This window comes from Miniopterus schreibersii (assembly GCF_964146895.1).
Source record: "Miniopterus schreibersii genome assembly, chromosome: 5".
In the NCBI taxonomy this organism is placed as follows: domain Eukaryota; kingdom Metazoa; phylum Chordata; class Mammalia; order Chiroptera; family Miniopteridae; genus Miniopterus; species Miniopterus schreibersii.
In genome coordinates this window covers 57,420,153-57,564,331 of record NC_138106.1, presented here as the reverse complement: position 1 = coordinate 57,564,331, position 144,179 = coordinate 57,420,153, and positions in this window count along the sequence as shown.

The window sequence follows — 144,179 nt, the reverse complement described above, 5'->3', positions numbered from 1 at the left end:
GTCTTCTCTAATGATAGTTAATCACTGTTAATGCTTAAGTCTCTCCGTGGGGAACTGGATTATGAGATTTCACTCTGCAGCTTTTAGAGCACAGCTTACTCTTCCGTCGGGGACTTCCTGTGCTTCTCTCCAGCAGACCAGCTGCCACGTTAGGAGAGAATGTGGTAGTTGCCTGAAAATTTTCAGTTCAGCCTTCTCTCCAAGGATATTTGATCCCTCCACAGGGAAATCATTAGTTATCCATTTGTAACCAGAGCTGCCAAGAGCACTAATAAAGTCTCTGGAAAGTTGTGGTATAGACACAGAAGGAGATAAATAAGAAATGGAAAAAAATCCAATAAGTTGATTCCCCTACGGGATGGTACAAAATTGTTTGTTTACTGTGACCTGGGTTTCTTTCTAGTCTACTTTTATATATAATTTCATAAGCCTCTTCTAGGTCAGAAAGTTTTTTTCTTGCCATTCAGCAAAATAATTATTTATTTTTAAAATTTCATTTCACTTCATGGACAAGCAATTCTACTAATTGTGTTTTCTAATTAGTGTTTTACATCCCAAGTATTTACCGACTTTTTTGGTTCTTCTCAGTAACTGTGAAGACCAGCTGTGCAAATTGGATGTTTTTTCCCTTCTTTGTCAATTAATCCTGCCATAATTATAGCCATTGCTCATCTTGGAACACTTTCCTATCTGTCACCTGCTCTATGTTGCTGAACTGGTCCTAAGAGAAGGAAAACTTTTGGTTTTTCAGTTACAGAGATCTATGCAGATCTCTAGATGGAAACTGCCCCTAAATAATTTTTGCCATTTTTTTTTTCTGCCAAGTTTACTGCTATGAAGAAGTATACTTACTGGGTATACTTACCAGGCAGATTAGCTAGAAAAAATTGGTCAACAGTTCCCAAATCAGAAAGTTCAAACAAGAAAAACATGTATTGAATTTTACAATTAGGGGATCAATCTCATCAAACTCTCGATTCGATTAGCTAGCTGCTCTGAGGCAAGCAAGGTCTCTGTGGGTGTGGGAGCTGTGGAGTTGTTCTGCTTGTATACCACTTCAAGAAGAAGTTATTTTAAAGTTGGGAGACATGCAGTTACAAAACAGCATCCTACTATAGCACCTTTGGGACCTGCCATGGCATTGGGATCAAGGTTACTATTTCCCAGGTGACTGTCAGCACATCACTGAGCATGGTAGGGTACCAGGGTCTGGCCATTTCTGTTTAACGTGGGTCTCCTCTGCTGGGCGCTCTTTGCTCCAGAGCACCCTTTAGAGTTGGCTTAGGCTTTGTCAGACCTGCATCACAGCCTGCGACTCACCTAGCCCAATCTTGCTTCCTTCCCTCTTTCCTCTCACAGGTGTCAGATCTGTTGAGTGGTCTGAAGATGTTCCCTATTCAACCTGCGTTCCCACTTTAGCTTTCATGAGCACTATCCACTTAATTCTGGGGAAAAAAAAAAAAAAAGACACAGAAGGGATCCTATGGCTGACTCAGCTTAGACTTCACTTAGCTACCTGCTGTGGTAAAACTCAATGAATGTGTCAGTAACCACCTCCATGAAGTCTGTGAGATCCATTACCTCAACCTGGCTTCTCTCACCACCTCCTCAAAGCACCATGGTGAAGGGCATAAAATCTGGCTTCCTCAGCATTTGCTGAAAGGGCGGGTGAATGTAGGGAATTCATTCTCATGGTGTGAACATTGACTATTCAGGGGGCAGCAACCAGGAGGGAACAAGCAAAGAAACTATTTCTTCATTCATTTTCTCTGGACTGTTTGGAGACTCATTAGTCCTACATGCTTCTCTAAAGTCATCCAGGGATCCTGAGCAATTGATGGACCTTGCCCCAAAGCTGTGGCCAGTTCCGTAACATATTCCCTTACAGCTTCTCTTTCTCCTTTAGTGCCTTTTCCCTTTACCTCTGCTCTTCTTAGTAAGATGTTAACAATAAACTTTTGACTTAGTCTGTTTCAGGAAGCTGGGCTGAGACAGGCATCACTGAATAGTTGCTGTTACTGGTATTACACTTACCTGAGACTCTTGGAGTCACAACTTTATTCAGACTGTCTTATGATGCAGCCCAGCATAACCTCTCTATTTATTATAAAAGAGCAAAGTGCTCATAGTATTTTAGTTATGCTAACTACTGACTATTATATGTTTGTATAGCTGAATCTCAGTCTGTTTAGGCATAAGGTATTGTACTGTGGTTTATAATTTGTATTAGATTTTGACAGTCATTTTAATGATAGGTTTTCTGTTTGTATTCCATCCAGATGTATATATTAAGAATGGATGGTCTTCAGTGCCCTAGCGCAGAATTGGAACATTTTCTGTGGACATTTGGGATTCTCAGGAGGTTATAGAGAATGAAGTGACATGATCGGAGGGAAGCTTTATGGAGGTTAATCTGGAGGTATATGGGATTCAGAAGGGAAGAGTAGAGGTCACATTTGAAAGGCTGTGGACAGCTGGACATTAAGTAGTAAAACAGATCCCTTTGGAGATGGAGAAGATCCTAAACAATTCTCTAACTTGGAAGTAAGTAAGCGGAGGGAAGCTGGAGGAATTTGGTGAGTGTACCCCAAGGAGTCATTGTAATTGTACAAATCTCCACATTTCATTCCTTAGTGGTGAGATGAAGACAACTTTGTATTTATTTGAACATCTATTAAACACCTGCTGTGAAACCATGCAAGGAAGTTTATATGTATAATTACATTTACAATCTGTAAAGTCTGCATTTCACTTCCTCTCATAGATGAGGAAAATTATACTCCAAGTGTTGAGCGCTCAATGTTGCGCATCTCCTCTTTGGCCAAGAAAGAATTTAAACCAGGGTTCTCTGACTCTAATGCCTGTGCTGTCTATATCTCAGTACACTGCTTGTCACATACACTGTCCTGCATGGTTCAAGACCCAGTGAGCGATAGAGACACTAGAGGACCATACAAGGCAGTCTATAATCGAGATGTCAGAATTGGCTAAAGATTTTCTTCTACCTTCTTTTTATTCTTATAGATATTAGCAATGTCTACCTTAGACATGTCAAAAATAGGTTATTATCCAGAGCCTCCATGAAGACTGACAGCATGTTGATGGATGTGTTTTCATGCTTTAAAACCAAGGTATCTATCTGAACAGCCCTGGTCAAAAATGTAAGGAGAAATGACAGCAACAACAATATATAGTTTCCAGATGTAAAGCTCATTTCTTATGATGTTGTGTTTGCTCTCTTCCACTTCTGTGGTTTTTTCCGTGTTTCTAGCGGAACTGCCTTCCCAGTTCCCTTCCTGCAGCAGCACAGCCTTTACTGCACGTGCTATTCATGGTGTCTTTGCCCTGGCTATCGTGCGACTCTGTTGAACTTGGGAAATATCCTGAGAACGAGTACAATTGTTTTTCACCCGCCAGGGCAGCTGCAGGGGAGTTGAAGTAATTTCCTATAGTATCACATTAAATGCTGTTTTTAATGAAGTAAGCAAACAGTTAATAAAAGTAAACTGGATTCTTTATTCTGTCAGAAAAATGACCCTAATTCTATAACATGACATTTATATGGAGGCTGATACGAGCATGTTATTCACAGTGTGCAGGAGCTCTCACTTTCAAAAGGGTGAAGAGGAAATGCCTCTTGGGGAAGGAGCCAACTTCTCTCAGTCTTGGCTGGAACTCATTAGAGGCTTTCTTCTCATTCTTGGCTCTGACAACTCACTACATTATTATTTAATCACATTGCAGATTCATCTTGCTCTAAATAAACCATAAAGATGAGTTGCAAAACTGATTAGAGATGATTCCTTACTTTGCATGAATATTTGCTCTACAGTGACTTTAAAGAGTTTAATGGAAGTAGAATTTTGGGGGGAAAGACATCTGTTTTGATATACACTTCTGGGAATACTGGTCATCCGTGATGTACCAATGATACATGCATGTGGACTGGTGTCCATACCTGCAGGAGCCACTTGGGAAAGTACCAAACCCTGCACACTCCTGTCTTTGCTTCTGGATCCCACATTGGATCTTTGTCATCCCTACAAACCATTAAGCACTTGGCACTCCATGTTTGCACACATGCACAGAGTGTCTGTCTTTCTGCCTCACTTGAATGTAAACTCCGTGAGAGTAGGGTCTGTGAATGGTTTTGCTGATCATGTTATCCCTAGAGGCTAGTTCAGTAGCTGGCACATAGAAGACCTTCAATAGAAGTCTTTTAAATCCATGAGTTTATTTGTTTACTCATTTGGTTATTCTTTAATTTATATGACATGTATTAAGTGTCTTCTATAAGATAGTCACTCATTTAGGCATTGGAGTTAAATTGTTAAAATATATGTGCGTGTGTTTGTGAATATAAATTTCCTACAGCTCTAGATCCAGAGGCTCCTGAGAAATCTGTAGCATTGGTCTCAAAGGAACATTGGTCTTCAGGTCACCAGTGGAGCTATGATCACTATTATTTTGTGGATGAGGTAGTCTTTTTTATGGTACCAGTATGGATAGTCTTTGGATTAAAGGTTAAGTGTATTCCTAGAGTCAAATTTTAAATTATGAATTAATCTTTTTTAGAAATAACATTTAAAACTGTACTTGAATATTTTAAGTCTAATACTAGCAGGGTAATTGAGCAGTGTGATTCTCCAAAGAGAGTCCCAGGTATGACACTAGAAACAAAGGGACACAGAAGCCAGAGGTGGGAACACAGGACCTGTGAAAAGGATTGGAGGGGACCTGGGAAGAGCATCCACAGTGGCCACTACCAGGGTATTATCACAGAAACGGTATGGCAGAGGGTGAGGGAAAAATGGACTTATCTCTATTATTAGGATAAGGGCCCAGAAAAGTTTAATACAGTTCTTAAATGGAACACAGTTTTATTCTGATACCCCAGAGAAATATTTGCTGGACTAAACTGCTAGAACTCGACTGATTTATAAAATAGAAGCTGTTTGCCTTTTTATTTTGTAAAGTAAGGCTCATCTATAACACTTGACGTTTATAGCAATTTTTAAATAACTGGGGTAGTAAGAGCTCCCTTCTTTTTTTCTCAATATACCCACCTAGAGCTAAGAAATAATTGCCATAAAGAGGCTGTAAATATGTGGGACTAGATTTTTTCTTCTGTACCTTGTTCTAATGGTGTTTGATGAAACTTGCCTTTGCTCAGCAGGATCAAAAGAACTGAACACTTTGATTCAGTAAAAAGTCTAGGCAGAGGGTTGCTTGGTATAGGGAGATAAGCCTTCATCATTCAGGGTATGTATGCTGTGAGAACAGGGACACAATAGAAGTATAAACCTGTCAACACAGTGTATGAACGTTCATTGGAGCAGAAGCCACTGAGGTGACAATTAGTGGCAAACAAACTGTGTGTTTAACTGGAAAAGGGGCATGTAATTCAGTATTTACAAGATAAAATCTATTCTTCCCTGTTAAATTAAAGAATACTGTCAGATATGGAATTCCTTTGACATTTTCGCCAGTGTTATTAACGGTTAACACGTCCGCCTGCTCTGTTTAGTAAGTACCGTGCGCTTAGACATAATGATCAAGAGAACAAAAGCAGAAGGCTTGTTTTCTGTCCCCCAAAAACTCACAGTATAAGTGAGGGGACCCGTTAGACAGAGCAGAGACCTGTAAAACTAACAGCCTTCGGTTGGTTGGTGGGTCCCTGCTCTGTGCTAGGCATTGCAAGAGATACTTTGCTTTCACGATCTAATCTCATCAATACCCCAGCACTGCAAAGTAGGAATTATTACTGTCATTTTTAAAATGAGGACACTGAGGCTTAGAAGGATGAAATAATTTGGTTATGATAAAGCAACTTGTTAGTGTTCAATTATGGATTCAAATCTGAACCCAAGCTCTCCTTTTAGTAAACTTAGCTGCTTTTTCAAAGAATAATATCATAAAGTTTAAAAGCCATATTGATCTGAGACTTGAACAAGCATGCAAAGACTGTCAGGCGTGCCTTTTTAAAAAGCTGTGTTTGAGGCAGAAGATCAATGAAGGAGCAGTGTGTTGATCAGGGCCAACATTGCAGTATCGATGAGTAATATGGAGGAGCAGACACTCTCAACTTTTGTCTTCTCTGTCAAACAGAATGACCTTCAAATCATAGGAGGGTAAAACAAAATTGGTTGCAGGGGAATTTAAATCTATATGGATGAAGATATGAGACAGAACCTAATGGGTCTAAATGAGCTCAGGTCTCCTACTAGAAGAAACATGCCCTTGAAGACTAGGACAACCTCAAATAGATCAATACTCCTGTTATATTTTTTTCATAGCATCCTGTAAAGCAGTGTATGTTATGATTTGTAAGTATGTATTTATTTGTGTGGTTACCCAGTGATTACTTTTCCATCACAGGTATGACACTAGAAACAAAGCTCTACATTGCACTCTCTGTGCCGTTTCCCTGGGACATTAGTTGGGACTCAGCACACCTTCAATGAAAGAAGGAATTTACTGACTGTAGTTCACCTCTGAGGAGTCAGTGGGAACTGAAGCGGATGATGACACTGATTTTAAAAAGGATATTGATGGCAAACAGGGATACTTTTTTTTTTTTTAAGTGTTGTGTTTTTTTTTATTGTTCAAAATATTACAGATGTCCCTTTTTCTCCCCATTGACCCCTTCCACCCTGCTCTTACCCCCCTCTCCAGGCCTTCACCACACTATTTGATAAGAAGTCTTAAACTGGTAGCCTGTAGAACAAATAAAACTGGCAAGAATCTATTGACTGGTTCCAGAAAAAGTTATTGAATCTGAATACTTTTAGGGGACATATATTTTGTAGTGTATCATAGTTTTCACCTCTCTCTGTTGTGTTCCCTAATTTTATTCCCTGGTTAATTCTTGGAAGCATTTGTGGTTTAGAGTCCAACAGATCACTGACATTGATCCTATGTGAAATTCTAGAATACATCATTGCAAGGATGGATTTTTTTTTTTTAATGTTTTTATTGATTTCAGAGAGAGGAAGGGAGAGGGAGAGAGTGATAGAAACATCAATGATGAGAGAGAGTGATTGATTGGCTGCCTCCTGTCTGCTCCCTACTGGGGATTGAGCCCACAACCTGGCCATGTGCCCTGATTGGGAATTGAACCGTGACCTCCTGGTTCAGAGGCAGACACTCAACCACTGAGTCAAGCCAGCTGGGCAAGATGGATGGATTTTAAAATACTGGAGAGAAAAGAATGATTTTTAATACACAGGGCAAGTAATTTCCAATTAACTCACTTTTTTTGGACAGTATTTAACAGTAACTTGCAATAAATTGGGGTAGTGGAAAGCTAAAGAGTTTGTTAGAGGTGTAACATATTCAACATGTTATCAGTGATTGCTGAAATGATGAACCCTGTCCAAACCAAATTTTCTAGCATCTTTCCAAATAACATGCTTGTATGGCCATTTTTTAATTCATTAATTTTAGTTGGTATTTTCAGACTTTCTGTTTTGGTAGTTGAGGATCTAGTACTCTTAACAGAATCAGGATAATATTCATGATCTAATATATTAAGTGATTTTGGTATTGGGTTTCTTAAAACAGTGTGAGGATAGAAGTTACCCTCCCACAGGAAAATGTCTTTAAAAATAAAACAGAACAAAACAACCATCCTACATAAAATATGGACATGTTTAAAAGTTTCCTTTACATAATCGTGATCATTCCCACTCCTACTCAGTTTTTACCATTCAATCTGTTTAAGAATAGTTAGAGCATCTTAGGTTCCAAAGCAAAAGGGTGTATATTTCCTCATCTTTTGTCACTCTCATTTAAAAATAGTACACAGGGGATAAGATGTTAATGATGTGATCAGTGTGTTTATGGCTTTACCTCTCTCTAGCTTAGGATACATTTGATGATGTTTTTGTTGATTTGTGCAAAGACTTTGATTGACAAGGAACTGGTCTATATGATCTTGAGAAAATCATGTCCCTCCTGGAGAAAAAAAGAGGTTAATGTGAAGTTAATACTACTTACCTCAAAGGGTTGCTGTGAGAATTATATGAGATTATAAATAACATCAACCCTATCCCCAATCCTTACTATATGCAGCACTGTGCTAAATTCATCAGATATTTTATGTCTAACCCAAAGTCAATTAGATATTAGTTGCATAGTTTGCTGCCCCTCAAGTTCCAGAACAAATCAAATCCTTAAATCCAAAATTCTAAGATTTTTGCTAATTTTCAAGGAGATCATTTTTGTTGTTGTTGTTGACACTATTACAGATGTCCCCATTTCCCTCCCCAGCCCTCATGCTCACCTCCACCCAGCTCCCGTCCCCCTTCCCTTGACCCTCACTACACTCTTGTCTGTGTCCAAGGGCTAAACATATATGTTCTTTGGCTAACCCCTTCAACTTCTTTCCTGGAGTCCACCCCCCACCCTTACTCCTCCCCTCTGACAGCCATCAGACTGTTCCATGTTCCATGCCTCTGGCTCTATTTTGTTCATTAGATTCCATATATGAATGAAATCATATGGCACTTGTCTTTCTCTGCATGGCTTATTTCGCTTAACATAATAATCTCCAGGTCCATTCATGCTGTCACAAAAGATAAGGAGGTCATTTTATAAGAGCGAATCTAGTGTGTTGAGTCTTTCTTCAACTAATACCAACTGTGTTTGAAAGATTGGCTATTTCTTCTTCAGTTTCCTTGTCAGAGATCACTTACACCAATTATTTGTGAGTTTAGGATATGGTACTAATGATTTTGTAGTGTCATCAAAAGAGTTATGTGTGGCACAAAATTTCACCTTTTTCCTGTCTACTGCCCATTATATCTTTCTCCTGTCTCCTTCTTTCTTTCTTCTTAGTTTCCCAACTTCACATTGGTTGTCTTCTGTTATGAAAAACTAGTTATCCTTTAGAAAAACTTTTACTATCTGATAGCCAGGTGCGTGAGATCCCACTTCTACATTATCATTTTCCAAGGTAGCTTTCTTTTTTAAAAAACAATACTACATTTATCAATGTATTACATCCACATATTTAAAAATCAGTAGAGCCCAGCTGGGCATGGCTCAATGGTTGAGCATTGACCTAGGATCCAAAAGATCGAGGTTCGATTCCTGGTCAGGGCACATGTCCGGGTTGCCGGCTCCATCCCCAGTAGGGGGTGTGCAGGAGGCAACTGATCAATGACTCTCTCATCATTGATGTTTCTATCTCTCTCTCTTCCTCTCCTTTCCTCTCTCTGAAATCAATAAAGATATATTTAAAAAAAAAAAGTCTGGGGCTAAGTAACCATTTAAAAAAAATCAATAGAACTAAAAGTGTATTTTGAATAAAATATAGTCTCCTGTCCCATTCTTCCTCATTTTCAAGTCCTGTTCTGCTAATACATACCAAGTTCTACATTTTTACAGTTTTCTTTTATAATCTTCAGCATCTTTATAAATTTTTATACTTTATTGCCCTTTCTTAATTTATCAATCTCAGTGGTTTTAGACTTCCTGCTTTGCTAGTTCAGGATCTACCAGTCAATACAACCCCTTCCACGCATACACACGTGTTCCCTCATACTGTTCTCTCAATATAGTTTAGTACATTTATAATGAACTCAGTACTTAGTTTCCACATTATTGAATAATTAAATATTTACTGCTGAGTCTAGCCGTACATTATGTTTCTTCCTTTCCAGATTTACTCTATTACTTTATTATATTTATGATTCTGTATGTCTCTATTTTCTATTTTTCCCCCAAAAGCTTTAATAAATCTGTCAAACACTTACTAATATTTTTTCAAATGTTAAAATATGAGATAAATCAATTTATTATTTTTTCCACTTGGAAGCCTCTTTCCCATCCCTCCATTACTCTTCTTTCATCCCAGCTGGTTATACTCTAGGTCTCCTGAACAAATGTCAGTCTTCTTCAGTGTTTGATCTTTATAGGGGATGCTACGTAGTCTTCTTTCTTGGTTTAGTCTTTTATTTTGCTGTTTGTCTCCAGTATCTCTCTAAGAAAGGGTGCATGACAGTTTATTTGAATCCTTGCATGTCTAGAATGTCTTTATTCATATTCTCACATTTGATTGATAGTTTGTCTCGAACGGTATACATCTGTCACTTGATTGGAATAGTAGCTGTGGAGAGTACCTCTCAAACACTTTCCCTATATTTTTAAGAGTCCCCTCCTCCTGAATTTTGTCTTTCCAAGGTACAATTCAGATTATTCCTTTCACCAATCTCCTTTGCAGATATGGTGCAATCACGTGACTTCAGCCTATCAAACAAACCAGTACAGATTTCCATTCAGAAGCAAGTAACTTGAGTTTTGTAGGAGTTTACCATTTTTCTGGTGAAGGTTCAGAGTCATGTGGTTTTCAGGGGCAGTAGCGTCATCACTGCCAGAGGCAGGAGTAGTTGCAGGGAATTCCAGTGATAGGTTGGTAAGGGAATAAAATAAAACAGTTTCCCCATCAGAGTGGTTCTGGGCCTTGGTACTGGAACCCTTGTCTTGAGCTTATTTCTCTATTCCTTCCAATAATTCAGGGAATTATCTGTGATCCTTTAGAAATTTATTTTTTCTTGGCCAACAGTGTGCATTCTCTTGTTTGCAACTAAGGCTCATATAGTTAATATGGAATTCTAGACGAAGAATAATTTTACATCACATTTTGCAATGTGAACACACAAGTATAGTATCCAGTGTTTTAGATAGATGTCATTTCTAGAGTGGGGTAATGGGATTATCCTTACACATGGCATCTAGAACAATTTAGGCCTGATAGTAGCAGGTAACATAATTAACATTTAAACAAATTATTGTGGTATGTAGAATAATATCTCCCCTCTCAAAGATGTCCACATTTTAATCTCTAAAAACTGAATATATTAGGTTATATAGCAAGGAGAATTGGTTACAGATGGAATTCAGGTTGCTAATCAGCTGATCTTGAGATATCTGGATGGGTCAAATGTAATTACAAGGGTCCTTATAGGTGGAAGAGGGAGACAGAAAAAGAATCAGAAGTATGGCACGTCAGCCCAAGAAGGACTCATATTAATGACGCTGGCTTTGAAAACCAAGGAATGGGGCCATGAGCCAAGGAATGTGGATAGTCTCTGGAAACTGGAAAGCAAGGAAACTGGTTCTTCTTAGACTCTCCAGAAGAAATGCAGCCCTGCCAACACTTTGAGTTTAGCCCTGTGAGACTCATTTCAGATTTTTGGTCTCCTGAACTGTAAGATAATACATTTTTGTTTGTTTGTTGTTTAAAGCCACTAAGTTTATGGTACTTTGTTTACAGAAGCTTCATCTAATCTGCTGTGTATTCCTTCTAGTGTATTCTTTATTTCAGATATTGTATTCTTCACTTCTGACTTGTTCTTTTTATGTTTTCTATGTCCCCTTTTATGCTTACACAAAGAGATCTTTGTGTAAGTTCTCACTGAGTTCATCTATTCTTCCCCAACTTCATTGAGCGTTCTTATAATTATTGTTTTGAACTCTGCTGTGTTAGGTGCTTGCCTCCACTTCATTTAGTTCTGTTTTGGAAATTTCTCTTGTTCTTTTATTTGAGACATGTTTCTTTGTCTCCCCATTTTGGCTGCCTCTCTGTGTTTATTTCTATGCATTAGGTAGATCCCCTGTTTCCCAGTCTTGGCAAGGTGACTTTACGTAGTAGTAGATGTCCTGTGGGGCCCATTGGTGTGCAGTGTCCCTGATCACCTGAGTTAGGTGCTCCAGGATTGTCCCTTATATAGGGTTATGTGAGTCATCCTATTATATTTGAGCCTTGATTGCTGTTGGCATGTCAGTGGATGGGATTGACCCTCAGACTGGCTGACTGTGAGGACTGGCCATGACCACAGTGTATATGCTATCTCATGGAGTGGGATTTGCCCCAGTGGCGTCTGGTACTTGCCTAGCTTTCCCTTTGGGTGTGCTGATTGTGGAGCAAATTGGGTGGTGCTCTATTGTGGTCTGAAACTGGCCACCAGGTATGTTGATTCTAGGACCTCTTGCGGGGCACTCCAGGGGCAGGTCAATGTTAGACACTTCTGGTGACTGTACTGGGACTAGCTGTGTTGGCAACCTGCTCAGAATGTGGGGCTGGCCAAGGTATGCAGGTGCTCAGGGGCAGCCTGTGTCTACAGCATCAATAAGAAATGGGCATAATTATTAAATAAAATAAATAGTGTGTGTGTGTGTGTGTGTGCATGTATGTAGCTTACCAGAAGAAAAGGTGGTGAATGCTTACTTGGGAAGACTGGGCAAAGGGATGTGATGTGATTAAACAGTAACCTCAGACGTGGAAGGCAGCTTGGAGAGGAAGAAGTAATTGGTGCTGCAAAGGTATCACTCACTGGTGAAGGGTAGGAGGGAATCCATTCCATCTTGGACAGATAGGACAGTGACTCTTCTTGCCCCAAGGAGTCTAAAATGCCCCTAACTTTTCTATAGTATGCAGAGAGTGTAGATCCTGTGACAGGACACCCAGGTGAGGGAGAAGTGATGCACTTGGGAAATAAACAGATACCAATCCTAGTGAAATGAGAGAGTTTGGAGGAGGTGGTTTACTTTGTACAGTGGAGGAAACAAATCTCCACAGTGTCTCCTAGTAAACACTCTTCTTAAAACAAGTTCTTATCTATTTTAGGCCTCAGGGCTGGCAGTCAGCTAGCACCAGGAGGAAAATGAGACAAGAAAGTGAAGGAAGCCAATACTCCAATGAGATGATTACAATGGTGAAACAGGGTTAAGTCTTGCTGGGAACCTCTGTGAGTCAGTGCAGGACACACCTCCCAGTTGTGCCCCTGAGGAATGGGCTATGATATTTATTCACCAACTTCCCTTTGCCAGTGGTTCAGGGCTGCTAAAGGGATGCCACTTTTGTGCCATCCCAGGACTCCCTTATGCATGGTCTGAGCATTCTCTGGAAAGTAGATAAAGCCCTTGGTGAAGAGCTACAAGTGCCTGAAGTAAGAAGCCCTCAACTGGTACGGGAATGGTGGATGCCAAGGATTTGTGCTCTGCTACCCTACCAATCATGGCAGAGATAGTATGACATGTATGGCACAAGAATCTGTGAGTTGCCTGGATTGCATCAGCCAGATCTAGAAGAAGAAAAATCAGGCTGGTCACAATGGGAACAATTTTTTTTTTTTTGCTGTCCTAATTAATAGTTACTAATTTCCTGGAGAAGAGGGACTAGGAATTGATGTTTAAAAAACTGTTCATGTTGAAATTGCAGAGTATGTCTGTGTTAACTATATAGGAATCTAGATGTAGAGATATAGCTGTGGACTCAAACTCTAGTATTGTAGCCCATTTGTAGGTGCCCAAAGGAGACAAATAAGATAAATAGCACAAAGTGTATATCCCAACAAGCTTTATTGTGTTATGCATGTGTCCTACATTACATTTTACTTTTCTTTCTAAAAGCACACACACACAAATCAAAGCCCCAGTGGGCACATTTCCCAAAGTATGCAAAGCACAGGTGCACAATATGTGTTTAGAATGCAGGTCAAGGAATTGGTTGTCCCCTTCTTCCTTCCCTGAAGGTAGAACAGTTGGGAGTATCATCTTCATGCACTAAGAACTGCCATTTACAGTAATAGCAGTCTCAGACTATAGCAGTTCACAGCAGGCTTAACTAACCATGGCAGATGCAGTGGCTCAGAAATGAACAATGTAAAAATAAGTAAAAAAAACTAACATTTGGACATAACTCATATTTGAAGACTGTAGTCAATTATATAACAAGACCTGGAAAAACGCAGATGAAAAATAGTTTCTTTATGCATGTTATATTCATGGACCGCTTAAGAAAGAAGCATTAAAAAGAAAAACCAAAACAGGAGCTCTAGCTTTGGAACCAAATGAGGGTTCAAATGCTCTTATTCTAATGCTTATTAGTTTTGACCTTGACCAAGTTAGTTGAGTCTCAGTTCTTTCACCTTTCCTATTAAGACATAAAGCCTCTTTATCATAGACTTTGAACTGAGTGTTCATCCTCATTTTTCTATATGTGGTCCTGGGCTTTCTCAGAGTAAAAGGGTTATTTGCTTTGTTGTGATTAGGTCCAAGACTGTTTACTGATGCTCTCTTGAGTTCTAGGTAGTGTACTAGCTACTGGTGATGCCAAAAAGAATGGAACATAGATCCTGTCTTTGAGGAGTTCCAAGATGGCAGCAGATTGAGTGGAAGCTACATTGACACTCTCCCAGGACCAAACTGAAATTACAACTAAAATATAGAAAAACCATCCTGAATAATCAGCTGCAACTGAAGACTAGCTGGGGAGCACCCTCATAACCAAAGACAAAAAGTGGAGACTGCATAGAGACTGGTAGGAAGAGCGGAGGTATGAGAGGGCTGTCTGGGTTCTCATAGGCAGCAGCTGAAGGTCCAGTGGGATATCTCAGCTGTGGGGGCTTCCCATGGGAGACTCTGAGGCTTAAATCCCAGGCCAGCCAAGAGCACCAGAAGTGAGAAAGGTGCCCACATAACATCTGGCTGTGAAAAGCAGCAGGGTTTTTGTCTATCAGGGAGAGACAGCTGGAAATGCAGGCACCCTCTTAAAGGACCAATGCACAAAGTTTTGTGTGTAGCCACTCACGTTGGGCTCCAGAAGAGGCATAGTGGACTAGAGCAGGCGGTGTGAGGAGAATCCAAGGGGAGGTGGGTGGCTGGGGAGATAGATCTCAGAGGGCATCCATCTGGACACCAGTGCTGAGTCATTTCCCCCACAGGGCAGAGGACATCTTTCTCAGGCCAACATTTACCTTCCAAGCAGCTTTTGCCTAGGGGGGGAGGGGGAAGCAATTGCTCCACCCTGCTCGAAAACCTCTGGCCCCACCCTGTGGCGTTTCTATAGCCTGAGGCTCATTAAGAGACTGAATAACAGTGTCTGGGTGCTTTGAGCCTTTGCCTGATTTGCTTCTGGACCCAGGGCTTGGAAAAATAGACCTTGGTGCACATCTTGGTCCTGTCCAAACAGACCCAGCCCCAGCAAAGGAAACCAGAAGCTGTGGAGTGTGGAAAACTTCAAACAGGGTACTCAAGGCCAGTCACAAACAGCATCTGACATTGGCCTTCTCCAGGGACCATCCAAAAGATTGGAAGTCCTAGCAGATCCACCTAATACATAGAAACTAATCCAAACAGGCAGCCAAAATGGAGAGACAAAAACACAAGCCCTAAATGAAAGAACGAAAGAATTCTTCAGAAGAAGAGCTAAATGAAATGGAGACAAGCAATCTCTCTGATATAGAGTTCAGAATACTGATCATAAAGATGCTCAACAGCATGAAAAAAATAGAAACTATGAAGGAAATTAAGAATGACATAGTAGAAATAAAAAACAACAACCCACATTGGAAGGAATGAACAGCAAATTAGGGGAAGCTGAGAATCGTATCAGTGAATTAGAAGACATGGTAAAAAAAAAATCACTCAATCAGAGATTCAAAAAGAAAAAACAATGAAAAACCAGGACAGTTTAAGGGAGCTGTGGAACAACATGAAATGTAACAATATTCACATCATAGGAATGCCAGAGGAGGTAGAAAGTAAGCAAGGGTTAGAGAACCTGTTTGAAGAAATAATGGCAGAAAACTTCCCTAACCTGGTGAAGGAAAAAGACACACAAATTCAGGAGACACAGAGAGTCCTAAACAAGAAGAACCCAAAGAGGCCCACACCCAGATACATCATTATTAAAATGACAAAAATTCAGACAAAGAGAGAATATTAAAGGCAGCAAGAGGAAGCAATCTATTACCTACAAAGGTGCTCCCATTAGGCTGTCAGCTGACTTCTCATCAGAAACTACAGGCCAAAAGAGAATGGCATGAAGTATTCAAGGTAATGCAAAACAAGGCTCTGAAATCAAGACTATCCAGCAAGGCTATCATTCAAAATAGATGGTGAAATAGAGAGCTTTCCAGACAAAAAAAAAAAAAAAAGGCTAAAGGAATTTATCACCACCAAACCAGCACTGCAAGAAATGTTAAAGGAACTGCTGTCATAAATGTTGAAATAGAGAGAATGAGAAACATAGGCAAAAAGAAATAATAGATGAATAATAACCTTAAATATAAATGGATCAAATGTCCCAATCAAAGACATAGTGTAGCTGAATGGATAAGAAAACAGGACCCAAATATATACTGTCTACAAGAGACCCACCTCAGAACAAAATAGTCACACAGGCTGGGGAAAAAAACCCAAAAAACAAACAAACAAAAACAACAAAAAACTTCTGGAGGACTTTAAAGGAGAGATAGACAGCAATACATAGTAGGGGACTTGAACACCCCAATGACTTTACTGGATAGATCTTCCAGACAAAAAATCAACAAGGAAACAGTGGCTCTAAATGATACATTAGATCAGATGGATTTAATTGACATTTACAGAATATTCCACTCAAAAGCTGCAGAATAGGCATTCTTCTCAAGTGCACATACTATGTTCTCAAAGACAGACCACATCTTAGGATGCAAAACAAGTCTCTACAAATTCAAGAAGATTGAAATCATATCAAGCATCTTCTTTGACATTTACACAATGGAACACTATGTAGCTGTAAAAACAAAGGATCCCTTACCCTTTGAGACGTATGGTGGAACCTGGAGAGTATTATGTTAAGTGAAATAAGCCAGTCATGGAAAGACAAGTGTCACATGATCTTACTCATATGTGGAATGTAATGAACAAAATAAACTGATGAACAAAATAGATCCAGAGACATAGAAGCATGGAACAGGCTAAAGAACCTCAGAGAGAAGGCCTGGGTGGGGTGAGATTAACAAAAGGATTTATATGCATATATGCATAACCCATGGACACAGACAATAGTGAGGTGAAGGCCTGGGGGGAGACGTACAGGGTAGAGGGAATCAATGGGGCAAAAAATGGGACATTTGTAATACTTTCAACAATAAAGATAAATTAAAAAACACACATAGTGGAGTTGGAGATAATAAATCATCTTACTACATTTTGATGTGCTACCCTAGTAGAAGTATATACAAAATATTAAAGGAGCTCAGATAATGTAGTAGTTGATTCTGCTAGGGAAATAGAAGGGAAAAGAAGAGCTGTGCCTTTAAGTATAAGTAAGATTTTTTATTTTAAAAGGGGAGAGAGAGGGAATACTGTAAGCAGAAGAACCGCTTTAAGAATTGTGTTTGAAGTGCCTTTATATGCAGCAGCCTAAACAATCTATGGGCGGAGGGTTATTAAGGACCCTAGGAAGTTTACCTCCACAGACTATACCCTGAATCATTGTGAAGAGAAAACAATACTTGGTTTTCATAACTGTTATAACGGTGACTTGAATGATGTTTTTGCTGAATATCATTTTGAATTCATGTGGATTATTCAGGAAGGTGCACCAATTCCAAAGCGCAACTTCAAACAAGTTTAACCACCTAGAACTAGCCAGAAAACAGAAAATAGTGAAAAACTTACAGAAAGCCTCTGAACAGGGATAAAACAATTACAGATTATATGGGCTTAATTTTAAATTTATTTTTAAATCCCAGGAAATACACCTGAGATTATCAATATATAAGGATTTAGAACAAAAAATAGAAGTTGAGATTTTTGGCTAAATATGGCACACACATTTTATTCCATGTTCCCCCCTAAAATTCTAAAAAAAAAGACAAAAGGTGATTTTTAAAAAAAGTCATAAATCTGTGATGGCAAGGAAAACAATAGCGATGACTACATAGTAGATGGATAAAAGCTATAATCAGCAGAAGAAGGAAGGTGGACCTTAACTGGGTAGGAGTTAAAGAGCAGAGGCAAAGCAGTTTCGACCACGTGGAGACATGAGGTATCTGAAACCGGTAGTGCTGGTCGGACTGAAAACAGGAAGATTATTACTGGAAAGGCCATTTAAGAAACCAACCCCCGATTTCCTCCTGCCGCCAGTACTGTCAGGCACCCCTGCTCCGTGCCTCTGAGTAGAGGCAGGTGGATTTTCTGGAGAGGGCGAGCCCTGAGATTCTGAGTTAAGGACATGAGGCACGGAAATTTCAAAGTCGGGGGAGGAAGGTGTGAACATGTAGTAGGAGGAGAATCAGAGGACTGCTGCCTGGGTTTTTTTAAAGCCTCCTAGAATTGCTTGATTATTTTAACAACATAAATAACTATGTAAAAAAAAAAAATTAAAAGGGACATCTCTCTCTTCTCTGCAGGACTTGATGATTCAGATTGTCTCAGGTCCGCACATGGATTTATGTTATTAGTAGTACATATGAATATTACAGTGTAATTTATATTCAAATGTCACTTCAGTATTCTGGATAGAAGGGTAGGATTTGTATGATAAAAAGAAGACACATGAAGCAAATTTTCTTTCTCATTATTTTATTTACTAGGTTTTTTCAATAAAATATCAAAGTAACCAAAATTCTATTTATTACACATCGTTCTGATTTCAGGTGACATAAGTCTTAGAATAGAACCAGTGATTTTAAAGGTTTTATCCTATCTCTGTTTCAACCTCCTGCAAACAAGTCCATGACTTTTGCTTGGATTTTCTGTCAAATGTAAATAAGATTTTTATCTTGTTCAGTGAAATACATAACATTGACATAGTGTCCAAAGTGAGCGGAGCAGTGAGCGGATCTGTCGGTGCAAACAGTGGCATCTTCCCTCGGTGCCTCTGAGGCCTCCGATAAAGCATTTTCTTATTGCCAACATGTTCCTTACTCCCCAGGTGAACGTGACATATTGAATGCATGACTAAAAGTAATCTGATATTTTTCTTTCTTTTTTTTTAAAAAAATATTTCTTTATTGATTTCAGAGAGAGGAAAGGAGAGGGAGAGAGAGATAGAAACAACAATGATGAGAGAATCATTGATCAGCTGTCTCCCACACACCCCCGACTGGGGATCGTGCCCGCAACCCGGGCATGTGCCCTGACCAGGAATCGAACCCTGATCGCCTGGATCCTAGGTTGACACTCAACCGTTGAGCCACGCCCGTCCGGGCTGATATTTTTCTTAATCCAACATTTTTACTTTTTGTTCTTTTCAAAGTATTCACCTTAGAAAATTAGATATCATATAGCTCATCATGTTATTTTAGAACTCTTCCTTTGAATTTTCTTTGAAACCGGAAGCATAGTTTACCCTTTTCCTGGGAATACACCAGATCATTTGAAATTAAGTCCAGTGAATAACGTAGGTAAAAAAATGAATAAGTTCCTTTAAAGGCGCAAAGCAGAGAAAAATAGCAATAGCACTGAGTTTTGTGTGTGACTGCTGAAGAAGTCTAACTGCTGCACTTTTTTTTCTCTAGGTGTCTATTTCAAAATAGATTATCTATTGGATATATATATATATTGACAGAGAAAATAGCTAATGGACACACACTTGTACAACTTACACTTACTGGTCAGATTTTTAAAAAAATTTTATTTATTGATTTGAGAAAGAGAGAGACAGACAGACACGGCTTTGCTGTTCCACTTGTTTATGCATTCATTGGTAGTTTCTTGTATGTGCCCTGACTGGGAATCGAACCCGCAACTTTGGCACATCAGGACGATGCTCTAACCAGCTGAGCTACCCGGCCAGGGCCTGGTCAGATGAGTTTTTATTCAGTGTTTTTTTCTGTGTTTGTATGTATCTCTGCATCCATGGCAGCTTCATTTTTCTTAATTTGTCAACTCCCTGGAGGTCATTATTCTGTAAACTTAGTGAAGTATCATAATCAATCAGGTAATTAGAATACTTTTTTGTTGTAGATGATGAATTTAATAATGCAGAGAATGTGCCTGTTTTGGGGGTCTGCCAGGGTTTGCATAGAGCAGAAGGCACAAGCAACACATCTTTCGACAGTGTGGGCCAGAGCACAGGTAGAGTCCTGAGGATGACCTCAGTGATGGGGGTGGTGGGAGGGCAGGTTAGCTGAAGAGGGATTCATGAAATCATGGGGTGTGAGCCTTTCCGACTCTTTAGTCAAATTCCCTCGTTTTTGGAGGAATAAACAGAGGCCCAGGAGGTATTTTCCTAATACAAAAGGAAGACCAGGACTCAGATTCCAGGATGTGGGACTTCAGGGTTACAGCCTTCTTTTATTTATGGTCTCTCTCCCTACTGCAAGCGTTAGGCTACTTTTGTAGCAGTTTGTCTTTAACGCTTCCTTGCTTAAAATCTCATTTCTCTTTTTTCCCTCTTTCTTCTCTAAGTCCCTGTTTCCCCCTCACATTTCTTCTCTCCCAACCTGAAGTTCTTTTATATAAAAGGGGGAAGGTTTTGAAAGCATGTGGTCTAAGCTGGCATAAACCTGCTATGAGGTGAGAAAAAACGGAGAGGAATTTGCCTTCAAACCTGTAACAGCAGAAACTGTTGTCAGTGACATTTCTAGCAATTTCATTTTCTTTTTTGAGAGATCTCCCCAGCTCCTTGGTAAAAGAACTGTGCTAAAAATATTAAAAGGTAAATAATCAGATCCTTTCTCCTCGACTATCAGGAGGATTTATTATACTGTTTGGATCGTGGTTCTTTATTGTCTGCTTAGAGTAATGAATGGAGAAGACAATTGGAGGAAGCTGAGCAAATTTAATTTACACTCTGGGCCTACACCTAGACTTGGAAGAAAATAGTATGCTTAGGGAAATAAGCCAGGCAGAGAAAGACAAATATCATGATCTCACTTATATGTGGAATCTAAAGAATCTAGTGAACTGATGAACAAAATAGATTCAGTGACATGGAAGCATGGAACAGACTGATGAATCTCAGAGGGAAGGCAGGGGTGGGTAGGTGGGTGGGGAGAGAGTAACCAGAGAACTTGCATATATGCACAACCCATGGACACGGACAAGAGTGTGGTGAAGGCCTGGGGTGGGGAGTGGATTCAGGGTGGAGGGGTCTATGGGGAAAAAGGGGACATCTGTAATACTTTCAATAATAAAGATAAATTAAAAAAAAAAAAGGCCCAGTGACTGAAAGAAGGCTAAGAAAGTTTGTAGGAATTTAGAGGCTGGGTGAGAACAGTTTTAACAGCTGCTTAATACTGGAGTGGGGATTCAGAGAGAGGCAGATATGGGGAGAAGGAATTTTAAGAATTTTTGTGTGTGAGTCATTATAGATACAACTCTCCTTTAGGACTCTTCAAGAGACTTTAGTATAGGCATACTGCTTTCCAGGTCTTTGAGGAGTTGGATTTTTGTTTTATTGGGTGTATCTTCATGCTAAGAGAGGACTCAAAGTTGGAGCAAGAAAACCTGGTTTCATTTGGAAAATAACTCTTTTTCTGCCTTCCCTCTTTCCCACAATGCCTAGCCCAATTATTCACAACCTGCATTCATAGGAAAAATGACTCTGTGGTAGGAACCAAAAGTCTGAGATGGGATGTAAATTTAATTAATGTTTATAGACAGCCAAGAGGAGGAAATGGCAACTAACATGCTAAGTGCTTTTACAGTCTTCTTTATTTTTGAAATGTTATATAATGATTAACTGTGGCAAATGAGATCTACAATTGACTCTCAAACAGCATGAATTTGAACTGCATGGGTACACTTTATTTATTTTTTCAATTAATACTGTAAATGTATTTTCTCTTTATGATTTTCTTCATATTTTCTTTTCTTTGTCTTATTATACTGTTAGAATACAGTATATACTGAATATAACCTATGAAATATGTGTTAACTGTTTATTGGTGAGACTTCCAGTCAACAATAGGCTCCTAGTAGTTTAGTTTTTGGGGAATTAAAAAGTTAAATGTGGATTTTTGACTGCATGGTGGGGAGGGATCAGTGCTCCTAACCCTGGCATTGTTCAAGTGTCAACTGTGTGGACTTGTTGGATACTTAACAAGTCTACACCCTGACCTATGAAATTAAATTTTCCAATAGCACTTTCAAGACACTGTTGTTAGTAGTTTCTCCAATAATCTGTCTAGTTTATCTATGACATGGGTGAAGGCAAGTTCTGAATACACCTGTTGTACAATTTTAATAAGTATTCAGAGGCAGCATTGGGTATGTAGAGAACACTTCTCATTCTCTTGACATCATTTTCCCCGCCATAACTCCAACCCCTTACTCTCTCTTGGTCTGGAGTGTGACACTAATCTAGACGACTGTTTGTTTCATTGCAGCCTCTTTTTTGCAGCGCAATAAAAACAGAAGTGGCAGGATATTAGAGACAAAATGGATAGTGCTAAAAAAATTACAGTTTAACTTCTCATTTATCAATGTAATTGAAAGTTACTAGCAGGGTGTGTGGTGCCAGTGTTTCTATCAGGGCGTGAGTAATCTATTTATGCAGCATAATTCATCCTTCGGAGGTTCTAATGAGGGCTGCTTAATTCAGGTTTTAATCAAACCTGACAAAGCATCGCTGAAGTTGGCAATGAGCTTGTTCATAGATGCCATTTCCCTGCTAGTTCAACACAGCTTAGGTTCATCTCCCTCTCCGCATGTTTCTTTCAGGTTTTATTACTATAACAACAACAAACAACAAAAATACTGCTTTCCCTTACCTCCAAAATGCCACATGTTTTTGGTTTTATTTTTGGATTACTCAGTGCCATTAGCAGCTGTTTTTATTTATTATTTTGTAATGTTTGAAATATTGAAGAAGAAAAACATGATTTTATTTTTACAAACAAATCTATCATGTTTTACAAAATATATGCATTCCTTGAACAGTTCATGTTCCACATCTTGCTCTTATCCAATAATCCACTTGACTCAGACAAGATCCATCTGCTTATGACTGGTGGAGGGATTCACCAGCTCAGATGCACTTAGAAGCCCCAGAGCCTGAAAGCTGACATCTCACTTAAAAAACAAATAACGTCTCTTTCCAGGAGAGGGGACACAATCGATGGGAGATTCATAGCTCAAAGAGAAATGGTGGTTTAATGTATCGATTTTAATATTGCAAAAATGAATGTCAGGGTCTGTAATCTTCACCACTAACATGTGACAGAAGAAAGATATTTAATCAGTTAGCTCCATGCCTCAGAATAGGATTACGATCTCTGAAAAGAGCAAAGTATGTTCTAGTCACTTAACTTGCTCCCTGAAAACAGCTTCATAATTACATTCAGGCTTTCAGTTTCTAAATCTCTTTAACATCTATTATTTCATTTTCTTCACAAAAAACTTTGAAGCAGATGATGCACGTTACAACGTCCCATTTTATAGATAAACAAAATCAGAGAGGGTAATTATTTTGCCCAAAGCCATATAGTTGTAATTAATGCACTTGGACCTCAAATCCAGCTCCTAGATTCATGTCCTTTTCACTGCCACACAGCAAGTCATTGACACTAGGGAGAGACCATCCTGTGACGGAATTCTTGCTGTACCTAAAATGATACGCACCATGACCTGGGAAATTAGATTCTGTTTTTTCTTTTTTTTAAAACATATCTTTATTGATTTTAGAGAGAGGAAGGAAGAGGGAGAGAGAGAAAAACATCAATGATGAGAAAGTCGTTGATCGACTGCCTCCTGTACGCCCCCTACTGGGGATTGAGCCTGCAACCCGGGCATGTGCCCTGACCAGGAATTGAGCTACTATCTTCTGGATCCTAGGTCGATGCTCAACTGCTGAGCCACGAGAACCAGGCGAAATTAGATTCCTTATGTACGCCACTTGTAATTCTTTGGAAGGTTGTACGCATAAGACAACCCCCAAAGCTTTATTTGTAATACAAGCTGCTTGCTATTTATCAAGCTTATCTTTCATTATAGACTCTATCAAATGCAGATACTTTTCACCTATGGGGACACTACGTCCTAACTGTGGGTACCAAACACACTGTTCTAAAATCAGATGTTGTTACTCTCAAGCATTTTGGCAGATCTCCAGTCTCTTTCTTTTGCTCTATGTCCTAGAAGCACTTAGCTGGGAGGAACCTAGGAGAGTAAACAGAAACATAATTATTTAAAGTAAAAGAAACTGGGGACCGGTAGGTTAATTATTTTATTTAAGGGCAATTAACTAGTCACTACCAGAGTGTCTTATTCTTAGATTGAGTCAATAATCATTACCTCTGTGGATGTGTTTAAAGGACTATTTACCAAAGTTCTGCTCTAGGCAATACTGAGGGTGGATTTATTCAGAATTGGGGCAGGAAAGTCTTCTGGATGGACTTGCTCCTTAAGCATTGGAGGAATAGGAATCAGAGCCAGCTGGGGATTAAACCAGCTGGGGATAAAGTCAGGCTACTTTCTGCATCTGGTATGTCCTTACCTACTTAACAGCATCACCTAGAGAAAGTCTGTTTTTTAAGGAAAGTCGCCTTCACTTTAATCAAGGTAACAGGTAGGATCTTAATAACTTGGCTTCTATCCTATCAATGCTGTACACAGAAGAAGATCATAGGTCATGAAGTGGCATTGAATAGCATATGGAGGAGGTGGGCTGGGCACACTGAGGGCAGACAATCTCAAAGTTTGGAGCAAAGTCCCCAGTGATTAGCTGACTTTTCCTGATAATATCCTTCATTGTCATGACTTTGGAAATGCTGAAATAAGGAGGGGATTGTGAAATGCTCAAATCAGAGGGGACATTTAAAACTGTGCCAAGAGAGTAGGTTAAGCACACTATCTTATCTACCTTGTCTGTTTCAACCCCGTCCTCTGTGAAATTACACACTGACTTTTAAATCCATAAATGTTTTAGAAATCATGAAAGAAGCACCAGCATAAAAGAACACATTTTGAAGAATTTTCTGGAAGATTAAAAGCAGATGGGATCTGATATGCAGAAAAACGAGAGTAGAAATAAATTAGCCTCAAACTGGCATAGAAAAAAATTGCCAGAAAGGAAATTTTGTAGAAACTTCAAGTGTGCGGATCAGAAATGGGCACTAATGGTATCATTAGGTTAATTAATTAAAGTGTACCTTATGTAACATCTTTTTCCTAAATTCTCCATGCCTTGACCCCTCTCCCCAACCTGCATTTTACAGAACTTCTCTAGCTTTAGAATTTGCTCCAGGAAGAGCATTGTGCTAAGTGAAATAAGCCAGTCAGAGAAAGACAAGTACCATATGATTTCACTCATATATGGAATCTAATGAACAAAATGAACTAACAAGCAAAATAGAGACAGGCTCATAGACAGAGAGCAGGCTGACAGCTGCCTCGGGGTGGGGGAGGGATGGGGAGCTCAGTTGGGGGTGTGGAGGGATTGAGTAAAAAAGGAAAAAAAAAATGGAGTGTAGGGGGGAGAATTTACTACAGGATGACTGAGACAGACTGCTGGTTGCCAGAAGGGAGGGCCTGGGGGGATGGGTGAAAAAGTTGAAGCTTAAGAAGTACAAATTGGTAGCTACAAAATAGTCACGGTGATGTAAAGTAAAGCATATAGTAAATAATATTGTAATAACTATGTATAGAAATATCGGGGGGGGGAACACTTTGAAAGTATATGATTGTCTAACCCCTATGCTATACACATGAAACTAATAGGACATAATATTGAATGTAAACTAATTGAAAAAAATTTGGGGAACAGAATGAAATTGTCACATTAAATTAACAAGGCTGATCAAAGAAATGATTTGTTTGTTTTGAATAGATCCTTGCTAAAAGGAATTCCATGGTACACAATGATTATTTGTCACTTGCTACCTGTTTAGAAGCACCTATGCTAGCTTGGTTCAATTTTGTAATATACTTATTTTACATATTCTTGCATTCTTTCTTCTATGGCACATTATATGTTAATATTACAGTTCTCATAAAACAGAGTTACATCTTCTAAACCATGAAAACAAAAATAATTTTCTACAGGATGAGATGCTGAGACTGCCTCACCAATAGGCTCTGCATGTAGATGTAATTCTTATATCAGATACTGAGGATGAACAGAAAATCAAGGTAACTGTGGACCTTTACAATAGTTGAAAAAGAAAAAAAGAAGGTAGCTCCTCTTAGAAGTAAAAAATATCAATGTTTTTCACTTCCTCAGAACTTTCTTTACTTTAGCAGACCTAGGAGTACTTACATTGCCTGTTTCTACCCAACTGTGCCCAGTAAGGGAGCATATCTATTGCTCACTCAATCCATTTATACAAAGAAAGACTAAAAATTTGAATGGCTATAGCTGAAGAACAAATTATTGATCTGAAACTTAAATTTGAAGTTTAAGGTCAAACTAGAAACAATGAAGGCAAGAAATAAAGAAGTTGGAGAAGAAAATTTCTTTGAGTTGTAGAAAGACTCAAGTGTCCAATTTGTAAAACTCACCATATACTAAGCTGGAAAAAATAAACATCTAGACAAATCCTGGTTAAATTTCTGGACTCCAAAGACAAAGATAAGCATTCTAAAAGCTACTTATTCAGTAGATGCTCTTAGTTGCCAGTAATCCATTCCCCAACCTTATTTATTTATTTATTGCCCAAAGAACTCTGCTTTATCAGGTGACTGTGAGGCTCAGTGTCTCTTCAGGGAAGGTAGACCTCTTTCCCAAAGGGAGAATTGTGATGCTTATATTCCCTTTGCAAGGAGTGGTTTGGGCATGGAAATGTACTATGTCCGATTCATGGGACATACAAGGAATTCTGTCTCCAGAAAAAAAGTTTGCATTCTTGGATAAAGAGAGAAAGAAAAAAAATAAAACCTTCCTCTGTTGCAAGATGTTGTCAGGAGTGCACTGGACCCTTGCTGGTATGGCTCAGTTGGTTGAGTGTCATCCTGTGAACCAAAAGGTTGCTGGTTCGATTCCTGGTCCCGGCACATGCCCAGGTTGCGGGTTTGTGCGAGAGGCAATCAATCGATGTTTCTTTCTCTCTCCCTCTCTCTTTCTCTCTCTCTCTAGAATCAATAACATATTTGTTTTTTAAAAAGAGTACATTGGAATTGTGACTGCCGTGTCTTGGCTGTAAGGGCATTTGTTCAATACACTTAAGATAGCATTAAAAAATAAGAATGTAGTTGGGTCCTGTCAGCATTGTGAATTAACCCACACTAGTACTATCCTGCCAGTAGCCTAACCTTTATCGTGAGAAAAGAGGTCTTTTTTTTCTTTTCTGTACTATTTGAATTCATTGTTCTGTTACTTGCGACGGTAGCAGATTATACCTGCAGAAGATAAAGAATGTGGGTGACGTCACAATTCCAATTTAAAATCCTAGCTACTAGAAGACACTGAAAAATAACTTCAAAGAGATAAATGATCTTTTAACATAGAATGCTCTATCTAGTCAAACTATAACAAGTGTGAGGTTAAATATTCATTTTTGCAGAAGCAAAAGTTCAAAATGTTCACCCCTCAAGCATGTGCTATGGAACAAAAAAGTGATTTGGAGACATATTACTACAACATGAAAAATAAATGGAAATAAAAAAAGGCATTCAGTACAAAATAAAATGTATATAATCTGTCACCCAGAGAAAGTGAAGCAAGTTAGAAAAAAACCAAAACACCCATAACTCCTATGTTAAATATTATCATCTCAAAGTTTTACTTTCAAGTGGTAAAAGTGGTTAAAGTTTGAATAACATAGGATTGTATTTCCTTCTCTGAGTGTAAAATGCAACAATAAATACAAGCACTTCACTATCAAATGATAGTTATGAAACTGATTAAACTAGTTTCAGTAACAGAAAAAGATTGTATGAAAAATACAATATAACCTACTTACATTCTTTTTACAGAAGATACACCAAAAAAACGACAGAACTATATTAAATGCAATGGATTGATGGATTGGAACAAAAATATACAGTGGTCCCTCGGTTCTTGAATGTACTCTGTTCTGGTAAACCTTTCGAGTTCTGAAACGTCCGAAAACTGAGGGATCCACAGCCGACAGCTGGGCCTCAGAGTCTTGCCCTCAGTGGAAGCTGTGGGCATGTTCAACTTCCGAGGCAGGTTCGAAAACCAAAGCACTTACTTCAGGGTTTACGGAGTTCCTAAATCAAAATGTTCGTTAACAGAGACATTCAAGCCCGGCCGGGTGTGGCTCAGCTGTTGAGCGTCGACCGAGGATCCAGGAGATCGGGGTTCGATTCCTGGTCAGGGCAATTGCTTGGGTTGTGGGCTGGATCCCCAGTCCGGGGCTTGCAGGAAGCAGCCGATCAATGACTCTCTCATCATTGATGTTTCTATCTCTCTCTCTCCCTCTCCTTTTCTCTCTCTGAAATCAATATATATTTAAAAAACAAAACAAAAAAACAGAACTTCAAAAACCAAGGTAACACTGTATGTCATACATACTAACAAAAAGAAAGTTGATATCAATATTTAAAAATAGACTTTAGGTCTAATATATTACATGAGAAAAAGAGATACTTTCTATTGAGAAAATTAATAAATCAGAAAGTTTTAATTTTTTATTAACCTTTATGTTCTCATCATCTTAACATTAAGGGATATAAAGCAAAATCTATTCAGATAAATATTCAAATCCATCTCCTCAGTAGGAGACTTAGGAATTTATAGATGAGGGAAATCATAAGGTAATAGGAACAGTTCGAATATCACAATCACTACATTCAATACAATAGATATGTATATGTAACTTTGTACCAATAAACAGAAGGTACGTGTTCTTTTCAAATATCCATGAAACATTTTTAAAAATTGAGCTTGTTAGTAACTATACAAAGATAATACCAACTAATTCTACATAGGAAAAATTATATAAGACATATTTTCTAACACAAGCAATAAAAATAGTAATTAAACAGAAAAGTATATTCAAAATAAATACATTCATGTCATATTCAGAATAACTTTCTTAAATTTCTTGGAGATTATTTTAAAATGACTTTATTTAAATGGATTAAAGGGAATGCTGAAGCATATTATTACAAACTGAAAAATAACAAGGATAGAATCACATATAAAAAGTTAGCTAACAACATTGCTGAGAAAATTCATAGTCTTATGAACTATGTCTTCAATTTAAAAAAACAAAAACTAGCCATATAAATCTATGGCTTATTGGAAAGAAGAAAGGAGAAAAAGAAGCTCTAAGAAAGATAAAGGTGAGATCAAGAAACTAGAGAAGCCCTGGTCGGTGTGGCTCAGTGGGTTGGAGCATCCTCTCTTACACCAAAAGTTTTCCAGTTTGATTCCAGGTCAAGACACATACCTAGGTTGCAGGCTCATTCGGGAAGCAACAGATCAATATTTCTCTCTCACATTGATGTCTCTCTCTCTCTCTCTCTCTCTCCCTTCTTCTCTGTCTAAAATCAATAAATGTATCCTTGGGTGAAGATTTAAAAATAAAAAAAGAAACTAGAGAAATGAAAGCATGAATAAACAACATTATGTATAAGAAATAAGGTACAGATATATAGGAGGAGATTTAAAACTTATAAGACTACGTGTAACTTCATATCAATAAGTTTGGAAATTGAGTCATGAAATTAAAAGTACAGATGTTTTCAAAGATATTATATTCTAAATCAAAGAGAGGCAGAAAAAGAAGCTGGACAGTAGTGAAACATATAACCTTCAAAAGGCAGTAGGCCCAAAGATTTTACAGTGATTTTACCAAATATTTAATACATTGTTTAAGATATTTCTGAGCATTAAAATAGATAGAAAGATTTTATGTTATTTAAGATGATGCAGTAATAAGCATTCCAACAATATCAATGGTTTAGCATAGAAAAGTTTACTTATCAAATGAAATCTGATGAAGGCATAGGTGAGCCTTTCAGGCAGCTCTTCTCTAGGTGGTGCATTAATCCTTAGAGCTGTTCATATTTTGTGCCTCAAGTATTTCAACCCATTGCCTCCATGTTTACTGCTATAGGGGAAACATGGAGGAATGGAAGGGAGATAATGCCTTTTGAAGCTTCTCAACTCATTTTGAGACTAGTTCATGTCTAAGCCTGAACTGTAAAGGAATGCACATACACAAAATTTTTTAAAAAGTGCAATTAACTGAAAGAAACATTTAGATTCATCTCTTTTATTAGCAGAGATGCAACTATTCTAAGCAAAACCTTGACTGATCAAATTCAGCTTTGTAATAAAGAGTTTATCTGAGGAATGGAATAGTTTTTAATTATTAGACAATTTAATGAACTACTTATTGTGTTGAAAATAAAGTTTTTGATAAGAATGCTTAGTAAGCTATAAAAAAGGAAACTTTCTTTACCTTATAAAGGACTTAAAGGAGATATTAAAGCTGTAGAAAATGAAGCTATCATAACCAAAAACATTGAATATGTTAGAAATATTATAACTAAAATAGGAAATGACAAAAAGAGGTACAACTTCAGCTCCACTATAGATATTTTATAGATATTTCTATTCAATGAAATATATCTTGAAAACAAAATTAATTCTAGATATTGGAGAATAAGAAAAAAATCTCATTCTTTGGAAACAATAGGAATAACTCTCTGGGAAATACCAGAATCAATGACATATTGGAAAAAACAAGAGAGATAAACAGGGTGACTTAAAATCAAATGGAGAAAAATGTGTTTCTCTATACACTAGAAAATGAAAGAATACTGGGAAAAATGTCATACACATATGTATATGTACACAGACACAATTACCTGAATGAAAAAAAATTATAAAACTTTTTCTTTACCATATAATATTAAATGAGTCCTGAATAAATGGTGAAATGATCCATGTTCCTGAATGTGAGGACATTATTTTGTAGAATATCTAATTATCCAATACATCTATAAAATAGATGTAACCTCAATCAAAATTCTAATGAGGTTTTTAAAGTAAGAAGTGTCTGATTCTGAGCTTATCTGGAAGAGGAAATGCACAAGAAAAGACAATAACTTTGGGAGGAAATGATGAGGGAATTTTGACTGAATGTTAAAGTCAAAATTTTAAAAACACAGTGCTGATAGGGTCTGAATGGACTTGTAATTTAAGAAATAAGAGAAGTAATTCCAGAATATACACGAATTTAAATGAAAAAAGTGTATTGCATATCAGTGGGAAAATAGACTATTCAGTTAACTTCTCTAAAAGTCCATTTGTACAGCAATATGAGTAAAGCTAGAATCTCCTTCCTGCTTTATCCAAAAAAAATTTCTAGGGATATTAAACACCAAGCACTTAAAAATTATAAAAGTAATAAAATAGTACTGAAGAATACTTTTATAAATTTGTAACAAGTGAACCGATCAAAGGGACAGCATAGGTAAAATGCCGTACTCAAATCCTCCCACAACCACATCAAAAGTACAACTAAACAACCATCATTCAGAACCACCTGAAATCTAGCTGAGCAATTCCTACAACTAAGGATAAAAAGAAGAAGCCACATGGAGACTGAGTCTCCCTCAACATGGTTAATACTGTTCATCCAGTAGCAATTCCCCTGATACTGTTCATCCAATAGCAATTCCCCTGAGACTCCATCCTAACAGACTTGCAGGCCCAACCAAAGCTGTTTTATGGCTTTCCCATACAAATAGCTCATGTTTTGGACTTTCCTAAAATCCCTCAAACTGGCAGCATCTGGCTGTGGCATACTGTATACCTCTTGCTAATAGGCCCTAGGACTGTCACTAGTAAAGCCAATCTTGATTAGAAGCTTGGCTTCTCCTGGGCATCTCCAAACCCAGCACAAGTAGCAGCCATCTGCAGATTGCTTTGTAACTCATGCACAGGCCAGGGAGGAGTGGGCAGGACATAAGTGACAGCTCCCCTTGGCCTGCACCTCCTGGGAGGCCCCAGAGCCAGCATACTTGGTGGATAGTTTCAGGCCACATCGAAGCACCACCTAACCACCTCCATAAGTGATACACTCAAGGGGTGGACTCAGTGGGCACCACAGCCCCACTGAAGTAAGTCCTCCATGGGGTCGACCCCTTAACAGATGACCCTCCACCATGGTCACAGCCAGTCCTCACAGCCAATCAGCCTGGGGGTAACTCTGTCCCACTGAGGTGCTATCAGCAATCCAGGCTCAACTACCACAGGAGGGTGTACAGAGTCCACACAGGGTTGGGCTTGGAGTGCCTGGTTTGGGTGATTGGGAGGCTGTGTCACCTACTACATAGGGCCACTCTATAAAGCCAATGAAATGTACCAGTTCTACCTAATACATACCAACAAACACAGGGAGGCAGCCAAAGTGAGGAGACAAAGAAACATGCCCCAAATGAAAGAACAAAACAAAACCCCAAAAGAAGAACTAAATAAAATGGAGACAAGCACTCTACTAGATACAGCATTCAAAATACTGGTTATAAGAATGCTCAGTGAACTTAGGGGAAGAATAGATGAACTTAGTGAGAACTTCAACAAAGAGATAGAAAACATGAAAAAGAACTGGTCAGAAACGAGAATACATGAACTGAAATGAAGAATACATTAGAGGGAATTGACAGTGGAGTAGATTAAGCAGAAGATCAAATCAAAGATTTGGAAGATAAAGAAGCAGAAAACACCCAATCAGAACAGCAAAAAGAAAAAAGAATTAAAAAAAAAAAAAAGAAGATGGCATAAGGAGCTTCTGGGAGAACTTCAAGTGTACCAACATTTGCATCACAGGGTATTGGAAGGAGAAGAGAGACAGCAAGGAATTGAAAACCTATGTGAAAGAATAATGACGGAAGACTTCCCTTATCTGGCAAAGGAAATAGACATACAAGTCCAGAAAGCACAGAGAGTCCCAAATAAGACAAACCCAAAGAGGCCCACACCAAGACACATCATATTTAAAATGTCAAAGGTTAAAAAAAAAGAAAAAGGGAGAGAATCTTAAAAGCAGCAAGAGAAAAACAGTTAGTTACCTAGAAGGGAGCACCCATACGACTGTCAGCTTATTTCTCAACAGGAACTCTGCAGGCCAGAAGGGAGTGGCAAGAAATATTCAAAGTGATGAAAAGCAAGGACCTACAACCAAGATTACTCTACTCAGCAAAGGTATCATTTAGAATTAAAGGACAGATAAAGAGTTTCCAAGACAAGAAAAAGCTAAAGGAGTTCACCACTAAATGGGTATTACATGAAATGTTAAAGGGCCTTGTTTAAGACAGGAGGAGATTTGGGAGATGGGTGAAAAAGGTGAAGGGATTAAGAAGTACAAATTGGTAGTTACAGAATAGTTGTGGGGATGTAAAATACAGCCTAGGGAATATAGTCAATAATATGCTAAATAACTGTATGGTGTCAGATGGGTAATAGATTATTTAGGGTGATCATACAATGTCTCATCACTGGCTTGTACACCTGCAACTAATATAATATTGTATATCAACTGTAACTGAAAAATTTTTAAAAATTAAAGTAAAAAAAAAATTGTAACAAGAAAGACCTTAAAAAGAGACAAAAACTCAAAAAGCCATAGAAGAAAGGCCTTACAAATGTGACCATATAAAAATTGGTGACCAAAAAAACCTCCACATCCTTCTAATATAAAAAAATCTATAAAGTTAAAAAGCAATTGAAAAACCTAGGCCATTTTTAAAAAACATTTAGCAAAATATTAATAGGCATACTCCATAAGGAACACCTTTAAATCAGTAGGAAAGACAACCAGTAGAAAAATTAGAAAAGGACATGAGCAGCAGTTCAGACAATAAGAAATACAAATGGCCCAAAATAATTATTAAGAGTCTCAATGTAATGAGTAATGATACATTTTTAACCCATACAAAGTATAATATGTGGAATTAGCCAGAACATTGGGAAGTAGACGTTCTCTCTTGGTGTTAAGTGGGACTGCTTTTTGATGGGCTGGTTGACAGTACAAAATTTCAAAAGTGCATATGCTTTAATCAAATGATTTCACTTTTAACATATACAAAGTTATTTGTTGCAGTTATATTTATGATAATGAAATATTTAAAATCAAATGCATATAAACAGAGAAATGGCTTAATAATTATAACCCAACTATACTAGAGAAGAGTGTGCAACAGTCCAAAACATTTTTGGTAATGAAATAAACAGATCTCCAAGTAATTTACATATTTTTAAGAACTAGAGGGCAGGAGTAGAATAACATGTGCAGTAGTATTCAGTCCATGTTGAAAGTCTGCTGATATGAATGGGAGTTTATGTAATTGTGTTTGTCACGTCTTTATCTATTTCTTATGTCTTTATCACATGTGTGGAAGCATAAAAAACTTCTGGATGGAGTACACCAATGTCTGAACAGTGTGATGCATAGAGTAGGTGTTCAATAATTAAACGTTGAATGAATCCAAGAAAAAATAAATTTTAAAATAGTCCATAGTCCACCATAAAGGTAATTCTGGCCAGCATACTTTTACATGCACATGCTAATAAAAACCATCTAACAGTGAAAAATGTCAAATGCAGAAAAAAAACTTCATTCAAACCTGTTTCTTTTTAAAACCAATATTGTTTTATTTATCTAAATTAAATCACTAAGAGTTCACTTACATAAAAATGTAGATTTACTCAGTGCCCTACTGATGCATTTTTTATCATTTTTTTGCTATTGTAAACAAGGCTTTGATGACTATTTTTAGATTGGACTTCTGACTATTATTAGAATATGCCTAGGGTTAATTTTTAGTGGAGGAATTAGATCATTTGACATAAACATTATAATACTGATAGTTATTGCTAAACTGCTTTCTAAAAAGATGCTCTCCACTGGTAGATGAGAATGCTGAATCATCAGTATCATCTGTGGAGTCATCAAGGTTTTCTAATTTAAAACATTCTATTGCTATTTTAACTGGGCTTGTATAAAATATATTGAGTAAATTATGGAGAACTCATATCTCACAATATTGAGCATCTCTGTTTAAGAGCATGATATATCTTGCTTTAATTTTCTTCATTTCCTCTAGTTTATTTTTATAGTAGTTTTTTAATGGGGCCAGCATATTTCTTAAAATATTACCATCTGTTTATTGCTATCATAAAATATTCTTTTTCTTTTCATGTATTTTCTAACAAATTCTTTGCATATCAGATATTATTGATTTTTATACACTAATTTTGTAACCAATTGCTTTTTAAATTTCTTTTATTTCCCATATTGTTGTTGAGTCTCTGTTTTCTATATATGTAAATCCTATCACCATTAAACAATGATCATTTTCCCTTTTTTATTCCAATTTTAAAAATCTCATTTCCTTTGCTCATTTAACTGGTCAGGACTTTGAGAACAAGATTAACTAATACTTGAAATAGTGAGCATTCTTGCCTTGGCTTTAACTTTTCATTCCCTACTTATTGCTTAATACAAAAACCATGCATTGCTTTTACATTTAAAAAAAATTAAAATATTTAAAAAATTTTTGTTTTGTCTTCAAAATTATATCTTTGACTAAGCCTAAGAAATAGTTTTCATGTTTCCTCAGCATTGCAACACTTAACATTCTGAAAATAATGACAGTCTTTGCCTTTTCTGTTACCTGCAAATTCTTATACTAGCAATGGACATTATAGTAAAAATTCAAAAAAAAGTGATCACCGGGGAGCAGATATAATTAACACAAAGAATATATTGTTAACAAACAAGCTGTCAGTGTAAGTTCCTCAGGGGGGAGTTACCACGTGGTTCAGAGCTGATCAAAGGTGGCCATTCAGTGGATGGCCATTAGTAAAAGATGAGTTAAAGGGTAGAAAAGTGGAGAGCACTTAACTCGGGGGTTCACGCGTTCTATAAGATAGTTACCCAGGTTCGTTTCAACATTTTTGTTGCTAAAATCAGAGCCATTACTAAACCTGTCTTCTAGAGAGAAAAGGGCCTAAATGGTTTAAAGGGTGTAACTCCATCATGAAGAAAGACATTCAAAAGTTCTGGATTGGAAAGCTGATTTGGTTTATTACTTTGACTATCAAACATTTTAGTTTAAGAAATATTTTACTTGAGGTAAAGAGACCATATTGCTCTTGTACTTAATTCATTCCCAGGGGCACTCAGCATTCTAAAGGATTCAAGTATTTTTATCCATCTTCTCTTCTATTACTTGTTTTATTTTGTCCTGCAATAGAAGGGGAGATACAGTGAAAAAGCGAGTCGAGTTTGAGTAGGAGTGTTTCAGCGAGAGTGGAATTTGTATTCTTTACGAATATTTCATCACATACTTGTACAATTACTTACAGATAAGAAGGTATAATGTTTAGATTTCAAATCATATTTTTGCAGGATTATTTTTGAGAATTAGGTAATGTTATTTATTTATTTATTTATTTATTTATTTATTTATTTATTTATTTATTTTTAGGAGAAAGTAAAAAAACAGTCTTAGGATAGACTTAAAATCAAACCTGCAAACTACATTCTACCATAAGCAGATCATTATGCCTCTAATTTATTTCTGAACTGTGTGTGTGGAGAAAAAGAATTAGTAATAACTATAATGGATACATATTTTTGTTAGCAACTAATTTCTCTCTCCAGATATCTCTTAATTGTTCAAAATAGTGTTTGGAATTCAAAGCTGTGTTACAGTTTATTACCTAGGGCTTCGACTCAAGACTTTTCTGGATATTGCCCCATATCTAGAAGTTTTGTGAGAATTAACAATAAAGGACTGTAAGCGTGCTATCAGAATTTTCACTGTGAATTCCACGCTTGTCCACAAAGCAGCCCTATCCAGCCTCACCCAGAACTCACTGAGTCCTTTGACACTACTTGGGATCCTCATGGTGCTTCTGCTGAGACCTCTTCTGCTTTCAAAGCTGCCTCAAGAGCTCTGTGAGTGCTGGCCATCAAGGTGCATTCTCCTGAGCTCCTGTCGCCTGTCACGTGCATCAGGCACTGCCAGCACTCGGCATGGTGATCACGTGCTGGGGCTGACTTCTTTGGAGACCACAGTGCACCAAAGCCACCTTGCTTTCCACGCAGACGACGGGGTAATGATCTTTTTCTTCCAGTCTCCTTTTTCATTTAAACTTTGCTACTGATACCAAGCAGAGCTCATTGTTCCCTGTATTACTTCCCTATAGCTGCTGTAACAAACTTAGTGCCTTTATAACAACACATTTATTATCTTAAAGTTTTGGAAAATTAGAAGTCTGACACAGGCCTTACTGGGCTTAAGGTGTTGTCAGAACCATGTTCCTTTCTTGCAACGTTGGGGAAGAGTATGTGTCCTTGCATTTTCTGGCTTCTAGAAGTCACTCATATTCCTTGACATGTGAACCCTGCCTACAGCTCTAAAGCAAGCCAAGCTGCATCTCTGATCATGCTTTCACAGTCACCTCTCCCCCTGACCACAGCAAGGAAATGTTCTTCACTTTTAAGGACCTGTGGGATTAGACCTGGCTCACCTGGGTAACACAGGAAAACCTCCCCATCTCATGGTCCTCAGTCTTAATCATATATGCAAAGTTCCTCTTGCCACAGTCACAGATTCCAGGGATCAGGACATGGACCACATGAGGGCCATTGTTCTGCTAACCACATTCTCCAACAGCACACAGAATTTTTGGTATAAAAAGTTGCTTTAATGGTGTTATTGAAGTCTCCTCAGCCTTTGAAGAATTTAGTCATTAATCCATTCATTCATTATACCTTAGAATATATTCTGTGAGACATACTCTGCTCTATCAGCTCTCTTTGAATACAATTCTGGTAATTCTCTGTTTGCACTAGGATCTAAGTCCTGCCCTATTATGTTTCCTGTCTTGGTTATATTTGCCATGTGTAGTCTGTATTATGCTTTCAGGTTTCTAGGTTTATATATGGGAGGCACTGGTGGAACACTAGAGGGTTGTAGGAGTACAGAAGCCAGGATATTTCTCAAGTTCTGCCTCAGGCAGCAGTTTTTGCAAGTGGCTGTGTCTTCAAGGTAGCAAGTTCTCTCTGAATCACTTTCCTTTTGTAGACCCATTTCCCAGCGAGCAAGCCTGATATGACTTGAATGCCCTCCCAAGCTTCTAATGTCTGGTATTAACACCTCCCCACTGCATTCCTTCAGCCCTAAAGGGGGTAGTGGCTTTCTGCTATACCTGATCATTAAGTTACCTGGCCATGCCCTGCTTGGCTCCTCATTTCTTTCATTACCATTTTAACCCCTTTCCTGTATTAAGTTCCCTGTGTTGAAAACACCAGGAGTGTTTCCTGTTTTCTCACTGACCTCTGACTGATACATAAACATAGTGTGCTCTCTTGTATGGACGTTCAGCTCAAACCCTGACTTTTTTGCTAAGACAATCCTAGAAAACTAATATACTTGCATTTGGGGATATAAACCTCTTCTGTTGCTGCAAATGTCAGTAGACCCTGCTGCATTCACAAAGTCTCATGTGAACTATATTTTTGGGGAGGCGAGGAGAGGGTAAGATGTTGCCACAGAAGGACTAGAGAAAGAGATCTGTGTTCTCTGTCTAAATCAGTGAGTTCCAGAGAGAGGAGAGCTGAAAGGAGATATTGAGATGGAGAGTTCCACAAGAGCACTGGGAACACCGGTGATGAGGGAAACGTGGGAACACTGGTGATGAGGGAAACACTGGTGATGAGGGAAACACATCCCTGTCCTGATCTGACCTCAACACCCTCATCCCCAAACACATCCCTCACCCCCACCCTGTGAGAAATGTGAGAAACAGGGAGAGACAGCAGGACTTTCACAGTCGCAGGGTGGTGTGCCCTGATCACATAGCCAAATTCTACGTAAATTTTAAAAGATATTAGATATGCTTATTTTCTGCTCTGGTTATTGATGGAAATAGAAAAAATGGCTAAATGGAAGAGCTATGGAAACAGCTGAAGAAGACTGAACACTTCAGATCCAAGATACCACAAAATGATAATCGTCATGTGATTAATGAATTGCATTTATCAGTAGTAGAGAGAGCAAAGGCATCAGGCAGGAGGAAGAGCTGCCTGCGCACCTACGCTTAACATGGCAGCTAGAGCAGGTCATGGCTCCAGAGCAAGAGAAAAGGGGGCCTTAATATCACTGGAATATGCATGATCTCACGTCACTCAGATGCATAAACACTTACAAACCATGCACTTACGCTCATGTATGTTTACTCATGTTGTTCCTTCCACATGGCAGATTCTTCCTTCCTTCCTATGCATGTTCAAATGATGAAAGTCTTTAAGCATTAGATAAAGTGCCATCCTTCCTACAGCATTGCTGGGTGAATTACTCTTGCCCCTCTCCTCTTTATTGGCTTTATAATTCCCTTTAGCACTTAAATTAATTGAAATTTTTACAAATCCATTTTTTTAAACCGCCCAGCTGTGAAAAGTTATTGCTTTCTTCACCCTCTAATAGCATAGAAGAAAACCAATAAATACAATAGGTGCCGAAAAGTATTTGCTGGATAAAAAGTTGGTTTGGCTTCTTTAGGTAGTGACTTTAAGGAAAGAAGAACCTAAAACTCAAAACCATTTTTTAACCAAGGTAAAGATTCCATTGTGGTTCTTTCCCCTGTAAGTATTAGCATCCATGCCTGTAAGGCTGGTTTCTCACCTTTGCATTTGCACTACTCTGTCATTTCATTGTCTTATGTTAGGTTACAGAGGAGAAAATGGTTACAAAGAGTTGGAAACTTACTGCACATTGTGCAATATTTTATGGCAGTAATCTATCCGTGCTTCTAATATTTTGCATAGATATTAATGCCTGCTACTTTTCTATGAGAGATGCCAACATTACATACATTTGTCAATCACGCCGCTTTGCATGCAGTTAAGCCCAGTTCAACACTTGTTTTCCTGGTGCTTACTCTTCACTATATCCACATATAAAAAAGATAGAAGGAATTATAAGACATGATATAGTCATCTCCAAGAAGCTGATAATCAAAGTGAGGAGACGTGTCAGAAGCATAGGAAAATTTTAGATAGTTGTGCAAGCAAACATGGGATAGCTAGAAAATGAATAATGAAATAATCGATTACAGTGCTGTCAGAAATTGCAGCTTAACCTCATTAAGGCACTCTGGGGCAGAAGCAACCACACATGCAGCAAGAAGCGATACAATTCCACATTCAATCGTGGGCTACAATTTTGCCTTCTCAAATTTTGACCTGTTCTGAATTTTGATTACTACTTGTGAATTTGCCCTTGATTTCCTGTTAAGTGATCTGCTTTAGTTTCTAGATTTTTGGCTGAAGTCTTCTGTCACCTACCTAGTAAAGATATAGAAGATTATACAGTTCATAGTGAAAGCAATAGCTACTATCTACTTAGCACATCTTATGTGCCTTGCTTTCTATGTGTTTATATTATTATTATTATCTTGAAAGGTAAATATTATTAAAAAAGGATTATATTTTATAAATAAGGAAAATCATTTTAAAAATGAAGAAAATGGTGGTCACGTAAATTTCTGTAGGACACAGAGCCAAGTGAATGGTGAAAATGGGATTCATATCCCACTGTGTTGAGTTGCAAAGTCTGTAAGCTTGGCACTGTACCTGGTGGAATTTAAAAGATGGAGAGATTACCATTGTCTCAGGGCAGTTAAAAGATTTTGTTAAAGAAGTGTCATTACTGTCATCCTGTGAATAAAGGGTAGAATTTTGATAGGTAAGGTAGACAGAATTCCATATGGAAGTAATAAATGAACAACTACCTATCTGATGTTATAAACGGATTTGAGAAATGGTACACCCTTTAGTCATTTTAGGGGCAGTAGAGTAAAATAAGACTTGTGTAGATATATAGAACTTCTTTGCACTCACTTTTGTCAGCAGTGGTCAAGGGAGTCTCTGGCCGAAGATAACCTCTGGCCAGAGACAGTACTCTGTGCCCCCAGTTCTTGTCTTGCTTGTAGGAATGAATTCAAACAAGAAACAACAAATAACAGCAAAAGCAGGTGAGAATTTATTTGTAGCAAAGAAATACACTCAGAACCTGAGCAGACATCTCAGCTGCCCGAAATCGAACCAAGTGCCCTGAGCTGCCTGAGATTGGACCGAGTGCCCTGATATTTGAGAGTTTAGAGGATTTATACCCCTAGGCTGGAATGGCCCTAAGCAAGGAGTAAGTCTCCCCCTCCCTCATGTCTCAAAAAATATATTTTCAAACTACAAGGCTCCTTCATCCAGGTGTTATGCCACCAGCTAGACCACCTCCTGGGGGGCTCTGAATCTTTCCTGCTCATAGGGACTGCCACTTCCATTGCCTATTTTCAGTTTGTCAGGTCTCACACATATCCCCTCTAAGCCCCAGCTGCCTCTCCCAGCTTATATCTTTCTAGCTGCCTACTCTAACACTTTGTTCTCTTAATTTTGTGCATGTTGCTAAATTATTGAAAGTTTTGAGCAATGAATGACATAACAATATAAGGATTACTTTATAATTTTGTTTGAGAGGTTTTTGGAGATTTTAATTTCCTGATATTAGTTAGAGAGGTGTTAAAGAAACAATCAACTTTGGAGATATTAAATGCAAAATCCTATTGATTATTAGCTAGAGTACTTAAAGAGTTTTGCTTAAAAGGGAAACATCTTGGAGCCACTGAGGAGCCTTCAAGGGTGAAGGCACCCTTGAAGCTTCTGAGAGGGACCTCAGATCCATAGCTCTAGATTTGAAAGTAAGTATAATTTTTACTTTGCTTTAGAGTGCTCAAATGCAGAAGTAACAAGAAAATGGGCAAAGCAAGGAGGTTAAGATTTGGGGTTTATAATGTGGCAGCTGCAAAATCCACATTGATCTCATAATTTGGGACAAGCGTAAGAGCTAGGAAGTAGCCAAGTCTAAGAACAATTGTTGAGTGGGCTAGTCATTTAGCTCTGTTAGCTTTATGAGCTCACATTAGTGTCCTTGGGCAATAGCTGGAGTGTGTCTTCAAAGGCAGCTTGCTTAGTAAGCTGCTGTATCTGCTGTTAGCACTCACTGTATCGTCTCAGCCCAAGATTTTCCTAGTCTTCCCAGTTACCACTAGATGTTGCCCCAAGAACCAGGAATTCTGTTAGGCTGAAGTAATATCACTGTTGTCTAGAATGGTGCCTTGCCACGGTCGTGTCTAATCTACCTAATTTCCCAAACGCTCCTCATGATGAGGCCTTTCACACTGAACGCAGCCTTCTCTTTCCAATGCAAGTCAGTCTCTCTAGCTCATGCACACATACATTTGTATTTGTCACTCTCTCTATTACTTGCATTTTCAGTTCAGATCAGTCTATCAGAGCTAAATGATCTTTGACAAATCACCATGTACCGATGGAAGTGGTTGCTCCCACTTAAACTGATATGTTAGGGAATTCATTCCCTTTCCCATTCTATGCCTGATTCTCCTTTGAGGAATTACATTTAACCTTTGAAATTTTATGAGAATATTTTGTAGCCATTCTATAGCCATTCTACTGTCATGATCTCTGTAAAGGAATATAGATGTTTAAAATCGTTATCCTTCTTTGAAAGTTTGAAACCATCCTATTAACAACCAAGCATCATAATTTGATACCCTGTGTCTGAGGTCTTTGGTCCAAAAGTTGTATTTCAAAAACTCTGCCCTTAGGGACATTTTCTTTCCAAAAGAAGGAATAATTAGTTCCTAAGAAATGACACAGACACACATTGTCAGCGTAATTAAATGTGCTGCTGCCAAGCTCAGGCAAGTCTACATTTCTGCCATCCTGCCTGATGCCAGAGCCAACATGTTTTTTGCGTATTATTTTATAATCACCACTTAGAGAAGCTATTGGAAGCTTTTTGAATGCCAGGAAAACCATAAAATAAGACTGCCTACCATCCTGACAATGCCCCTAATGCTAAAACATAGTCATTTCATCCACTCTGAACACTTGTCTTTTGCATCAGTGTACCAATTTTATAGGAACTATTCTGCTCTCTAAAACCATCAGAAAAGAGTTTTCTGTGGCTTCCTCTCGTAATCAATGGCAATGGACAGTGATGTGGCTCAACAGTGAAAATCAAATTTGATCAGCAACTCCTGGTTTTAGGCCAAGTTCTAAAACTTGGTATGGAGCGGGGTAGTTATTATTTTTGGCTATTTCCCCTCATTGTCTCTGTCCTGGTATCAGACTTAACTCTCATGGTGACTGGATGGGGCTTGGGGATGTATGACTAAGCACAGGGACCCCATTCCCTGGATACAGGGATTCTTCTATGATAAGAGCTTGACCCAAGTATATAGGGTTGCTAGATAAAATACAGGATTCCTACTTACATTTAAATTTTAGATAAACAATGAATGGATCCAGGTTATGACATTTTTTTTTTCACTTCAGTAGAAATCTCATCCAATATTAAATAGAATATATTCATATCAATGTAGACTTATATAGAAGTCTTATATTTGTTGATTATCTGAAATTAAGTTTTAAATTGATGATCTGTATTTTTGTTTGCCTTTCCTAGCAACCCTAAAAGTTGGGCTAGAAACCTCCCCTCCCTTTATGAACACTAGGAGACACAACTTTTGTTGTGGAGGTATGGGGAAGACAGACACAATCTGATAGCCACATTTCCTGATGGATAAGAGAAAGAGTCTCTCAAGGAAGGTAAATCAAGTAGAAAGAAATAGATATTGTTTGAGTGGCAGAAGAGATAATGACCTCTGAGTTCCAGCTCCCATCTGCTGGTCCTGGCTCTTCACCTGTTCCTTTTATACCATGTACTGCTACTGTCCCCAGCATCCTTCCCAGGTGTGTGAGTCAATATATTGCTTTTTGTTGCATAAGCAAGTTTGAGTTGGGTGCTGCCACTTTTAACATCTGTATTTTTCACACTCTTTTAGAGTATGCAGCACTCTCATCTTGCCCCCAGCCTTCTTTGGCTTTCCCCAGGGGATGTGCATTCTGGGCTTCTCTCATGTTTTCTGGAAGCAGTCAGTCCCCAGGATGACTTTTATGGGTAGAGACCTTCATGGGTAAGAGGAGAGGCTGAAACATACTTTCTTTTACTTACTGCACAGAGAAGCGACAGTGCCTATAAGGAAAATGTTCTTTATTCAGGAAAACAGTGTAGTTCAAATTTACCAAAGTATGAATGCTAGAAGACAAACACTTGCAGAGATATAAGAAAAGGAAAAGTAACACTTTGCTTCCTGAATATATCAAGTAATTTTGAAAATTAAAGATAAATTAAAATTGTCAGTAGGGGTCTCCAGGCAAGAAATAAATTTTCTCAAAGGAAGCCTAGTAAAAAAGTGGAGATGAATGAGAAAAGTACAAGGAAACACTGTATGCCTTCTTTAGGTGTATTTTTTTTAATTAAAAAAATCTTTTTCAATTATAGTGTATATGTTTAATAATTTGTATTAGTTTCGGGTACCTTCTTTATTTTCTTTTTAATATGGTTTTATTGATTTTAGAATGAGAAGGGAGAGGGATAGAGAGAAACATCAATCGGCTGCCTCCTGCAAGCCCCCTACTGGGATCTAGCCAGTAACCCGGGCATGTGCCCTGACCTGGAATTGAACCGGTGACCCCTTCTTTCATGGGTCAATGCTCAACCACTGAACCACACTGGTCACACCCTTCTTTAGGTTTTGAGTTCCTTTTGGATTAACTGCCAAATTAAGTCCCCCATGAGTAAATGAGTATACATTGTAAGAGTCTAGTATATGAGCTTTCCCAACTATGTAGAAATTGTGTCAATTAGTTTCAGCTCTGTGGAACATTAGTCATAAACACTTGAAAGTGCTCTAATATGGCCATAGGTTACCCATAAGACTAACTTTAAAATCTTTACCATTCTATCCTGGAGAAATAGGAGTCACAATAGGATAGATTATTAGGCTAGGCTAAGGCCAAATATCAAGAATCCCAACATTTAACACAGTTAACCCATTAGACAGGTTTAGAGTCTATGGCAAAGGCACAGATCAGGGGCTGAGTCTCCGATAAAATGGGACAGATTTGAGAAATCAATCCTTCTGGGCCAGAGATTTTCCTAGTGTGAGGTAAATAACTACTCTTGACAGCTAATATAGAGACCAGAACCCACCACTCAGGGTCTTGACAAAGAGAGTCAGAATAAGGTGATTAACATCAGATGGATCTGTACAGCTTTCGCTGTAGAGACTTGAACACAAACCTACTTCTTTTGTACACCTTTACTATCCTGTTGGTGTAAGGATACTGTAGTCAAGGTGGAGGCAGGTAGAGGGGAAGTGGGGTAAGGAAGAGTGAGGGGAAGAAAATGGGAGGTAAGGGCAAATCATATTTGCTGAATGCTTCCCAAGAGGGTTCACGAGCACTACAAATAATAATACACAATATGTGCCACTTTTTCTTTAAAAACAATTTTACAGACTTCAAGAAGATTCTATACCCAAAATCTTCACAAAATTCTTCACAAGAATATTTACATCAAGTAAGGTACATCTAATGCAAATGGTCCTCAAGAGATTAAGGAACATGTTCATAGTCACCTGAATAATAAATAGGACAGTCTGGGCTCCAACCCAGGGTATCCCTAGTAATCTTTTTCAGGAGTCTTTTAATTCTTGTGCCTATTTTATTTTGATATCCCATTTATATAGAAACATGTGATTCAGCTTTCTGTTTAGTACCCTGTATAAGGTCTTCTCTTTAAAATAAAGAGCAGCACAGAGATGAGATAAAGGAGTGTACAGAATGTCAGAATAAACCAGGCATCAGGTGGGGCAATTATGATTGGAGAAGACATCAGGACTTTAGAAAAGGTATTTTAGATGTCACCAAACAAGACCACTTAAAGTAAGCCTTCAGAGTGCCAGAATCAAAGAAAACACAAAACCATGAAAATGTGAATACTTTCAGTAACAGTTAAGGTGAAGGGACTGTTCTTGGCAATGACTATGAACTATATTTGATGGGAGAGAAAAATAAATGAACAGATGAGATTGTCTATAATTTCTACAGAAGTATCTTTGATATGGAAGGCAGGTGGCCCTCCTTGACATCCATCATCTTAGTTCTATAACAAGTTGTATTCACTTATATTCTCTATTGCACACATGCCCAGGCAAAATTAATGGTTAAAAATTTGAAAATGCATAAAAGTGATCGCTCACAGTTGGGATGTACATGCTTTTGGCAGTAAAACAGGAATAGATTTGTTAGAAATTCATTTTATTTAGGATTGTTTAAAGGGACTCTGCTCGGTTGCATTGCCTTACATATAAGGACAATGCTGCTTTAGCTTGTGGCTTTAATGCTATGTTTTTTGTGGACTGGTTGCCAGTGATTCTGGCCTGTGAGACTTCTGCAGAAGTCTCTTGGCACCCTCCTCCCTCCTGATCTCTTTTTCCTTCTTTGAAGCTAAAAACAGTTGTACTGGAATTAGACAGGAAAGGCCAGGAGAATTTTTGACTTAATTTTGACATTGTTGAGCTACTAAGCTAACACAAGCAAACTTTTTACTTTCAGATTTTATATAATGTATGAAAACACCCCTTCTTGTCTAAATCACTCCTAGCCAGCTATTTTATTACTTACAGCCCAAAGCATTCCTAACTGAATCCTGAATTCCTATATTTCTTGTTTTCTCTTTTTAAGCTTTCTATTGGTCTCTCTGCTATGGAGGATTTTTAGTCCTTTTGGCTGCCTAGCATTTGAATTCCCTTCCTGTGTCATATGAGTCTTGGTGAGAGGCAGAGTAAACTTTATACTATAGAAACTGAAAATGGCCAGATACTCACCTTACCAGCCTCCTTTGAATCCAGGGTTCAAATAAGGATTTTTAACTGGATGTACCCATACCAGGTTTTGAGTGTGAACCTGGTGACATGGAGAAACATGAAAAATGGATCATTCTCTGATTAAAAAAAAAGAAAAAAGAAAGAAAAAAAAAGGTAGTTATAGCAAAATTGTGCTCTGCATATAAGTGGCAGCAGTAGCTAGGATAATTAGTATTCTAGTCTTTACAGAGGCAAAAGTCCTTCCCTTATGAGCCTGGTTTTGCAGCTTAATTTGTAGCATTGTTTAAAGATGCATAGTTTTGAGCAAGATACTCCAGCTCTCCTAGTGATTCAGAGAGCTATACACAATAGCCTTTTTAATCAATTCTCCCCCTACCCTGGCTTAATCAGCCATGGGTGATTTCTTTTGCTTGCAACTAAGAACCCCGCCTGATGCATATTCCATTTCCTGAGCCAAAGGAATAGAGGTCAGAGGAGAGACAGCCTAGACAGTAGAAACACCTCACAATTTTTGCCTGAGTATTCAGCCACCTTTCACAAATGCATTAACATGTTAAATAAGCTGACAGGAGAAAGGAAAAGTAAGGAAAGAAGCCCAATACACATTTTTTAGAATTAAAAATCATCAAATTTATGGCTCTAAGTGTTTATATAAAAATACTTGGTAATATTTCAGGGTAACTTTTAAAATGTTAATTTGGGTTTTTTTCTCTATTTTTTCTTTTATATTCTCATTCAAATAGGTAGCCAGGCTCTGTGCTGCTTTGTCTCAAGGAAAATTTAGATATGACTACACTGAAGTTTCACTTCCACCCAGATTTTCATTTTCTAACAATCTAGGCCTTTTGAAGAGATTATCCTAGGTGACCTTGAGGGAGAGGAGTGAGAAAATGCCGCATGAGAGAGATGAAAGAAAAGGAATTAATTTCCCTTATACTGAAAAAGTTTCCTCTTCATAGGGGTGCAAGGAGGGGGGATCATTCTAAGGGTATCTCAAGGGTCATAGCAGGGACTCTGCCCACTGTCAGTGCAGTGAGGAAGCAAGACTCTAGGGAGGAATGCTGTGTGGCTCCCAGGCTTGCCAGAGATTCTTGCATCCCCAGTGTGGCATGAAGAAGGCAGGACCCAAAGAGATCATGTGGAACGTGTCTAGGTAGTAACCATTTGGCAGATGGCCAATGATCCTCTGTCACTGGGCTACTTAAGACCCTCACATAGTTTCACTACTGGAGTGTTGAGGAGAATCCCCAGGAATTGTTGAGTTTGTATTTAGACTATCTTGGCAAGGGGTGGGCAAGAACATTTAAGTACATTTACAGAAAATAAAGAAATGCACTATTGTATTAGTTTGCTAGGGCTGCCATAATGAAGTACCACACACTGGGTGGCTTAAACAACAAGAGTTTATTTTCTCACAATTCTGGAGGCTGGAAGTCCAAGGTCAAGGTGACAGTATGGTTGGTTCCTTCTGAAGTCTTTCTCCTTACCTTGTGGATGGCTGTCTTCTCTCTAAGTCTTCACATAGTCTCCTCTCTGTGTGTGTCTGTGTCCTAATCTCCTCATCTTATAAGGATTTTAGTCATATTGCATTGGTGCCCATCCATATGACTCATTTTAACTTAATTACCTCTTTGAAGACCTGTCTCTAAATACATCACATTCTGAGGTACTGAGGGTTATGACTTCAACATATGAATTTAAGGGGAGGGACACAGTTCAGTCCATAACCATCTTTTGTCCAACTGAGTGTGAAATTGTGTGAAATAAATTTCCCTGGATGATATTACTAATGATGATGTTACTATTAATGATAATATTGCTAGTAATATAAATAATAATAGCAAACATTTTGCAATACTTATAAGGAAATAGACACTTTCTAAACACTTTACATGGTAACTCATTTAATCCCTATAATAGACTAATGTAAGAAGTATTATTATTCCCATTTTATTAATGAGGAGATTGAGGCATAAAACATTTCTGTAACATTTATAAGCACTATGCTATCCTGCTTCTCAATAAGTAATACAGTAATTATTAAGCATGAAAATCATGGCATAATTTATCTTTTAGTTGGGCCAGGACAAGGAGTACTGCTTATTGTCTCCTCTATTTTGTCCATGGTATATAAAGGCTTCTATCATTTAACCGGAGTAGCAGTCAGAAATGCTAAAATCGGTGAGGTAAAATCCTTGGAATTACCTCTGTTTTTATTCTAGATTATATGTGACTCTCTGCTGTCTAGGTTATAAATGAAATTCATTGACATTCTGTGAGTCTACAGTCTGTCTCATTTTTATTTAATGGGCCTAGATAGGGTCCTGTAATAAAAATATCCTCTGACCTAGATCAATAAGGGTGTTACCACCTTTCTTTTGAAGTCCTTTGAAGTCTTAGTTTTTGGCCTTTGGGTACTTCCCCCTTGCTTAATCTGTTTGTTCATTTCTTGTACTTTCTAGGTTTTGGGTTACTTTGTTGGGAATCCTGTCAATCAGGGTCTAGAAAAGATTGTGTAAGACTCATTTCTTTTCTCTGATCACTACAGGGCAAAGCTCTAGCCGACTCTGACCGTGCGGAGGAAGAGTGGACTGTGTCAGCTTGTTTTAGAGCTTGGGGCACACTGAAGAATTGAGCATAGTGGTGAGTCATTTTGTGACCCCAAACCAAGGACGGGCTCTCTCAGTGGGAGGCCTCATCATTTGCAAAGTGGAAAAAGAATCAAACCTTTCTTAACAGAGCTGGTTGTTATGTGAAAACACTGCGAAGTATAAATAATAGGCAAGTAGTGTTTATTGTTTCTATTATTGTTGTTGTTTTATTCTACTTCTTTGAAATAATACAATGGTGGCAGATCCAAGAGTCACTGGATAAAAACAAGAAAGAGAACTATCTCTTTGAAATAAGGATACAAAAGCATTTAACAAAAAGGGTTATTGCAGTTCATCTCAATACTGGCTGCATTATAGAACGGCTAGGAGGCTTCTAAGTAATGATATCTGGCTTTATCAAGATTAATTAAGTTGGTAGTTCTGGAAGTGAGGCCCAAGCATTAGTAGTTTTGGGAAGTTTTCCAGGTGATTCTAACATAAATTTAGGATTGAGAACCAGTGTGCTATAGAAAGAGATATCAGGATTAGTCAGCTACCAGATGTGTATAAGGAAAAACTGAATAACAGTGTGTTAAATAAGACTGAAGTTCCTTTCTCTCACATTTTGGAGGTAAGCCATCTGGGGCTGGTGTGGTGGCTCTATGACATTATCAGGTACCTAGGATCATATTATCTTCTTCAGCATATGAATTTCCTTTACAAGGTCACCTCATACCATGATTCATTATTTATTTATTCAACCAATATTTATTGAGGGTCTATCCTGTGGCAGTTCTAGAATCTGGTTGCATTTTAGATAGAGTGGCTACAAAATATCTTGCTGAGGAGGTGATATTAGAGTAACTCAAAGCTGAATGAAAGAAACATTAAAGATCTTTGGTAAATGTATTTACATGGACAATTATAGTTCATGTAATTGAACTATAGTTCTTACTGTAACTTTGGTTTGCAACTACACTTCTTTTCGACATCATTTAAGAAACTAATGAATAAAAACAATAATTGTTCTGTGTTTTTGGATACACAATGTAGAGATGTAGTGAGTGACATCAATAACGGAAAGGGAATAGGAATGGAACTGTAAAGGAGAGGAGGTTTTTTTATGTTTGATGTTAAGATGGTATATATTAAAATTTTATGATTTTAGGATGTTAAATATAATTACCATGGTAACAACAAAGACAAAAGGTAGAACAGTAGTTTCCTGAGTTTGGGGAGAGGGAAGAATGGAGAGTTATTACTTAATGGGTAGAGGGTTTCAGCTCTGCAAGTTGTAAGAAGTTCTGGAGATGTGTGGTTGTGATGACTGAGTAACAGTCTGAAGGTACTTAATGCTACTGAAGTTTACACTCAAAGATGGTTTATGTTATGTATATTTTCCCCAAATTTAAAAATAAGTAATTTAAAATAGAATTAGTAGTTATGAAATTAGATGAGAACACTTATCATGGTTTCGTGTCTTTTTTCTGTATTTCAATTTAGTTGTGTGGGTGCAGTTCCACCACAGATCCAATGAAGAAGTGAGTTTCTCAAGGCTATAAGACAATAGGTGATGTGAGAAAGGGGTCAAGGAGTTAAGATTATACAAAGGATGAACTTCATGACTGATTGTAAGCTGATCGCTAAAACTGGAGCCATTAAGATCGGGCTGGAAACAGGAGACAACCAAAGGGTCCTGACCCTATTGAGTCAACTTCCTTTATACAGCCTTCCTGAATGTCCCAATACATTTTAGAGGGCAGAGTTAGTCATGTTTGTACGGAATTCTGGAAAATTAATTTTATTCTGAGGAGCAAAGTGTCTTGCTAAAAATCGTGCTATTTACTAGGGAAAAAGGGGAAAACACATATAGAGAATGCATGTAGAAAGCAAATAGTCTCCTCTGTCACAGTATGAAATAATGTCCTGTTTAATGAGTCTCTTTGGGAAAGAGGACTACAAAAGAGGTTGACTTAGCCTTGGGGGAAGGAGATGTTCTCCTTTAATCAAAGCTAGGGACAGGCCATTTAGGCAAAACATGTGAGTCAGACAACAGTATGTTTTTGCTCCTCCATCTGTCTCACTTCATCGTCTTCTCCCTCAGGCATACTGGGTAGACATTTTCAAAGGAGACGAAACCTTGAGCTAAAATGTGTGACATCTCATTGGTGTGGGTCCCAGTTTAGGAAGTAGAAATAGTTTAAGGGATATGGGGAGCATCCTATAATGATGCCACTTGGCCATTCCCTACCTGAATGCTGCTAAGGATATCACTGGCCAGTGCTACATGGTTCAATCTTTCAGACTGTCAATCTGGCAACAGCCATTCAATTCGGTCTGAGACCAAATAAAGAGGAGCATATTGCAAGTGGATTGAGTAAAGGTTAATAGCATAAAAGATGCAGAAATCATGATTAGACAGCTGTGGGACTCGTACATCTCACAACTCAATCAGTGAATGCTGGGGAGTTGAGTAAATCTCATGGCATCTAGCAGAATCGGCCAGGACAAGTTTATCTCTGTGATAGAAACACCTTTTGTTTTCTGGTCACTGAAGAGCTAAATAGAATTGACTGACGGTTTGCCACATGCCACCAAGAGATATCTTAGTGCGCCTGATAGACGACAGAATAAGAATGCTGCTTAACATGAATTTTATTGCATCTGAGCACCTGCTCCAGCCAACAGTCATTACTATCTAGGGGAGTCTGTGCTCAGATTATCATTATTCCTATATCTTTGCATTTGTATTCTGCCACCTACTGTGCAAGGTAAAATTGATAAATGGAGCTACTGATTGTGAGTGGCAGAAACCTGTGGCTGCAAGTCCATTGCAAGCCTGGGATATTAGGAAAGTTTGGGAGGGGGGAGTTGTTTAAGTAGTTGGAACCATTGTCTAGATATACTAGTCTCCTCCCCCTCTCTCTCTGTCTCTGTGTCTCTCTCATATTCAATCTCATTCCATCTCTCCCTCCTCTCATCTCTCTCTGTCTCTCTTCTCTGTTAATTTTTGTCAAAATATCTCATTTAATAAGACAGGGAAAATATGTAATAACCAGGACAAAACCATCAGGCCAAAAATACAAATCTCTGATCAGTAGTGTAAATGCTAGAGTTGTAGACTGCCATGTATCAGCTCCAGGCATAACACTCAGAATAGTCAGGCCAGCTGTTGAAATACTGAAATTTCTCTTTCCGAATGGTACATATCTGCTGACCCAAGCCTTCTGAATATATCCTTGCCACAGAGCCCCTTGGTGGGTCCTTAAGGGGCTCCAAACCCCTATGATATCCTCAGTAAGTAGAAGTTAAAGAACTGGACCTTAGCATGGCAGGGGGCCAGCAGGAAACAGCTCCTGGTGTCTAATCTGACTATTCTACACCCATGTTACATCAGTTGTTAACCGCTAGAATACCCTCTAAAGACTCAAAAAGAGAAGGCTGCTGTAGGGTAGAGAAAATAAAGCGAATTGCTTCTTTGTAATGCACTGGTCTTTTGTTCTTAAATATAAACCTAGGCACTTAGCCCTCTTGGGCCTTTGGTGAGGAGCTGAATCAGTATCTTTTGCTTATCAAACTGTTTTTAAACAGGAATATTGACTCTGAATAGATGCGAAAAAACAAAAGGACATGCTCAATTCATGGGTTAAAGACCCCTATGTATCTAAATGACAATTCAACTCATTTTATGTGGTCTATTGTAACCCTTGCAACCTTTGCTTATTAATCTGTAAAATGGATTTATCACTGTATATTATGTGCAGGTGTCCTTCTATTATTAGAAGGCCCCTGAGGCTCCCAGAGGGATTTGAATTTTATTTTTTGCATATGTCTGCCTTCCCAAATTCAATAGGAATAAAAATGTTTCGTATCTTTAGCAGGATTCATGTCTTTTCAATCATAGTTAACAATGGTATTCTGGACAGAAAGTGCATCCTCTGCCCCATTATTATGTGCATTTCTTTGAACCATTTGTACACTCTGTATGGTTGGGTCTGTACAGATTCAAATAGCACTGAGAGAGCCAATTTAAGGCTTGGGATGAATGAGCCTGGGCATTAGAGACCTTCTGGCACACACGTACCTTGCAAATCCCGTTGTTAAATTTGCAGTGGGTGTGATGGAATCTGCAGGTTAGGCACTTTACCCTTGTTAGTGCAAAAGCAAATTGTAAGGGCTCACACACAGCTCCTTGAGGAATAAAGAAGGAGAGGGAACAGAAAAGACTTTCTAAAATCTGATAGTTATCCCCCTTAGTATCCTGAGATGCAAATACATCAGTCAAAAAGGCTAACACCTTTGCTGATTTTAGCCTTGTATGCCAATTAAACACGTGCTATTATTTAGTAAAAGGAAATCAGAATGGCTTTTAGCACATTCAAAATGGAATTGATACTTTGAATAATATCTTAGCCCAGCCGGGCATGGCTCAGCGGTTGAGCGTTGACCTAGGATCCAGGTGATCAGGGTTTGATTCCCGGTCAGGGCACATGCCCGGGTTTGGGCTCCATCAGTGACTTTCTCATCATTGATGTTTCTCTCTCTCTCTCTGTCTCTGTCTCTGTCTCCTTTCCTCTCTCTGAAATCAATAAAGATATATTTAAATAAATAAATAAATAAATAAATAAATAAATAATAAATTTTACATTCCACATATAAGCGATACCATCTAGTATACGTCTTTTTCTGTCTGACTTATTTCATTCAGTATAAAGCCCTCCAGGTTCATCCATGTTGTAAAGTACAGGTTGACAGCCAGTGGGTGAGAATCACTTTGAACCATTTAGTTTAGAGTAAGATGCCTTATTGACATAAATGCTTTAAAAATAAGAAATCATTTTTGTGTTTTGTTAATCCTCACCAAAGGATTTTTTATCCATTGATTTTTTTTTTTTTTTCAAGCGAGAGTGGAAGGGAAGAATGAGGGGGAGAAAAAGAGAGAGAGAGAGGGGTTGCCTCCCACAAGTGCCCCAACTGGGGCAGGGATCGAACCTGCAACTGAGGTATGTGCTCTTGACTGGGAATCAAACCCACAACAGACCCTTTGGTCCGTGGGCCTATGCTCTAATCACTGAGCCAAAGAAATTATTTATCTATGGCTGTATATTTTAATATACATATATTCTTCAAAATTATAAGTGACTCAGAAAATAATTGTCTAAAACTTTTAAGGCTTAGGAACACTTCAATTAAGAGATTAAATTTGTAATGACTATATCTAGTGTAAAATTATAAGGCAAAAAGTTTATAGAAATCTAGAACTGTATGTATTTTGGATGTTAAACTATCTTTACAAAAGTAAAACTTCTGAGCACACACAGTTAATTGTTTTAATAAGAAATGTTTTCCTGCAGGCACTTAGTAACAGCAAAGGTATTTCTATGTAACATAATAATTTTGCTTTTTATTGAAAGAAAGATGATAATCTCTAGGTGGAAGATAATAGCAGCTGAATACTGATGAAGGTTTGACTGATTTGACTACAGTTAATTAAGAATTCGGGCATTTCTAAGACTCAAACCTGCTGTATATCAGAGGTGATGGGGATCGTTTTGACACTTCAAACAGTGTGTTGAGTGAAGTCTATTGTAACTTTGAGGTCCGAGAAAGGCTTTGATGTAATTATTTCTCATTGCTTGGCTACCGGCACAAAGAATAAATTCACTTCATTAGTAACCTAAAACCCTATTTGTGGGGCCTATTTAAAATGCCCATTAAAAAACATTGGGGGTCACTTTTTCTTCTTCCAGAAACAAATCACCCTTCTCACCTTGCCTTTGTTAAATCTGAGTAGGGGAAAATGTGAATATTGAAACTGATTTTGTAAAGCTAGGTGTTCCTAGGCAGCCCTCATCTGCCAGAGATCTACCTCCATCACAGTCTTTCCAAGGGGAAAAAATGTTATTAAGAGAAAATTATATACCAATTTACAAGGGGGAATAGCCTGATGGTTGATGGACAGCACTCTATGTTGCCAACAAACATGTGTTTTAGAACTAAAAAGAGCAGTTTTTGAGAGTGCATTTCCCTAATATGAGAAGTTTTTGATTTATGGGTAGTTATGAAACAAATTATTCATTTTACAAAAGTCTCGGCACAAGGTGTCACAAGGCATTTTGTATAGCTGATGTTATTGTCCCCAAGGAAAATCTCTAAGGACAAAGTGAATCTTCAAGGATTTCAGGTTTTTCTTTCTTTATCATAATAAGTTCTATATTTCTTTTCCTCAGCTTATATGATGGTTAATTTTATGTGTCAACTTGAGTGGCTAGAACTTGCCCAGGTAGCTGGTAAACCAATATTTCTGGGTGTGCCTGTAAGGCTGTTTCTGGAAGAGATTAGCATTTGAATCATAGGACTGAAGATCACCCTCACCGATGCAGGAGGGCATCCTCTAACCCACTGAGGGCCTGAAAAGAAAGAAAACAACAATAAAAAAGAGGGAAGTGATTTACTCTTTGCTTGAATTGGGACATCTGTCTTCTCTTGTCTACAGACATCAGTTCCTCTAGTTCTTGGATCTTTGGGCTAAGACTGGGACTTACACAGCTTCTCTGGTTCTCAGGCCTTCAGACTGAATTACATCACCTGCTTCCTGATTCTCCTTCTTGAAGATGGCAGGTTGTGGGACTTCTCTGTCTCCATAATTCAATTCCTATAATATATTTCCTCTTGTATATATCTGTATATATCCTATTGGTTCTATTTCTCTGCAGAACCCTGACTAATACAGCTTACATATCATAAAGAAATCAGGAATGTTGAAAATCATTCTTCAAAATTTTCTTTTGGTTCTGTGCTGACAGCACCTAAGCCTTTCACATTGTAGGTGTTTACCAGTGATTTCTTCGAATGAAAAGAGAGAGGAGTAAGCTATGACTTACAGCAATAAAGATGAAAAAATTGTGATTATCAACAAGGACCTTCACCAACCTTCTACCATTTTTCTACCAGTCTTCACTATTTTTACCCAGGCCATTTCTGAGAAATAACAAGTGCTCCTTCTATGTTTCCCTGTACTTCTAATCACAACTTAATGCTAATTTACTTTATTCCTTCCTGTAGGAAATATGAGGATTTTGGATTGCCTTTCTTCCTTAGCATCATAGAATGTTAAAAGTTGAACTTAGGGCCCTGGCCAGGTGGCTCAGTTAGTTGGAGGGGCCCTGGCCAGGTGGCTCAGTTGGTTGGGGCATCATCCCATACACCAAAATGTTGTGGATTGGATTTCTGGTCAGGGCACACACCTAGGTTGCCGGTTCTCGATCCCTGTTTGGGGTACCTATGGAGAGGCAACTGATTGATCTTTCGCTCTCACATTGATGTTTCTCTCTCTCTCTCCCTTCCTTTCTCCTTAAACTCAATAAACATAGCCTCAGGTGAGTATTAAAACAAAAAGTTGGGCTTAGGAAACCATAAGATAAGGATTTAAAAGCTATAGCATAGCATGTGGCATTTGCCCAAAATAAAATCAGAGCTATTCTCAGAAGGTGGGACATGACACAGGTTCTCCTGAAACTTAGTCTAGTACTTTTTAGAACATGTTCCATCAACTTCTTGCTTAATCACTTGCTAGCCTGTGACAAAGACAATGTTATGATTCTTACCAGATCCTGTTTTATTTTTCTCTTCCTTGGCACATAAGACTGTATTTTTTAGTCTTCTTAGATTTGGAGCATGGATTAAACTGCTGGACAATGGGATATAGACAGAATTGATTTAAGCCAGTTTTAAGACTTGCACTAAAAATACTCTATATAATCCTATCCCCAGTCTCCTTTCCCCTCCTGGTTGGCCTCAGGCACCATGTTTTCCAGATGTTTTAGCTACACAATGGCAGGGGCCCAGAATCCTGAGTCATAACTTGAAGGAGAGCCATTGAGAGCAAACTAACCTTCACTGGTAATAAGAGAAAAATGAGGTTTGCTGTGTCGAGCCACTAAGGTTTCAGTATTTCTTTGTTACTGCAGTATTGTCTGTTCTATCTACATAGCCTATGACAGGTTGTGGGCTTCAATTCAAATGTATTTTTATCTACTATACAAACTCCGCTTTCTATGGTGAGGATTTTGAATTGTCTTCTGTTCTCTATGGTGAAACCACCCATGACTACTTTTAATTATAAGGAACACTGAATAATTTTTCCCATGTTTCTCTATTTTTCTTTTTTTTCATTTGACTTAGTTGTAGACTAACTCTGACCTTGGGCAAATTTCTCATGGGCTCTTTACCTCAGTTTCCTCAATATGAAATAGAAATAATGTTGTTTCTCTGTTTATTACTCCTGGCTGTCAAAAAGATGAATGAGTTGACAATTATTAGGAAAGTAGTGTATAAGCATAGAGAATTAAGTTATTATGATGTTATTCTCATAAGAATAGTAAAAAGTTCCTGTGCTGTAGATCTGGGAAATGTTATAAAGGAAAGATTTATGATTTTTTTCAGTGATTTGTTTTTCTTTGTAGAATTGGAATAATTCTTTTAGGTTACATAGATAATCTACTTATTTTAAAGCTTGAAGGCATCTTAATACGTCCACATGAATATTTAAAATGCTTCAGGGCACTGATATTAAAAATTTTATATCAGATAAGATGATTGATATAAAGAAAAACATGGGTGGCTTTTCATGCAATTTTATATTGCAGTACAAACGTGTAGATTCTAGCCTAGGCTTGAATGAAAAATAGTTACAATTCTTAGGGCTCAGTGAACCTTGTAAAAAATAATATGAATAATGGTTGATCTTACAAGACCAGTCTTTAAAAATTCAATTATTTTTTATAAAAAAAATTATTATATTTATTGGGATGACATTGTTTAATAAAATAAAAATTCAGTTCTTAATAAGGTGTGTGCTATTTTTTAAAAGCAGTGTTAATATTTAACCATAATGTTTTTAAATTTAGGTGATTATTATAAAGTATTCTTCATGATCCTGAACCATAACATAATTATGGAAGTTATATTTATTTTTAACTTTGAGATAATCTTAAAGTATCCTCAAATATACTTAATCTATAATATATTTGATTACATTAATCAAGGGTTAAAAATAGAAAAATAGGATTAATCACAAGATAGTTCCCTTGCTTCATACATTCACCTGATTTGCAGAACTAACTTCCCCAAAATTTCTCTCAAGTGATTCTAATAATCCCTAGAAAGTGGTCAGTCAACGTATGCTCCGCTGATAATCCAATATATGCCCTGTGCCTGGTAACCTCACGACATTGACCTTTCCTCTTCTTCATCATTGGCTCACTGGGTGAGATGTACTCTCTTGTTAGTATTCAAAACAGGAGCTAGGCTACTAATGAGCCTCTAGGTGCCACCTGGTCTGGCAATGCTGCCTGAAAACATGCTCTGAGGTTACTAATGTATTATACTCAGGCCACTGATGTTTGTACCAATGGTCTTTGTGTCCAAAGAAGCCTTGGCATGAAGAGGCTTCTGCAACCAATGCTGCTCAAAGTCTCATGATGACAAAAATTATATTACTGTTGGTGACAGCCAGTGTCTCCACTTAGACTGACAATGGTCAAAACCGAGGATGCTACTTTTACTACAAGAGATTGTGTTAAAACAACTTATTCAGGTTTTGCACCTCTTTTGCTGTAGTTCACATAATTGACAATTCAGGTATGAGACCTTAAAATAGGGCCTGGGAGGGAACAAATCTAATTGGTGATAACCATGTTCTCTTCCAAAGATTTCCTTCAGCCTGACTCTTTCCTTTTGTCATGTGACAGGCTTCAAGCATGTTTTCCTTTTGGGAGTTCATAGTTCACCATTCAACCTTCTTTGTTTTGTGAGACCTGAAAAGTAGGTAGAATTGTAATGATGACTAGAAAAATGGAAAAACAAGTGTATTAATCTTTTTTTAAAATCCTCACTCAAGGACATGCGCTTATTGATTTTTAAGTGGGGTTAGAGAGAGAGAGGAAAAAACATTGATGTGAGAGAGATACATTGATTGGTTGCCTTCCCATTAGTACCCCTACTGAGGATGGAACCTAAAACCTAGGTGTGTGCCCTGACCAGGAATCGAATCTATAACCTTTTCATGTACTGGCCAGGACCAAATGTATTAATCTTGATAATCACCTGACCCTCACACTCACCTTCTGGAAAACAATGTTGAAGAATATAGATTAGCTAGACTCCCAGATGAGACCTCTTACCTCTCACCCAATACATGCATATATATATGTATACACTTTCCTGCAGAACTAGATTGGAGGATACTACAGTCAAGGAACGTATTTGTGTATGTGCTTTAAAGATGGGTGATACTAGAATTTATTTAAATGTCAATGGAGATTAATAAAGTAGACAAGGGGAGACTTGGAGAGCCACTGGAGTAAATTCCCAGAAAAGCATTGCACATAACCAGCAGCCTTTGACAGCAGGATGGACTCCTACACTCTCCTTCTTACATTAGGGAGCTTTCCCAGCTAGAGCTCTGCCTGTAGTTTTTCTACTTCATGTTTGCCAAGCTCATTTCTGTTTCTTCCTCCAGTGGTTGCCGTAACACCCTTTACACCTTACCCTCCCCTACTCAGTCTAGGTGCCCTTGATTTGCGTTCACCCAACATCAAAGGATACTTTTATCATAGAGCTTTTCATACTTTATTATAGTCAGTAATAACCTATTTACTTCCCAGTTCCTTCCACTAGGCTGTAAACTCTTTGAGGACTTTCTCTAACTTGTTTTATTTTTAATTTTTATTGTGGTGAAATATAGATAATGTAAAATTTAGCATTTTAACCATTTTAAGTGTTTAGTTCTATGGCATTAAGTATATTCACATTGTTGTGCAATCATGGCCACCGCCCAGCTACAGAACTTTTTGTCTTCCCCAACTGAAACTGTGTGTCCATTAAACACTAACCCCCACTCTCCCCTCCCCCAATTACTGCCAATCACCATCTAATTTATTTTATTTTATTATTTTATTTTATTTTATTTTTATTTTTTAAATATATCTTTATTGATTTCAGAGAGAGGAAAGGAGAAGGAGAGAGAGAGACAGAAACATCAATGATGAGAGAGTCACTGATCGAGCCCGCAACCCGGGCATGTGCCCTGACGGGGAATAGAACCCCGATCGCCTGGATCCCAGGTCAACGCTCAACAGCTGAGCCATGCCCTGCCGGGCTCTAATTTATTTTAAATCCTCACCAGAGGATATGTTGATTTTGAGACAGAGAGGAAGGGAGAGAGCGAGAGATATATAGAAAGAAACATCAATGTGAGAGATCTGTTGCCTCCTGTACACACCCCGACTGGGGATCAAACCCCCAAACTTTCTGATGTATGGGACAACACTTCCACCAATGGAGCCCTCTGGTTGGGGCTCTAATTTGTTTTTGTAGTTTCAGGGAGGAACACAGTGCTTGTCCTATAATAGGTGGACAGTAACTGTTTATTCAATAAATGAGTGAAGGTACTTATTAATTTTTGTTAATTTTCAAGTGTAAGTATGGGCCAGCGCCTTTAAACTTGGAGTGACTATCTCATCTCTCTATTAGTCAAATGAAATGTAATATATCAAAGTTTATTCTAATCTCATTGTGCTTTTATCTGATGAAAGAACATGATTTAAAAAGGGACCGAGTAAAAGTGGATGACAAACTCAATGGAGGGGCGCATTAAGACAGAGCGTCCCGATCATTAAAAAACATAAACACAAAGGAATGCAATTATCGGTAACCTTTACAAAGTAAGTGTAAGAACAAAAATAATCACTAGTTTCAGAAAAATGCCAAAAAGATGGCACAGCCAGCTGTCATAATTATGGAAACGGGGCACAGGGAAAAAGATCACACAAGTGAGCTTTTCTCATTGTCACAGTGATGTTGTTATCCCAGGCTGGGGTTGCAGATGCTGCTTAAAAGCACCAATAAAAGGCAAGGAGGTTGATCCCAATCAATGATTTTTCTTCGTGAATAATTAGACCGTTTTTTGGAGGAAAGTAAGCAGCATTGTTTCAAAAATTTATAGTGTTTTCTTCAGTGCTTAGTTTGACAAACATATGAAGCTTGAAAGCTAGCTATAAGATAATATTTCTTAACTCAGTGGTGCTTTTGATGGCATCTTACTTACAGGAATGAAAAGAAGATGCGTGAGCTTCCTGGGTATCGCAGGCGTCGCTGCAATAATAAATAAATGACAACAGGCAAATCCTTCCAGAATGCCAAATTCCTGTTAGCCTTGGTAGAAGCTGGGTTCCTCTGTTCTGTGCCTGAGATTAAGAGGTGCAGATTGGCATTAAGGCTATCGTGTCGTTTCAGCTTTCTCTAAAATACGGGTTAATCCCTTAAATCATACAGAGAAAAAATAATCTAAAGCACAGTGTCAGTGTCCAGTGATAAGGCTGAGTCATGTGAAATTGGCACACATTCCCAAAGATGAGAAGAAAATCTGGCAAAGAAGGTGGGAACAGGGGCGGGAAAAGAACATTCACAGCACAGTTATGCAGTTATGTGGTTACAACCCAATTCCCCCCAATTTCACAGATTTTTTTTTTTATAATGCCAAAATGATGCTTTAAAATTTAGAAAGCCATGTAATCCTATAATTTGAGACGTGATTTAGACCATTTAATAGTATTAAATAATAACCTGGAAGTAGCAGGTAATGTTGAGATGCTGGGCTTTAAATGACAGGGTGGATTTTACTTCTGTTTACAAGCTGTGGGTCTTAGGCTAAGATCTTTAGCCTTTTTGGGTTTTAGTGTCCTTTTCTGTAAAATGAGGAGATTGAACTAGATAATTAAAAAATTCCAAAGTTTTATAAAGCTATAAAATTTATAAACGTAAGAGATATTAAATTGTTCTTTCTTACATCAACTTTATAAGGGCTTGGGCTTGGCATCAGATATACAATATTGAACCTACTGAATTGCCTGTGAATTCCCATGTTGTATATATTCCAAATGATTTCAGCTATGTACATCTGACTTATAAATTATTGAGTTATCAACTTTGATAGACACTGTTAGGTTTATTAGATGTGCTCACATACTAAGACATAATAGAATTGGGTTCTATTTTTATCAGCTCTGAAGGACAATTTATAGTGCAAAGGTTAAATAATTTTCTTTCTCAAAATAATGAGAATTGATTTCTTTACCCCTAATCAAACTTTCAAGTTCCAGGAGAGGAACTTTAAAAAAAAAAGGTTTTTAAATCTTATAGTGTTTCTGAGCCCCTACAGGTCAAAAAAGTATTATGCCATTAAATGATGGGAAACTGTGTATACCTTATTTTATTCTTTTGCCCAAATAAATACTTCTTTAGGGATCTTAAACTTTAAAGCAAAAGATTCATCTCAGTCTTTACCTTAATAAAGTTTACAAAGACAATGTATGACTGACTTTACATTTGAGAAATCTTGAATAATTTATATGTAGGGGGTCAAAGTTGTTTTTAAATTAAAATGAACATTCTCTCTCTTTTAAATTACAGTTTTAAATTGTCTTCATTGTGCCAGTTAAAATTTCTTATTTTGTAGAACTCTGTTTAAATTAACTGATAGGGAAAAGAAAGTCTGGAGATGAATATGTATGCATTTTGCTTTTTAGAATTAAAAGCAAATTTAGTGTCCACTTGAATTGATTTGCTTAGTTCTGATGATTAGTAGCTTTTCTTAGTACCAGCTTGTAGAAGTATACTTTTCTCAAAGAAGAGTGATGCCTTTCAGTTTTGATGAACTTGGAAATTGTCACTTCATACCAGTTTCTTGGATGCCCTGAAAAATGCCGTAGTCCTTTACTGACCTACCCCAAATTAAAAAAAAAATTGTTTTGAGATAAAAGTATACTGAAGGTGATTAGCTTCACTAAACACAAGAACACAAAAGAATGTGTAACCCTGGATGCTTGGATTTATGTTTAAAGAAACCTTCTGATTCTAGAGGGAGATCTGACTAACATCACTTATAGAAGCATTTAATGCCCCAAACATCTCTCAATTTTGGGATCACTTTAACATTAACTACATTAACAACTAAAATATTAACTTCAAGCATGGCTCAGAGATCCTTTAGTATTTCCTACAAACCTTCAATTCTACCTCTCTTTCTTCCCCTTCTCAAACCAACATTACCAAAAGGGAGAATTAAAGAGATATTTTGGGTGTCTCAGGCAAGTTTTCACTGAAAATAACACTTGATGACACCCACTGACAAGGCTTAACCAGTTTGCATTTATTGCCCTTTCTCTCTAATGACTAATGACTTAGCTTTTCTAACTATATATGTGATTTTTTTTTCCTGTAGCAAACATGGAATGTTTTTTCTTACATTTGTTCCAAAAACTTAAAAAACTAGTTTCTGTACTTAAGACTTGTCAACTCCTCATGAACTGAATGTTTGTGTCTTCCCAAAATTCATATGTCGAAACCCTACCCTTCAATGTGATGATATTGGGAGGTGGGGCCTTTGGGAACTAGTTAGGATTAGCTGAGGTCATGAAGGTGGGGCCTCTGCTTGTTCTTGGCCAAGTGAGTGGACAATCTTCAGCCTGGATCACTGGAACCCAGCCACAATCGCAGGCTTCCAGCCTCCAGAACTGTGAGAAATACATTTCTGCTGTTTATAAGCCATCCACTCTACAGCATTCTGTTGTAGCAGTCTGAATAGACTAAAACAGCACTGAAGCCACTTTGAGTCCACTCATTTCCATTATTTTTTTTATTTTTACTCTCCCTTTTGGACTTGCCTGTGACCAGACACAAAATGACTGCAAGCAAAGTCCTGTTGCAGTAGGTCCTGATCTCTTAGTTCTTTCCTAAAAAGACCTGAGTCAAGATGCTCACCTCTGCATCTCTATGTCCTTAATTCAGAAAGGAATGAATAGCTAGCTCCATTTTAGCCTTGGGTGTGAGCTGTATTCTCCAAATCTGCTTTACTGTTAACAAAGCTGTACTTTGATCTGAACCAGGCTTTTGGACTCTATTTTTACAATTGATGGGATCTTAGAAGGGAATTCAGGTGATTGGTTAGCATCCCACAAATTTCTTAACAGTTTGGAATAGTGCATGTAATTCTATGTCAGTAATTAGTCAATATTTATTCTAGTTTATCTAAAAATGTTCTGTAATTGATCACTGGTTCACTATGATTTGGAGTCTGTGTCTTGATCCCTGGCTTAAGCTCAAAAGATAGAAGAAATATTGACCTGGTTACTCTGCTCCCTTTCACACCAGTCTGAGCCTTCTTCTAGGGCCACCAGTGGTAAACACCACCAGGGTTCAGTCCCCTGGAAATTAGTGTGGAAGAACTAAGGCATCATTATGTTTCAGGGAACATCAGTAGAGCCTAGCTTGGTACAGTAGGTGGTAGTCAAGAGATTATAGTCAAGGTTTATCTTGTCCAGTGAACAATGTATACATTATATTTAACAACCAGGAAGCTTCCAGTTAATATAAGGGTTAAAAGAAAGGAGTGTAAAGCAGCAAACCACATTATAGTAGATAAGAGGATGGAGAGAATGGTGACAATCAGCAGATGAAAAGAATTCCTCTCTTCAGAGCCTCTTACTCTACCCACAGCATTAGAGACACAAATAAGGAATCACAGACATGTATATAGAAAAATGCAACAGAGACACACACATAGACATTCATAGATAAAGAGTCAGTCACAGACAAAGACATACACACAGGGTTGATTTTTTTCCCTTGGGACTATTGATTATACTATATCCACTCCATTACTGTCACCAGAAACAGACCAGGACTGAGGCAGATCTGCCCTAGTATGGTCTAGAATGTGTGGGTCCTTGACTTTGTGCAGGAAAGATTTCATGACAGGAGCTCAAGTGATTTTGAGAGTGTGTTTGAGAGTATGGGGACAGTGCAACAAAAGAAGGGCTTAAGATAGAAGAGACAGGATCATAGTAATAGGGATGAGCTTAAGTGAGGCTGCCTTGGCGCTTTAGAAAGAAGGTTACAGAAGCAGAAGTGAACCAGCTAGACTGTGTGGACTCAGGAAACAAGTTACAGACATAAAAGGAGGGCCCTTGGAGACAGGTTCAGGGGGTTAGCCATGGATGAGCTGTTGCTGCTCACTACTACCCTGGTTGCAAGTCTCATGGGAACCCTTAGAGTTTAGGGGAAAACAAAGATACATGCCTAAAAAAAGAAAGCAGAGAGAGGCTTAGGCATGCTCCAGGGAATGTGTGCACTGAGTCCTCTGTCTTAAGGGTTTTTATCTGTTTTCTAAAGGTGGGAATTTTAGGGGAGGTGTCTGGGGAGGATCTCAATAGAAGAGTCACCAGCTTTTCAGGTGTGTTCTTTAATATTCTGATTCATCAGAATAAGTGTATAGGGTTAGGGTCTTTCTCTGGTCAGTTTCACCTTCAAAGAATGTCACTGAAGAGGGACTGGAGCTGAAGCAGATCTGCCCCAACATCATCTGGAATGTGTAAACCATTTGCTCCTTAGTGTCCTTGGTTAGGGAAGACAAGAACTTGCGATTTATTATCTGACTGTAAATTTCTTGGCCTTGTTTAGCTATTTGTCTCAGTTTCCCCATTCCACTTGCCAAGGAATTTTCCTAGCTTCTTATTATCCTGCCTCAGCAATCCTGTCAACAATTTGAGTCCTTTCATGCCTTGGGCATAAATCTCTTTTTCCTCTATATTATAAAATTCCCACTTAATTTTTTTTGTTCCCAAAGGTATAATTTTCTTTTCACAATTAGATTGCATTGTGCATGAGAGAAGAAGAGACTTTGTTTTATAATTGGGATTATATCAACTAAGGTTCCCAAAAGGTTGGGAATAAAAGATGTGAGAGTGAAGTGATTGTGGGGGTCGGGGGGATGAACCAGTAGTACCCAAAGGATGCAGTAGATATTCATTCAACTCTAAATAAATGAACACCTTCTTGTCCTAGGTTCTGTGCAAATTTCCAAGACTATCATATATAACATATAAGAGACATTGTCTTTATTCTCTTGGGACTTAGAGTTTAGTGGGAAATCATAAAACATTTTTTTAAAACAATGGAAGTGGAGCTCTTCTGGTCCCAGGCACTTCAGGAGCCATGGGCTTTGGTGCAGATATGGCCCAGTCCAAGAACCACAGTGTGCACAACCAGTCTCAAAAATGGCATAGAAATGGCATCAAGATACAAATTTTTTTTTAAAAAAATATATTGATTTCAGAGAGAGGAAAGGAGAGAGAGAGAGAGAGAGACAGAAACATCAATGATGAGAGAGTGATTGATCGAGCCCACAACTTGGGCATGTGCCCTGACAGGGAATCGAACCCCAATATCCTGGATCCTAGGTCAATGCTCAACCGCTGAGCCATGCCCAGCAGGGCAAGATACAAATATCTTAAGTGGGTAGACCCCAAAATCTTGAGGAACATGTGGTTTACGAAGAAGCACAACAAGAAGGGCCTGAAGAAGATGCAAGCCAACAACGTCAAGGCCATGAGTACATGGCCCGAGGTTATCAAGGCCCTCATAAAGCCCAAGGAGATCAAGCCCAAGATCCTGAAGGGTGGCAGCTGCAAGCTCAATCAACTTGCCTACATTACTTGCCCAAAGCTTGGGAAATGTGCTTGTGCCCACATTGCCAAGGGTCTCAGGCTCTGCTGACCAAAGTCCAAGCCCCAGGCTGCACCTGCAGCTCAGGCTCAGGCTCAGGCTCAGGCTCAGGCTCAGGCTCAGGCTCAGGCTCAGGCTCAGGCTCAGGCTCAGGCTCTCACAGGTGCCCAGGGCCTCATGAAGGCTCCACGTAGAGGTGTCTGCTGCTGTGAGGATGGAAGGGCTGGTGTGACCCCTAGACTGCTATCTGCATGGGGCTCATGTCCTGCTGTGCTATTTGTACAAATAAACTTGAGGCAGAAAAAAAATTTAAAAAAAGAGTGGAAACTAGTACTATGAGGTTTCATCAATTAGTATGTAACTTTCTCTAACTAGATTTTTTCTTTTTTCCTACTAATCTATTCTTATTACACAAAAAGTAAAAGTAGCATTAGCCTCTGCCTAAATATAATCCATTTAAAATGGAGAGTAACTGAGTAATGTGTAACATCACATGGAGCAAAATGTCATTTATATGTAACCAAACTTTTTGCAAACAAATAAGATAATGTGGCTACACTATAAACTAATCAGTATAGTTTATTGCTTGCTTTCTAAATCGAGTGATATTTATATGTAGCACAAATTAGCATATTAGTATACAAACAGTTCTCCAAATGAAAGATTTGCTGCCCAGTTTAATCTGCTAAGTGGTTGTAAAACAAATGTTACCTTTAATGTTATAAATTAAAAAAAATACAATCACTTGCATTAACCTACCTTATGTTTATGCAAATGAGACAATTGACATCTATTTAAGGGATCATAAGGATTATAAAAGATTATCCTGACACTCTTTTAAACTTTAATTATCACCTTCCATTAATAATAACATGAGTTTACACAAATCTATTTCTCCCCTAATTACCTATAATTGAGATAATAACCCATGGGATAAATGGATTTTGTTGTTGTTAAATCCCATACCGCTCCTCAATATGTACATTTTAATTTTATAGTGTAAGTTCATTGGCTGGTTTATGCACTAACTACAGCAAGAACAGATTTTTCATTAAGCACCAGCCCTGCTTCTGGGTCGAGGCAAACAGGAAGTGGAGCTGGGGATCCCAGCACTTGGGAAGGCCCATCTCTCCCAAGGAGTGAGATGGCCAGTGGCTCTTCAGGAAAAGGCATGTGGATGCGTTCACACGATAGCGATTAAACTAACCTAAAGAAAAGTGAACTCATCAGCATCAACTTCCTTTGAAACCCGTGGTTGGGTTATAAGCATTTACTTTTACTTTGTTACTCAAGTCACCAATGTCTGTAGTGTGGTCCTCCTGAAGCAGTCAGTTTTTAAGTCATGTCATCAGTAACTATGCTCTTATTTTTTAAAAGCCTGTTTTCCTCGGAAGCATCTAACCATGAACTGGGTATAAAAAAAGAAATAAAGATTTACAATGTGTAGGTAATAAAAATTAGTGATTTAGCAAATTCTCACTTCTCTGAAACAATTATTCAAACAATGAGTTCATATGGTCTCTCAAAAGCATAATCTCAGATGATCATAATGGATTATACTAAACATTAAAGACATTAATAATGATGAATTTCTCAGAATTGGTTGAGAGGAGAAAATTGGCTGAATAAAGGCCAGTCTGTGGTATTTTCAATAATTTGAGGCAGATTTTTGTAGCTAGAGAATGCCAGGTTTTTGTAGCTAGAGAATACAGTGTCATTAGGATATTAGTCTAGGGGGACTAATGTCTGGGTATGTTAATGTAGCCCTGAGAAGAGATGATGGCAGAGGGGTTCCTGGCATCTCTGTGGAGTGCTGTCATTTTAGGGAGGACAGTAGTGTGCTAGGTGGTTATTATTAACCCTCAGAACAGTCCTTATATTGAGAGTACACACATTCTTGACACACGGCAGATATTTCTAAAACTCAGTTTGATATTTGACATCTTAGATATGTAACCTTGTAGGACTTAGAATCTTGGGATAGTGATGCTAGCAATAGTTGGGGGCTCATTGTCCACAGTGGGGTTCAGATCAGACTGCTCCCATTGGTTTGCCTTTGCTGCCCTAGCTCTAGGAATCCCTTGATTCTTGGCTATTACCCAAGACTAATTTCTGAGCTCCCTTTGATTTAGTTGAGTTTATAGCCTCCCAGTGCATTCTCTTTGTGTGTAGGCTGGTCAGTGTCAGTCTGTTATTATGACATGGGAATGTTCTCACCTCCCTGTCCAAAGCAAAAGGCAACAGCAAAATGAAAAAGAAAAAAAAAAGAGAAATCTTAAAAATCAAGGGACAATTTCTTTAAGCAAAAGTTGCATGTAAATGGCTTCATATAAAATTACTGATTAGATGATAAATGAGAATGAGAAAACAAGTAAATTCAGAGACCATATGTATTAGCCTTACTGAGTCCAGGGCCAAGACCACTCAACAGGAAATTTCTGAATGAACGAATAAGCACATCAATGTCTTCCTTGTTTTCAGTTCTTGACACATGGCAGATATTTCTAAAACTCAGTTTGATATTTGATATTTAATATTTGATCTTCCTACTTGAATATCTTTCTCTTAGGTCCTTTCTCACCCACTTAAATAGCATTATTGTGCTCATGGTAGTACATTTTTTTTTTTTTTTTTTTACAAATTACTTATTTTTATAAATAAAAATCTAGACTTTTAAAATAAAGTCCATAGGCTTTAATATGCCTCTAATGTGCATACAGTATTATAAACATTGGAGTCAGGGTAATGATTTTGGTTTGAGGTGAAAGAATTTCGACATGGGATCCAGAGAACTGTTGAGGACAAACCTGCAGAAGCAGCTTATTTCATGAACACACACATATATGTGTGTATATATATATATGTGTATATATAAATATAATGTACCCATACATACTTTTGACCTCTGATTTTTAGGGTTTACAAAGTGATTTTAGTATATGACTTCATTTGGGAACAACGTCACAACTGGCAGAGGAAAGAGTTGCTGAGAATCTTCTAGAATCTGGGGAAAAAATGAAAATGCCTTCTGATAGAATAAAACCTTAAAATGTGGGTAAAACCTCCACCTTCTGGGCATGAGTTGGAATTAATTTTTTTATTACTGGTTTTAAAATTTAACTACTTTTTGTGTGTGTGTGAAGTCATCTTAAAACTGTGGTATACATTCCTCTAGTCTCATAGGCAGAATATGCCGACGCAAGAGTATGTTTTTCTACATTCAGTTTCAGAAAGCTCTTTCAGGAAACTCTGACTTCATGGTATCTCTAGTAGATCTTCAAGGACTGAAGGGCCTTAATCAGATCTCATTTTTGACAACTAATTTTCCCCCTGTATCCCTTTTATCTTGTTAGTTCTAAAAAGAATGGTGGTAGGAAAGGGGACATCTGTAATACTTTCAATAATAAGGGTCTATTTTAAAAAAGAATGATTGTAAGGAAGAACAGGTGTGTGCCAATGCTCAGAGACAAACTGGCTGGGTTAAAATCACTTTTATTATTTACCACCCATGTGATCTCTGCCATGTTAGTTAATTTCTCTGTCTCAGCTATCTTACCTATAAAGCGGGAATCACAGTTCATCTAACTTATAAGATCATTCATACACTAAATACTTATTGTTCATACATTAAGTTATTTATTACTGGGTAATAGGAATACAGAAGTGAAAAAAGCGCCAAAAATTCTTGGCCTTCTGGAGCTTGCATTCTACTGGATAATAGCTAACAACTATTCAATACTTACAGAGTTCCAGGCACTGTTCTATATATATATTTCTTAGCTAGAACAGTGCCTGGAACTCTATAAGTATTGAATAAATAAATAATTATATATATATAGAATATATATATATATATATATATATATGGATATTTTTTCACTTAATCTTGTCAACCACTTCATGGGACAGATATAATTAATATTTCTATTACTTTAGACTCAGAATCATTAAGTAACTTGCTCAAGGTCACACAGGATTGAAAGAACAAATGTAAAGGGCTCAGAGAAGTACCGGTCATAATGGAAGCACTAGATAGGTGATGATAGATAGATGATAGATAGATATAGACAGGATAGACAAATAGGTAGATATTAGTTCTTATTTACTGTTTATATACACATACATATATATGTTTTCTTCCTCTCAAATGTAAACTTGTTTAAATAATACAGAAATATATGAAGTAAAAATAAGAGCCCTGGTAATATCACCCATACATACTGTTGCGTTGGCTTATCATTTATTTGACAAACTTCTCTTCCTAGGGCATTTGTGAAATTAATTCCCAGAATACAACATAATATAATAAGGCAAAAATTTTATCTTATTATTCATCTAAGAAACATCAAGTGATTTTTAATATCAAAGAAAATCAACAATAGATAAAACATAGATTACAGAAGGAGCAGTATAAGGAATGTTTAGGCGATTTCATAACTGGAATTATGGCATTTTTTCCTTCACCTTCTCATAAGGACAGTAATATGAAATATCTCTTTTCTCTGTAGTACAGAAGAGAAAGCTCTAATTTTGCCTAATTAGATCGACTGCTAACCAATTGTGAACTTTAAATATAAGTAGTTATTTAGCGTAACAACATACCTCGGGGCATACGCTCATTTTTATGTATGAGGAGTCACAGTCGTAACTCTCCTGGAACCAAGAGAATTACTCTCTGCATCTTTTTACACATTTAAACCAAAACTGCTAGAGAACTGAGCTCCAATTTTTATTTCTTTTCTTTCATTTTGATTCAGCCCAATGAAAAGCTCTAAATCTCATTTTATAGAAACTAGTATTTTGCTTTTATAATTACCAAGAAAATGTCTTGGTAAAGTGATTAATAATATTTTCTTCAGTCTTTCAAACACCAATGGTACATCTTTATGTTTTAAGTAAGTAAAAGCTTATTGAAGAACCACAAACAAAACTAAAATGTGGTTTTTCAAGGTGAGATAATACTTAATAGGTGCCAGACGGACCTACATGGAACTATGTACAAATGTAAACTATTATATTCCAGATGTTACTTGGTCAGAGGGAGGGTATAATCTTGGGCAAAATAAGGTGTGTTTAATAAGGGATATACAAAGCAACTGGGACAAAGAGAAATTTTAAAAACTTCTATTAGCATAATTTTAGTCTAAAAATTGGGAAGACATAAGGCTCTTAAGAACATTTATTGTGTTAATAGAATTAAGAAATGGCTAAAAAAGGTTCTTATTAGTAAATTGGCATTGGAGATAAGCTTAAGTAAAGATAAAATGCAGGAAATAGTACTTCTCCTATTCCAAAGTCCTCTTCATCAGTCACACTGAGAGTAACCATATCTGTCAGGAAGCTCTTTAAAAAGTGAAATTGTGAGGATGCGTATTTGAAGTGTGGATTTATGTCTGAATTGTTAGTGATGAACCTCACCCTAAATGTGTCTTGTGCCTTGAGATATTAGCAATGTATGTGATGTGTAATCTGTATATATAGCATTCACTTACACAAGCACAGTTTCCCCCTGAACAATAAAAATTTGGAGAACACTGATCCTGTGAAGACAGTAACCATTCTGTCTCTTTATTGAAGGGTAAATTTATTAGAGGGAGGTTACCATATACACTAGAGATTACAACCACATTTTCTTTGAGCCGAATCTGGTTTGCAGAAATGTTTTATGCCTCTTACATAGTGTTATCATCTCCACTTATTTGCTCACTTTTTTCCTCTCTCTTAAGGAAAATGGAGTTTATTTGCCAAAGGAAGAAATATTATTTAGTGTGCTATATTTCTTTTTTCTTTAATCACATTATACAGATAATTTATTAAGTCATGGTAGATATTTGTTTTCTATTTTTATTTTATTTTTCAATTACAGTTTGAGAAATAATTCAACATTATTTTTATTAGTGTCAGGTGTACATCATAGCAATTAGACAAACATGTACTTTACAGAGTGTTCCTAGGGAGCTATATTTCTATATCTGTAAGTCACATGGAATTCTACCAAAAAGTCATGATAGGACCTCACCAGGGAAGCCTGGTGTATTCCAGCTCCTTCAGGAAATGATTGAGCTGCTGCCATCTGCGTTGTTGAGGAGATGATTGGAATTACTTTAACTGGCTAAACTTCTCTGGTACTTCTGATTAGGATTATATCTGTGCCAGCTGGGCTTCACTTGGCTTCATCTGACCTTGCTCAATTTGAAATCACCATTCCAACTGGGAGGTGAGGTGATCCTAGGGGGACTGAAAGCTGAGGAATGCTGCAGAATTGTTTTGTTAATTTAGGGGAATGATTTATGAGCATGTTGGTCATAATTCCTCTGCTCCTCACGGGGATTAGTGAGAAGAAGTCCCTGCCTGCTGTCATATGTTTGAAGAGCCATAGATGAAAAAAAGGAGAAGTCTGAGGAAATTATTACTGTTTTATTATGAAAAGGTTTTCTTTCTGTTTTTCTAATAAATAGTTTAATTTGAAAGTTTTATGCAGCAAACGTGGAAAATCACCATTAACATTTATTGTACAGGTTGATATATGCTAGTAATTGTTAAAATATACATTGGCTTAGTAGATAAGTTTTGTTGCCTTCTAAGGAGAAACACAGCATGTATTGATCCCTCTCTCAACAAGCCTGCTCCCAACAAGCAGGCTGCTGGGAGGCTGCACCTGCACTCCTACCTGCAACAGGGGTGGGGTGGAGCAACCCATATTGGGTGGTGACTGGGCAGAGAAATTGAGGCCCACAGGTAAAAGTTCCAGTGTTTTCAGGGTTAGCCATGGATTCAGTGACTAGAAAGGCTTGTTAAGAGGGACAGGATGACTTAGGAGAGAGACAGTAACATTGAAGAATATAGAGTTGCCATCTCAGTTTCAGGACTTCTGAGGCCTCTGGTTCACTCTCTCAGATATCCTTGCTCTTCTCTTTCCCTTTATAGGAGTAGTTGTCAATTGTAACTTTTATACTGTGCATTGCAATTGTTTACTTTTCTATTTTCCTCACTATAGAGTCCATAGGAGTAGAAACTATCTTTAGCATAAAGCAGTGTGTTTGCACATAGTAGGTCTAAATAAATTTTGAATAAGTGAAATTATATGAGCAACTTTTTTTTATATAAATATTTTTTCTACCTCAAGTCAGAAAATAAAGTCTTGGGTTTTCTCTTAGTTAAACCATTTAATTTGTAAGCTAATCTTTTTTTTTTTTTCTTTAAATATATCTTTATTGATTTCACAGAGAGGAAAGGAGAGGGAGAGAGAGAGTTGAAACATTAGTGATGAGAGAGTCATTGATCAGCAGCCTCCTGCACATACCCGACTGGAGATCGAGCCCGCAACCCAGGCATGTGCCCTGACTGGGAATCGAACCTCCATCACCTGGATCCTAGGTCAATGCTCAACTGCTGAGCCACTCCCAGCTGGGCTGTAAGCTAATCTTAACAAAAATACAGACCTATTTTTAAAAATTTAATTAATAATATATATATATTTACTTAATATAGTGACGAAAGGATGTCTGGTAACTTTTAGATGACATGATAAACTTACTGAATAGGTATAAACACTGAGACTTGGCATTCAGTAAATGTATTCATTAATATATGTAGATTTCATGTGACAAAAGGAAACCTGTGATTCAAAAGGCTGAAAATTAAAGGTTAAGAACATCATGGCTACTATCAGTTGAGGAGATTGTGAATTTGGGCTGGTTTTGGAGAATATCACAGGTGCCCATGTAGTTAGAGGAAGTATTAGACTGAAGAGTTTACATTTTCAGTCTAAGAAGCTATTCTGCTCTGCTTCAGGTTAGTTTATTTATCACTGATAGGAAACAACATATCCATGTACCTGAATTTTATAGATAGATGAAGCTAACTTTCAAAAAATAGTAATTTTAAAAACACTTCTGAAATGAGTAAAATGAGTTCATTTTGTCTAAAGCAGGGTCTGCTGAATATCTGGGGTCTCTTTTCTCCTTCCCTGGTGCAAGGATCATGAACCTCATGTGACACCATCTTATACCAATAGGCAGCAAAGGTCTCAGGAAGCATGTTACTGGGGGCTCTTGGCCTTGAGCTTCGGGGCCCACTATAGTTCTTCCATTCCATTGCTTATTCTTTCCTTCCTTTTGGTTTAGTGTAAACTCTCTTGCCTTGGGCTGACCCTCTCATATTGCAGAAAAAAGTGTAGTTTTTGCTTTTTATTGACTGATAATCCACAGGTAGAGATATTTTACAGAGTAAATGCCAGGAGTTTTTTCAACTGGCATTTTACTGAAGTTTAGTTTTCCCCTCCTCTCAGCATACTATGGTGGGGGTGGCTTTTACTTTTATGAAAATTGCATTAATCATTAACATTTATTAAATATCAAGACTCAGAGTTTATAAAGACTACAAAGTCCCTGATTAGTAAGTTTGTCATCTAAATTTCAAATCAGATTAATTTAACCAATTACACACCATGGTAGTTTCCTACTTGGGGAAGGGTTGTACTGTGGATTGTGTAGCTACACTGTCTACCTGGGTGCTGTGATTTCCTACGTCAAGCCCACAGCAGGAAGAGGAGCTCCACTCACGTCATGGGTTGCTCTCTACCGGGTCATCTTGCTGCTCCCTGGTCAGCATCAGCAGCTGAGTTCTCTTTAGGAGAAAATTAGTTGTCTTGCATATCACCTCAGCGGTAGGCATGGCAATGAAACCTTGTGCATTAATGCTGTCTGGGTGTGAGGATAAGTGCAGAGATAGCCTCTGACCAAGAATGGCCTCTTTAGTCTGGAAATTTAATTACAGCAGGAAAACCAGTGCTGCTTTCTCACAATATTTTTAGTTAGAAACACTTAGGAACATCAAAGCTTGAGTTCCCTCACTGGCAAGGACTATCAGAATGGCATATGTCTTTGATTAAGCCTCATGCAAATGATGATGTAGGCCATGTCAAATAAATTGGAAAGTGTGAATTGCATTTTTTCCTTGAAGTGGGTTGCTTAAATAATAGCTGGTTTCCTCTCTCTCTCTTTACTGTTTAATTTTGTACAGTCTTTCAGTGTTTTTTTAATCTGTCAATAAAATAACATTTTTAATCTTTAAAATGGCATATGATGTTTTGGTGCCTTTAAAATAGAACCTAGATTTATATCTTTGTATTTTTTTAAAGGTTTGAAGTCTACACTACAAAGAATTTTATTCTAGTGATTCTAAATAACTGGGCAGATCTTTTCATTTTGCTGGGTATCCAGCTCTTGTTAATGGAAGGTGCTGTTTCTGGGAAATGGGTTCTTGAACTTGGTGAGACTGGCTTTTGAAAGGGCCCTGGGTGCAGAGATGGGTGGGAGTGTCTGTGTGGGCCTCTGACTGCATTGGGCTGGCTATTGCTGTATGTCTAAATGCACTGCTGGGAAGAAGAGAATCTCAGTGTAGCCAGCTGCCCAATTTAATGAGCAGTTATGTGAATGCCTGGTTTCTATTTAAAGAGTATTGTACTTCCATCAGATCATTATTCCAAAGTCACCTTCTCAGAGAAACCTTCCCTCACTATCTTCAAGAAAGTTGAACACCTTTCTTGCCCACCCCCACTTCTGCCCCCCCGTAGAGCACTTATCACCGTCTAACACACTATGCATTTTATTCCACTGTCTCTTTTCCACTGAAAGGCAAGTTCCATGAGGGCAGGGGTGCTACCTGTTGTTTACTGCTGATTCCCAGTAGCTAGGACAGTGCTCAGTTAATGTTGAAAGAGTGATGATTGAACAGCTCTCACAGGTTAGAAGCAGGTGGAGTCCATAGTCTTCACCCTGTACTGAACTCATACTGGGAGGTACATCACCTTAGACCAAACTTAGCCAAAATTATGGGTTTTAATCTCATGTAGGTGCAAACAGCTATATTTGGCTGGGAGAATTCCTTCTCTAGGTCCTCAGTTACAGTGGCAGACTTCTTGGATGAGCGCCTTCTCTAAAGCAAAGGGTAGGATGTTCTTGCACACGACTGTGGTCAGCTCAGACACCCAGAGCCTCTGAAGTGGAGACAGGCCCGGAGACTGTAGAGGTGGAGAGCTGGGCCTGAGGCATAGAGAGTGTTTCATGCCTTATTCATTTAAGGACTCGGAGCTGTTACTCCTCAGTAAATCAAATACTTACCTTAAGCAGCAGTATTACCAATGGAGAATATCTTAATTTTTTTCCTTTTTGCCGAATTTATTGGTATGACACTGGTTAACAAAATTATACAGGTTTCAGGTGCACAGTTCCCCAGCACATCGTCTGTAAACTGTACTGTGTTCACCAACCCGATTATTTGCTTACTTTTAAAACTCAGGAGATTTCACATTTTAAATGCAGATTGTTTTCTCTCTTGCAAAGCTCTGCCAATACTGTGTATGCTCTCTGTATGGGAATCATCTTCCCTCTTCAGTCAGAGAATATTCTTTCGGGTTCCCTACAGTTTCCTCTCCTTTCTGTAGTTTTGTATTTAAGCCACTCCATTTATTAATGTCCTCGTATGCACTGGAGTCTGTGAACTTTGGAAAAAATGCTAGCTGTGTTACACACCGACAGCTGTCCCTCAATGATTCAAATGCCCCCACACTAAGGAGGTTAGAGTGAGCGCTGGAAGCAGCTGCTGAACCAGGAACATTCCTTCATTTCTCTCCCATCTAGTGGGTCTTGTGACTAGTTCTATCAATGAAATATGAATGGAAGTTACAAATGTCCTAAAGAACTGGCTTTCCCCCCACCTCTGGCTGACCTCAGAGGAGACCGTAGCAGAGAGTAGTAACATCGGATGGTAGAAATCTGGTACTTGAATTATCACATAGAAGGCTTTCTGCAGACCAGGAACACACTTCTATTGTGATAAGCCAGAAAACTTTGGGGTTTATTTGTTGCAGCACAATGGCTAACATACACTAATATTCATGAAATACTTGTAATATATCCTGATTAATTTAGAAAGCACTTGGATTAATTAAAATGTTTCTTAAAACATTTTCTTTTAAACTAGCATCCTGAGTCTCTCTCTCTTTTGGTTAAAATAGTTGTTTAAACAGATAGGATCTTGAATGCATATTGGTTGACTTCATTTGCAGTATTCCAAACATTTAAAGATATTTTCACGTATTATTACTATTAGAGAAGTGATACCCTGTGGAAAGGGCTCCAGGAACATTGGAGTGGGAAAGATTGTCAAAAATATCGCCTAAATAAGATTTAAAATTGATTTTTCCAAATGGTTATTCCCTGTTAATACATAATGAATCACTGATAAAGTCAGCACCTCAAACTCTATCTTATGAACCCCCAAATCATTAACTCTTTTGTCACATGATTCCCATTCTGTAAGTGATGTGAATAATCCTGTTATATAACAACATAGGAAGTTAATGTAATTTATTCAACATTACCTAAGAAAAGATTCTACTAAAAATTTCTTGGTTTGCTTGGAAATCTGAATATAATATAGGAAAGAGTAATAGATGGTAATCATGGCTACTAATGCACTTTAGGAGTAAGGGCAAAGAAGGAAAGGTTTTATATATATAAAGGAAACAAAATATATTTAACATTCATCACAGTAATAAGTCTAGGTAGCTTGAAGGAGAATGTATTTGTATGCTTAATAAATAGATGAGCATAAACAATACTTTAAAAATAGACTATATTTGCATTAAAATAACATTAGATGTATGAGTGCATGTAAAAGTTTGTCACATAGTAATTTATTTAAGGAAACAGCATATTGTTAAAAATATTAATCACTTCAAACAAAAATTTTATAGATTTTTTTGCCCTCTAATTGTAGTTTACTTTTATAATGTCATAAAATGAAGATAAGAAGAAATAAGTGGTTTCACATATTTGTTCTAGGAATGTAAATTTTCCTTAAGAGAAGCTTTACAAAGTTATTGTTGCATGGTAGGCAGAGAGACAAGAACTTAGATCAGCAGACTTAATAGAAGGAAGGAAGCAGTGAAGAAAAGTGGTTGAGGGACAGGCTCTGGAGTCAAGTTCCAGCTCCGCTGCTTCCTAGCTGTGGAAGTTTGGACAAGAAATTTATCTTTGCTATGCCTCAGTTTCTTCATCTGTACTTCATAGTATGACAGGTCCTCAAATCATGTCATCTGTCCAAGATCATTTAGTTATAATGTTGATGAGATGCTATAGGAACTTAACTCTTGTTTCAATTATCCTGTGATAAAATTGGTTTTATGTGTCATTTTGCTTAAAGTTGCATAACCTATCTACCACATTAAGTGAGGGCATACTATATGCCATAGGTCGATTATAAGATAAAATGAGATTACTACTCCTGCTATTGCTACAACTACTACCACTACCACATTTGCCATTACTACTCCTACAGGACGACCAAGTAAGGGCTGAATTTTGTGGAAATCAACTAAGGCATAAATTATCACATGGAGGCCATATTTCTAAAGCAATAGAGTACAGAGTCTAATGCAGTTAAAGATTCAGGAACAGTGAAGAGAAGTTAGAGTGGTCAGTCACACCAGAGGCTGTCATTTGGATGCTCTAGTTTGAATTCTGTCGGCCACTCTAGACCCAATGATGTTTTAATTGTGGTTGAAGGGGAAGTGGCTAACTATGATTGGGGCAGAGTAGAAGTATTGAGGTCACTAGGCAGTCTGCGTCCAATTCTTATCAAATGACGTTATTTACTGTAAGAACTTAGTTTCCCCATGAATTAGGGTGTGGAAGAGGGCTCTAAAGTCTGTTAGAGTTTTAATATTCAGAGTTCTTAGGAAGTACATGATTTGCTTAAGTCTGCATCATCTGTGAGTGTTAGAATTAGAACTCAAACCGAGTGCAGAAGAAAATGTTATAAATGTAATAGACAAAATCAGAAATACATTTTTTTCATAGCCAAAAAGTTAATTATGAATGGCAGTAATAGTTTGTTTGGCTAGTATGGTCTTAGAAGTGGAGAAGCAATTTCACTTCTTTCTGAGGAAAAACAAGGCCTTCATTTTAAAGTTGAAATGTTTTAAATGCATTGGTATTCGTACTGATGCTTCGAATGACGTGACATGATCTCAGTTCCACCTGTACTGGCTGTTCCATCACTTTTTGAGGAGGCAGTTTGGCATTCTGCTTGATCTTTGAACACAAAGGGAAAACATTTTCAGTGTGTTGAATGACAGCTATAAGTGGAATGGCTCAGCAAAAGTAAATCCAGTATACTTCCTTTGGAAGTACAAATCCTCTGCATAACCGCAGTGTCTACAATTATGGCTGGCTAATCTGTGATTCTGTGTCATGCTCCTCACATAGCATCTTCTCTGAGTCTAGGGCATTATTCCAGAGAGGCAATTTCAAGAGTAATGGATTAGTCCAAAACAACAAAAAAATCCCAAAGGATTTAGAAAAAATAAGAGAAATCCAGGACTGGAAAGAATAAGTGGACAAAGAATTTCCTTCATGGGTGCCTTTGAAGATAATTATATGCCTTCCTGGCTCCTATCAGTGGCACCCACTTATACTATTTTGAGACAAAGATAAAAAGAAGCAGTGGGTGTTCTGTCTGTAGATTCAACCTTAGAGTTTGACCTGTTGGGCCGTTGAGGTTTTTGCATGGAGGTAGATGAAACCTACTGTTTACTGAGACAAGAAGAATAAAGTTGTGAGCAACCTGGTTTACCACTAACACAGCCTCTGATCTCAAGACAACAAGATTATATTAGTCAGGTTAGGTTAGGCTTATGCTGTAGTAAGTAATTCACAAATCTCTATTTCTTATTGATAGTACTATCCCATGCAGATTTGCATAGTCGCTCAAGGACTCAGGTTGTTGAGAGCTCTACCATCTATTTTAGAGCCACACTGTCTTGAACACATGATTCCCAAGTTTCTTAGTACAGCAAAAGAAACAAATGATGGAGAGTCACCAGCAGTTAAAATGCTTTAGTCCAGAATAAGTGCATACCACAAGCTATTGGCCAGAACTAGTCACATGGCTTTGCCTAACTTCAGAGAAGTAGGGATGTAAAATCATCCTGCTAGAGATCTAGTTACACATGAGCTCAATCACGAATGTGCTCATCCATAGAAGTGAACAGAGACTTACCTGAAAAGAATCTGCTGGGAAGCTTGGAATGAAAAAAACATAATTACTAGAGAAATATAAAGAAGGATTGCACCATTGAAATCAGAATTTGGTAAAATCAAATGAGACAGAGTTTTTCCTTTGAAGAATTGTTTACACCTGTATCTTAGAAACTTACCTCTCCAGTCTTTTAAATCTGCTTGGATCATAAAATAAATAGATTAGTTCTAAACAACAAAGTTGCATGTGCATAATATATATATATATATATATATATATATATATATATATATATATTTGTTGTTGATTTTAGATAGAGAAGGGAGAGGGGAAAGAGAGAGAGAAACATCTATGCGAGAGAGAAACATCGATTGGTTGCCTCCTGCATGTGCCCCAACCAGGGTTAAAACCCTCAACCTGGGTATGTGTCCTGACCTGGAATTGAACCCTTGATCTTTCAGTGTATGGAACAATGCTCCATGCAACCAGGGCAATCATAACATATTTTAAATGATGTTTTTAAACTGGGAAATAGATTATGGTCTTATTGAAAATAGCAGCCTATAACTTCAGTCAAGTGTTTAAAACTAGAAGGAATTATAATAATAATGAAAGGAGTAGTTTACCAATCTATGGATTTTGGCAGTGGCAGGGAAAGGTTAATGAGAAAGTTGGTGCCAGAGGAATATTTCTGAATAAAAGACAGCCACTGAGGTTGACAGAAATCAGTTACCTCATGCTGAGTAATTTATTTTTATCTTTCTGTTATGAAACGAGAATAGAGAGGAACATCTGCAAAAATCTCAGCATCTTCTAGTTGATCAAGATCAATTTATATTAGGGAAATAGTAGCAGAATGAGTTATACCAATACTGTGGATAAATGTTAGATCATGGACCTTGGATGTGTGAAATTCAAAACCTCCTTCAGGAGAGTCTGAGGCAGAGCCTCTGGGGTGACGCATCGCTATAAGAGAAACAGGGATCATGTCTTGTTTTGTGCACCACCATATCTCCAGAGTCTAGAATAATCCCTAATGTATAGTTGACATTCAATAAATATTTGCTGACTAAATGAATGTTGATGGAATGAGTATACCTGGGAAAAAAAAACTTAAAAAATGTGAAGCGCTATGGAGACATAAACTGACAAAGGCTTAAAATGAGAAGTGTCGTTTTAAAAGTGAAAATGAGTTAAAGTAAATGTTAGGTGACCTCTCTTTGACACTGATTGGCTACACGGGGTCATGAGAGATATGGCTATTAATTTCCTCTGATAAATGCAATTAGGTAATTAAGTGGAGTGTACTTCTCCATCTCTTTCAGAGCCATGATATAGCAGGTGTTGGCACTCAAGTAAGGATGACCTCTATTCATTTAGATGCCTGAGCTTTCACAGAATACAGTTACATCTCTCTTGAGAGAGCTATAATTAAACTACACTTTATAAGAGTAATTAAATATAATGACCAGTATCATAACATATTTGGTACTTCTTTGGTTTAACACATACTTTCTTGCCATTTGTTGATTTTGACTCTTTTCAAACCCTCCTGAATATTATTTCTGTTGCCATTATAAGAGAAAAAATGATGCTCTCCTGGGTGGATTGCCTCTTCATTCAAGACCCTTTAAAAATTCTTTATCTCCACTTCTATGTGATTCAAAATTTCCCTCTATACTTTTCTTAAAAGATTTCCCTTTTTTGGGGGTTTTAATTCCTTTTCCTATATTCTGTTAATTCTTAAATCAGTCTCAGATCTGGGCCTCAGAGACTTCTTTCTCTTCAGTTTTGGGTCCATGATTTCACAGACAGTGAGACAGAGTTTCTTAACATAGCAAATGTGTCCTTTCAGGGCTTAACTTTAACCTATATTTCCAGGCTTATGCTTCTTTTCACTCACTGTTCACTCTTTCAAACATCTCCACTCCAAAATATGTCCTTAATTACATATGACATTTTGATTCCCAAATCCATCATGCATTTGCATTTTTATACCGCATTGATTAGGATGTTTTCAGAAAACAAGATTTAAGTGGCTTAGATAAAAGAATATTTATTATTTCACATGTTTAAAAAAGCCCACCAAGCAATTCTGTGTTAGTTGATTCAGTGGCATAATGAAGTCATCAAAAATCTAGGTTCATTCCTTTTTCCTCTGCCATGGTCATAAGTTGGCTGAACCAGCCCCACAAATCACATTTTCAAACAACAGTGTATGCAGGCAGTAAAAAATGAGTTTTCCCGTCTTACATAGCTTGCTAAAAGAGTGAGGACTTTCCTCCAAGTCTTCAGGCATCTCCTCCTGTCCCACTGGCCAGAATTGCACCTCAGGCCCTTGCAGATTGCTTAGTGAGAGGATGATTGGCTTAAACCAGTCTTAATTTTCCCTGTTTAGAGAGAGACTTTACCTTCTTGAAAGGACTTATTGCAGAAGGTTGAACAAAACTGGGGTCTTCTTGTTAAGTAAGAAGTTGGAAAATAGCTATTGAGTGGGAGTCTGTGCCTTTCATAAACACAATTTTATTTTTCTACTTGCAGTATTCTCTGCCTGTCCCCCTCTCCTTCAGGCAAAATCACAACTCCACCACCAAGATTCTCTTCAGATGTCATGTCCTCTGGGAAGCCTCTATTCAATCCCTTTTAGAAAGAGTTTGTTGCTCCTTCCTTTATTTCCAAAACCATTTCTTCATGTTTTCATTAAAACACTTTGCACACTGTATTGCATATCTATATCCATGTAGATTTTTTTCATTAGATGGAAGATAGTGGAAATCAAGACTTTATTTGACACTGAATTCTACTCAACATTTTACCTGACTCAGAGTAGATGTTGAGTAAATGGTTGAAAAGTTGAATGATCAAAATCAAATATCTGGCCCTGGCTGGGTGGCTTGGTTGGTGGAAGCGTTGTGCCGTACACCAGAATGTTGTGGGTTTGATCAGTCAGGGCACATACCTGGGCTGTGGGTTGAATCCCCATTGCAAGTGTGTATGGGGGCAACTGGCCAATGTTTCTCTCTCTTTCTCTTTTTCCTCCCTCTCTAAAATTAATAAAAACATATTCTCAGGTGAGGATAACAAAAATCAAACATCGGGATATCTCAGATAATGTTTTTTTTTAATGGTTTATATAATCTACCTTTAATGAGTACTATTATTCTAAGGATGGCTGTTCTTTTGCAATTTATAGCTGGACTGGAAATAATGGATTTCCTATCTTTTGAAAACTTCTTTGGATGCTTTAAATAGACCTTTAGAAGCCAAATTCACCTGGACATATACATTCAAAATGTATATGTCTGACACTGTCCTAGGCAATTAGGATACAAAACAGCACAAGTATAGTCTCTGCTCTCAGGGAGCCCAAAATCTAGCAGAGGAGATAGACTTTTTACATAAGTAATTAAAAGGCAGTATGCACTTGGAGAAATACATCCCAACTCACAGCAGGAGCTCCAAGAGGGAAAATAAGGGAGGTTATTCTCTTGGATAATGCCTTTCTATAGTAGAAGTGATGCCTACCTTTGGTCAGGTAGGATATTAGGACCTTCCCGGATGAACCAGGGAGGATAGGAATGTCAGGATGAAGCAGAAGAGTGTACGGAGGTACAGAAGCATATAATTATATGCATAATTAGAAAGTACCAGTACTTCTACAGCCTTGGAAGACATATTTTGTAAAGAACAATCCCAAGGCAGGTAACTTTACAGGGAAATCAGGGGCTAGATTTTGAAGGGTGTGATGGGAAGCATCTAGAACTGTTCTGAAGGCTTTTACTGGGAGCTAGCTGTCTTAATTTGCATTACTGACAGGGGAACACAGTCTTCAGCCAACAAATGCACTGTAAGTTCTCAAGGGATGGATAGTGGTATAGTCTTTTATTGGCAAATTAGAGAACCTCAGCAGACTAAATTGATATAAAATGACCAACTTTGTGTTTTACTTTTAAAATAATAGGAAATTTGAAATGGGTCCTCTCCTCAGGAGCATTTTTCATCCTCTTATTGTCACCTGAGGGATGTTAATGCTTTTGGACTGCTGCCTGCAGCCTTGGCCTTGCCCCCTAAGTGGATATTCAGTGATGGCGGTATACCCTCATAAAGATGGACTGCTGATTATATTTCCATTAAAGACTGGAGTCACGTCTGTCTGCTAATTTTCCTGCCAATAAGAGTTAGATTTTTACAGTGGTGAGTTTAGTGTGGAGAAGAACCACTTTTCTTGTCAGAGTGCAAAGAGAGCATATGAAATTTAAGATTGTAGCCTTCATCAACAAATATCCTACCTAAATAGAGTTTCTAAAATTGCCTTTACATATTATGTTGTTGTTTTTTTTAAATTGTAAGACTTTACTTGTGGCAAGTTATGTTATTTTTTACCCTTTCAGATTCTGCTTGTCCACTGTAGACATAATAATTAAAGAGAGTGAATGTAAAGAGTATAATTATAGCTGTTTGTTCATCACACATCTATGAAACATTTATTATATTCCAGGCATTGTGATAGCTGCCATGGCTTAAAAAAATGGATGTAGCATGGCTGTTGCCCTCAAAAAGCTTACATCCAACCCTTCCCACCTTGAGTGTAAAGTATTTTGATAGTAAATACAAAAAGAAATTTTTTATGTAGGAAACAAAAGCTATCATAGTACTATGATTAGCAAGAGAAACCATGGGTCCAGATCATCATTAGTGGTAGGTTTAATTGTAATAGAGTCTCTGTTACAAGAATTTTTACAATTTCATGTTCTTTTTTTCTGTTTTTGATTACCCATTTTTTGGACTGAATGTTTGTGTCCCCCTCAAAATTTGAATGTTGAAACCTAACCTCTGATGTGATGAAATTTAGAGATCGGAACATGTGGGAAGGTAATTAGGGTCAAATTAGATTATGAGGGTGGGGCCCTCATGATAAGATTAGTGTCCTTATAAGAAGAGACACCAGAGAGTTTACCTTCTTCCACCCCTCGAATTCTATCTCACTCTTTCAAAGCACACATACAGAGGAAAGGCCATGTAAGTACATAGTGAGTAGGCAGCTACCTGCAAACCAGGAAGAAAGCTCTCACCTGAATCTGACTATGTTGGCACCCTGATCTCAGACTTTCAGTCTTCAGAACACTAAGAAAATAAATTTCTATTGTTTAAGTCACCTAGTCTATGGTGTTTGTTATGGCAGCCTGAACTGACTAATACACCCATCCTATGGTAGGCTCCATGCCTGGCACTGCCCTTTTACTTTTCTTGATGCTCACCATAACCCTTCATGGCAGCTATTATTGTCCTCATTTTATAGGTACGTAAATTGAGGCTAGGTGGCTAAAATAATTTGCCTTTGATGGTGGATTTAGTAAGTCACAAGTTAGAATTTGATCCCACATCCATATTATGTCCACTATTAAATGATACCCTTCATGGAATAGATTCATTTATATTCATTCCCATATATAACAAAAATATGCTATTTAGATATTTGTATTCTAACTTTCCAAATCTCTACTTTTTTTCATCTCGCAATTTAGTAAAAAACAAACTAATTTGTCCTTGTTCCTAAGCATTCAATATTCTTGACAGCAGTCTGTCACCTAATGATTTCAGGTGCCATAGGAACTAGAGAACATTTTTTCCTGAGATCCAACTATCATCATCTTTCCTAACTATTTAATTTTGTAATGATGAGAAGCAATATAACACTTGTCTGACTCAATATGATAGCACATTCATCATATGATTACTGAGATTCTTCAGCTCTGTTTTTATTTACTGTGGTAATTATGTAATCATATGATTCAGTGGCAGGTGGGACTGTCAGATACAGACATACTTTCAACTTCAGAGCTTTTGTACTAACTCTGTCTAGCATGCTCTATCCTTGATAACCATGTGTCTTGTTCCCTTGTCTCTTTAAATTTTTACTCAAATAAGATAACTCCTTGTGGTTGTCTTCTCTGGAACCCTATTAAATACTATAGCTCTCACACAGTCACTTCCTATTCTCTTTAGCACAATACTTATCACTATCTAACTTATATATTTAAATTTATTTTTATATATATATATATATTTTGTATCTGTAACTAAGTTATAAGCTCACAGAGGCAAGGATTTTCTTTGTTTACTCTGCATCTCCAGTAGTAAAGCAGTACCTGACATATGGTCAAATAAAGATGGCCCAATACTATGTCATTGCACATTAACTGAGGGAGTTTTAATGCCCACCCCTTAAATCTGTTCAGGCTTCATATTTTAACTAACAGAAGTGACTTTCTTTCTGAATGCAGTGAATTCTGCATTCAGCCTTTAACAGTAGCAGCAGCTTTTGCTTCCTCACAGCTGAAAACATCCTGGAGCACTTCCTTTTGGAAGACAGCTACTGTACTGTGAGAGAAACAAGCCACAAGGAGAGGCAATATATAGGCATTCTGGTTGACAGTCCCAGTGGAACTCTTAGCCAACAGCCAACATGTCAGCTAAGTGAATAAGCCATTTTGGATACTCAATGACTTAGATATCCAGATGACTGCTTCAAAATTAGTGAAGCAGAGCTGCCCAACCAAGTCAACCAATGTACAAAACATGAGAGGTGAAAATAATTCTCTCCCAATTCTATTGAGATATAATTGACGCAAACTATTATTGTTTGAAGCCACTAAGTTTTGGGGATGCTTTCTGTACCTCAATAACTGACAGGAACAGAATTTGTTTCCAGAAGAAGAGTGATGCTTTAAGGAAAACCTAAAATATGTGATGTTGGTTCTGAATCTGCTAAGGTTGAATCTGCAATCGTTTGAAGGAGATTGCCAGTGAAGTTTGGAAAAATAGGAAGGAATTTTTTACTGGGATCTGCAGAAAAAAGGTGAACTATGTTTTGTAGTAGAAGAAAGTTTAGCTATGCTTTGGTTTACAATTTGTGGTACTGTGAAAGATAGAAAATATACATGTGGATTTGGTTGATGAAAAATTTAGAGAGACTTTTTAGAAAGAATGTTGAAAATACCATCTTGTTTATTTAAGCTGTATATGATGTTTTATATATAAACTAAAGAAAAAATTGCTTAATTTTCAAATAGAATTTTAAGGAAACATTTTTGGGTTAAGTTTTGCTGGGTTCAGAAATAAAACCAGTCTCTCCTGGAAAAAGATTTTCAAAGAGTGAAATAGCCTCTGGGAAATTATCAAATCCATGATCTCAGGGTCAAGATAAAGATGCTGCTATAAGATCCTGTGTTAAAATTTAAGAAAAAATTGAGGCAGTTCCATATAGACTCTCTCAGCTAGGCAGAAAGCCTTCTAAGAGTTATGGCATCATTGCCATCTTTTTATTCAGGGTATATCCAGATAAATGGAAAGAATGAGTTCATAAGTTTTATTCTTGAGTTATGGAAGGGATATACCTGAGGAAAGGAAGGAGGGAGAGAGGGAGAGAAAAGAAGTCTTTAAAGTTAAGTACTACCCTCCCCCCCAAATGTATAATATACTTTATACATAGGGATATTTTCCCCTTTTCCTTGCAATTTTATTTTCCACATATTTAAGCAATGGTCATTCTTTGGTAGTATATTCTAGAACAGGAGTTGGTAAACTAGAGAAGTGGGCCAGCTGCCTGCTGCTTGTTTATTGAAACAGCCATGCACCATTTGTGCACTATTAATGTCTGCTTTCACACTGCAATGATAGAGCTGAGTAGTTGCTACACAGACTGTATGGTCCACAAACCAAATATATGCTATCTACACTTTCAAGAGTTTGTTGACCCCTGTTCTGCAGCATACATTCTTTGAGGACAGAGACCATTGTCTATTCCATTTTTAATGTTTACCAATGCCTAAAATGGGACCATACTCAAGGTTCATGCCAAAGAATTCTCTGAATGATGGGGTGAGCATATAAATTAATTTACTCTAGCAGGAAAGAAATCACTAACCATATTAAAGGACACAGGATAGTTCTATACATATAATCTGTATACAGTAAACATTCATTGTTTCAACAGATTTTAAGGACATGCTTTTTAGACTCTTATAGAAAAGAGGGTTTCTTAAGAACCTTAATTTTACTGTCCCAGAATACACTGACTCATAGCCCAAGGGGGAGAGGGTGAGGCTCAAAGAAATTTATAGGTGTTGGTGATCCCCTATTAGAATGGATTATAACTTGTAATGAAATATGCTCACATTTTGTAATGGAATTGTTACAGCTTGGGCCGAAAGCGACAGAGATACTCAACATGAGAATAGGCATAGTGCTGCTTCAGAATAAGTATTTACTGGATATTTACTTTATTCTGGGAAAATGGCAAGGATTTTCCAGATATTCTAATTTGATATGTCACGTGAAGTAGATATTATTGTCTAATTGTGAGGTGAGAAAACAGAGGCTTAGAAAGATTCAATAACTTTACCAAATGTTTTGTTATTAGCAGTGGCAGAATGAAGGGTTCAACCACGATGTTTTAAGTTCAGTATTTTTTTGATGATGGGCTAGCCATTTTACACTTGAGATTTATGAATAAAAACAGACAAAAGAACACGATTTTGTCTCATTGAAACAGTTTAAAATCAGGTCAAAATACTTCCTCAAGCAGTGGACAGTGGAGCACAAATTATATAAGGCAGATGGGTAAGAGGGGCTTGGGAATGGCCAGAATGATGGGGATAGTACGGTGTCAACAAAGAAAAATTTATTTGGTGGAGCAGGTGTCGGTGGGTTGGTGGAGAGGACAGGAGTGCAGACAGGCTGGGAGCAGTGTGATGTGAGGGAAGAGGGGCAGAGTGACTAAACTCTTTCAGGCTCTGTTCTGCTCGAGGGGAGGGAGGCCATGAAACATTCAGGTCTTGCTTGAAAGCTGAGAAAAGTAAAACTTTGGGAATAGAAGAGGAGGCATTTTCTTCTTCTTCTTTTTTTTTTTTTTTTTTTTTGACATTTGGTAAATTCTTTAGATTTTAGCATTTCTAAAAAAAAAAAGTGTGAAATGCAATTAAGACAGCTCGTCCACATGCTGCACGGAATAGACAATGTGTTTGTCCATTTTGGAAAGAGTGTGCAGAATGCAAAAAGGTACGCAAGATTGGAAGATGGATGAGCTCATTGTACAGAAGGCTTGTGTTTTTTTTTCCAGTAGAGTGGCTGTCTCAACTGAGTGCTCTTCAGAATTGCTTCCAACAAGTCAATCAAGTCTTTGAGAAGAGTGCATTTCAGCAACAACATTAAGAATAGCTCATATCCTTATTGCCCTGTATAAACATGAAAAAAAAAAAAGCTAACAGCAAAAAGTTGAGGAGCCAAGTATAGTTAACTCCAGATCCTTTCATCGTCTGTATCAGCTAAGTGCAATGTGTGAGGAGAGTTTCCTTGGGGAGCCAGGGAATTGACTTTAAGTGCTGGTACATTAATCCCACTTAGAAACACTTATCATTGTAAATAATTAAAAACTTTGATTTGGGGAGACAGTCTATGCTAAAGGAAGTTCCAGGAAGATAAACCAAATAAAATGATGGTCTCTATGGAATAAGCTGAGCATAGAAAAGTAGAGAAATCATTCTGATATTATTGTCCTTGGAAAAACAATGCCCAATCAAACTTAGACCTTTAGAAAAATAAATGAGGACATGTTGTTCATCAGACACTCAATGAATCAAATAGGACGGGTCTTAAATGGAGACTGAAATACAACAAGAAGCTGGGGGGCAACAAGAATCTAGTTGCAAATGAACCTCAAATATAAGTGACCTTCTACAAGTACAGAGGCTATAAAACATTACGGAGTAACAGAAAGTTAAGACATGTTTGATTGTGCACGTCCTTGAGGACAACTTTCACAAATCCCTCAAGTAAATAACAGAAAGGCCATTTTATAAAATGTAGGTGTCAATATGGACATTTTTCTGTTCACTGTAAATGTAAAAACAAGTTAAAATTTATAAATAAACCAGTTTTTCATGGGGGTAATGCCGAATCATATTTTCCCCTCAACTGCAGTCTTTTTCCTAGAGCCATTCCTAGTGGAGCAGCAGACTTGTGCACTGGTTCATGTGTATGGTCAAAAAAGGAATTGAGTTATAATAATAAAGGAACATAAAAATTAAAAACTGAATTAAGTTTTAGATAGCACATATTTTTATGCATTCAGGGCATTTCTAAAGCTGGACTTTTTCTATAGGAAACTGCCTCCTTTAATCATATGCTTAACAAAATGACTTCTTAATTGTAAGACCTTTAGCATCTGAGAAATCAAGTATGACAGTAAACAGAGTCATTGGTCCTTTATGTCACTGATGGAAGAGGCAATCTGATAGAGTTCATAGTATCATGCTTTAAAAGAGAGTAACATTAAAATAGTAAAACAAAACCAGGGTCTCTTGTTACCCATGCAAATTTCTTCATTGATTTAGGAGGACTCAGATGACAAACAATGTTAGGTCCTTTTCTAACCTTTATATGTGATGCACTACAACATGATCTATTATAAATAATTATTCACAAACCTTTGCTTCACATGAATGGCTCTTTACTTTAAAATGTGAGTTAACATTTTTAATGTTTTCTCAAGAAGCAATTGTTACTATTCTATGATGCCTTGAACTGTACTTAGTAATGACAAGGATAATTTTCACATAAATTATTCTTTTCATTTGTGATTCTAAACCATAAAACGAATTATAGGATATCCTAAGTAAGAGCATATCTATTTATAAGTCATAATACAACCTTGAGCAGTTGCTTTTGTTATCCGCATTTGGCAGTGAAGAAACTGATTCAAGAGCAATGCTCTCTTGCCCTGGCCGGCGTGGTTCGGTGGTTAGGGCGCAGGCCAGTGCACTAAAGGGTCTTGGGCTCAATTCCTGGTCAAGGGCATGAACCTGGGTTGCAGATTCATTTCCCAGTCCACTCTCTCTGAAAATCAATAGAAACAATATCTTTGGGTAAGGAATAACAAAAACAAACAAACAAACAAACAAAACAAATGAAAACAGCAACGACAACAACAAAACAAGAGATCTTAGCTTACAGGGTAAATTGGGAATTGAAACCCAAGGCCATCTGACCTCAAATGCCTCTTTTCCCTAAAAAATACGACCTCCTTTGAGAATAGGAACAATCACCTATTCAACACCAGCTAGGACGAATTTTTTGTTTTGTTTTGTTTTTACAATTGGAACTACCATAAAATTTACTCCCTAGTGAATCTTGGTTTCTTCTCTTAGCATGACACTCAGATCGGTGGGGCAATAGAGTACCTTGCATTCCACTCAATCACTGTGGCTAAAGGGAGACCACTGATGGCACCCCAAAGTAAGCTAATGGGGTGTGGGGGGCTTTAGTCATTTCTGGGTTTATTCGTGTTTTATGGTCAAAGATCATATTTTCTGGTTTTACTAAGTACCCATTCTATGAACCTGGTACAGATCACAATAACAATGAAGAGAAAGAAATGACAATATCCAGAATTTCTCTGATGTTACTAGTATTTTTTACTCTTGAGTTTTAAATGGTTTTGTTTCTTCAACACATTAATGATCTTGGCATTTCTGATACGGCTTTTGTAACACTAAAACAAAATTATACTTTATTTTTAACTAGCAATTATCAGAGACAATATTTACTTTAATGTATTTCTTATTAAACTTTTAATTATAGAATTGATCCATTTGTTTTGTTAAAACATTCACAGTATATATTGAGTTAAATAAAATCTAAAATCTAGTTGGCTCCTTCCCTCTTCAATGTCTATGGGGCCTCTCTCAACTATTAATTTTTTTCTTTTAGTTGCCCCTCAAATTTCAAAAAATAGATTCATTTCATATGTGATTTACTAGCTTGTCAAATTAATACAGTGCCTAATGAATTTCTGCCATAAAAATAAGAAATTGCACAACTCAAATTTTCTTTTAATTCTTCATTACATCTCTCAATTTTTGTTAGTTATATTACCATTTTTATGTTGTCAGCCCTTATAGCATTTCATTCTGTGCTTTAAACATTTTCTTTTGTGCAATATCTAGATGAATTCCAAGCAATCAAATACTAAGAAGCAGCTTCCACAATATGGTTTTCTAAATATTTTGTGCTATAAAGTCAAGAATATGAATGGACCCATAGAAAAGAAAGTAAGATCCTAAGGAATTAAAAATTCACATTTCAAAAAAAGAATTCTTCTGAATGTTAATGCTAAGTGAACTCTCCTTTGTTTTCTATCTAGTTTCCTACAAGCATTTTCTGTCATTTATGGTACATGGAAGATACATTTTCTGAATTCTGGCATTCTAAAACTAGAATCTAAAACTGATTCTATATTATTCTCACATTTTCTTGGTAGTTTGGCAGGGTAGAGAATGTAATACTCCGAATATTTTGACCCAGAATTTGAAGATATTCTTTTACCCCTTGTTTCCTATGAGAACATCTTCGCCAGTATACAATTTTCACTCAAGTGATCCAGGAGTATTTAGTGAACCATCCGCCCATGTAAGTAACTTTTATTTCTCTGTATAACATGTCAGAATTTTTTCTTATTCTTAGAGTTTGCAATGTTGTCTAGGAGTAGCCTTTTTTTCTCATATATTCTCCAGGTTTTTCAATCTGAAACGTCTTCAAATCAGGGGAATATTCTACTGCATTCTAATTGGTCCCTCTCCTCACTGTTTCTGCTTACTTTTTTGAAAATATTTTTAGGTGGCTGTCAGAATTTCTGCATTCTTCATATTTTCCCTCAATTTCTTGTGTCTGTTTTCACTTTATTATCTTACAATTTATCTTTAAAATCACTCACTTGATTTTTAAGCCATGTTGTCTTTTTCGCCACTCCATATTTGTAAAAAGTCACAATGATTGCCTTGTTTTCTGATTATTCTTTTTAAATAATGATTTAAGATATTATTATATTTATTATTTTTAAAAAATATATCTTTATTGATTTCAGAGAGAAGAAGGAAGGGGGAGAAGGGAGAGGGAGATGAGAGAGTCATTGATCGGCTGCCTCCTGCACACCCCCCACTGGGGATCGAGCCACAACCGGGCATGTGCCCTGACCGGGAATAGAACCGCCATCTCCTGGATCCTAGGTCGATGCTCAACCACTGAGCCACGCCCGGCTGGGCTAAGATATTATTCAAAGTAATTAAAAATTTTTCTGCTGGGATCTACTATTTCTATGTCCCTCGTCACACTGTTAATTCTCTTTAAATGCCTTGCAATACCCCCAAGAAAAGAAGCAGAATACCGTCTCATAGTGAAATATTTTGGAGCTTATTGAAAAGCACTTGGGACAACTAAAGGAAGTTTGAAAACATGAAATATAGATGAGGCAGCGTAATGCTTTCTGGATGGATAGACTGATAAAATTTCTTAATGGCAAATAGAAAAGCATGTTTAAAAATCCTCAACACTTGGTTCTTTCTAGATCTCTTGTAACGAATGAGTACTATACAAATAAATGAGTCAAGGTGATGTCTGTTCTTCAAAAGGAAAGTCTGAAAAGAAATCCTGATGAACTCTTTTGAAATGTACCTTATAGCCATCTCGTGCACTGAATTGAAGGCCATTCTTTCTGCCTTAAATACTGTGCTCAGTTCAATGACAGGATATCAATGCTTGCTTGAGTAAAAGGGGACTTCATTTTCATTTTGTTCTTTAAAAAACAGATCATATACTTTCCCAGCTTGTGTTAATTTATGATTAGGAAAAGTAATTGTCATGATAAAAAAGAAACCAAACCTAAGTTTTAATATGTGAGATGGGATTAATATTAAAAATACTTTCCAGTTTCCAAAATAACTCAAATATAATTTTGTTACAATTACGTTATTTTCTATTTTTATAATTTTGATTGATGACAAAAGCAACAATTGGCCTATTTACTAAATCAAAAATTATTTCACTATTAGAAAATAGTGAATAATATCAACTGGCGTATCCTGAAGCTCATGTTTTTAATAACAAATAGAAGGTACAACCTAAGGTAAGAATGGCAGCACAATTGAGGTGGATTGAATTCACTTCATGTTCAAAAGTCCAACATGCTGTTTTGATGTTCTATAGCTCCTGCTACCCAAATGTATAGATTTTTATTGGTTTAAGGTAAATTATTTTTTATAGACATGGAGCAAGTAAAAAGTATAGAAAACTACTGATATACTATAGTGAGTGTGTGTGTATGTGTTTATGGGAAATATTTTGGGGAAAGATCTATCAATCATTGCTACACTTTATCTTATAAGATGCATGCTAACATGCAAGGATGCAAAACTTACTCAGTAGAGGACTTTGACCTTTGACAGGCCTTACTACCACTGTACTGATTAAGTGAGGGAATCTGCCACAGAACATAAACCACAAGAACAATGCTTTTGTTGGGCTTTGCTATATATCTTCCTAGATTATACCTATTTTAGCCTAAGAATCCAGTTATTTTATGATGCTTCTTGTATAGCTATAAAAAAATAGAGAAAATACCATTAAAAATAAAAAATGGGGAAGTTTCATGGTATTAGCTTGACTGGTGTCAACTATAGTTACATTGTGCCTGGGAAGGGTGTTTTATGTATGTCCTCAAAATATAATATTAATAACTGTAATGAGCTTAAGGAGCCAAATGAGGAGAAACTTTATACATTATTATTTTATGGTTCTAAATAATGCTGATCTTTCTGTTAGTTGATCATAGGAGTTTTGAGTCTTTTTTATTTTTATTTAGTCAAACATGTTATTCTAAGTGGTTCTGTCTCCTGGAATTGCATCACTTGCTTGGCAATAGCTGACCATGTGTGCAATACAGAAACTCTAAGAAACCATGGCTCCCTGGCCTTTTGCTTGGACTGATGCCGTCTGTGTAGACCAGAGGCTCTCTCTGGTGTCCAGTAAACTTTCAAAGCTAACATTTTTTTTAAGGATATAGTAAATGTTAATGCATTTAGATTTCAGTTCTATGTGTCTTGTGTAAATTGGTTCCCATGTCTTTGAAACCCACCGTTTTGTTGTTGCACTGACATATTGAAAACATATTGTGATTTAAGGTAAACCTCAAATATGAAATGTAATTGAACATTAGCTTCACGAGAACTTGGAGAACAGAGCTCATTGTTGCATGGATTACTACAAACTTCTATAAAAATATGGCATCCAGACATGGCCTGTGTCTGCTCTCCAATCTGTAAATTTATATGTACAAATCCTGTCAAGAGTCTACTCAGGGGTTAGTGTTGGATTTTTTATTTTATTATTATTATTTCTTTTACCAGTGAAGATTTTTTTTTGCTAAGCAATTTTATTTTATCTATTTTCATCACCATTTATCCCCCTATGCTCTCTTCCACCTCCCCCCACTCCTCCACCTCCCCCACCAAACACCACAATGTTGTCTGTGTCCATGAGTTCTCTGTCTGTCTCTCTCTCTCCCTCTCTCTCTCCCTCTTTTTCCCCTCTGTTGCCTAGTGCTGGCTTTTTAAAGTTCCTGCTGAATACCAGTGACTATAACATGATTGGAAGGTCTAATACATAAATATTAGAGCATTTTATATTAAATAATAATTAGAAATTACTCTTGCATGCATTTTGAATCAAATACTTATGAAATATATATGTGTAATATGCATGTATAACATATCAAAATGAATTTGGTTATATGAGTGTATATAAAGATCTTCGGCTCTCCTTGTATTAGTAGGGACATATTTATGACAAAACATCCTGCATCAAAACTACAGTTTTCAAGTCATAGGTGGCTGAAAACCTTTTCATAAATTCTATTCATACTGTACTTACCAATATCCTTAACTCAGTGCACTTGAATTTTAGTCCTTTTAAGGAAGTTCATTCAGTTGCCCTGAAATTGAAAAAGACGCCCACACATAAACATCATTAATATAGACATTTAAATGAAACTTTTCAGAGACTGAGAGAGATTGCAGAATAGGAAGGCATGTAACTTTCTGCTAACTACCTTGTTTTCAAGGTACTTTACCTCCTTGATATGTATAGCTACTGAAGGTTATAAGAAAAGAGTTCCTATGGAGAGACAAAGAGTAGTCCTGGTGTGATATGCACGAGAGCAGCAAGGTTAGCTATGAAACAAAGAAGATGATTTTGAAAAGCATATTGTATGTATTGAATACACAATCACGTATATTGTGATATAGTTCTCTAAGTGTGTTTTCACAACCCGCACAATAAATTAAATTGATACCATGATTCCTTTTAACAGAACTCAGCATGTATCTATGCTATTATTTTTAAAATCTTAAAAGGAATTCTTTTCAACCGCTTATTGCGTGGAAGGATAGAACACAACCCCTACCTTGAATGTCATTGTAAGAAAGAAACAGTGCATTTCTCAAAAATAATTTCACATTTCAAGTTTGGGAAGCCTTATTCAATAAAATACTAAACTTTGCTTTCCATTTAATTGTTACCCCATTAAGAACCTGTGATAAATTAAGAAAAATCCAGATCTCGTGAAGGGAGTGACAAAAAGAAATCTGCTTTGCAACTGAAAGCAGAGTTTTAACAAACATGTTAAGAGGTTATTGGAAATTTATGGGTATAGTCCATATAGAAAAGCTTTGTTCTGTGGGCCAGAGGAAAACACTGATGTTGAAGGCAGTGTAGAAACAGAAAAGTATTAGGAAAAGTTATTTAGAATGTGTTTACAGGAAAACAAAAACTGAAAGATATTAGATTTTTTGCTTTGCCCAGAGAATGTGACAATGTAAGTCGTGGACTTAAAAAGGAGAGGAAGGACATAAAGGACGATTATTTCTAATGATATATTAGAATAAGTCATATTATATAAGCCAAAGATCATGCACTTGTACTCTTGGTATGTTTATATAATGATAAAATATATTTAACATCTGTGTAATTAATTTGTTTTGGAGGAAGAGACAAAGACAGTCAGCTGCTATTGGATGCATTCTGTGTTCTAGGAACCTTGCCTAATGCTTCTAGTACTTCTAATTTAATCATGAAATTCTAAGAGGAAACCATTTAAGCCCCCTTTTTATAGGTGAGGCTCATATGACTTCAAAGCTTGTCCCCAGTTTAGTTCTATCTTAAACAGAGGCAAAAGGTCACTACAAACCCTGGTCTTCCTCTGTGGAAGTTTGATGTTCCTTCCCCTTTATTATGTAGATATCTTAAGTTTTCAAACCTTGTTATTTATTTATTTATTTTTTGTTATTTTATTCTCATGAGAACTCTGTAAAGTTGATAAAAAAAGAAATGAATATCTTCATTTTAGAGACAGGGAAATGAAAATCACAGTAGAAAAAACTGACTTGGGTACAGGGAAGCTATGGGGGACATCTGTAATACTGTCAACAATAAAAATATAAATATTAAAAAAAACCCCAAACTGACATATCCTATTTATGATTTTGACGGAGGTGATATTTTTGGATCTAAGTTTCAAATGCCAGATGAGTGTTTTTCTCATATCTTGTTATGCTTCTAATGGCATTAGGATGGAACACAAGGTACTTACATAGAAGAAAAGTTAGTCAGGGCCTAAGCTGTGTACTTTATTCAGAGGTCGTGCGTATCCAGGATTGTCTGGGCAAGGTTGACTCTAGTGTCATTTACCAGCTCCTTGAGCCTGATGGGACTAATTCTGATGAGATGGTCTCTGGCTGTAAGCTGGACCCTGGGCTAAGACTATACATAAAACTTCAAAACAGTGGCCTCCTTTTCCCCCCATCCTGGATGAAGGACAAGTTCAGGGAACAAGTTAAGTGTAGGGAATCCGGTTTGGGAGTGAGGGGAGGACTATATTTGAGGGCAAGGCACTGCTCTATCACTCGGTTATGTCCTCACCAAAATTTCCTTTCTGTATTACCTCCTCTCAGCATTGGTAGAAGGTAAAGAGGGGCAAAAATATATTAAAGCATAAACTAAATAAAAAAGTAATAACACTAGAGGCACTGCAAAAATTGTGGAGTGTAAAGCCACTGCGTTTTGTGGTTAATAACAGAATTAATGCAGTTTAGGGGAAGATATTCCCTCAGACTTTAGAACTAATTTATAGAGCAGGACCAAGAAGTGAGAGATCATGTGCATAAAGTAGGGAAAAGCATTCATCTCACCAAAGGTGAGAACAGGACCACACTGTGAGAGCCCTGAGAATGGAAGTCAGCTCAGCAAGGATTTCTTTTTTTTAACTTTATATTTTAGTTTTGGGATTTTCCAGGTAAAATATAAGATCTTCAAATAGTGTGATGGACATTTTAATAATACTGATAATCAAATGGTACGAATATTTATTGTTTAATGTATGTCAGATCTATCTATATGTTTTCCATGTATTATCTCATTTAATTCTCACATAAAGTATATGTGTCAGGTATAATTATTATTTTTATTTTACAGATGGAAAGATGGAGGAATAAAAAGGTTAAATAACTAGTCAAAATTAAACAACTATTAGATACTAGACCGAGGTTTAAATCCAGAGTCTCTCAAGAGACCACATGCTTAACCACTATGTGTTACTCTTTCCCCAATAAGATTAGAGATTACTTTTTATTAGTATATCAAAGGCCATTAAAAGAAACATAGCTGATTTAAGAAAACAAGTGAGTAGCTATTAAAATATTGAAAGTTCATTTTCACTAGAAGCTATGACATAGCTGAATTTTGAGAAGGTATGGAAATGACAAATAATTCATTTTAAAATTGAACTTAGTAGTTTTAGATACCTTGTGGTATTTCAAGTGAAATAAAGAGAAGAAAAAATTATTCCAGCTGCATAAGTCAAAACTGAAGTTTGAACTTTTGTTTAATTAAATTCTATTTTAAAAACTAATACTCATATGTTTTCCAAAATCTAATTTTAATACCAGTGGGCACTGAATTGTTCATATATATATATATTCATTCATTCATTCATTCACTCTATTTCTAATCATTTATTAAATACCTACTAAAAATCTAACTCTGTTGATTGCCAGATATGGAAAATATAAAAAAGTCACAGACCCTAAGGAAAAAATCAAGTCATAGACTGTGTTTCCAACTAGCTACCAGTTTAATGAGAACTATGTTAAGTACCATGACTGGGGGGGTGGGGGGAGCTTCTGAAAGAGCAGTGAGGTGCCAAGCTCACTGCTAAGGATGGGGAATTTTCTACAGGGAAGCAGCACCTAAGCTGAGAGCTACTGGTCCATTGCAAGCCTAGGAAAGAAGTATTCCAGGTGGAGGGAATAAAGATACTGAGATTTGTCCTTTGTGGTCCTCACAAATAAGTTTGCATTTTAGTCAGAATGTTATGAAAAATTTTGATCCTCACTGAAATATTTTCAGAAATTATTCTTCATTTTTAGACTTCGGATATTCCTTCTTTATCTGTTCCTTGACCAGGTTTCAGATAAAGTATGCTTTTACATACTTTTATTTTTGTTATTAGGCTCTAGATTGCTAATGAATTTTATTGCTCACGTCAGTTACATCAAATTATGTGATTCTGTCTATCAGAACTGATGTTATTGACAAAAGTATTCTATGGACAACTGGGTTTAAGCTGTATGACTGTTCCACATAGTTATCTCTCTCAACTTTTGCTGTAACTTGATGATTAAAACAGAGTACCCAGTTACACAAGTGCTTTTTATTTTATTCTTTTTTGCACAGTGATCAAAATAACCTTGGAAAAGAATTTTCATACTTTGCTATAAACTATTTCCTTTCTGATGTGGTACACCTACCACCTTATGCAGAAGCATTCAGAAAACAAGATCCAAGTGAATCATTACTTTCCTCTTGGATCCAACTCACTGGGTCTCATTATCTTTCACCTCATACAGGTAGAATATGGAAGGTTAAGTGCTCGTAGAAGAGAGGGATCCTAAGGAGAAGTTGATTTTCCACATCCATTTCTTTTGAACCTGTTCCTTGGCTCAACTCTGTTGTCAGTTGGGACTCTTGTCAGCAGCTTGTGTGCACATTGATAGCACTGCATTCCACATTCCTGCCTGCCTTCACTTCTCAGGACGTGTTGTGAAGTCTGGGAGGTCACTCATGCTAAACACAGGACATTCTGAAAGTGCTACGGTAGAGGGCCTGGGATGGGGCATTAACCTGTAATGGCAGCTCTCAGCCAATAGGACGAAAGGTAATGCCCAAGACTCTCCTTTGGATAGAAAATCCTGAGGTGCAGACGACATGATTCCTCAGAGGGTCCTTAGTGGGACTGACTTAATTTAGCCAGCTGAATATTTATTGGGTTTCCTCCCATTCCTTTCTCCCTTTCACTTCTGCTTTCTGAGATTGTCTCCCATGTAAGCTGAATCCTCATCTCGGGGTCTTCTTTTAAGGAAAAGCAAATGAAGACAATCTTTTTTCTTTTCCAAGTGGCAAAAATAGGAAAGGCTTAAGTTGACAGCTGGATGGATATATATTCCTGATTCCCTGATTCCCACGTATTCATGGTATGTTTTGGGCTGATTCTTTTCTAAGGGCCAGGGTTATTTTAAGGGGATCCAGTCTGATGACCTCTTAGCCCTGCCAGTTTATAAAACAGCAAAGACAATACCAGTTATTTATAAAGCAGTTTTGGAAAATACTGTACAATATGCTTAAAAATTATTTCATTCTCACATTCTAATCACTACTATGTAGATATTGTCCTCATTTTACAGGTTGTAAAAGAAAACTAACTAGGAAAAAAAGAACCAGGGAAGTTAAATAATCTGCAGAAGATTATTTTATTGGTAATCAGAGCCAGGCTTGGAACTCATGTTTGTGTGACTCTGTGGCCCAAGCTCCAGGTCACTGTGCTCCACCACTTAAACTCCATGCCTAACAGATGGCCACCAGAGGTTTTCACTTGGGGATGCTTCTGTAAAATGAGGATTACGATGCTACTCACCTCAGTGCCATTGGGAGTATCAAATACAGTAATGTATGTGAATATAAAGCACTGCCTTACGCTCTCTATAAAAATGTTTACTATATTATCATCATCATTATTGCTGTTGTTACCAGGCTTAGGTAGGGTCTGTCTCCTTCTCTTAGAGCCTTTGGAGATCCTCTGCAGCCTCTGGTGAATGAGGAGAGTGTCGGCACATAGAAGGCTGGACGGAGCGGTTTAGGACCTAAGGCTGGCAAGGTTATGCATCAGTTCTAACCTTCATTCCTTCAGCCAGGATCTAGTTTCCTCACCCCACCTAATGGCAAGAGAAATTGGGAAGTAGAATCTGCATGTCTGGCTGTGTGCTCAGGAGGAAAAAGAAGTGTTAAGGTGATTTTACCGCAATATCTCATATGCTATCGTTATCATTTTGTTTAAATGTAACATGTTGAAAATGAATTCTACCTCAAAGATATATCTAGAGTCCCACTATGAGCCTACTAGGTTTTATCACTACCTTTCTAATTTAAACAGCTATTTCTGTCCCTGATTTCTGCAATTTTTATCTTGCCATTCTAAAAATGCATTCTCCAGTCCGAAAACACATCAGTCTCAACATGATCAAATTATACCTCCCCCTGCTCAAAATTCTCCAGTGGATTTCTATCGTGGTTAGAATAAGTGACAAATGCCCCCTTTTTCTGTCCCTGCCTGCATCTTTGATGTCATCTCCTACCACACTCCTTTGTGCCTCAGCACTACAGGCTTGCTCTTGCTGCGCCTTGAAATGCTCTTCCCCTGCATCTTTGCATAAATTCCTTACTCCATTCAGGTCTGTTCCCAGTATCATCTCCACAAAGAGACCTTTTGAATTATTTCACTTAAAATATGCCTCAGTTTTTCTCCAACCCCTTAATCAATTTGTCTTCATAGGATTTAAAAATGCCTAATAATACATTTCATATTTATTCATTTACCAGTTTATGTTGGACTTTGCCCACTAGATTCTGTTTCTGTGATCAATGACTTTCTATAGTTCACTTCTGTATTCCTAACATTAGGACAGTCTCCAGTGTGTAGGGAGAGTTTAACACATATCTGTTAAAAGGATGAATGACTGCTTGACATCCTGCAATAACAGCTTTAGCTCTTGCCAGTCCTCCTAGGGCTCATTTTCCTCTTCCAAGGATTATAGTATTTTCTCTGTAACCCACACTTCTTTTTATTTCTTTTACTTTTTATTTATTTCTCTTTTTATGTATTTCTCTTTTTATGTATTTATTTTTCATTTCTGAGGCTCTATAAACTGGTGACAATTTCCATGGTGCTTACAGTCCCACTGCCTGCATGTCTGGCTGTGTTTGTTTCACCCGTACTAGATTAAAGAGAAATGCTTTCTAGTCTGATTTCTTCATAGTAATTATTTTCTGCCTACTGTTTGTGATGCCAGTTCAGAGCACCAATGCAATCTTACAAGGTTGGCCCCCCTTCCTTCCCTTCCTCCTCCTTTCTTCATGGAATAGCTATTCGATCAGAAATACAATCTGGAATAATCTGTTAGAAACACCCTGTAAATGGACAGTCGTCATATTTGAATTTTTACAATACATTCTCTATCATTATTTTCACATAAGAAGGAAACAGCGTGGCTGATATTGTTCATGTGGGCATTACCGACATGAATGCTATGATTCACACCTATATATAACCAACAGCAGTTGCTGTCTAGAAGAATTTGTCATTATGTCCCTTAGCCTTGAAGGTACTATAAAAAAATCATCCATCAGATGTTAACCTCTTACTTCTCCACACCAAACATGCTCTTCTGAGATAGCTGTGTTTGGAAAAGACATGACCATAATTCTAAGGAGGTTTCTTTTACAATCTCTTCTGCTTCCGAAGAAAATGTTCCTCCTGAATTCCCCTAGAAGGAGGAATAAATGTTTGTTACATTGCACTTTCTGGTTCTAGGAATGACTGGTCATGTGAGTGCTGTAACTTAACTCATCAACTTTAGTTTTACCTGTTATAAAATATAAAAATGTGAAAAAATATTTTCCAATTTGTATTTTAGTTCTTGGGCATAAATGACCCAGGTACTCCTAAAGATCAGTTGAAAGGATATATTTAAAAAGGACTCTATGTTTTAGTTATATTTTTATAAATAGATCTACTTTGGCCTACTTTTCCAAATAAACCTTGTTCCAGGATTGTGATATGACCTACAGTGGAAATTTTAGAAACAGGAATCAGAACTTGCAATTCTGGATTTGTTTCAGTTCATAACAGCCAACACTACTTCCCAGATTCAGAAAACTTTCTGCACATATTTCCACTGTTTCTTGCATTATCTCATAAGAAGCATATTGATTTAGCTGTTCTATTTCAATAAACATCAATAGAGATTTTCTTAGCTTAAAACAATTCTATGTCAATTTGAAAAATAAGACTGATTGTATTGCAGAGGTAATTCCAAATAAGGTTATTTGCTTTGTGCTCTCTCTTGCCATTATTCAGTCCTAATGCAAACAAAAATCTGTAGGCTAAAATCAAAGGTAATGTAAACATTTACCTAAGTGCCATTATGAAAATGTCTCAAGACTTATACAGTTTTATGTCTTCAACAAAAAACTCATTTGCACCATAGTTAATGACAGGTAAATGTTTACCAGGTCTGATCTAGAAACATCCTTCTATTTTAGAGCTGGAACTTTTACCAGAACAGATTTTTTCTTTTCTATAATCCACTTTTTAAAAAACATTATCTTTATTATTGAAAGCATTACAGGTGGCCCATTTTCCCCCCCACTTGACCCCCTCCACCTCGTTTCCACCCCCTCCCCAGGCCTTTACCCCATTATTGTCCATGTCCATAGGTTTTGCATATATGCATATAACTTCTTTGGTTAATCTCTTCATACTCCCCAGCCCCTTTTCCTCTTCCCTCTGAGATATGACAGTCTGCTGAATGCTTCAATGTCTCTGGGTCTAATTTGACTGTCAGTTTCTTTTGTTCATTAGCTTCTTAAAGAAAACCCTTCAACATTTTATTTTGTTCTGGTTTGGTGGTGTGATGAATTCCTTTAGCTTTTTCTTATCTGTGAAGCTCTTTATCTGACCTTCAGTTTTAAATGATAGCTTTGCTGGTAGAGTAATCTTGGTTGTAGGTCCTTGCTTTTTATCACTTTGAATATTTCTTGCCACTCCCCTCTGGTGTGCAGAGTTTCAGTTGAGAAATCAGCTAACAGCCATACTCCCTTGTAGGTAACTAATTGCTCTTCTCTTGCTGCTTTTCAGATTCTCTCTTTGTCTTTAGCTTTTGGCATTTTAATTATAATGAGTCTTTGTGTGGGCCTCTTTGGGTTCCTCTTGTTTGGGATGCTCTATGCTTCCTGGACTTGTAAGTCTGTTTCTTTCCCCAGGTAGGGGAAGTTTTCTGTCATTATTGTTTCAAATAGGTTTTTAATTTCTTGCTCTTTTTCTTCTCCTTCTGTCACCCCCATAATGCAAATGTTAGCTGCTTGAAGTTGTCCCAGAGATTCCTTACTCTATCTTCATATTTCTGGATTATTTTTTCTTTTTGCTCTTCTGATTGGGTGTTTTTTGCTTTCTCATATTCCAACTTGCTGATTTGATTCTCAGCATCCTCTACTCTACTGCTGATTCCCTGTAAATTATTCTTCATTTCAGTTTGTGTAGCCTTCATTTCTGACTGGTTCTTTTTTATGTCACTAATGATCTCACTAGTTTCCTTAAAAGTCTTACTAAGATTTTTGAGCATCCTTATAACCATTACTTTGAACTCTGTTTCTAGTAGCTTGCTTGGTTCCATTTCATTTAGCTCTTTTTCTGGAGATTTCTTCTGTTCTTTCCTTTGTAATGTGTTTCTTTGCCTCCACATTTTGGCTGCTTCCTGGTGGGTGTTTTTATGTATTAGGTAGAGCTGCTATGTCTCCTGGAATTTGTAAAGTGGCTTTGTGTAGTAGGTGTCTTGTAGGGTCCAGTGGTTCAGTCTCCCCAGTCACCTGAGCTGGGCCTTCTAGGTGCTCCCCTGTGTGGGCTGTGTGCACTGTCCTGTGATAGTTGAGCCTTGGTTGCTATTGTCGTCGCTGAGAGGAATTGACCCCCAGGCCAATCGGCTGTGAGGACCAGCTACAACTACAGCTGAAGAGCTGCTGTGCTGGAGATACCACTATGGAGCAGGATTTACTTCAGTGGGGCTTGGTGGTCACCAAGTGTGCCCCTTGAGTGTGTCACTTGTGGATGTGATAGGGTTGCAATCCAGGGTGGTTGAAGCTGACCACGGGTTGCACTGTCTCTGGGGTCCCCTGTGAGGTGTGAAGTCAGCCTCTGCCTGTGCCCTGCCCAAGGCCACCCTCCATGAGCTACACAGCAATCTGTAGATGGTTGCTACTTGTTTTAAGTTCAGAGGTGTCCAGGAGAAGCCAAGCTATGAACCAATCGAGGCTGCTGCTAGTGCCAGGCCTGGGGCCACTTATCAAGAGGTGTGGGGCACGCTGATGCAAGCTGCTGCTTGTTTGAGAGATTTTAGGAAAGTCCTAAGCCTGAGGCAAGAGAGGCCACTTGCACAGAAAAGCCACTGGAAATGGCTTGGATGAACTTGCAAATAGGGAGGGGCAGGGTTTCTGGGAATCACCAAGGCAGGGTAAAAAGTGTGACCCAAATTGATGGAGATTCAGATATGGCTCCTGCCTGCTGGCTCTGTGGGGGGAGTGCTCACCAAAGGAGCAGTGGCCTCTGCCAGTTCTTCTGTCTGTGAGAAAGCTGTGCCTCCAGATCTCATCCTGATTCTAGGCAAGAGATTTCCTTGCCCAATGTCCCAGGTTCCTTTTAAGCTACTGCTCAGGGCTGGGGCTCAGAGGGACTGCATCTGAGTAAGTCTGTGAGCAGCCTGACAGACCTTTAAGAGAAACTGCCTGGGACTCCAGCAGTCTCTGAGTCACTCAGACACAATCCCCACTGGTTTTTACAGTTAGAAGTTGTGGGGACTTTTCCTGGTACCAGAACTCTAGGCTGGGAGGTCTGATGTGGAGCTGGGACCCCTTGCTCCTCCAGGAAACCTCCACAGCTGAGATATCCCTCCGGTTTTAAAACTCTGCACTGGGTTCCCAGCTTCTGCAATCCTGCCAGGTTCCGCTCCACATTTCCACCCCTCCTACTGGTCTTGATGTGCTTCTTCTTTAATGTCTTAGTTGTAGGACTTCTGTTCAGCTAGATTTCAGGAGGTTCTGAATGCTGGTTGTTCTGTATTTTAGTTGTAATTTTGATGTGGTTGCAGGAGGCGGCGGGTACTGCATTTACCTACTCAGCCATCTTATTGGCTCTCCCAGAACAGATTCTTAACTCCTCAAACCAAGCAAAAGAATTTCCATATGTGAAGAAACTACATTAGGAAAAAAATAATAATATAATAACACATTTAAGATCAGTACTGTATTATTCTATCATTTTAAGAATTACTGTCACTTAAAAATTATTTATGAGGGTTTAAGTAAGAATATAACAGCAAAAAGGCAGGGTTAGAAAATTGATAAGGTACAAAGACCCTTGGATGAATAAAGGTGTTGCTGAAAAAAGAAAATAATATGGAAAGAAGGAGACATATTCAGAGATTATGAAAAAATAAAACCAATATTTTCTTCTCTCTAATAAAATCAGATTTTTGGCAGATTGCATATATTTCTGAGACCAGGAAAGACAACTGCTTAAGAATGAAGGTCAGCAGTGCAACTGACAATAGTCCTAGAAGATAGCAAGAGATCCTCCACTCAAAAGTCTCTTTCAACAAGTACTTCTCCAGGTAGTGAAACAATACTTAATAAACCAGAGGTGATCAATTTTTAAATTAGTGTAACAGCTTATTCAAGGTATAAAAATGCTATAAATATAGTGATACAATTATAAAGTTTATATTTTGGATCATCCAAGCTAACAAGATAGAAGTAATATTAGGCCTGAAAGTAGTTCAGTAACTTCAGCATAATTCAACTGGTGGAGTGTCTACTATTTGTAAAACACTGCATCAGACACTAGGTGGAGGTAACAAGTTCATACTTGTAATTAGTAAAAAATCTTCTAACCTAGCTAATTTAGGAATCCACATACTAGAAGTCATTATAAATTCTAGCAAATGATCCACTCCCTTGCTTTCCAATGTTTATGCTCAAATTATCCAAATAAATATTGATGAAAATATTCATACACATGTGAATGTGTTGCTTGCAGATTATTCCAAGGGGGCAAAAAAAAGCTCTGTTATCTTGTAATTTGTTTCCAGAGCTCATCTAGGAGATGGCATGCACATCTTTCTTAGACTAATTTTCTGCAGGAAAAGTAGAATATGCCATGGTTAGCTTGGATCAACACTTATTAAACATTTAATAACTTCTGGCTAGACAGCAGTGAAAGAGCCATCTACACACTTTGCATAATGATTGTAATGTCTGAGAAAGATGTTGAGTTCATTGGCAGGAAAGCAGTAAAAATCGTAAAATTTATGCCATTAAAGAATTGCTACTGGAATGATCAAGGAGAAATGTCAAGGGAATTGGTTTAGTCAAATAAACCAATGCTGTCATTTAGCTTTTATTTTCTAGGGTTCCTTATACCCGAGCGTTACAGTACATGGTATATTGACTTGCATTTAAAAAATATATCAGTCCAGAGGTGAAGAGCAAGGAAGGCAAGGAAACAATCATTTATTATCTAGTGAATGTAAAAACAAAGTTAAAAACCACTTTTGTTTCTCCAGTGGTTGCTCTTTCGTCTCTTTCTGACCTGTTCGTTTTCTAGATTCCCCATAAATTTTGATGTTCCTATATTTCTGTTTTCATACTTTTCTCCTCATGACATACTTACTCTGTATAACTTCATTTACTTTTCTGTTATTTTTAAAAATAAAAAGAATAATTTTCCCCCGAGGCTAAAAGCAATAAAAATTATGCAGATCTGACCTGTAAAGTAGAAAATTAAATTTCTCCTGAAATTCTGTTCCTAGAACTTGATGTTTATCCATCACTTGTTGACTGATGACTTATACACCCAGCACTGATTCTTGTCTGAGTTTTAGCTATGCATTAAAATGTTGAACTGGATTTCTGACAGGTCACATGAAAGTCAAAATATCCAAAACTCAACTTGGCATATTTTGCCCCCATCATCCTAATAAAACACCAATATAACTTGGTATCTCCTTCAACTTTCCATGTCCTATTAATTATTAGTAAGACTCATAAAGTTTACCTCTTAAATATTTCCTGGATACATTCCTGCCCTCTATCTTCACTGCCATTACTTTAGGTCAAGCCCTCATCTTTTACCTGATTTCCTTGCTCCTATCTCCCCAACAGCCTAACTCCAATTCATCCTGTACCGTGGCTGAAGTGATGTAGTTTAAGTCCCTCGGAGCATATGAAACCCTCCACGACTTAGCCCACCACTGCATATATGCTTCCACTTCCTGACTCAAAGCTTCAATAATTAAACTGCTTCGCCTTCGCTGCTCTATGCACCCACCCTCCCCTATCAAACACTCGATATGTTATACTTCAGTGCTTTCTTATGTCGTTTCTTCTTCCTGGGCAGCCCTGACCCCATCCATTCCTTAACCTCACTCCTCTCCCTTGGAAGTTTTACTCCTTAGGGCTCAATTTGCATTTACTTCCTTCAGAAAGCCCTTCCTGACCCTTTCCTGCTGGCCTTGGTGGTGTGCCTCTGCAGTTCTTCCCCACCATTCTGGGAACTCCTTGAAGACTGGAACCATTCCTATCTCATCAGTGCTTTTCCAGGGCTCCCCAGAATCTGTCAAGTGACTGATCAGCAAATGTTTGAGTCGTGAGTGCCAAAGAGGATAGGGGAAGTGACCAGCAAAGGAATGGACAAAACTAGTCAATTATGGAATCCAACCCTTAACTCTCTGCTAAAACTTTATAATTACCGCCTCATTGAGTGTGGTTTCTCACTTCTGGGACAGTGATTAGCAGTTTTGTAAATATGGCTTTAATCTTCTTCCAGCATCTACTTGGGTGCTGGACCACTCCCACTCGGATGTTGGACTTTCATCTTCCCTGCAATGGCATTCGCTGCCATTCTTCCACCTTGACCCTTTAATCTAACTTTTCCATGTTATCACGTGTCCTTCCAGTAATCTAATCAGTTATAGGAATATGATAGATTCTTTTCTTGTAGTAGTTTTTTTCTGAAATTATTTCTTTTAAGTTTTTCACCATCATTACACTTTAAATTCTCATAGCCTTGTTTTAAAATAGTAGTGTACTACTAGATTTCTTTTCTTCCTTTCTCCTCTTTTAAATACATCTAAGTCAATCTGGCTCCAATCTTACTTTTCCCAATTTTTTTAAACTTCTCCAATAAATAACACCCCCTCCCCCTGACATAATGGTCTTTCACTGAACTGTCCAAAACTGTCTTTCCTAAACTGCCTTTCACTAAATAATGGATACTATATAATTCATTTTCTCAATCTCTCTCTCTCCCTCCTGCTCTCCTTCCCTCTCTCCCTACCCTTCTACTTTTATTCTTTCTTTGTCTATCGAGAATTCACTCTTGAATTTTACACACAACTTTAAAAGTAATTTGGGGATAAATAATCATTAATGAGTGAATAGATAAAAAGGTACTGTGTTCTTGGTTCTCTCTTGGGGTCACTACCCCTTGGCTCTCTGATATACATCATTTTTATTCATGTTCTTCTGCCTCCGCTTCTGTGATGATACCTTTAGCATATCACACTACTTGCTAATTAAAAAATGTTAATATGCACTTTATTATACTTAATCTAAGGAGTCTTAATCTAATCTCAGGTAGCTGATGAATATAAGAGGACTGACATTAAATAAGTTGAAAAAAAAATTAGAAAGCCATAGATAATGTCTTAAAAATTTACAGTTAAGAATAATCCTGATATTTTTCTGTATAGTAAACAATACCTATTCCACTTGTACTCTTCTGTACATATTGATTAATATTCAACATTAGGGGAAAAGTTTTGACCTTGCTTTAGTAAACAACTTTACTGTGAATCTTGACAAATGATCTAATGTCCACCAAGTTAAAATATAATTGGAATAACTTCAGAATGGAGAGAAAATTCACATTTGAAAGTATTAAAACTCCTCAAACAGCTTTAGTTAAATTCAAGATTAAGTCAGAAGTCTAGAATATAAGTCCTCTCAGCCCAGTTATTACTTTTTGCTGAAGCTTCCTTTGTGGTTACTCTGTCTATAGGAGAAGATTCTAAAGCTAGAAAGACCATTTGCTTTTTAATAGTGAGTTGGCTAGACCACCAATTGCTTTATGATGCTGTGTCTCTGAATACAGCGCAGAGTATTAGATTAATGGCTTTTGCTTTGGCCAGCAAGAACAGGAGAGTTAGGAAATAAAAAGCAGGACCCCTGTTTTCCCCATTGCAGAATTCTTTGTTTCCTGAACCACAGGGAGGATTAGTTTGAATGGTGGTGTGTAAAATGGATTCAGTCTTATAGATCTTATCACCTTTTATCACTCCGGTAAGGGAGAGTTCAACTTAATAAGATGTGGTATTAACTGTATTTGCTTTTTTAGGACTTTTATATAGATTAGCAACCCTGGACTCTTTTTCTGATTTTCTTCCTTTTTTTTCTTTTTTTTATGACTGATGATAGTGGGATTAGCACTAAAAGGAGGTAAGGGCGGCAGGGGTGGAGGGGATTTTGAAGGTGCGACTTTGATATATATCAGGGATTTGGGCCTCACAGGAAGGAAGACACTGTGTCCCACATCCTTTGTTCAGGAATCTCCGCGATCAGGATCCATCAGGGAAGTCTCAGTGGTTTTTAGTTTCTGCCTAATGGAAAATAAGCAGAAAAGATCTCTCTCTGGTTGCACTCTGCTACTAATTTGTCTATCAGTTGATCTGCAGTCTCACAAACAGAAATGAATGAACACAAAAGCAGTTTCCCTAGTTGGGATTCTGAGCCCCCATCCTCAGTTGCTACAGCCACCACTTCTGCCCTCTGTATTCACAAGCTCAGTCTCTGTTTAGTATTTAATTTCCTTTCAACAAACATTTATTGAATGCCAGGCTTTGTATTAGGTGTTGAAGGGGAGTAGGAGGTGAATATAAAACCTGGCCTCTGCCCTTGTTTTCATTGCCTTAAAAACACAATTGTATCTCAGAGTGATTTACTTGTTTAGTAATCTAGATTAGAAACTAGCCACCCAAAATACACCTGGAGACATAACTAAGTAAAGGCACTAAATATAGCAAGTCACAGGAAACAGGATCAGGTTACACCATAAGGTAGATGGATAGGGTCCTTAGCAACACCTGGAAACCACACGACTGTAGTGAAGATGCTATCCTATGCATCCTCCCAGATGACTTTAGTTTTTAGTGCTACTTGGAGTTAAAACACAAACATGCAGTGCTTGTCTTTGTAACCAGATATACTTGCTGAAAAGACATCCAGTTGACTTGATCAGCATCTGAGATTTAAAAATGAATAGTTTCAGAACATTTTTTCTTGTTAATTTAGATAAATTGTGAATATCAAAATTGAAATGAATGGAGCCTGTTTTATTCTTTTGCCTTGTCTAGCGATGATGATTTGCATAAACCACCCTTTTCTCCTAAAGAAAATGGAGAATGCAATATATGAATATTTTCTTTTCTGCCTCTAATTTTTAGAACATACAAATATTACCATCTTTATTTTAGAAATAGAGAAGCCGAGACATTTAACTGTGTAATGGCTTCAAAAAGCCAGGAAACCAGGATTAGAATTCCTAATTTTAGAACCAGAATCTACATTGGAGGGAGAAATAGATTGTCCAAAAAAGGTATTTTTACTACAGTTCTTTGGTCTTAATCAAATATTTGCTTCCCAGCTAGATTTTAACGTGCTCAAGAAATCACAAGAACAAAGTAGCTATACTGGGCAAGGGAGCGAGGGGAAATGCCCTCCCTCTTTTATTTGGCGTAGCTGGTTTGATAAGAAGGAAGCTTGGAAGTAAGAGGAAATGTTTTTGAATATGAATTGGTACTTCTCGAATTCATTGCAACATAAAATAGTCACTCCTGGCTACCAAGCCCAGCTTTAGACTTCTGATGATTTGGAGTCTAGATATTTTAAATTTAGCGTTTTCATGTGCTTTAATATTAAAAGATGCACAAGTAAAAAATTAGCTATATTCCCAAGATGCTGAAACACTTTAGTAAATTTCATGAGTTGTTTACACTTTTCCCTTTCATACTTCCAAACAGTTTGCAAATAGCTAAGAAATTCACTGTGACAGTTTTAAGCAGCCTGCTGTTGATGCAGTGTCTTAACATATTTTGACAGACATGAGAGTTTTCCAACACATAAATTGCTATTGTGTTTCAGCATTTCAGCACAACTCAAGTTTCAACCACCTGCATTAGAAACAAATGATGCAAGATATTTTCTTGGCAAACACCACTGCTTTGGGCTTTTTAAGAGGAACAGTGCAGGTTTCACCAGTAGATGAAGGAAGGAGTGATTATATCTTAACAACAATAACAAACAACAAACCCACATGGATTCTTAGGCCTCAGAAGGACTTCAAATACATACCCAGTCAATCCCCCTGTTCTGAAATTTTTATTTTATTCATTAGCCTAGTCAATCTATGAAGTTTTCCTATGCATAATTTATTTCTCATTTTTAAGTTCTTTGTTTTGGTGGTGGAGTGCAGATGAAATTTCATAATTGTTAGGTTTTGGATCTTCCATATTGATTCTCAAAGACTATCACCATTTATCTCATTTTTAAAATATTTTTTTTTTTCTGAGAGATTTACTTGGTTTTATGTAGTTGAACTTCTAATTTTTAAAAAATATATATATATCTTTATTGATTTCAGAGAGAGGAAAGGAGAGGGATAGAGAGATAGAAACATCAATGATGAGAGAGTCATTGATCGGCTGCTGCCTGCAACCCGGGCATGTGCCCTGACTGGGAATCGAACCCTGATCTACTGGATCCTGGGTCAACACTCAACTGCTCAGCCACGCCCGGCCAGGCTGAACTTCTAATTTTTAATTTCAATTATATTTTTATTTAAAGGTCTGTTTGTCATCTTTTTTTCCTGTTAGCAGTTATGTCTTTTTGTTTGTTTGTTTATTTATTTAAAACACTGTCTTCTTGATTCTGAATACGCTGTCGTGGCTTTTGTTTTGAATTCCTTTGGTTTCTTCTTTTCACATCGAAAACATTCTTTAAATAGCAGTTGATCTTGATTTGTCCATTCATATTACGAAGCCGTCTAAAAGCTCATTGGAAACTGAGTGCCTTCCCGAGAAAGTGGGCTTGTTAGTTGGCAGATTAGTTAACTCCACAGTGAGCAGGGAGAGAGCCAGCCTTTTCATTTAAATTTTTTATTATTTTTCAATTACAGTTTACATTCAAAATTATCTGTATTAGTTTCAGATGGATAGCATAGTGGTTAGACTAGACAATCATGGACTCTACAGAGTGGTGCCTCCGATATTTCAAGGTGGGTACTTGAAATACTGCGGAAAGCCAGCCTTTTAGTCGGGCACCACACGATGTCACAACGAGGACTTCTTTTCTCATGCTGTAGAGTTATGCCCAAGAAGCTCCCTTTTGCTGCTTCTTGTGACACGATGCAGAAAGAAGATCCTTACATCCAGTTTCTAGGCAAGAGAAGGAGGGGGATACTAGGAGTGTACAGTAGGTAGACTTTGCCTCGTCTCATTGTCACTGTCACACAGCCTCCTGCTCTCCACTGTGCCCCTGTCACAGAGCCTGGAGATTTTCAGAGAACACACAGCTCTTGTCCTGCCAGTGAAAGGGGATGTGGGGAACAATTCTCTTCCTGCAGGCATGCAGAAGGGGACCTGGGATATTCCAACTGTCCTGTATGCAGTCTTCCAACTAACCTGTCTTTCCAGTCCTTGCCCACTCCACTTCCTTGGCTCCTCCAAAGTTATACCCCTCAAAGGCTTTGGGCAGATTCTCTCATTGCTTCACAGTTTACCTGTAGGCACCTGGATTGTTATTTTACCCAAGCAAATCAGTTATCATGTCTTCTGCTTTCTGTCCTCCAAATATTTATTAAGACCTTTTTGTTATAGTATTTCCTCTTTTGTGCTATTTGCCCTTGTGGGCTAATAACAATTTTTATTTTCTGCGGTATCATTTGTGTATTTTACTGCCAATACCTCACTCACAGTGTAGCGGTGTCAGCTATCTCACCTTCTCATCCTGTTTTCTTTTCAAGATACATTTTATTTTCATAGAAACCATGTTTTCATACATCCTATTCAGATTTCCAGAGCATTTACAAAAATGTCTTTGGCTCATGCTTTGCACAGGTGATCTCTAATTTTAGCAAGTTAGTGTGATATTCACTTTCTCTTGTACTGCAGAATTTTTGAAGACCCTGTGTTGGTTGTTCTGTGTTTTAGTTGAGCTGAATTCTGTCTGGCTGGTGTTTGAAATCTCCCATAAACTTTATCATATCAGGCTTATTTGTACAGTTCTCAACAGCCTTGCCTGCTCAGCCCTTGCTGCTGCGCTGTGGTGGGATCTTCAGACACTTCTCGTGATGAAGTGTTTGAACTCCCTGTAGAGAAAGTCCCTGAAGACCATGATTTCCAGTGTTTTCCCTCTTTTTTCTTCTCTTCTTATTATGTTTTTCCTTTCTCGGTTTTCTCTGGAAATCATCTGCATTGCCATCCCTCCTCTCTCTACCTGCCAAATAGTTTTACAGGATTTGCTTTCTTTTTCTGGCCAGAATTGAAGCACTCATTGGAGTGTTTGGGTGTATCAGGCTGACGCTGGAGGACTCACACAAAATCACAGATGGCTCCCTTTTTCCAGCTTTAAGATTTATACAGCTATGGTCTTTCTGTGCACTCAGGAAGAGAGAAATAGTGAAGGTAGTTTCTGCTTCCCCAGTGCTGAGCATGGCACTAGTGGACCAATGATTGCAGGTAAACGTATATAGAACTATATAGATAGAGGAATTTCCAGTGAATGTTGGCAATGGTGATTTTTCTGCTTAATTTTTTATGCTATTTCAAATTTTGGCCATTGTAATGTCTTACTAAATATTTTAGGGGGAACTCGGAAGATATTTAAAATATTTTATAAGGCACCATTTTAAATGGTAACTTTATGTAGTTTTATTTAAATTTGAAACAGTAATGTTATGTACAACATTTTTATTTTATTAAGTATGGTAAGCTCTGTTTAATAAGAGTGAAGTCAGAATTTGAAGGTTGTTCCTAATACCAGAATAATTGGGTGGTCATTGCTTGCTATGTTTCAAGGAGGATGGAACAATGCTTCTTGACATTTTGTCCTACAAATTCTTAATGTCATGCAAAACTCTTAGAGCAAAATATCAGACTTGGGTTCATTTGGTATAACTTCAACACTACCAATGAATTTTAATTCAAATTTCTTTCCATCAAAACTTATTGAATATAATAGCCGTTCATTTACTCAATAAGTGTGTATATATACACACTTATTTATATATATACTTATTTATACTTTATTAATAAGTATATATACACTTATTTACTCAATAAGTGTGTATATATACACACACATATATATAAGTGTGCATATATATTAATATATATATAATATTAATATATTAAATATATATAAAAATATATGTATTTTTGAATCCTCATCTGTGGATATTTTTTCTGTTGATTTCTAGAGAGAGTGGAAAGGACAGAGGAGGGGAGAGAGAGAGAGAGAGATTGAGAGATTGGTTGCCTCCTGAACCTGACTGGGGACTGGGAACTGGGAACCTGCAACCGAGGTAAGTGCCCCTGATCAGGAATTGAACCCAAGACCCTTTGGTCTGTGGGCCAGCACTATAACCACTTAAAGTATACTTAAAGTATATTTTAAGTGATTACTATGTACCCCATGTGTTTCAATTTTGTAAAAAGAAAACTCAGTATCTATGTAATTATGTGGTCGAATGGGGGTTGATATAGAGAAAACATATTAAAGTTTTATTTTTAAGTTCCACTAGGGTCTATTTGAGTATACTTTGTAGTTAGCTAAGATTGTAACTGCTATTATAGGCAAAAGAGAAAATTAAAATAGAGAGCAGTTTATGCCTCATAAAGATGTAAAGGAGAGCCCGGCCGGGTGTGACTCAGCAGTTGAGCGTCAACCTCGGATCCAGGTGATCAGGGTTCAATTCCCGGTCAGGGCACATGCCGGGGTTGTGGGCTCGATCCCCAGTCAGGGGTGTGCAGGAGGCAGACGATCAATGACTCTCTCATCATTGATGTTTCTGTCTCTGTCTCTCCCTCTCCTTTCCTCTCTCTGAAATCAATAAAGATATAGTTTTAAAAAAAGAGATGTAAAGGAGAAATACCTAATAGGAAAACATTATCAGAAAAAATATATTTGAGGGTTGTTTTCATTGACTCATGTTAGGATATTACCAGTATTATGGTGCAGTATCTAGGAGCAGACAATGCCTTACTGTAATATTGGGCAAGTTGTTTAAGGTATATCTGATTCTCACTTTATTTTTTTGCAAAGTACACAATCATAGGTTTTTAGTGAGGGTTAAAATATGGGGTAGGTTTCTGTAAAAAAGGGATTCTATGGATTAATACTCTGAGAAATTTTTTATATGGGATTAAATTTGTGAATCTAATAAATGTGTCTTCTTTTCAATGGTTTGATTGGCCAATGATGTATAGACTACTTGCTCCTACTCGCTCACTGGAACTAATAAATGATTTCACTTAGATTGAATACCAGTAAGCTTTATATTCCTGATTCCTGGAATATTGTGAGTGCATGCTAAATATGTGTTGAATTAATTAATAGCAAAAATTAAACTAGCATTATTTATTTATGAGAACCACTTAATTTTAACCTGTAGGATATCCGCATAAGGATCCAGAATTACAAGTTATCTCCAAACCTCAGTATTACATATACATGAAGGCTCTTGATAGAGATATATTTTCCAGCAATTATGGGTTGGGAATGTATCCTCTCCTCTTCACATAGAAAAAGGAAACAGACATTTTTCATGAAAGAGTTACCTCCACTCTTCTTTAAAAATCTGCAATGGAGAGTTCTTGTACCTTTTTCCAGTAGGAGATGTTCAAGGCACTGGGCCCATTGAGCGATTTGAAGAACTGGAACACTTACTGTCTCAGAAAGCTTATGAGACATTTGGAGAGATAAACTATAGAACTCAAAAGCTTTTGGTTCCTTAATTGAATAGTACACACAAACTCTACAGATAGAGGAGTTAGAGTTGGACAAAGAAGATTTTGTAAAGAAATTGAGGCTCATTTTGGGCTTTGAAGGAAGAGTAGCATCAACTGTATTTTCGTACAGGGAAGAGTGGGAGGAAGAAGCATGGCACATTCAGAGTTAAATTTTAAATATGCTTTCTGTTGAAAATGGGCATTGGTTTCATCTCACATGAAGTTTGTTAGCTGCGAGAACATTTTAATTTGATGGCATTTCTGGGGAATACTATGAATATATAGACACTTAAAAAATATTAGGGAGGAAACACTTGGTAACTCGTGTGAAAGAATCAAAACTAAAATTCAGGCCTATTCAGCTGCTCAGTAATTTTTCTCTCTCCAGGTTTTCCCTCCTATTCTTGAATTAGGCAGTATTTATAACATTTTCCCCTTGTAGTCTTTAATTGGATACTCACTTTATACCAGAAAAATAAAGCTGGAGACAATTCTGGTGAGAAGAGTTATAGGTTGGGTTCTCTAGGAAGCAGCTTTTAATGTGAGCATGAGAGATACCCCAGAAAGGAGGTGGGACCTCAGTTGAGGAAGATTTCTCCAGCTGAGGGCAGTTTTTTTGAGAGGCTGAGAGCTCTGGGCTATTAGCACTCTTTCAGTTTCTGAAGGAGTTGGTCTTTCAGTCCCGAAGGAGGACCTGGCCAATGTATCAAAGCATCTACTATGGGAGGTAAAGCCATTTGGTGGAGATCTGAATGCCAAAAGCATCATTTTGCCTGGATACAAATCTAGATAAAGGTGTGGGTCACCAAGGGCTATTGTCCCTTTACTGGAATAAAGAAGAGCTATGGGGCCTATACTAGTTTGCTTGGGCTACCATAGAAAATGCCTCTCATTAAGTGGCTTAAGCAACAGAATTTTATTTTCTCAGAGCCTGGAGGTTGGAAGTCCAAGACCAGGGTGTCAGCCAATTCTGTTTCTGATGAGAGCTCGCTTTCTGGCTTGCAGACAGCCACCTTCTGGCCATGTCCTCACATGGCCTTTCTTCAGTATTTGCATGTAGAGAGAGAGCTCTCTGATACCTTTTCTTATAAAAACACTAATCCTATCATATTAGGGCCTCACCCTTATGACCTCATTTAAACTTAGTTTCTTCCTTATGATACTGTGTAATTTAACCTAGTTATGAATAACTGGAAAGGAGCAAAGGGAAGGCCAAATATTATAGGTATTCATTTGTGTAGCTTTGCCAGGAACCTGCAGTTTAACACTCCCCAGGGAGCCACAGGTCTATTCCCCACAGACAGTTCTGGGAAAGGGCTGGACAGGGAAAGAATAGAGGCATGCCCAGTCAAGCCTGGGTGACATAGGAAAGGTACTTGCTCACCAGTTACACCTAGGAACAGGTCATTGGCCAGAGTAGGCACCGCCACTGCAAGCTCAGGGTGATTGAAAATATTTAATCACCTAAACAAAGGAATTCGAGTTCTTGCTCTTGGTTGACTCCTGGCTTGTGGGGCTCTCATGCTCCTGCATTTGCCCACATGGCCTACAGCCATGTGGACTCCACACAATGGACTAGTGGACTGCAACTAGCCTAATGCTGAGCTTGACGCAGCTCCACCATGGAACAGAAACTTTGGGCACTGGCTTTGCTTCTAGCTCAACTGAATCCCCAGGTACACTTCTTCCATGACTGGATTAAGGGAAATGGGACCTTGCAAACCCAGGGATGGAATGCCACAAATATAAAACTTTTTATCACATCTCATCCTCCCATGGTGGCTTCAGGAAATGCTTATTCCAGCTGTGCCCCCAAACCACCCCCAGTGGACAGGAAAGGATCATCCACGCTTTATTCGGATAAAACTTAGGGGCCCCATCCAAGTATAGAGATAGGCTTTCAATATATAAATTTGGTGTTAGTGTCACACACATCTATAACAAGGCCAGTTAACTCAGATTTTCACATACATTTCTTTATGAAACTGGAGAAATATAAATTATAAGTGATTCCTGCTCCCCTAAAGAAGTGGCCATTTTTGCTTCCTTCTTTTTTTCTTCAAAACCCTGAGCAATAAAAAATAACACTCCTCCCCCATTTTGATCAACCTCATATGAATTTTTCCTGCATTGACCTTTCACAAGTTGCTTGAGTGGCCTCGTACCAGTGGTTGCTGATGATGGCTTGCCTAATTGAAGAATTGCCAGGCTTTGGGCTGAAACCTGCTCAAGGCAAGCAAAATTCTTTCAGGAGGAATAGAGGGGAGCAGATAGGTTCATTTGTGATGACTTCAACACTGCCAATTAATTTTAGTCCAATTTTCTTCCCATCAAAAGTTATTGAATATAATAGCCATTCATTTATTCAGTAAGTATATTTTAAGTGACTACTGTGTACTCCATGTATTTCAATTTATGTTTAATTTACCACAATCCCCATTCACAATTATTTACATAACTTACGAAAATTATAAAATTCTCTAATAGTTCTTAGGTTTAATTTCTCATTTAAAATTAACTTTTATTATCAATCAGTGCCATTATTAAAAAGCTTTTTTGTTACGTATAACATGGAAATACCTAGAGTTGCAGTTATAAATAGCAGTCATTTGCTTTACTTTTCAAAGATGAGGGATAGGTTACAAATAATTTAGTTAAATTGATTGATAATTATGGAAAAATAATTTTTATGGTTACAGATGAGTGGATTAAATGGAACCTTTTATAAACGTATACATCATAGTATGCCTTCTTGATATTTGACCTTTTGATAACTATCAAGCATCTGTTCTTCTCAACTCTTAGTGGACTGAGGGAAATTTACTATTTAAAAGAAAATAGAGCTCTCTGTTTTCTTTTGAATGTCTATTTGACCGTGCAGTGTAAAAAGACAGCTATTCCTTTGATATTTGGATATAAGAGGAAAGGAGACTGAATATCTTACCGTATAAATAATGAAGAAATATTTTATAGGTCTTTTTTGGGGAGGTGGTGGTGAGGGGAGTGTTCAGGTAGTGAATGGGGACCTAAGATGAGGAAGTAGAATAAAAATTTCTACCCTAGAAAAGTCTCTATTTATTGAGCTTCCCATGCTCTACTTGTCTTTACTTCCTCTTTTGTGTTTAGCAGTTTATAGATAATAATGATAGATAAGCTTTTAAGACTCTCCCCTGAACTTGACCCTACTGGCAAGTTGTTCATAAAAGCCATAGCACGCTTTCTCCCAGGCATAGCACTGAGGATCGAATCACCTTTTAATCTCTTATTTCTGGAATATTTCAGCTGGAGGGTAGAGAACAGTTCCACTGTCCTCCTCTGTGACAGCTTTATGTGTTCTTTAGATGAAGATGAGCAGTAGAATTTCTTCTCTCTTCTTCATTGATTCATATGCCAACTTTTAAAAATTCACGGTTGAAATATGTGACTTGTCACATCCAGGGACTAACATTATCTTCCTGTTGAATGTGGGGCATACCTAGTGATACTTCTTAAATGGATTCTGACTTAAGAGATAAAACAGTCACTTTAAGTTCATCTTTTGTGAAGTTCCTATAAACTAGTTGGAATTCAGTCTTGCTGGGGTTGTTTCAAATATATCATCAGTTGTAAACATCAATATTTGTGGTGCAAATTGGGAAAACCACATATAATTCTGTAATATCTGTACATCAGTATCTATCATCTATCTATCTATCTATCTATCTATCTATCTATCTATCTATCTATCTATCTATCTATCTAATCTATCTATCTATCATCTATCTATCTATCTATCATCTATCTATCTATCTATCATCTATCTATCTATCTATCTATCTATCTATCTATCTATCTATCTATCATCTATCTATCTATCTATCATCTATCTATCTATCTATCATCTATCATCTATCTATCTATCTATCTATCTATCTATCTATCTATCTATCTATCTATCTATCATCTATCTATCTATCTATCTATCATCATCTATCATCTATCTATCATCTATCTATCTATCTATCTATCTATCTATCTATCTATCTATCTATCTATCATCTATCTATCTATCTATCTATCATCTATCATCATCTATCTATCTATCATCTATCTATCTATCTATCTATCTATCATCATCTATCATCTATCTATCATCTATCTATCTATCTATCTATCTATCTATCTATCTATCTATCTATCTATCTATCTATCATCTATCTATCATCTATCTATCTATCTATCTATCTATCTATCTATCATCTATCTATCATCTATCTATCTATCTATCTATCTATCTATCTATCTATCTATCATCTATCTATCATCTATCTATCATCTATCTCTATCTATCTATCTATCTATCTATCTATCTATCTATCTATCTATCTATCTATCTATCTATCTATCTATCATCTATCTATCTATCTATCATCATCTATCTATCTATCTATCTATCTATCTATCTATCTATCTATCTATCTATCTATCATCTATCTATCATCTATCTATCATCTATCTATCATCTATCTCTATCTATCTATCTATCTATCTATCATCTATCTATCTATCTATCTATCTATCTATCTATCATCTATCTATCTATCTATCTATCTATCTATCTATCTATCTATCTATCTATCTATCTATCATCTATCTATCATCATCTATCATCTATCTATCTATCTATCTATCTATCTATCTATCTATCTATCTATCTATCTATCATCTATCATCATCTATCATCTATCTATCTATCTATCTGTCTATCTATCTATCATCTATCTATCTATCTATCTATCTATCATCTATCTATCTATCTATCTATCATCTATCTATCTATCATCTATCTATCTATCTATCTATCTATCTATCTATCTATCTATCTATCTATCTATCTATCTATCATCTATCTATCTATCATCTATCTATCTATCTACCTATCATCTATCTATCTATCATCTATCTATCTATCTATCTATCTATCTATCTATCTATCTATCTATCTATCTATCAATCATCATCTATCTATCATCTATCTATCTATCTATCTATCTATCTATCTATCATCATCTATCTATCTATCATCTATCTATCTATCATCTATCTATCTATCATCTATCTATCTATCATCTATCTATCTATCTATCTATCTATCTATCTATCTATCTATCTATCTATCATCTATCTATCTATCTATCATCTATCTATCTATCATCTATCTATCTATCATCTATCTATATCATCTATCATCTATCTATCTATCATCTATCTATCTATCATCTATCTATCTATCTATCTATCTATCTATCTATCTATCTATCTATCTATCTATCATCTATCTATCTATCTATCATCTATCTATCTATCATCTATCTATCTATCATCTATCTATATCATCTATCATCTATCTATCTATCATCTATCTATCTATCATCTATCTATCTATCTATTTATCTATCTATCTATCTATCTATCTATCTATCATCTATCTATCTATCTATATCTATCTATCTATCATCTATCATCTATCTATCTATCTATCTATCTATCTATCTATCTATCTATCTATCATCTATCTATCATCTATCTATCATCTATCTATCTATCTATCTATCTATCTATCTATCTATCTATCTATCATCTATCATCTATCTATCATCTATCTATCTATCTATCTATCTATCTATCTATCTATCTATCTATCATCATCTATCTATCATCTATCTATCTATCATCTATCTATCTATCTATCTATCATCTATCTATCTATCTATCTATCTATCTATCTATCTATCTATCTATCTATCATCTATCATCTATCTATCTATCTATCTATCTATCTATCTATCTATCTATCTATCTATCTATCATCTATCTATCTATCATCTATCTATATCATCTATCATCTATCTATCTATCATCTATCTATCTATCATCTATCTATCTATCTATCTATCTATCTATCTATCATCTATCTATCATCTATCTATATCATCTATCATCTATCTATCTATCATCTATCTATCTATCTATCTATCATCTATCTATCTATCTATCTATCTATATCTATCTATCTATCATCTATCATCTATCTATCTATCTATCTATCTATCTATCTATCTATCTATCTATCTATATCATCTATCTACCATCTATCTATCTATCATCTATCTATCATCTATCTATCTATCTATCTATCTATCTATCTATCTATCATCTATCTATCTATCTATCTATCATCTATCATCATCTATCTATCTATCATCTATCTATCTATCTATCATCTATCTATCTATCATCTATCTATCATCTATCTATCATCTATCTATCTATCTATCTATCTATCTATCTATCTATCTATCTATCTATCTATCATCTATCTATCTATCATCTATCTATCATCTATCTATCTATCATCTATCTATCTATCTATCATCTATCTATCTATCATCTATCATCTATCTATCTATCTATCTATCTATCTATCTATCTATCTATCTATCTATCTATCATCTATCATCTATCTATCTATCTATCTATCTATCTATCTATCTATCTATCTATCATCTATCTATCTATCATCTATCTATATCATCTATCATCTATCTATCTATCATCTATCTATCTATCATCTATCTATCTATCTATCTATCTATCTATCTATCTATCATCTATCTATCATCTATCTATCATCTATCTATATCATCTATCATCTATCTATCTATCATCTATCTATCTATCTATCTATCATCTATCTATCTATCTATCTATATCTATCTATCTATCATCTATCATCTATCTATCTATCTATCTATCTATCTATCTATCTATCTATCTATCTATCTATATCATCTATCTACCATCTATCTATCTATCATCTATCTATCATCTATCTATCTATCTATCTATCTATCTATCTATCTATCATCTATCTATCTATCTATCTATCTATCTATCTATCATCTATCTATCATCTATCTATCTATCTATCTATCTATCTATCTATCTATCTATCTATCATCTATCTATCATCTATCTATCTATCTATCTATCTATCTATCTATCTATCATCTATCTATCATCTATCTATCATCTATCTCTATCTATCTATCTATCTATCTATCTATCTATCTATCTATCTATCTATCTATCTATCTATCTATCATCTATCTATCTATCTATCTATCATCATCTATCTATCTATCTATCTATCTATCTATCTATCTATCTATCTATCATCTATCTATCATCTATCTATCATCTATCTATCATCTATCTCTATCTATCTATCTATCTATCTATCATCTATCTATCTATCTATCTATCTATCTATCTATCTATCTATCTATCATCTATCTATCTATCTATCTATCTATCTATCTATCTATCTATCTATCTATCATCTATCTATCATCATCTATCATCTATCTATCTATCTATCTATCTATCTATCTATCTATCTATCTATCTATCTATCTATCTATCATCTATCATCATCTATCATCTATCTGTCTATCTATCTGTCTATCTATCTATCATCTATCTATCTATCTATCTATCTATCTATCTATCTATCTATCTATCTATCATCTATCTATCTATCATCTATCTATCTATCTATCTATCTATCATCTATCTATCTATCATCTATCTATCTATCTATCTATCTATCATCTATCTATCTATCATCTATCTATCTATCTATCTATCTATCTATCTATCTATCTATCTATCTATCTATCATCATCTATCTATCATCTATCTATCTATCTATCTATCTATCTATCTATCATCATCTATCTATCTATCATCTATCTATCTATCATCTATCTATCTATCATCTATCTATCTATCTATCATCTATCTATCTATCTATCTATCTATCTATCTATCTATCTATCATCTATCTATCTATCTATCATCTATCTATCTATCATCTATCTATCTATCATCTATCTATATCATCTATCATCTATCTATCTATCATCTATCTATCTATCATCTATCTATCTATCTATCTATCTATCTATCTATCTATCTATCTATCATCTATCATCTATCTATATCATCTATCATCTATCTATCTATCATCTATCTATCTATCTATTTATCTATCTATCTATCTATCTATCTATCATCTATCTATCTATCTATATCTATCTATCTATCATCTATCATCTATCTATCTATCTATCTATCTATCTATCTATCTATCTATCTATCATCTATCTATCATCTATCTATCTATCTATCTATCTATCTATCTATCTATCATCTATCATCTATCTATCATCTATCTATCTATCTATCTATCTATCATCTATCTATCTATCTATCATCATCTATCTATCATCTATCTATCTATCATCTATCTATCTATCTATCTATCTATCATCTATCTATCTATCTATCTATCTATCTATCTATCTATCTATCATCTATCATCTATCTATCTATCTATCTATCTATCTATCTATCTATCTATCTATCATCTATCTATCTATCATCTATCTATATCATCTATCATCTATCTATCTATCATCTATCTATCTATCATCTATCTATCTATCTATCTATCTATCTATCTATCTATCTATCATCTATCTATCATCTATCTATCATCTATCTATATCATCTATCATCTATCTATCTATCATCTATCTATCTATCTATCTATCATCTATCTATCTATCTATCTATATCTATCTATCTATCATCTATCATCTATCTATCTATCTATCTATCTATCTATCTATCTATCTATCTATCTATCTATCTATATCTATCATCTATCTATCTATCATCTATCTATCTATCTATCTATCTATCTATCTATCATCTATCTATCTATCTATCTATCTATCTATCTATCATCTCTATCTATCTATCTATCTATCTATCTATCTATCTATCTATCTATCTATCTATCATCTATCTATCTATCATCTATCTATCATCTATCTATCATCTATCTATCTATCTATCTATCTATCTATCTATCTATCTATCTATCTATCTATCATCTATCTATCTATCATCTATCTATCATCTATCTATCTATCATCTATCTATCTATCTATCATCTATCTATCTATCATCTATCATCTATCTATCTATCTATCTATCTATCTATCTATCTATCTATCATCTATCTATCTATCTATCATCTATCATCTATCTATCTATCATCTATATCTATCATCTATCATCTATCTATCATCTCTTTCTATATCCTTTCAAGTAATCTGTCAGTCAAGAGTAACACATTATATGATCAAGGGCTAAAATCTGTGAAACGGCTATTAAACAGAGAAATTACTCTGAGTCAGAATAATAAGGAAGACTCATAGAAGAGAAAGGTTAAGAGTAAATCCTTCAATGGGATGGAATGGGTCATTGGGGAGAAAAAGGGACATGTGTAATATTTTGAACAACAACAACAAAAAAGAGTAAATCCTTCAACAATAGAAATATTTGTCCTGCAAATGAGGGCACAAACCAAGTGTTGGTGTAAGACTAATTATATTTCAGAAACCCTGAGAAGATTGGCCTAATTCTCAATTGCCTAGAGGCAGTGCTTGAAAACAGGGCCTGTGTTTATCTAGTTCACCATTTTACTTCCCACACCCCTTATAAAATGAATTCGCAAGAGAGATTTGTTGAATGAATGAATGGGTATAAATTTAAGTAAGAAAAAAGTCAGAGGTAAGGCTGGGTAGGTCAAGATTATTTTTTGACCACCTTAAGATAAATATTTGACTTTGCAAGGGATGTTTGTAAGTTGTTTCATCCAACTGACCACTTGCTCTTTTATGCTTGACATCCAGATGTACTAGTGACTTCATGTTCAATCCCCCTTTCATCTACAATCTTACAGCCTCAAGCAGATAATGCCATTTTGCCATGATGAAAGTCATGTACCAAGTAGTGTTTTCTTTGATTGAACTTTTGACTGCAAGAGGTTACTGATGTCCAGAGCTTAGAGCAAAATCCAAAAAGCAGTGGAAAGAACATGAAAAATGAAGTTCCCACAAAACAAGACATTTTCTATTGGTCTGTGCTTCACACATCTCACAGCAAAGACGTGCTTAGAAGCCAAATCGTCACTTAATCAGGAGAGAATTTCGTTGGCTGGGAGAGCACTCAGGCATGTCAATAGAACTGTAAGCCGACTCGTACTCTGATGCATGTCTAAATTTCACACTCGGGGCAAGTGCAGAAGCAGCTTTGAGATTTTCTGATTCAGGTGAAATGGTGAGAGAACGTTGTACCTGCCTTGATCTTTGTCAAAGTTTAGCAACCCACCAGAGGAAGATTACTGTAACGGATTGTTAACCGCTCTCTTCCTATATGTTTGATCCATTCCAATTCTTTCCCCAGAGTTGTCAGATGAACCTTTGGAAAAGAAGGGGAAGCCTGTGTTTTTCATCTTTATTCCCAGAAATTGGCACAGAGCCTACCACATAGTAGGTAGTTAATAAACATTTGTTTCTCTCTTCTATTATTTTATTTTATTTTAAATATATCTTTATTGATTTCAGAGAGAGGAAAGGAGAGGGAGAGACAGAGATAGAAACATCAATGATGAGAGAGTCATTGATCAGCTGCCTCCTGCACACCCTCTGCTGGGGATGGAGCCCACAACCCGGGCATGTGCCCTGACCGGGAATCGAACCGCGATCTCCTGGATCCTAGGTCGATGCTCAACCACTGAGCCACTCCCGGCCAGGCTCCCTCTTCTATTATTTTAGACGTCATTTCTTTCTTGATCAAATCTTATTTTTCAGATGATTACTTTCATGATGTGGATTTCATTCATTCCCTCGGCAACCATTTCTTGAGAATGTGTCCATCATTACATAGCACATTTCACTCCCAATCTCTTCAGCAACAATGCTGCCGAGGGAATGGAAGCTCAGCTGTGTTATCATCAGTCTTGCAGTTCCTGTGTGGCAGAACTGCTTCTCAGACTCAGACTTTTGTGACTCCAAACCCACGCGCTCATTCTATGCCATGCCTTTCCCTCTGGGCTAGAGCATAATTTCCTGCATGCTTTATAGAACTGGGAAGAATATATTTCAGTTTAAATTCTGTCACAATAGACTCTTTGAGACCTCCAGATTCGTCTGTCACTTGATCGTAATGAGCATATGGTTAGAAATTCCTTTTACAGTCAGGGCCTGAACATATGAAAACAGGCACTGTAAACTTTTTGGTTTTGTTTTTTGTTATGTGTTAATAAATTGTCAGATGGAAAAACAAAATAATTTTTTGCACCCAATGCGGGAAGGAAAAAGATTCGATGAGAACTGCACTCTCAGTCGCCTGTGAGCTTGTGGGTTGAATGTCCCTAGAGCTGGATGGTTTAGAGAGGCTGTTTCGAGCTTCTCCCTTCAATCACTCCTCTAATGGGGGCCCATGGGGAAATTTTTTCCCCTGTTTCATCATTTCATTATAAATTTTATATAAATGCAGGAACTTGCTTGATCAGTATAGGCTGTAGAAACAAGGATGGGTGAGTAAGGGCTGAGGCAGAGAGGAGAGTGTTAAGCTACAGCTGATTCTTACCAGTGTTTATGCAGCAGATTAAAGGTGGTTGTCCATTCTTACACATTTTTCCCATAGGAAAATGAGGTTTATTTCTCCTTCCCTTGAATTTGGGCAGATTCTGAGATTGCTTTGACTGATATAATATAGTAAAAGTGGCACAACAGTAATTTCCAGGCCCAATAATAGTTGCTACTTTCTGTTTCCTAGAACTCTCACTGTGAGAGCCCTGATCTATCATTTGAGAAGCCCAATATGGTGACGCTGTGAAGAGCTTGACTACCTGAAGGGGGAAAAGGGCCCACTGAGCCTGATCTTCTAGATCTCCTTGCAAGGAGCCCTGCTTTGACCCCCACCCCCCCTCCCACTCCCACCACCACCAGAGCAGCCACCAACTAAACACCACTCAGTGACTGCAATTGGTACTACATTCTTCTGGGAGCAGAAGAATCTTCCAGAGGATTTTTTTCTGAATTCTTAAACTATATTAATCCACTAAAGTGTGAGGTAGTGATAGTTAGTTGGCAGCAATAGGTGACTGGAGCAATTTGCGTTGAGTCATCAGTTAATAATGACTTTCAGTGATTCCTTTTCTGCTGCGGGACCCATTGCGCCTCATGGGATCTATTGTGGCTTCCTTTTCTTTGGTGGTCACCAGAATGTGTGTGCTAGCTAAAGGGGAAGACAAGGGTTACTTGTGTGTTTAAAAAGAGAATAAACTCTCTAACTTATGATAACCATCCATGTGTATTTAACACATGATATTTTCTAAGCCACATGTACATCTGTTTTCTCGAAGTATTGTTACCATTCACCTAGTAAGGTCATTTTTCAAGTCTGGCTTATGCGATCTTGCAGACAGTGAAGGTAAGGCATAGAGGTCTGGTTACCTCTCTAGGGTCACATAGCTACCATTCTCAGGGCATACTGTATTTCCCTTTGAATAATTTTCAAATTGTATTGGTTTTAGGATGACGATCAGTTTAATATCTGTTGCACCAACTAGACATTAAGCTCCAGGAGGTCAACAAACTTCACTTTAAGAATTTCAATCAAGGCCATAGCCTCCAACCCCCTCCCCACCCCCTACTCCCTTTTCTCCAGATCATATCTTTGTGAAGGAATAAGCTTGTTGAAAAATTTCCCTAGTAATTGTGATATGCCTCCTGTTGAGAACTAAGAAACAACACTATTATTCTTCCTCTTAATCACATGTTGTTCCATACAAAGGAAATGCTCTGAGAAAATACAATGGTTTTATATTTGGAAAGAAAACGCCCAAAAGCTGAAGGTTCTATCTTCATGACTAAATGAATGGAAGATTGAAGATATAAGGAAAATCTGAGCTAATCAATCCTCAATGACATGAGAAGACAGTTTGCTTTTTAAGCATTTCAGCATTTCTAGCTAGTAGATACAGCCGCTCTCAAAAAGGTAACTGTGTAAGTTGCTTCCACCCTTGTTTTCCTAAATGCTTCTGAACTTTGAAAGACTCTTGAACTAAATGTCAGGTCCTAAGACTGGATAATGATTCTCAATAGCTGCCCGCAGGCCAGCATAGCCTGGGAATAAGCAGCTGGCTCCTAAGAACCTTGTCCTTTCCTTTTTGTGCTTCGAAGGGTTCTCAGCCAACTGAGCAATGGAACAACTGGGCGGTACCATTAGGGAAAGGCTTCTGTCAGCCTCGTGTTCTGGCTTGCTAGAATTCACAGGCGGCGTTCTTAGATCTGAGCCTCTAGGATGCCACGTCTGTACATAGGGTTCATGAAATGTATGCAGGGGCAGGCTAAAGGAATACTGATACCTTAAGGTAATTAGAATAATCTTTCTCTAATGTCTCAGACTATCAGCTTCTTCTTTTTGAAGTCAGAGCTAGCCCCTCCAATGAGAAGGAAATAAAGGAGAGATGGAAGGGGTAAGGGGGAGTGGAAGGAGAATGAAAAAGAGGGGAGAGAGAGATCTTGACTGTAAGAAAAAGACTTTTCTGGGAATGTAGATGTTCACACACCTCAATAAAAACACTATTGAATTAGAGTTATGTGTAAAATGAGGTGCTCTAACAGGCTTGACTGTTTCTAATAGACAACTAATGTTGTATCAGATAACAAATTACAAATTGCAAGATAATACCAGAAGATGCCACATGGCTTATCTCAGCTATAACTGAGGAAGAAGATAGAAGACTCACAGCATCCTGAGGATGTCTGTGAACTATGTTTTACACACTCCAGTTACCGCAAGAGACGCACTGCCCCTCCAGAGAAGGTGTCCTGGGAATCATAAGGGTAGCTCTTAGATACCAGGGGAAGGTCTAAATATGCTCCATATAATGTAAGTTTGGAAGTGTGCAACTTTTTAAAAATGTTTATTTTTCATATCAAAGTTAACTATTAGAAACGTTTGGGGAGAAAGCAAAGATTAGGCTAAAAATACTCAAAAGCTCATCTTGCAATGAGAAATTCTGTTAACATTTTGGACTGTCTCCTATTTTGTTATATTAAACAGAAATAAATTGTATTAAAACAACATCCCATAAAAGGTACAGCTTACCTCTTTTGTATACTCTAGGCAAAGTGCTCTTGTTTGTAATAGTTTCATGGGGTCCAGCAAGCCAATACTTTTTCTATACCACTTTTAAAGGCTATTTTAGTGTGGGACTTTAAAAACAGAGCAAAAGAATCTATTGGAAATAATTGAACACAGATCCTGGAATGATTCTATGTATGGTTTATTATGAAGACTGCATTGGTACAAATTATTTTATAAACTGTGATGGATGTGTAAAGGAGTCTATGAACTTTTTATTCCTTATTGCCAAGGAACAGATAGAAATACCTCCTGAGCTATGGCTAAGAGAGCAGTCATTGTTATAATCCATCCCGAATTCCTATTCCTTCAAAATTTACCAAATTTTGTTGAATTCCCCCCATTTGTGTGTCATCCTGGTTTATGGTGCGATGTACACTTTTATTTGAAAAAATACATTTTAAGACTCTTATATTTAGCCTTTGAACACTTTGTTATCAAAGTCACTCAAAGCAGTCTTTATTCGGTTAGCGTGCTTTCTTGTGTCTATTTGCAGGATGCTGTCCATTGCTTTGCACACCCCAGCAACGCCCGCTTTATCTACTTAATGCTATAGCGCCCCCACGTTTCTTAGTGCTCTCTGACTGTTGCCACTATATTTTCTTCTCAATCAGCATTCCTTCTGTATATCAGGGGGAAAGTGGATGTTTTAGATAGGTTAGGGCAGGAGGATAATTTGTTCTCTGGAATTTGAGATACCCAGCCAATGGATGATGATACTCGTGTAGGCTGGTGCCCCTTTCCGCTGCATCCCATCCCGGTCTGTGGCCGCTCAGTGAAGCGATGCCGCCTGATTTTCTATGCAGTACAGTTTCTTAAGGATTGCTTTTTCTTTTGAACATAATAGTAATTATGGCCATGTAACATATTTCATTCTTCCTCTTTCCACTTAACATTTTATTATACCCTAAACATTTTTACGCTTCCCATAAACTTAGAATCAACCTAAGGTATATTATATTAACTTTTTTCCACTCCTTATAAAATCAATAGGAGCCCATTAAAGTAAACTGCAAAATAGAGGAAAGAAATAAATCCTGCCCCTCGCTCTTCTGTATGATACAGACCGTATACACATAGCTTTGTATCTTGCAATTTACTTTGCACCAGAAATTGTAAGTATATGTGTAGATACCAATAACTTTTTTCTTACTATTTAAATATTTTTAAAGATAGTTTTTGTATACAGAAAAGTTAATAACAATGCAGCATGGGTTTTAAACCATATGTAGAAGTAAAATGTATGGGAATAATACCACTAACACAAGGAGATTGAAGAATACTCTTGTAAGTTTTTATACTAGATGTGAAGTGGTCTGACAGCACTTGAAGGTAGATTTTAAAGATGAGTTAAAGATTGATATTATATATTTGAAAGAAAGTACTAAGATAACACAAGGGGTTATAGCTAATAACCCAACTAAGGAGAGAAAATGGAATCATTAAATGTAATCAATTAATCTAAAAGGCATCAAAAAAGGCAAAAGGGAGTAGAACAAATGAGACAAATAGAAACAAACCACAAACGGATAGATTTAAACTTAACCATATCTGTAATCACATTAAATGTAGGTGGTCTAAACACCCGTAAAATGTAGAGTCACTTTTTTTTTTTTTTTTAAATATATCTTTATTGATTTCAGAGAGAGGAAAGGAGAGGGAGAGAGAGAGAGAGAAACAGCAATGATGAAAGAGTCATTGATGGGCTGCCTCCTGCATGTCCCTGACTGGGGATCAAGCCCGCAACCCAGGCATGTGCCCTGACTGGAAATCGAACCACGATCGCCTGGATCCTAGTTCAACGTTCAACCACTGAGCCAAGCACGGCCAGGCGAGCCAGTTTGGATTAAAAAGGAAGACCCAACTATATGTTGCGTAGAGGAAAGCTTTGGAAAACAGAACAAAAACCCCTCACTCATAATGCCAATCGATACTCCATCATTGCTATTCTAGTTTGTGTTTCTTCCTTTCTAATCTTTTCTCATAGGCATGTTTTACTTTGTTGCTATTGTGGGGCGTGTATAATTTCCTTTTTGCTTTCCTCACTGAAAGAATGTTGCTACATGGAAATGTGTTATACCTCAGTGTTTCACAAGAGTCCATTCTCCAGTAGTTTAGAATTCAGAACCAAGTTTCTACTATCAGCCAGATAAAAATATTTCAAAGTTGATGGACATAATCAGCAATAGGTTACAAGTAAGAGTGGGTTCCTGTTCTCAAGAAATTACAAATATCTTTCCTTACAAGGGCCTGTCCTTGGGCTCACAACAGTATTCAACAGTAAATGCTGTTGACTCAATGGTCCAGTTAGGTCACATATTCTTAAATGTATAACTGTTTTGAACTAAATGTAATTTTTCTTAGATGACTTAGAAAGCTGTTTTAAAATGTGTTCATTGTGTTTAGATTTATTCTAAAACATCATTTATCTCTAAACTATGAAAACACAAAATCACTTGGTAATAAAGGTTTCCGGTTTGTAGGTTACTAAATCAACCGCTTTAGTAGGATGAGCTTCTGTACATATAGATTCTAGCTCAGCATTTGCCATATAGTATTCACTAATGAAATGCTATTGGTATTTGCAGGGAAAGTGAAAACACTTAGGCTTTCTCGCCACCTTCTCACGGCAGAAGGCCACAGTTATATTTAACATGATATAGCATAGTCATAACAGATGCCCTGTTAGCTGACTAATGTCTGACCTATGTTGGCTGAGAGCCACTGTTGTCCTGGCTCCCATAAGACTGGCCCAGGACTTTCAGAGACACAGTTTGGGGATTGTCCCCCGCCGGGGTGCGGTGTGTCCGCAGTGTGCAGTTTAGCCCAGGCACCAGCTGAATAAAGGGTGCATGTCTCATCTTCCTTCAGCTCCACGGGTCTTCTTTGGACTATCCCAGGATCTAGAGCTAACCTCCCTAGCCCTGAGTGGCCACTACAGTTGGTGTAGTCCTTGGCAGGACACTTGGCTTGATCTTCTGCATTACAATATTCTTTTTATTAAATGTGCCATCTTTATATTTTTATAGGTTCAACTACACATTCTCAAAAATATAACTTGCACAGTTGAAGTGGATGTATTTTAATTTCAAAGGAGGAATTTCCAGAAGTGGATTACTAGGTCAAAGGCTATGAACAGTTTTATGATTTTTTAAAAAGAATATGTTCTTATTGATTTTTTTTTAGAGAGAGGGGAAAAGAGAAAGAGAGAGAGAGAGAAACATTGGTGGGAGAGATACATTGATTGGTTGCCTCCTGCACGCCACTCACTGGAGATCGAGCCTGCAACCAGGACATGTGCCATGACCTGGAATCAAATTGGAGACCTCTTGGTGCATGGGACTATGCTCAACCAACTGAGCCACGCTGGCTGGGCAGTTTTATGGCTTTTGATGCATTTTGCCAATTTTCTTTTTCAATGGTTGAACCAATTGACCATGCCTTAAACACTATATGGGTATAGAAAGTCCATTTAAACTTTGTCAGCATTTGGTACTGGCATCAACTAGATTTTACCCAACTATCAAGTTTCCTTTATTTGTTTTTGTTTGTTTTTCTTTTTAAATTTTTCTGTATTGTTGAAAGTATTACAGATCCCCCCCCCCCCCCGCATTGACCCCCTCCACCTCACGCCCACCACTTCCCCAGGACTTCCCCTCATTATTGACTGTCCATGGGCTATGTATGTATGCATATAAGTTCATTGGTTAATCTCTTCCTGCCCCTCCTCCCCCCAAAATATGTCAGTCTCTTGCATGCTTCAATGTCTCTGGATCTTCTTTGTTCATCTATTTATTTTGTTCATTAGAGTCCACATACAAGTGAGATCATGTAATACTTGTCTCTCTCTGACTGGCTTATTTTGCTTAGCATAATACTCTGTTTTGAATACACTGTTAAAGAGTTTAATATTTGAAAACTTTCCACCTTTGAACATGTTAATTGTTAGAAAGTTATGTTTGTGATACACTGAGATCTGTTTGTTATAAGACACTCCTGTTTAGTCAGTTCAGAATTATCACTGAATACTATTTTCCCTTTTGAATAAAAGCATGGGCATGTTGATGTTAATTTTTGAATCCATGAACATGGTATATGCTGCCACTTGTTTGTAGCTTCCTATATTTCTTTCTTAAATGTCACATAGTTTTCTGAGTAAAGGTCTTTTACCTCCTTGGTTAAGTTTATTCCTAGGTACTTTATTATTATTATTATTATTATTATTATTATTATTATTATTATTTTGCAATAGTAAATGGGATTGTTTTCTTGGTTTCTCTTTCTGAGAGTTCATTATTGGTGTATAAAAATGCCACTGATTTCTCCATATTAATTTTGTATCCTTCTACTTTGCTAAATTCATTTATTAGATCTAGTAGTTTTTTGGTGGAGCCTTTCTATGTGCAATATCACGCCACCTGCAAATAATGACAGTTTTACTTCCCCCTTTCCATATTGGATGCCTTTTATTTCTTCTTCTTGTGTGACCATAGTGGCTAGTACTTCTAGCATTATGTTGAATAAAAGTGGTAAAAGTGGACATCCCTGTCTTGTTTCTGATCTTAAAGGAACTGAGTTTAGTTTTTGCCCACTGAGTATGATATTGCCTGTAGGTTTGTCATATATGGGATTTATTGTGTTGAGGTATGATTCTTCTATTCCCACCTTGCTAAAAGGTTTTATCATAAATGGATGCTGGATTTTATCAAATGCTTTTAATGTATTTATTGATATGATCATGTGATTTTTATCTTTCATTTTGCTTATGTGATATATCATAATTATTGTTTTGCAGATATCGTACCAGCCTTTCATTTCAAGAATAAATTCCACTTGGTCATAGTGTATGATCTTTTTAATGTATTGCTGAATCTGGTTTGCTAATATTTTGTTGAGGATTTTAGCATGTATATTTATCAAGGATATTGGCCTATAATGCTCTTTCTTTTTAGTGTCTTTACCTGGTTTTGGAATTAGAATAATGCTGCCCTCTTAAAAAAGAGTTTGGAAGTCTTCTCTCTCTTGAGTTTTTTGGAATAGTTTGAGAAGGATAGGTGTTAGTTTTTGAAAATTTGGTAAAATTTTCATGTGAAGCCATCCACATGCTGGGAGTTTTTTGATTACTGCTTCAATTTCATTAACTGTTACCAGTCTGTTAAGGTTTTCTGAATCTTCCTGATTGAGTTTTAGAATGTCATATACTTCCAGGAATTTGTCCATTTTGCCCAGGTTGTCCAGTTTGTTGGCATATAGTTGTTCATAGTATTTTCTTACAATCCTTGGTATTTTTGTGGTGCCAGTTGTTACTTTGTCTCTTTTATTTTTTATTTTATTTATTTGGGTCCTCTCCCTTTGTTTCTTCATGAGTCTGGCTAAATGTTCATTAATCTTGTTTGTCTTTTCAATGAACTAGCTCTTGGTATCATTGATTTTTTGGTATTATTTTTTAGTCTCTATGTCACTTATTTCCACTCTGATCTTTATTATTTCCTTCCTTCTACTTTCTCTGGGTTTTTTTGTTGTTTGCTTTCTAATTCTTTTAATTGTTGGGTTAGATCTTTTGTTTGAGCTTTTTCTTGTTTCTTCAGGTAGGCCTGTAATGCTGTGAGCTCCCCTCTCAGGACTGCTTTCCGTGTGTCCCATAGATTTTGAGTCGTTGTGTGTTCATTTTCATTAGAGCTTCTGAGTTTTGAATGCAGCCTCAAGAGGTTCCTGCATTGCTGACACAGGGAACCCCTGGGTCCCTAAGTCTGACTCTCCTTGACACCCTCTTCCCCTCTTTGGTTAACTCGGCTTGTTTCTCTCTTCCCTTCCCTTCCTTTTTATTTTTATTTTTTGCTGTACATACTTGCTTAGCCAGCCTCCAAAATTGTGTAGGCAATTTCTTGAAATAAACAAGTCTTTGAAGTAAATCCTACTGGTTTTGCTTCTTTGATTGAACTTATACTGATACACTAGCCAAGCCCTACCCAAATTCCTGATCTGTAAAAGCATAATTTGGGATAGATTGCTACAAAGCAGTAGATAACCAAAACATATTAATAGGATACAGTATCACACTTTTTTTAGTATCTTGTATTCTTGGTCTTTGATGTTACAGTTTCTTTACAAAATTCATTGGTATTATGAGAATGGATTAAATTATATCTATAGATCCATTTTAGAAGCATGACATTGTTATGATAATGAATTTGTCTATTTGTCTATCTATGTATTTTTCCATTTATTTAATTCTTTAATGTTTTTTCAAAAAATGTTTTAAAATCTCTTCCAAAAGGTATTATATATTTTTACCATACTTTTTTAGAGACTTTATATTTGTAATGTTATTATATGTATTTTATTAAAATGAAAATTTCTGTTTGTTGCTATGGATGGGAATTGTTTTTATATACTGATCTTATATTTCTGCAATCATATTTAGCTCTCTTACTAATTTTAATACTTTGTCTGAAGAATCTTTTAGGTTTTCACTTTCTTTCTTGTTTTTGCCTCCTTTCCTCACCCTTGTCTTCTCTTTAGAAACTCTAAGAAGGTGGGTGAGAAAGCTGATTTCAAGTTTACCCATGGCCTAATGTGTAGATATCGCAGTTGATGGCATGTGCACTTTTAGAATACTGTACTGATGTATGTTCTTCAATTGGGCCTTTGCAGCCTAATTATGTGCATGAGAAAAATTAGAGTTAAAAAGAATATATGTGGAACAGTTGCAAAATTCTTAGAGGTTAAGATCCCAGCTTTGCCTCTAATGAGCTATATGATCCTGGATAAATTACTTAACCTTTTTAGATATGCTTTTACCTGTAAGGTGGAGATTAAAATAAACTTATACCATGGGGCTGTTTTGACAAAATTTAATGAGTGTATGCATGTGAAATTCTCTTTACTTTGAAAGTACTCAATAAATTGTGGTTATTGTGATTAGAGAAAAGTAACTATCTGTACTTAATTAAAAGTGTTTAACAAGTATATATATATATATATATATATATATATATATATATATATATACTTCTATGATTGAAGTCATACTTTTTTTGTGTGATTTGTAACATTTTAATAGTGTATTCTCACCTATATGCTTAGGGAGGGCTGGCAAAAAGCAGGTTAGATTGGTCTTTCATATTACTCTTCTCTCTTTAGATGCCCTGTACTTCCTTTCAGTCATTTTTCTTTTATATGTTCAGTGCTCCTATGTAGACACTGTATTAAGGGAAATGAAACTCATGAAATTAATACTAAGGAATTTATGATTTAGGTGATGTCCATGGCAGATGGTTTCTTCAAACATTTCCGTATACACACTTGAATTTTAACAGAAATTATCCTGGCACTGTTCTTTCTTTAAAATTGTCCTAACTCAGACAATAGAGAACCAACATAATGTGCCTGCATGACTCTTTCTAAAGCCAACTCTTAAAGGAAGACATTGAAGAAAAAATCATTCTTACTTTGGATTTGTCTCTTTCTGTGATTATGCATTTGTCTTTTAATCAGACCAATGTTTGTGTGTTTTATTTCATGAATAAGAATGCACAAATGATTATATGTGGACTTTGTGTTAGAGAAAGGGTTGTCACTGTGAAGCGAAACTCTAAGAGCATGGCTCTCATAGCATCAAGTTAGGTTTACAATTCAAAAATAATTTGAATGATGTTTTAGATGTTTTCTTTCTTGATAGTTTTATAGGATTAAAAGCCTGAAACCAGTATCTCTGTTCCAATAATAAGGTTCTGCCAAAGGTGAGAAAGAAAACAAGGCCAGGTGAAGAGCTAATAGTAGATACCACAGGCACATTTAGTGAAAATATTAAAATTTGATCACGCTTATAAATGCATTAAATGGTTCATCTGCATATGTTATTGAGTGTCAGAGCAGCATATAATTAAGAGAAGTAGTTTGTAATTGTAGAGTACCCTATCATAGCTTAATAGTCTTCTTGTGCTTTGTTTAATGTTGTTTAAAATGTATCATTCTGTGGAAAGGGTCATGCTCCCTTTCAAAAAGGGCTAAGGACAGGTCTCAAAATTATAGGGGGTTGGTTTTATGTAGATGCTATAAATTAGTAAATAACTATTAGCTGGTTATCTAATAAAAGCAGAGTAGATTATAATAATTTATGCAACTGGAGAAAGGGAAAACTGTTGAGAGAAAAACAAAACTAAACAAAATACACTTTTTTCTTATGTTTTATCTGTACCACTGGTATCTGCTGCTATGAATATCTTTCTAACTATATTTGGCCTTAAAATTAGAGAAAAACATGAAGTAGTTATAAAGCAGATTTTAATAGAAAGACAAGAGGATGTCTATTATGGACTGAATTTTTCCCCTAAAATCCATATGTTGAAGCCCTAACACCCAATGTAACTGTATCAGAGACAGAGCTTTTAAGAAGATAATTAAAATTAAATAAATTTGTAAGGGTGGGGCCTTAATCCAATAAGATTGGTGTGGTTATAAGAAGGGTAGAGACATGGGAAGTATGTGCACATACAGGAAAGTCCATGTGAAGACACACTGAAAAGGCAGGCGTCTACAGGCCAGGAAAAGAGGGCTCACCAGAAACAAGCCCTGCTAGCACCCTGAGCCTAGATTTTCAGCCTTCAGAAGTGGGAGAAAATACATTTCTGTTGTTTAAACCACCCAGTCTGCAATATTCTTTTATGCCAGCCTGAGCCAACTAATACAAGAATGGAGTACGACCTACCTCAGGAGTCTTAACATAAACTCTGTAAGTTAGTGTAATGAAGCCTATATCAGCTGGACATTACCAACCTTGCTTTACTTTTACATTTATAAGTAATTATAGTTGACCCTCAAACAACAGGGGTTTGAACTGTGCAGGTCCACTATATGCAGATTTCTGTGTATAAGTGGACCTGTGAAGTTCAAACAAGCGATGTTCACAATTGTATTGTTGATCTGTGGTTGGGAATTCACCTGTGAGAGAGCTAAGTTATAACATGGATTTTTTTGCTGTGCGGCAGTTGGCACCCCTAACCTTTGCATTGTTCAAGGGTCAAGTGTATTATGTTACTTGAATATGTATAAACATTTAAAACAGTAAATCGTATAACTTCCAATTTATAAAATATTTTCACATTTGGTAACTTATTTGATTATTAGGGAATGTGCTGTTCTTGCAAAGCTATATTCTGATCATCCTGCTATTTATCCTAGTGAAATCAGTTAATATGAACACAAAGAGAAATCTATGGATAAAGAAGTAACATGTTAGCATTCTGCTTTGCAGCCAGTGAGGGAATGGAAAGAAAGAGGATTTGCAAGTAGATTAGAGCCTTGCTACTCAAAGTGTGGCCTATATGTGAGTAGCATCAGCATCACCTGGGAGATAGGAAGAAGAATCAATGTGAGGGGGAAACATCAATCAGTTGCCTCCCGTTTGTGCCCCAACAGGGACTGAACCTATAACCTGGGTATGTGTCCTGACTGGAAATCAAACCTACCAACTTTCTGTGTACTGGACGATGCTCCAACCAACTGAACCACACCAGCCAGGGCTAAATTTTATTTTTAAATTACAATTTACATTCAATGTTATTTTGTTTTAGTTTCAGGTGTTCAGCACAGCAATGATTCTTTTAAAACGTGATCTGTCAAATCTCTCTTGTTTACTTTTGTTATGTTTTTCTTTTGCTATAAAATTTTCACTTATATGCTAAACATGAAATAATTTCTAACTTATTTGTGTCTGTAACTGATCATTTAAAATATTTATCATTGCTTTAGAAAAATTATCTTAACTGTTGGCTGTCAAAAAGGTAACAGCACTAAAATGTTTTTTAGAACCATCATCAAAATCTAATTTGAAAGAGAAAAATACTGAGAAAAATATATTTGACAAATTCAGGGCAAAAATTGATAGAATCTATAAATTCAGCCCATAAAAAGGAGTATCTCAAAACTGAAATAGCAAAATTATATCATAAAACCATAGAATTTCATAGACAACTTTAGCTGTAATTTAGGTACATTTACAAAGTATAAAATTTCCATCTATATCTGCAAAATAGACTGGCCTCCTGAAAAGAATCACAAAGAGGAGACCACTCAATGTGCAGGCCTCTTGATTTCCTTCTTTATGTAATGCTTTGCTATCCCTTACTATGTCATTGTAGCTGAAGAGTGCATTTCTTACTCCAGTATGGCAGACTGAATTCTTTGGAACAGCAAATCCATTAATGCTGTTCTCTTTGAATTATTTAAACAAGGATATGCCACTATAATGATAGAGCTCAAAGTTTATGTTTCATATTTTTCAGTATGTTGGACCTATTGAGAACCCAGAGCAAGACAATAAAAATGGGACTTCAGCCATTTGCATAGTTCCAGGAGGAATAAATAACTTGTATTTGAAGGAAGGAATGCAGGTTGCAACAATAAATAAGGTAACAAGCAAACCAATAAATAAAACATGCAATGCTAGCTAATACATTACCCTTGTCCAAAATGCTAGAGCTTCAGTAGTCTGAGTTTGTTGTATATAGGTTACTATTTTTGCTTCAGCATGAAGCTCTCACACTGTGATAAGTTGTTGAGTGATCGCTAATTTTCCCAAGTGGGATGGATCGAGCATCTGATGACTGATAATCTGTATCCTTGGATATCACTGCTCCATTGCTTTATATATTCTTGACTTATTGATTAGGGGTAACCTAGATAGCTCCTGGATTGTGTTTTCTGTTGCTATTGGGGTAGCAAATTTCAGATATTTCAGTAATATAATTTGTGTCTCTGTTTACATAGAACAAAATAGAAACTGAGGCATGGATACATGGAATAGACTGACAGCTGTCAGAAGGGAGGGGATTTGGGAGACTGGATGAAAGAAGGTGAAGGGATTAGCCAAGAAACATATATACATAACACATAGACCCAGACAACAGTGTGGTGATAGCCGCAGGGAAAGGGTTGTGGAGGGTAGGTGGAGGTGGGCACAGGGGGGAAGATGGGGACAGAAAGGAACTTTGCTTGGGGCAATGGGTGCACAATGCTGTGTGCAGATGTTTTATTGAGTTGTGCACTTGAAACCTTTATGGTTTTGTGAGCCAATGTCACCCCAATAATTCAATTTATAAATAAGTAAATTTTAAAAATCTAATTACCCTTAGCTTTATGAAAGCAGGGATTTCAAATAGAGATCTTAATTCATTTGGGGAGAACTATAAATTATAAAGCATTATTTGTTGTTCCTTTATCCTAGGATGCCTGAGGTACTCTCTAGGTTTTATTATCTTTATTTCCCTTTGAGTAGATTTCTATGCAGGCAGTTCTAGGCTGCTAGCATGATATTACCTTCCAGTGAAGGCAGTATTATCTCATCTCATGCTTCAGAGAGGTGCATAAAAGGTGCATAAAGTCATTTATGCAGCTTATTTTAAATTGTCCTTAGGAAAAGTAATTTTATCTCACTGAGGGTAAGAGTATTTTATAAGGACCATGGAATTTTTTAAAAAAATATATCTTTATTGATTTCAGAGAGAGGAAAGGAGAAGGAGAGAGAGAGAGAAACATCAATGATGAGAGAGTCATTGATAGAGTCCACGACCCGGGCATGTGCCTTGACCGGGAATTGAACCCCGATCGCCTGGATCCTAGGTCGATGCTCAACTGCTCAGCCACACCCGGCTGGGCAGGACCATGGAATTTTAAAAATGAAAGAAGTGACAGTCAATGACACTTACTAACATATGGTTAATCAAGTGCTAGACCTAAAATAGATAGGGAAGGGAGATAGACAAACACTGAAGTTTACAAATGGCTAATCCTTCATTGCTATTTCTTTTAATTTGTGTCTGGAAGAGTCTGGAATTTACGTCACTGAGATAAGGCCATGAGAAGAAGAGTATTTAATAAGACAGAGACTTGTTTCTGAATTTCAGCTGTGCATTTGACTGTTTCTCTTGGACATTCCATATGTGAACCCTACTATTTATCTGCTGAGGTGAACTCCCCATGGTCTACCAAGGGCCCAAATTTTATAAATAATAAGAGCCTAGCAGCCATTTGCTGACAGGGGCTTTTCATGGACTCTGTATACTGGGAAGAACCTCAGACTGAACTCTTTCTTGGCTTCCTAGACTATGCCTTGATTGTTTACGCTGCCCGAGTCAACCACTGCAGGGAAAACTTAGTTCTGCCTTTCTACCAATGGACTGAGACCTGCCCCATCCAATCAGATCTGCACAATTTGGATAACTTATTTACATAAAATGGACCTAATTGGGAACTTGGAAGGGAATTTTCCCTATAAACATCAATCTCTCC